Genomic DNA, 120,160 nt, shown 5'->3' on the forward strand with positions numbered 1-120,160 from the left:
AGAGCAGCATTGTGCACAATATAGCCTACATAAAACCTGTCCAATTATCATCATCTTCTTTGCTCTAGAACGTTGTGCTCTTCAGAGAAAAGGATTGGTGGGTTTCCATAATCCTGCCAGTTTTTGTGAATGACAACGCTCATGTTTTTGAGGGGTAGGCTGTGTAAGGTTTCTGCGTAGGAAGCAGTATTTAAAAAGTACTTAAATGTAGTTGTTTGCTCAGTGCTCGAGACGTCCTCCCTCTCCTAACTGGGTAGCACAATATGTATGTGTGGTAATGAGTGTCTTGCCTCCATACAACACCATGATATTCACTGCTCCCCTTGGTGTACTGGTGTACTGGTGTACTGGTGTACTGGAGAAGGGGGGGGGGGGGGTACATTTTTTGAGCATCTTGATACTGCATGATCTGTTTGTGCTCTAGCCAACTGGCATGACAATGAGTGACAAGGAGTTGGCATGATAGCACAAACAGACTGGCATTCAGGCTATAAACACATGGGAATAAACCATTCTTCTTTCAAGCATTTGAAATTCGAAACTAGCTACATCTGAAAAACACATGCTCCCAAAGAGAAAGTGTCCTCATGTAACCTCAAAAGAGCAATAGCATCTAGTACACACCTTGAAATTGTATCCTATTTGACCATCTTTCAATGCCTACAATGGAAACACAGTACTTTCCAAGTATTTGCATTGTTATTCAGTGAAAAAGGCACTGTAAAGGAAAGGTCCTGCATTTCAAATCAGTTGTAATTCTGTAAGGTGTAGCCTTACTGAAATGTTGTATATTCATTAGAGGGTTCTTCCAGGTCAGACAGAAACTTCAGCCACAGTCTCCTGCTATGAAAATGGGTAGTGTGGTAGACAATAGCTTACATGTAAACTCATAATTTTCAATAAAGTTGTGGATTTAAAGATCCTCACAGTGAGACAAGAAGCCAACACAATACTGCATCGTTCAATCCCAGGCTCAGAGCACACATCATTGTTTTCCACCGCTACCCATGAAGCAGTCACTCTGCCTCTCCTGAAAATAAATGGTCCTCTGTAACTCAATTGATAGATCATGGCGCTTGTAACGCCAGGGTAGTGGGTTCGATCCCCGGGACCACCCACACATAAAAATGTATGCGCACATGACTGTAAGTCGCTTTGGATAAAAGAGTCTGCTAAATGGCATATTATTATTATATAAATGCTTTGTGTTTCACTGTGAGGGTGCATTTTGGTGGGTGTGAGCATGTCAGCGAGTGGTGTTTAGTCATAAAATGTGAGCGACAATAAAATAAGTTCTAATCGTGTTGCTCCCTACAGAGTCTGAGATATTTATATTATAGCGAATTCAGGGGGAAGCTCTGACCGGTACTCGAACCTAGGTCCAGCAACTGTCAAGCCAACGACTTCGCCGTTATGCCAATAGGTCCAACGCCCTTGACGAGGTCGCTAGGTGTTGTTTTAATGTCGCTTCATTATGTAACATGCTGACTACACTGCAAGCCTTGCAAAATAAATGTACACATATATGTTATTCAATCATTTCGTCTAAACTACTCGTGCGTTTCAACTAGTGTCTGCGTAGCCAGACGCTAAAATAGAACTTGGTTCTCTTTTTGACTTGAAGAGCTGCAAGTCCCCCTCTACCATCTCCTCATCCGTTTTTAGATGCTTATACCCACGTGGATGATTGAAAGATTAACGGAGGTCCACACTCCAGTCCAGTTGGTGGTGGTAATGCACCTTAAAGTCCACAGAAGAAGAAGACGACTACTACTACTACTACTACTACTACTGAAGGAGGAGAGATTACTAGAACCTATTACTTTCCCCTTTTGTCTGTGGATTAAATGTCAGAGTAGAGAACACACGATTTTACAAAATCTACAAAGATCCAGAAAAAAACAACCCAATGTTAATATCCCAGGACAAATTAGCTAGCAAAAGCAAGCAAGCTAGCTAAATGTCCATGAATGTTTAATGTGTTTCGACCGGTCCCCAAATTAATATAGTTGGTTCAGAGTTCGTTTTGATATTTCAACCTGCTGTCTGGATCGCGTCTGGTGTGGATGTACAAAATCAACATGCGCACGCCCGGTCTAGACAGCATGTAAGGGTTCACCCATCAGGTTAAAATAGTAGCAATGCAGATGCCCCGCCCACCTGAGGATCTGTCTTTTTCAGCCATCTATATATTGCAAAATCCACTTGTCACCAAAATCTCACTGGATTGATTGATTTTATTCCTGCTACTCTTTCATATCCTTGCTTGTGCCTGTCATTTTGTCCCAATTACAACCGTGGAAATGTAATGACCTGTTAAACGGTAATGGTTTCAATTGGCTTTCTGTTGCATCTACATTTTATCCAAAGTAGTGAATGGATACATTTTCCTACCCTTTATTTTATTTCATACTTGTCCCCCGTGGGAATCGAACCCACAACCCTGGCATAGCAAGTGCCATGCTCTACCAACTGAGCCAATTTTAAATCTATAAGAACGCTAAAGCATCATCGGGGATTTAACGAACCGTCTCGACACATCACAAGCAAGAGAAGAAAGCTAACTTTATTTTGATTGGTGTACATGTTTTGTTGAATTGAAAAAAAGTAATAATTTAATACAGTTGTAATGTTTACAATATAGATGCGCTGAAATGAAAGCAACTTCCTAAAATGAACGCTCGGATTATAGTGAAATTATGTCTGATCTCGCAAACTATGTAAAGTATGTTTAGATAAGTGTAATCTAGAGCCAAGCAGTGGCGACGTGTCGTTCACGGCAGGTCCCACCTGTTTTGAGCCCCACCTGTTTAGCTGAAAAAGTATTCTTATTTTTTATTTGTTTTGCCTGTTTTGCATGTTATTTTGACATTAATACATGTCACATATCAGTTTGCAAACAATATAACAAATAAATAATAATTTGGTTAATAAAGCCGCATACAAACATGGTCTCTTTTTTGCTTTCTTGAGTAAGGCAGCTGCAAAATGCAGGTGTTACAGCCTAGCTCAGTGCTTTCTGTAGTGGTGGGGCAACCAGCGGAAAATACGGAGCATAGAGGTTGGTAATGTTCTCTAGTTGTGGTGTGATTGGCTCAGTGTTCTGTCACTCACGGGTACACTACGTCACCGCAAAATCTACAGGTAGAGCTTGAAAATTCAAGCCCCTTGGGTGCTGCCATATACTTACATTAGAAGTGCCAATCCAAGAAGGCTCAAGGTCATTGGCCACAGATAAAATGACGTAAAATCACATTATATCTACCATAGCTTTGATTGGACTGATCATGTCAACATCATACTTTCAAAATCTTAGCTAGCAAGCTATTCAAGCAGTCATTGTCATGCATGAAGTCGGCAATCTACTGGCAAATCCTTTTCAATCCTTGTCATATGAAGAGAAATTATAGATAAAACGTATCGGTGCTCATTGGCCATTGGACATGAACATTACACAACAAGTTGGAAATCACAAATTCAACAATGAGTGCTAAGGCGCCACTGCAGGCCCGGGTTCGATCCCAGGCTGTGTCACAGCTGGCTGTGACCGGGAGACCCATGAGGCGGAGCACAATTGGCCCAGCGTCGTCCAGGTTAGGGGAGCGTTTGGCCGGCCTGGATGTCTTTGTCTGCTTATATGCCCACTTTATTTATCTTACGGTTCTGACTTAGTGTACAAGGAGAATACTGTAAGAACGGCCCATGTTCTGAATTCTGTCGCTGTACATATCAAAAGTGCTACACAAATAGTTATATTGACTACGTCCGTACTAGCTCGCTCATTAATGTCTTAATCGAAATAACTGATTGCCTTTTATCCGCTCGTCGTTCCTTTATACCATAGTTTGTACATCTCAATTGTCAGTAGAAACCACATTTGTTTAAGCAAGTCAGCCATATCAGCTATGGTTTTTAAAAAGGCAGTAAATGAGGCTGAATGAACTGTTTCGCTGCCAGACAAGGCTCCGCTGATAGCCAGGTGTAGCGGTGGTAAGGATTCACTCCATGGTTCTGAAAAGAAAGCTCTGCTGTTGGGACAGCTTTATGTAGGCCCTAACAGTTTGTGGGCACCGTTTGTCACCATTATAGTGCAATGAATGTATTGTTTAGTGGTATTACATTTACATTTACGTCATTTAGCAGACGCTCTTATCCAGAGCGACTTACAAATTGGTGCATTCACCTTAGAGCCAGTGGGATAACCACTTTACCCAAAAAAAATTGTCTTTAAAAAAAATATTTTTTATTATTTATTTTTTTTGGGGGGGGGGGGGTGGAGTAAGGGGGGGGGGGGGGGGGTTAGAAGGATTACTTTATCCTATCCCAGGTGTTCCTTAAAGAGGTGGGGTTTCAAATGTCTCCGGAAGGTGGTGAGTGACTCCGCTGTCCTGGCGTCATGAGGGAGCTTGTTCCACCATTGGGGTGCCAGAGCAGCGAACAGTTTTGACTGGGCTGAGCGGGAACTGTGCTTCAGCAGAGGTAGGGGAGCCAGCAGGCCAGAGGTGGATGAATGCAATGCCCTCGTTTGGGTGTAGGGACTGATCAGAGCCTGAAGGTACGGAGGTGCCGTTCCCCTCACAGCTCCGTAAGCAAGCACCATGGTCTTGTAGCAGATGCGAGCTTCAACTGGAAGCCAGTGTAGTGTGCGGAGGAGCGGGGTGACGTGAGAGAACTTGGGAAGGTTGAACACCAGACGGGCTGCGGCATTCTGGATGAGTTGTAGGGGTTTAATGGCACAGGCAGGGAGCCCAGCCAACAGCGAGTTGCAGTAATCCAGAAGGGAGATGACAAGTGCCTGGATTAGGACCTGTGCCGCTTCCTGTGTAAGGCAGGGTCGTACTCTCCGAATGTTGTAGAGCATGAACCTACAGGATCGGGTCACCGCCTTGATGTTAGCGGAGAACGACAGGGGGTTGTCCAGGGTCACGCCAAGGCTTTTCGCACTCTGGGAGGAGGACACAACGGAGTTGTCAACCGTGATGGCGAGATCATGGAACGGGCAGTCCTTCCCCGGGAGGAAGAGTAGCTCCGTCTTGCCAAGGTTCAGCTTGAGGTGGTGATCCGTCATCCATACTGATATGTCTGCCAGACATGCAGAGATGCGATTCGCCACCTGGTTATCAGAAGGGGGAAAGGAGAAGATTAGTTGTGTGTCGTCTGCGTAGCAATGATAGGAGAGGCCATGTGAGGATATGACAGAGCCAAGTGACTTGGTGTATAGCGAGAATAGGAGAGGGCCTAGAACTGAGCCCTGGGGGACACCAGTGGTGAGAGCACGTGGTGCGGAGACAGCTTCTCGCCACACCACTTGGTAGGAGAGACCGGTCAGGTAGGACGCAATCCAAGAGTGAGCCGCGACGGAGATGCCCAGCTCGGAGAGGGTGGAGAGGAGGATCTGATGGTTCACAGTATCAAAGGCAGCAGACAGGTCTAGAAGGACAAGAGCAGAGGAGAGAGAGTTAGCTTTAGCAGTGCGGAGAGCCTCCGTGACACAGAGAAGAGCAGTCTCAGTTGAATGACCAGTCTTGAAACCTGACTGGTATGGATCAAGAAGGTCATTCTGAGAGAGATAGCAAGAGAGTTGGCTAAAGACGGCACGCTCAATAGTTTTGGAGAGAAAAGAAAGAAGGGATACTGGTCTGTAGTTGTTGACATCAGAGGAATCGAGTGTTGGTTTTTTGAGAAGGGGTGCAACTCTCGCTCTCTTGAAGACGGAAGGGACATAGCCAGCGGTCAAGGATGAGTTGATCAGCGAGGTGAGGTAAGGGAGAAGGTCACCGGAGATGGTCTGGAGAAGAGAGGAGGGGATAGGGTCAAGCGGGCAGGTTGTTGGGCGGCCGGCCGTCACAAGTCGCAAGATTTTATCTGGAGAGAGAGGGGAGAAAGAAGTCAAAGCATAGGGTAGGGCAGTGTGAGCAGTACCAGCAGTGTCATTTGACTTAACAAACGAGGATCGGATGTCGTCAACCTTCTTTTCAAAATGGTTGACGAAGTCATCCACAGAGAGGGAGGAGAAGGTGGCAAAGAGCTTCCTAGGGTTAGAGGCAGATGCTTGGAATTTAGAGTGGTAGAAAGTGTCCTTAGCAGCAGAAACAGATGAAGAAAATGTAGAGAGGAGGGAGTGAAAAGATGCCAGGTCCGCAGGGAGTCTAGTTTTCCTCCATTTCCGCTCGGCTGCCCGGAGCCCTGTTCTGTGAGCTCGCAATGAGTCATCAAGCCACGGAGCTGGAGGGGAGGACCGAGCCGGCCGGGAGGATAGGGGACATAGAGAGTCAAAGGATGCAGAAAGGGAGGAGAGGAGGATTGAGGAGGCAGAATCAGGAGATTGGAGGGAGAAGGATTGAGCAGAGGGAAGAGATGATAGGATGGAAGAGGAGAGAGTAGCGGGAGAGAGAGAGCGAAGGTTGCGACGGCGCATTACCATCTGAGTAGGGGCAGAGTGAGTAGTGTTGGAGGAGAGCGAGAGAGAAAAGGATACAAAGTAGTGGTCGGAGACATGGAGGGGAGTTGCAGTGAGATTAGTAGAAGAACAGCATCTAGTAAAGATGAGGTCAAGCGTATTGCCTGCCTTGTGAGTAGGGGGGGATGGTGAGAGGGTGAGGTCAAAAGAGGAGAGGAGTGGAAAGAAGGAGGCAGAGAGAAATTAGTCAAAGGTAGACGTAGGGAGGTTGAAGTCCCCCAGAACTGTGAGGGGTGAGCCATCCTCAGGAAAGGAACTTATCAAGGCGTCAAGCTCATTGATGAACTCTCCAAGGGAACCTGGAGGGCGATAGATGACAAGGATATTAAGCTTAAATGGGCTAGTGACTGTGACAGCATGGAATTCAAATGAGGAGATAGACAGATGGGTCAGGGGAAAAATAGAGAATTTCCATTTGGGAGAGATGAGGATTCCTGTGCCACCATCCCACTGACCAGATGCTCTCGGGGTATGCGAGAACACATGGTCAGACGAGGAGAGAGCAGTAGGAGTAGCAGTGTTTTCAGTGGTAATCCATGTTTCCGTCAGCGCCAAGAAGTCGAGGGACTGGAGGGTAACATAGGCTGAGATGAACTCTGCCTTGTTGGCAGCAGAACGGCAGTTCCAGAGGCTGCCTGGTATGTTGTGTAGTTGCTTTGCTGGCATGCATCCCCCCAATTTTTTATTTTTTTTGCCCCACCAAGATTTACATTTTAAAATCGCCACTGGAGCCAAGTGTATTGATTTTTAATCGGAGGGTATCCTGCTATTGACACACTTGTTGAATTATGCAAGAGAACGTAACGACAACAGTAATTAATGAGGCAGTCTAGACAGTGCAGCTGAGTGCAGGTAGAATAGACAAAGCAAGTGTTTGGTGGTTGCAGCCATGTTCCTCCCCTGTATGTTAATTTATTCATTATTTTAACACAAAATATAATAAAATACCTTATACAATAAGAAATGGTATATATGAGTGCATTCTAAGAAAAATAAAAAATAAATTGAATACCTGAATTCCCATCAAAATCACTGAACTCTGATGGATTATAACAATTCTAAACGTTGGGAGTATCTTCATCCATTGTCCAACTCTTGCATTTATTAGAATTGTTTTAAAACCTTTTAACAATTTTGATGACCATTGCTAATTACTAATAGCCATAATCACCACTTGAATTATATCTATTAATTTTTTTACAATGCAAAACATATGCATACTAACGCACACAAACATCAAGGACATCACACCTGCCCAGACCCACCTGCTCACACCCCAATCTCCAGCACCCACATCTCTCTCCGCCACATGGCTTCAAACTGCACCATTTTGTTTCTCTCCGTCGCTCACGCACTTTCAACATTTAGATAATAAAGCATTTGACTTTTCCATTGTGTTAACGATGGAGGATGCGTTGATTTCCACTTTTTAAGTATACGTTTTTTCAAGATGATTGAAGAGAAAAGAGAAAAGTATAGTCCAACCCATGGGGTGCCGCACTGCACCCTCATATGCAATGTCTTGAAATATGCAGACAGACGTATTAAAAGTAAACTTACATTGTAAAATTTCTGACAGACAGCTTTCTAACTCTGCCCATATCTTTTGGACTTTATAGCACTCCCAGTAGGCATGAATTATTGAGTTATTGTTAGTTTAACATTTTAGTCATTTAGCAGACGCTCTTATCCAGAGCAACTTACAGTTAGTGAGTGCATACATTTTCATACTGGTCCCCTGTGGGAATCGAACCCACAACCCTGGCGCTGCAAGCGCTATGCTCTACCAACTGAGCTACACATGACTCTACTGTTGTGCTATAGAATTAGTGAATTTTGTCTCTTGTATAATAAATTCTATACAGTACATTAGTTTATACTGGATTAAGCATACATTTTCGTTAACTGTAATTTTCTTAGTTATGTTCCAACATTCCCTCCATCTTGTGCCAATATCAGTTATTTTTATGTCTTGTTTCCAATAATTTATATTTGTTTCTAAGAGATTGCTAGTTGGATAGGCTCTCTGCAAGGTTTTGTATATCTTACCTATCATATGAATATCCTTTTTTGATTCAAATAGGATTTCCTCAACATTGCTCTGATGTACAAAAGCTTTCAGCTTGAAATTACATGATATAAAATTAGTGGGGCAATTTATCGGTAAAAAAATGATTGTTCCTTAAGGGTCTGTTTTTAAGAAGTGACATTGGTTCTTGTAGAATCTGTTTCATTTTCTTCCATGTTGTTATATTGTACTTAACCATGAAGTTGTTAATGTTCTTAGCTCCATCCTTTGAAAACAGACATGTGAAAAGATTCTGGGCATGAGCATGTGCATCTTCAATATGTACCCATTGTTCCTCTTTAGTGCATTTAACAATATGTCGCAAGTAAAAGCCTTGGGTGGCGGGTTAATACAATTCCAAATCTGTAAGGTTAAAACCACCCTCAGATTTAGGGACATGTAAAACGTTCCTATTTATTCTATATGTTTTATTTGCCCATATGAAGTCTGTTATGGCCAAGTATACTTTTTTAAAGAATCGCTTCGGTGGGGTAATTGGTATTAACTAAAATAAATATTAACTTTTTGGGAGCCATGCCATTCTAAAGAGGTTTATTCTACCTGCAAAATTTGTGGTGAGACTGTTCCATTTAATTAGTTCTGCTTTCATGTTTTGAGTAATGGGATAAAGTTACCTTTACATATTTGTTGAGCATCCGAAGTATTTAATATTTTTTGTGGTCCACTTAAAGGATTGCTGTAGAGCACGAGTCATTATTTTTTTCTATTGCCATTATAATTTGTTTCCACTTGAATTTGTATCCTGAGATTTTTAAGTATTCTGATTTTTTTTAACAAGGGGGGTATTTAGTTTTCAAAATAAGTCAGGTATTGTTATGATGAGTTTCTCGGGTATCAAAGAATCAAGGATGCAAGGATATACTTAGACACTTTGTAGAAGTTAATGCAAATGTTTAATGATTGGTACCGGGTTTGTTACAACAATGACCAGAGCTTTGCCCTTGGTGTTACGAACTAACTTGAACAAAGAAGACACTCTACCTTATATACCTTCTGTTACCCTCTTCTTGGCATACATCTGGTAAATCTCCATGGGCACTCCCTGTCTTTGATGTTCATCACTCTTTACCCCAAGTCACTATCCTTCCCATCACTCATGCTATCCTAAACATCACTAATCTACCTTGACATAAGGAATGTAGACTTCATGACCCCAAACCACTTATCTCGTAACTCTACCTCTGTCCTCACAATACTATGACATGACATCATTCCAGGTATATCAGGAGATCGTTGGCAAATAAGTTGAGTTTATATTCAGGTTTAACAATAACCTGTTACGTTTGGGTCCTGCCTAATTATTTCTGCAAACAGTTTAATTGCCAGTGCAAACAGGAGGGTGGAGAGAGGACATGCCCTTTTCCAAAGCAATTTCATCAGATAATGTTTTATTTGTGTAAATTTTTGCTTTAGGATATTTATATAATATTTTTATTAAATGTATTATTTCAGCTGGAAAGTTGAATGCTTCCTAAGTTTTTAATATATATATTTTTTAACAGTGTCTAATATTTATTTTTGGTTGATTTCCATCTTTTGTGATACTTTTTATCTGCTGATAGTTGCTTCAGGGTTATATTTGTTTCTAATTAACGCATTTGTATCTTTATCTTTTAAGATTATAACTGTCTTTGACGTGTATTGGTTTTGTGAAGGCTGCGAGATGTTTACCAGGTTTATTTGCCATTAAGTAGTAGGCTTTATTTGAGTTTAACCTGTAGTAGTTGGCTCTCTTCAAAAGTAAAAGATCCTATTCCTGCTTAAGTTCAGAAATGTTAGTTTCTTCTTTACCTTATGAAGATTTTATATGGACTTTTTCTAAGATAGTGATTTATTTTAATTTAATTTTAATTTCTAACTCAGATTTAACTTCTGCCAAGTATAAGATTATTATTCCCCTAATGTACGTCTTAAAAGCATCCCACATTTTCTCTGTCCTCTATGTCTACGTTTGTAATGGTAAAATTTAGTATTTTTTCATTTACGTATTTCATACATTTCGGGTCTTGAAGATGCACTCTGTTCATTCTCCATACAGTATACTGTTGCTAAGTGTATTTTCTGTTGGTGTAATTAAGCATGATACCGGAGAATGATCCAATATCACTATGTCATGGAATTTTTTTACCCAGTAAATTGTTGAGTGTATTTAAAAAATATATATACAGTTGAAGTCGGAAGTTTACATACACCTTAGCCAAATACATTTAAACTCTGTTTTTCACAATTCCTGACATTGAATCCTAGTAAAACATTTATTTTAAGAATGTGAAATGTCAGAATAATAGTAGAGAGAATGATTTATTTCAGCTTTTATTTATTTCATCACATTCCCAGTGGGTCAGAAGTTTACATACACTAATTTAGTATTTGGTAGCATTGCCTTTAAATTGTTTAACTTGGGTCAAACGTTTCGGGTAGCCTTCCACAAGCTTCCCACAATAAGTTGGGTGAATTTTGGCCCATTCCTCCTGACAGAGCTGGTGTAACTGAGTCAGATTTGTAGGCCTCCTTGCTCGCACACGCTTTTTCAGTTCTGCCCACACATTTTCTATAGGATTGAGGTCAGGGCTTTGTGATGGCCACTCCAATACCTTGACTTTGTTGTCCTTAAGCCATTTTGCCACAACTTTGGAAGTATGCTTGGGGTCATTGTCCATTTGGAAGACACATTTGCGACCAAGCTTTAACTTCCTGACTGATTTCTTGAGATGTTGCTTCAATATATCCACATAATTTTCCTTCCTCAAGATGCCATTTATTTTGTGAAGTGCACCAGTCCCTCCTGCAGCAAAGCACCTCCACAACATGATTCTGCCACCCCTGTGCTTCACGGTTGGGATGGTGTTCTTCGGCTTGCAAACGACCCCCTTTTTCCTCCAAACATAACGATGGTCATTATGGCCAAACAGATCTATTTTTGTTTCATCAGACCAGAGGACATTTCTCCAAAAAGTAAGATCTTTGTCCTCATGTGCAGTTGCAAACCGTAGTCTGGCTTTTTTATGGCGGTTTTGGAGCAGTGGCTTCTTCCTTGCTGAGTGGCCTTTCAGGTTATGTCGATATAGGACTCGTTTTACTGTGGATATAGATACTTGTGTACCTGTTTCCTCCAGCATCTTCACAAGGTCCTTTGCTGTTGTTCTGGGATTGATTTGCACTTTTCGCACCAAAGTACGTTCAGACAGAACGCGTCTCCTCCCTGAGAGGTATGACGGCTGCGTGGTCCCATGGTGTTTATACTTGCGTACTATCGTTTGTACAGTTGACCGTGGTACCTTCAGGCGTTTGAAAATTGCCCCCAAGGATGAACCAGACTTGTGGAGGTCTACAAAAAAAAAAAATCTGAGGTCTTGGCTGATTTCTTTTGATCTTCCCATGATATCAAGCAAAGAGGCACTGAGTTTGAAGGTAGGCCTTGAAATACATCCACAGGTACACCTCCAATTGACTCAAATGATGTCAATTAGCTTATCAGAAGCTTCTAAAGCCATTACATCATTTTCTGGAATTTTCCAAGCTGTTTAAAGGCACCGTCAACTTAGTGTATGTAAACTTCTGACCCACTGGAATTGTGATACAGTGAATTATAAGTGAAATAATCTGTCTGTAAACAATTGTTGGAAAAATGTACTTGTGTCATGCACAAAGTAGATGTCCTAACAGACTTGCCAAAACTATAGTTTGTTAACAAGAAATTTGTGGAGTGGTTGAAAAACGAGTTTTAATGACTCCTACATAAGTGTATGTAAACTTCAGACTTCAACTGTATATATATATATATCAATTCTTGAATAGCTATTCTTACTTTGAGAAAAAAAGGAGTAGTCTTTTGTAGTTGGGAGTAGTAATCTCCAGGTGTCCTGTAAATTATTTGTATAGATGAAAATGTTCAGCCTCTTTGGAGGTTCCTTAAATTTGCCTTTTTTATTGCGACGTCTGTCAATCTTATCGAATGTATAATTTAGGTTGCCTGGTAAAATAATAGTTTCTGTCTGGATTTGATCTAACATAGCTTGACTTTTATCTAAAAACACGAGACTTGCCCCTGGTGGGATATATAATGAAATCAGAGTATATTTTTCACCAGTTACAATTCAATATTAGAAAACAGCCTTCTTGGTCTGTGTGCTGGGATTATTTCATTATCGTGTGCGATGAGCTGAGCTGTTACTATCCACTACTTGATTATCCTTGGTTGATACCTCTTTGCCTTATGCTTCTCTCTCTCTCTCTCTCTCTCTCTCTCTCTCTCTCTCTCTCTCTCTCTCTCTCTCTCTCTCTCTCTCTCTCTCTCTCTCTCTCTCTCTCTCTCTCTCTCTCTCTCTCTCTCAACCAATGGTTATTGTTGTGGGTGCTCTTTTATCTGACCTATAGGCATCGCTAGTATAAATATAGGATAAGAATAATATTGGTAATAAAATGAGACATTTTGGAAGAAAATATGTATTCCTCTGTATAGTTAGGAGAAGGCACACTATGTAGCTTTTGAATTGTATTGTTGAACTAAGTAAACATCTGATTCACCAACTTGTGAAGTCCATTTGAAGGTGAACTCAAGTCTGAATAGGCGTGCATGAGAGGTGTTCTATTTGGCTGCTCTAAAACCAATTTACGGGAGGTCTGGCTCAGGGAGGGTCTGCTTGAACTTCCGTCTGGACAAGATGTCTGGCATGTCTGAGGATGTCCTGCAACAGAATAGTGGGAGTGTTAGGAAAGATGGCCTAGCTCATGATAAAACCATTTTTGTTTGTGAGATATATGTGTGTGTGCGTGCCTGTACATGCATGCCCATGTGTGTGGAAGCGTGTGGGAGTGAGTCTAACTGGATCAGACATGCATGCCCTGCAAGGTTGGTGAATAACAGAATCAGACTCAGACAATGAATGAAATCAGGGGTCTCTTGGTTACCAAGGCAACAGCATCCGGAGCAACTTGATTTCTTGGTTTTGACAAGGGATAGAGGTCTCCTTCTCTTCAGTACATTTGGGTACTTATAGTACTGTTCTAATCGACTTAGGAGACAGGACATCCATATTGGTCCTTTGTACTGAACTGGTTGTGATACTTTTTCCTTCTTTTTGGGGGGGAGAAAGATTTTATATGCTTCAGTGCTTATCTTGTTTCATTTTCTCCATCGACAGTTAGCCTATATTCTCTATATTCTATATTCTCACTGTTGCCTTATAATTTAATTTACTGCTGGGTTCGTCCTCTTCTATTATCCTCTATGTTCAAAATAGCTAAATGTTATCATGAGAAGGTCACAGTAGTAGCAACACAAAGCAGGGTAGTCTGCCAGTGCCACTGACTCCAAATGATATCATTAGCATTCACCTGGTCCCAGCAGAGACTATCAAAAACCTTAATTGAACTGAGTGAGAGAGAAGCAGGCAGGAGCATAGCAGCATACGTACAAGCAGGCTGCAATCCAAATCATTCCATTACTCTGGAGTGCCACTGAGTGGCTGGGTATTAGCTAGGCATCATCAGCTGAATACATTCACAACCAAAGGGATTCCCCAGGATACACTGTGAAACTAAAATGTACATGTACACTACCAGTCAAAAGTTTGAACACACCTTCTCATTCAAGGGTTTTTCTTTATTTTTAAAACTATTTTCTACATTGTACAATAGTAGTGAAGACATCAAAACTATGAAATAACACATATGGAATCATGTAGTAACCAAAAAAGCATTAAACAAATCAAAATATATTTTAAATGTGATATTCTTCAAAGTAGACACCCTTTGCCTTGATGACAGCTTTGCACACTCTTGGCATTCTCTCAACCAGCTTCATGAGGTAGTCACCTGGAATGCATTTCAATTAGCAGGTGTGCCTTGTTAAAAGTTAATTTGTGGAATTGCTTTCCTTCTTAATGCGTTTGAGCCAATCAGTTGTGTTGTGACAAGGTAGGGGTGGTATACAGAAGATAGCCCTATTTGGTAAAAGACCAAGTCCATATTATGGCAAGAACAGCTCAAATAAGCAAAGAGAAACGACAGTCCATCATTACTTTAAGACATGAAGGTCAGTCTATTCGGAACATTTCAAGAACTTTGAACGTTTCTTCAAGTGCAGTCGCAAAAACCATCAAGCGCTATGATGAAACTGGCTCTCATGAGGACCGCCACAGGAAAGGAAGACCCAGAGTTACCTCTGCTGCAGAGGATAAGTTCATTAGAGTTACTAGTCTCAGAAATTGCAGCCCAAATAAATGCTTCACAGAGTTCAAGTAACAGACACATCTCAACATCAACTGTTCACAGGATACTGTGTTAATCAGTCCTTAATGGTCGAATTGCTGCTAAGAAACCACTACTAAAGGACACCAATAAGAAGAAGAGACTTGCTTGGGCATTAGACCAATGGAAATTTGTCCTTTGGTCTGGAGTCCAAATTTGAGATGTTTTATTCCAACCGCCGTGTCTTTGTGAGACACAGTGTGGGTGAACGGATGATCTCCGCATGTGTAGTTCCCACCGTGAAGCGTGGAGGAGGAGGTGTGATGGTGTGGGGGTGCTTTGCTGGTGACACTGTCTGTGATTTATTTAGAATTCAAGGCACACTTAACCAGAATGGCTACCACAGCATTCTGCAGCAATACGCCATCCCATCTGGTTTGGGCTTAGTGGGACTAGCATTTGTTTTTCAACAGGACAATGACCCAACACACCTTCAGGCTGTGTAAGGGCTATTTGACCAAGAAGCAGATTGATGGAGTGCTGCATCAGATGACCTGGCCTCCACAATCTCCCGATCCCAACCAAATTGAGATGGTTTGGGATGAGTCGGACCGCAGAGTGAAGGAAAAGCAGCCAACAAGTGCTCAGCATATGTGGGAACTCCTTCAAGAGTATTGGAAAAGCATTTCAGGTGAAGCTGGTTGAGAGAATGCCAAGAGTGTGCAAAGCTGTCATAAAGGCAAAGGGTGTCTACTTTGAAGAATCTCAAATATAAAATATATTTTGATTTGTTTATAAATTTTTTGGTTGCTACACTATTCCATATGTGTTATTTCATAGTTTTGATGTCTTCACTATTATTCTACAATGTAGAAAATAGTAAAAATAAAGAAAAGTAGTAGGTGTGTCCAAACTTTTGACTGGTACTGTATATTTCAAATGTGAAAAAATACCCAGACATGCATGTGTCTGTGTGTGTGTGTGTGTGTTTGTTTGTGTGTGTGTGTGTGTGTGTGTGTGTGTGTGTGTGTGTGTGTGTGTGTGTGTGTGTCTGCGTGTCCATCTGTCTGTCATGTCTCACCCTTCATCTGCGGAGGCCTCAGCCATTGGTCCGGCATCAACAAATGTCCCCATCCGGCTCTTAGAGCGCTCCAGATTCAGCTGGCTCTGAGTCGCTGTTAGGAGAAAGGGAACACAACAACAACCTCTGTGTCATATTGAACAATGGGAGTATCTATGAAGCATACATATTCATTATACAACAGCTACCTGAAGCGAAATATATGTGCATATACAATGTGAATACAATATGCATTATTAGCCCATGCCTGTCTGAGAAATCAGAGAAGTGTAACCAAATAAACACTACTGGCTATGCAGTGGTTCGGCTGGTCTTAGCTATCTGTAGCTTATACAACCTAGTCCAGCCATCTCTCCACATCATTTTTATTATCGAATAGACTAACTGCTATGTGCAGCATCCTTTTGACATAACTCTCTCCAGCCAAATTGCTGCTGTTCAAAGCAATCTCCATCTCATCAAAGAGTATAAAGGAATGAGTGTGATGAGCTTTCTCTAATGTAATGGGCATGCTCTTTCATCACACATTCTCCTGGCATGGTTCATTATCATGCCCTAGCTGGACCGACCTGCAGAGTTATAAAGCATTTTACTTAGAATTTAGTCAGATCTCTGCCAAGGTATCATGGATTAACTGTCACTATCGTTCACAAAAAACAAAAATCTCTACAATGAATTGTATGAGTTTGAACTACGTAGAACTGACTCCAACACTGGGGACGACAGCAACTGAAGCACAGCAACTAAAAACTACAAACATAGCCATCTGACATTTACCTTCTTGTTTCAGTGTCTCTGGTTGCTCAGGGCCAGGAGGGTTAGCAGGCATAGGGTGCACTCTGAAGTTTCCTGTGAAGAGAGGACTTTTTTTTTTTTTTTTTTAAGAAACAGTTTCCTTGCAAATGGATTTGCTTGATGTCAAATCAAATGGGAGACATTGATAACTTACCCAAGTTGGGGAGAATGTTGTTAATGTTGAGCCAGGCTCTTATGAAGGGGAAGACAGAGATGAGGAGGCCTAGAAAAGAAAGACAATGTTGACACTAATTGATATCAGTTGACCATGGTGTTGAACTACTAATAAGAGTATAGTACTGCAAGTGTAGGCGTTACCTTCATTTACTGGTTTGTATTGATTGTAGGATTAGGGTGGTTTCAAATATCCTTTTTGATACTGTAAATGTCAATTAACAAACAGATGGAAGCTAGTGTTTGGTCTTGAGCACGGACCAGAGTTAATGGCGTAATAAATTGCTGATTACTATATTCCATTGTGGGTTCTCAAAAAACAAATGTCAGATAAACAAAGAAAGTTCCAATGACATGGGGACTGCACACACATACACTGGGGAGATACAGATACAATTGATATTACATTTCCTTCAAGTGGCTCAACAAACACAAACCTAAATGACTATCTCTCTGCTCATGCATATTTTATTTAATGACAAGCTGCTAACTTAATTTTAAAGGGACATTTCAAAAGGTTTAACTTCATATTCATCATCTCCAGCACCACCCCAACATCAACATATGTGAAAATGGCGCGTTTCTATGATTTGTAGTAAAAAAGATAGAGGAAGATAAGTGTTTCCAATGACATCATCAACATATTAGTAGACAATTAGTAGGCAATTAGTAGGCAATGCATACTCATAATTGGTTAAAATCACACAATACACACCGATGATGTCATTGGAAACACTTATCTTCCTCTATCTTTTTTTACTACAAAACATAGAAACCACAATTTTCACGTACAGTATGTTGATGTTGGGGTGGTGCTGAAGATGATGAATATGAAGTAGAACATTTTAGAAATGGCCCTTTAAGTGTTTTTAAGAATTGTTTTGGCTGATATGGATGTTTATCAGCATTATGCTCAGTATGAAAAAAGGGGACAGATTCCCGTCTGGTGCTACTCAATTACAAATGAGCTCCCATATGATGGTTAGCCTACTGGTAGAAGAGAACTGGATTTGACTTGATCCATTTTCTTAACCCTGACTCTCCTGCAGTCTCAGGAGCCCACTAGGACTTGTTGTGAATGCATCCAAACAGCTCTAGCTACCCTTGGGCAGGCAGGCTGAACACACTTATTGATTTCCCTTCTGAGCCACAGAGAGAGCTGCCATTAAACAGTGGCTGGTCCTGAGGGTGGCTGCGTGGCTGTGTGTGACGCATGTCTATGCTGTCAGAACATCTCACCAGTCGCCAGGCTGCAACAGGAGCGAAAAGATCCTCGCTATGAACATTGAGTTTTGATCAGTCAGTTCATAGCCACAGACATAGCCTACTCGGATCAGTGATTTTACTCTTTGGAGCAAATAATAAGAGGACACCTGCACTTCAGGACACAAAATGTGATTCTGCAGTGCATGGCTGAAAGTCCCATCATGGCAAAGAAGGGGTTGTCTGTGTGACGTAGTTCTCCATGCAAAATGTCAAAGAAATGTCACATTTGAAGAATTCAATGCTACCATATTGTTTTGTTAAGAAGCAATAAGTTGTTGTTTTCTTACAAGGAAAAGCCACAAAAGTTTTTAGTTTTAGTTTTGGGATGATCATAACAACAACAAAATCAGAGGCTATAGTTGACTTTGAATGACTTATACTCAGTGTAGATCAAAAGCCGGCCACTTGTTTTCTACACTCTGACACTGCACTTCACATAATCTCCTGGGTAGAGTGGAATACCCTGCTCCCCATGCTGCTATCAACTGTCTAAGATTACACCAGCAGATCAAATGATCCCTGGGTGTGTTTTTGATGGAAGTGGATGGAAAATGGCATGGCTCACTGATCATTCACACAGTCTGCTGCAGGACTTGGCAAATATTAGACATTGCAGCAGGCCTTGTACACCTGAGAAAGGATTGCCTCTTAGACCCATATGACACCTTAGGATAGAGATCAAATTGTCTACCGTTTCAATATTGCAGTATAAAATCCTTCAGTTACAGTTAGGAATAAAGATAGATGTACATGTTTTTGTTGAAGAAAGCAAGGACATCCTGGAGTATACATATTGTTATGATAGAGCACAGAGATAAAAAAAAAGTAAGTTCAATTTGCATGGAGTTTTATCTTTTGGAGAAATGGCCCACTTGTGGTGCCACCATCAAAGATGCACTAGTTTCTGAACTGAATAAGCTACCAGTACATTTCTGTAGGCATGCTGTATACTGTTGCTATAAATAATGTTTGCATGCCTTTTGCAATGCTATGCCCTGCAAGTACCAATGGAAATTTGCATGTTTTGCATAGCACATTGCATAGCACTCAACAAAATCAAAGACTAGGTGGAGTTCTGGATGTACTCACCCAGCCCCCCTGCACCCAGGAAGATTCCCCCTACGGCATCCGCATCACACTCCCTCGACACCCCGATAATGATGCACCCTGCCACGATGCTGAGCAGGGCCGAGCCCACCCGCAGACTGTGGTACTCCCCAATGCTGACAGCGCTCATTCGGCAGGTGGAGAGGAAACCCCCCACCTGGTCACCAAATGCTGCCCGCTTAAGGCCCTAGACACGCAGAGGGACTAGGACTGGCACAGACTGGACTGAACCTTGGCCTTCAGAGTCGGACCCAATGGTAGCACCTGTGTCAGCACCAACTCTAGTTGCAAGTACCCACCGCCACTCTCACTCTCACTCTCACTGTCACAGGACTCCTTTCTCTGCCAGCCAGGCAGTGTCTCTGCTCTGGCCTGCTTCAAGACTCCTCATGCATCATTAAAGACATGGCTCTGGTTTCCCTTTGCCACCGTTCATTCATTCACCCTCCAGACAGGGATATACAAACTACTCTACAAATCTAATCACAGCTGCTCCTCCCTCCCTCTCCCCCACAGGAATACTTAGACCACTGATGGCTCCGTCAGTGATGGTAATTAGGACTAAACTGAGAGTGGTCACAGAGCCTCTGTAGTTCCCCTCTCTATAATACAGTGGTCAAGGCTGGGTGTCATGAAACATAAATGCACAGTCACATTGCCTACTGCTCTCGAGACCCTGGCTGACACATGTGGAATGTGCTCTGAGATTAAGGTAACAGCATGCTTGTGATTATGCAAAAGAAAAGCAGGAGAGAGAGATGGAGAGAGAGAGGGGGCGAGAAAGTTCGAGAGAGAATGAAAGAGAGATAGAGAGAGTGAGAGGGTGGAGAGAGGGTGGAGAGAGGATGAGCGAAGGAGAGAGGCTATAGAGGGAGAGAAAAAGAGAGAAGGAGAGGGGAAGAAAGAGAGATAGAGGAAGAGAGAACACTGTCACTGATAGCGTCTGTGAGCTAGAAAGGAATGTAATAAAAGGTTCTGAGAGTCCTCTGTGGTCGGGGCCTGAGGCCGTCCACAAAGGCCCGTAGTTGCCATAGGAATAGCATATCCATGGCAACAGAGGGAGCTGAGCGTGAGTGGAATTACAGTTTTTTACAATCACTTTGGCACTAATTTCAGAACCTTGACGTCATTTTTCAAAACTCTAGACACAAAACTCACAACCAATGATCAAAATGCACATTTTTCAAAACTCTAACACTTTTTTCAATTGCTTGGATACAATACACATACAACTAAGATCATTTGTTCATTTAACAAAAATCACCTGTTCAATATGACACAACTTAACATCAAAGTACTACTATTTCAAAAGACAATTCACACAATACATTTCAGATGAGTGTCTATTCATTTCATTACAATTATCCAACTATCAATTGATGCAACTGCTCAAAATGATAAGTAACTGTTGCATTACTCTTAATGCATAGTTGTATGGAAACAGACAAACAATATTCCATGTTTAGATCATGAAAGTTTCAAGATAACGAGATTCATTGTCACCAATTAGCATGGAGCATGAACCAATTAGACTACATTATCTATGGATGTAATATTTCATCATCATTCTTTATCAGACACCGTTTCTATGGTCCCATGTACCACCTTTTCAGACTATTTACAGTATTGACAGTACTGCACTGTATGGATGCAGGCCCTTGTAATTGCTTGTCCAATTCTGCCAACTCGTTACTGATGATTGAGTGGAACGACATTGTGGAACGAGTATATAAAGAATTGATTGGGATCCACTTGCAACAACATAACGATACGTACTGTAACATGGAGCCGGCAGGTGATCCAGGTCACAATAGAGGTCAAGCAGTGGTGGGAGGAAGACGAGGAAGACATGTTGGTCAAAGGAATGGCAGGGGACAAGCACCCCTTCTGAGAGGTGGTCGTGGGCCTCGTTTGAGAGGTGTGGGGGAATGTGGTAGAGGACAAGGGCACGGACCAAGACAACGGCAGCAACAGCAAAGAGTGTCCAATGAAATCCGAGCAATAGTTGTAGACCATGTCATAAATCATGGCATGACAATGACTGAGGCGGCTACAATGATACAACCAAACCTCAGAAGGTCAACTGTGGCCTCAATAATCAGAACTTTCCGCAATGAGAAGCGGTAAGTCGTCAGCATGCACTAAACATTATGCTACTCTCAATTGTCAAATGACTGTATACCAATGTATATCACAGAGTAGGTGATGTGACCAAGTGTCTTCTTACTGTAATGTTCCCTGTAGAATTGAGACTAGGCCAAATAGGGGAGGCAGAGGCAAAATTCTGACTGACCAACAAGAGCAGGCTGTGGTCGATTTGGTTCGGGCCAGAAATGATATTCGCCTTACAGAAATCCGCCAGTATATCTTGGACAATGAAGACATGTTTAACAATGTGGAATCCATAAATTTGCCGACTATTGCACGCATGCTGAAAAGGCACCAGGTGTCTTTAAAACAACTATACCATGTGCCTTTTGAAAGAAATGCAGACAGAGTGAAGCAAATGAGGACTGAGTATATTCAGGTATGTTCAGTTTCAAGATGGCTGTTGTAATAAAATTCCCTACATTGTAGAGTAATCAGTAAATCTCTTTCCAAAATGTATTTTTAGAAGGTGATGGAGCTGGATGCTGATGACAACCATCACAAATTCATATATTTGGATGAGGCATGCTTTAACCTGGCCAAGACAAGGAGGAGAGGTCGGAATTTCATTGGCCAGCGGGCAACCATCCAAGTACCTGGACAACGTGGGGCCAACATTACCATGTGTGCGGCTATATCAGAAGATGGTGTGGTGGGACGCAGACCTCGTATTGGATCATATAATGCAGCTCTCCTTGTAACCTTCCTTGATGAGCTCGATCAGGTCTGTAGAGCTGATGGCGTGACCTATGTCATTGTGTGGGATAATGTCAGGTTCCACCATGCTCATATGGACCTCGTATTGGATCATATAATGCAGCTCTCCTTGTAACCTTCCTTGATGAGCTCGATCAGGTCTGTAGAGCTGATGGCGTGACCTATGTCATTGTGTGGGATAATGTCAGGTTCCACCATGCTCATATGGTGCAAGCATGGTTTCAGGCCCATGCACAATTTACCACCCTGTATTTACCCCCATACTCTCCTTTCCTTAACCCGATTGAGGAATTTTTCTCCACATGGAGATGGAAGGTTTATGATAGGCGCCCTCATGAACAAGTCACTCTTCTCCAGGCCATGGATGACGCATGCAATGACATCACGGCAGACCAGTGTCAGGCCTGGATTCGCCATGCTCGAAGGTTTTTTCCAAGATGTTTGGCTAATGAAAACATCCATTGTGCTGTAGATGAGAACCTGTGGCCAAATCCACAAGACAGAGTTGATGAAAATGTAGAAGTACAGTAATCACTCCTATGTTTTGCTTTTTACAGTACAAGCAAGCAAGTTGAGGAACACTGCATTTGATGTTTTACAGTACTGCATTGTTTTTCATCAATATATTTAAGATTTTGTTAAATGATTCCACTGTGTCTGTAGTATTCTCTCTACTACTGCAGTACTTTTACAGGGATGTATTTACATTTAGTACCATAATGAAACATGTATCACCTATTTTGTACTACAATATTTAATGATTGTACGAACAATGACACAGTGAAACTATCAGTTGCTTGTGTGCTAAATTAAAGTTTCATTGGTATTTCACAATAAATGTGTTTTTTGAACCAATGATTGTGCAAGACTTCTTTAAAGATATGAATGCACAATGCAATGTTTTGAACATTGGACAGCCTGTGTTACAAGTGATGACCGTTTTGACTTTTGTGTCTAGAGTTTTGAAAAATGATGTCAAGGTTCTGAAATTAGTGCCAAAGTGATTGTAAAAAAACGGTAACACCAGCGAGTTGGGTAACAAACAAAGTTATCGGGAGGGAAGAAACAGTGACACATATCCTGTTCAAGCTGCATCATTTTTCATTTTCATATTAATGCATTGTGGTAATATCCTGGTGCTTGAAAGACATGTTTGCTTCCAGCCAGTATATTACTTTGTAAGAATGTGACAGGGTAATCAAAATATTTAAGGAGCGTGTGTGTGTGTGTGTGTGAGAGAGAGAGAGAGGCACCAGGCAAAGAGGTAACTTGTCCCTGAAGTGATTGATCAAAACTCTGTGTTCCCCTGTATAATACAAAGACATTAGGATTGTGTAAAATAAATTACGGCAGACGTGAAAAATGTATAACACTACATTGTTATCTCCAACTTCTGCAGCAGTTGATGCTTCCCTCTGTTCCTCACATATCAACAGCAAGTAGCCTAGTGCCAATTAGCCTAGGCTGAGAGAGGCCGCCTGGTGAAACCAGGCTGGCTGAATCATTCATGATAAACTCTGTACTGTAGCTAACATCCTCTTCCTCTGTGTGGCAATGGGCAGGTGATGGGATATGTCTGCTCTGTCTGTCTGTCTGTCTGTCCATCTCCACCCTTCCAGCCTGAAGGTATGGATATCAATGGTGGGGAGTAAGATACATCAACTATTTAATGGTTCATTAAAGATGTGCAGTGGGAGGATAATGACCTACATCAAATTAAAATTGTGGAAATGTTGTCTCAGTGAATGGTCATCTAGGCCTGTCTCAATAGCAGGGGGTGGACAACAATGATGACTGGCGTGGGTTTAGAATGATGAGGCCAAGTCACTGTCAACAACCAGTTCACTCAAGCTGTAAGCAGATCAGCCCATCTCCAACACTGATGGCATGCAAAAACCTTGGACATTTCCTCTCATCTCCCTGGCGACTGGTGATAAATTGGCTGACGAGGCAATACAATGGCCACTAACTGTTACTGTGTAGGTAAACCAACCACTTAATAACGTACAGTATTAGGCTCTCCTTTTTGAAGTAATTGGAGGTAGAGAACAAAACAAAAAATGTGGACATTGTGTACAAGCATCAAATGTATAGTATTTGACACCTACAGTGGGGAAAAAAGTATTTAGTCAGCCACCAATTGTGCAAGTTCTCCCACTTAAAAAGATGAGAGAGGCCTGTAATTTTCATCATAGGTACACGTCAACTATGACAGACAAAATGAGAAAAAAAATCCAGAAAATCACATTGTAGGATTTTTTATGAATTTATTTGCAAATTATGGTGGAGAATAAGTATTTGGTCAATAACAAAAGTTTCTCAATACTTTGTTATATACCCTTTGTTTGCAATGACACAGGTCAAACGTTTTCTGTAAGTCTTCACAAGGTTTTCACACACTTGCTGGTATTTTGGCCCATTCCTCCATGCAGATCTCCTCTAGAGCAGTGATGTTTTGGGGCTGTCGCTGGGCAACACGGACTTTCAACTCCCTCCAAAGATCTTCTATGGGGTTGACATCTGGAGACTGGCTAGGCCACTCCAGGACCTTGAAATGCTTCTTACGAAGCCACTCCTTCGTTGCCCGGGTGGTGTGTTTGGGATCATTGTCATGCTGAAAGACCCAGCCACATTTCATCTTCAATGCCCTTGCTGATGGAAGGAGGTTTTCACTCAAAATCTCACGATACATGGCCCCATTCATTCTTTCCTTTACACGGATCAGTCGTCCTGGTCCCTTTGCAGAAAAACAGCCCCAAAGCATGATGTTTCCACCCCCATGCTTCACAGTAGGTATGGTGTTCTTTGGATGCAACTCAGCATTCTTTGTCCTCCAAACACGACGAGTTGAGTTTTTACCAAAAAGTTCTATTTTGGTTTCATCTGACCATATAACATTCTCCCAATCCTCTTCTGGATCATCCAAATGCACTCTAGCAAACTTCAGACGGGCCTGGACATGCACTGGCTTAAGCAGGGGGACACGTCTGGCACTGCAGAATTTGAGTCCCTGGCGGCGTAGTGTGTTACTGATGGTAGGCTTTATTACTTTGGTCCCAGCTCTCTGCAGGTCATTCACTAGGTCCCCCCGTGTGGTTCTGGGATTTTTGCTCACCGTTCTTGTGATCATTTTGACCCCACGGGGTGAGATCTTGCGTGGAGCCCCAGATCGAGGGAGATTATCAGTGGTCTTGTATGTCTTCCATTTCCTAATAATTGCTCCCACAGTTGATTTCTTCAAACCAAGCTGCTTACCTATTGCAGATTCAGTCTTCCCAGCCTGGTGCAGGTCTACAATTTTGTTTCTGGTGTCCTTTGACAGCTCTTTGGTCTTGGCCATAGTGGAGTTTGGAATGTGACTGTTTGAGGTTGTGGACAGGTGTCTTTTATACTGATAACAAGTTCAAACAGGTGCCATTAATACAGGTAATGAGTGGAGGACAGAGGAGCCTCTTAAAGAAGAAGTTACAGGTATGTGAGAGCCAGAACTCTTGCTTGTTTGTAGGTGACCAAATACTTATTTTCCACCATAATTTGCAAATAAATTAATTAAAAATCCTACAATGTGATTTTCTGGATTTTTTTTTCTCATTTTGTCTGTCATAGTTGACATGTACCTATGATGAAAATGACAGGCCTCTCTCATCTTTTTAAGTGGGAGAACTTGCACAATTGGTGGCTGACTAAATACTTTTTTCCCCCACTGTATATAAAACATTATGTTTAATCTTGTTTATTTAAATCTTACTTCTATTGCAATTCCATAACCTTATGTGATCCTCCTACCAGGCACCCATAGGCCTGCTGGGTCATTCCTATTATCTGGTGCCTTTTCTGTCCCCAGGAAATATATTATTCTTATTTGGTGTAAAATTTGGATTCCAAAAGGCTAGAAATATAAGGTCAGGTGTCCTCTTCCTTAACACAAAAATATGGATCTTGAAGCTACATTTTCTGTTTTTTTTCAGTGGATGTAAGAGTTTTTGCAATGTCCCTGGGCGTTATTCATCAACTTCCACAAGAAATATAAGCCATAAAATAATACAATATTTAAAATCTTTCTTCATTATTTTATAGTCCTAGTTAAATTCTCTTTCATCTTTAGATTTTTTTTTTTTGTCATTTAGCAGACGCTCTTATCCAGAACGACTTACAGTTAGTGAGTGCATACATTATTTTAATTTTTTTCATACTGGCCCCCCGTGGGAATCGAACCCACAACCCTGGCGTTGCAAACGCCATGCTCTACCAACTGAGCTACATCCCTGCCGGCCATGCCCTCCCCTACCCTGGACCAATTGTGCACCGCCGCATGGGTCTCCCGGTCGTGGCCGGCTACGACAGAGCCTGGATTCGAACCAGGATCTCTAGTGGCACAGCTAGCACTGCGATGCGGGAGATAACGTTTTTTCATGATTATTGCGTGTATTATTTTTTAATTTAAGATTTTCTGTTTGTCTCTGATATCACTTTCTACCCTGTTAGTCTGTTGTAATTCTCCATTTAAGAAAACAACCCCTTCCTACAATGGCAACACATTCAGGAAGTGTCATCATTTTATTTGTGGGAAAACAATGGTGCAAAGCTAAATAAATATAAACACAGTTGTATCTATTTTTCCATGTTTCATGTTGTTAGTCTGTATGTCCCACTCATAATCCCTGCTGGCCATTCCCTCCCCTACCCTGGACCAATTGTGCACCGCCGCATGGGTCTCCCGGTCGTAGCCGGCTACGACAGAGCCTGGATTCGAACCAGGATCTCTAGTGGCACAGCTAGCACTGCGATGGCTAAATTATAGAGGAAATGTACCACATTTTAAATGTGTTTGATAGAAGTTAAAAGCCTGTTCAAGTGTTCACCATTATGCTAGCTCAATCTTTCTCACTCACAGTGCTATAGCTAATTTAGGCTCCAAATTTCAACCCTGTTAGGATTATGCACCTAACAGTTTGGAAAATGCACTTAAAAAAAACAATAGTGCCTGAGCTTGACCAATATGTTTTTCTGAAATGCACTGCGTAACAGGAATGACCCTGCTAACTATTGAAATCATATGAAGTGGGCAACACGTGGTAAACAGCATCAGGAGAAAATGACGTCCCTTGAGATGGCAAGAATGAGATGTATGTTAGGAGAAGTACAATATTATCATAAGGAGACGTATATTTGGAATACAGAGGAGGAATGGAGGGAAAAAGAGAGGCAGAGGAGGTCGAAGAGAGAGATAGAGGAAGAGGGTGAGCTTGAGTAGGGTAGAAATGGTGAAAAAAAAGGAGATGGTTTGTCGAAGAAGAATGGTAGAAAGTGTAAGCAGAGTGAGCCGTACGCCGAATCGACGTCTGGAGGAGAAATGGAAGCGAATGAGGGCAAATTATCAGCGGTGGCAGGTGTGGTGAAGTCCTCCGAGCCTGAGGCTTGCACCGATGGTCAGAAGAAAGATGAGTCTGTGATGGTAGGAGTGACATTTTCTGGGAGAAAGTGGACCCTTGCCTTTTGGTTGCTCCATTTGTGGTTTCAGGGTGGGTGAAAAGGGAGTTGGGTGCTGTGGAATTGGTGAAGGTAACCCAAAGTGGTCTTGTGATAATTCTTTGTGTTTCTGCTGGTCAGAGGGAGTAGGCGCTTCACACCAAATGAATGGGGACAAGAGATGTGACTTGTTTTGCTCTCAAGAAAAGGGTGCCATTGAATGGAATGATTACTGGTGTAGTGATAAATGTGAAAGTGGACCAAGTGAAGGGAAAGATTCCGTGTTTGTGATACTTGTCGTTTGGTGCAACACAGACAGGGTGGCGTGAGTGGTGAAACAGAAGAGTCATTGTAGTATTCTTTTGAGTTTTGATGTTGAGTCTCTGCCCGACAAAGTGATGTAAGGATATTTCAGTTATCCTATATGAGCTTATGTGCCGAATACATTACGTTGTTACAGGTGTCAAGCGTCTGGGCATGTGTCAGCAGTGTACAGGAGGGAGGTTTCTAGGTGTTACGTGAATTATTTAACAAACTATTTCAGTGTCTCTGTGCGTCTCCCAAAAGGTTGTAAGTCTTTTGGGATTTAAGTAACGGCCAGAGTCCCGGTCTGCATAGTCAGAGATATTTATTCATTGAGAATTCTGCCATCACAATTTCAGAGTCCATCTTTTATACTCATACGTCATACAAGAAAATCCCTCCCCTCTGTAGGCGGGCTGTAGTTTTCCACTCTAAAACTGCTCTACTGACCATCAGTTCACACACACACACATATACACACATGCATACACACACACATACATACACACACACACACACACACACACATATCCTACTCCCTGCATTACTCAGTTATTGCCATTCTCACAATATTCTGCACCATGTTTTCATAACAGTTTCTCCCCTCCCTAAATTGGGAGGCCTCTTTATCTTAGTTTCTCAGTTGTCTTTGTTGTCTGGCCTAACTCTTACTCACATTGCTAAATAGTGGCTCAATGCCATAGCCTTTACTGGTCCTACACTCACACATTTCTAACACATTATACACAGTTTCAGGGTGTAATAATTAGTCATTAATAATTAATCTATCAATTCCACCCTTTGACTAAATATTACACACATACAAAATATATGTTGTTATAGAAATGAATCACACTCATTGAAGTATATAAGTTGGTTTGAATATAAAAACATTACAGGTTCATCAGGGTTACCCCATGATTAAAAGCGTAACATTACTTTTTAGCAATGGTAACTAGTACATCATACTTAAAACGAGACTTTAATACACAAAAGATCATTACAATAACTTTTAAACTAGAGATTTATAGTTCTAGGAAAACATCCAGTCTCAAACTATCTGGATCGTCGTCGTCCTCCACCAAGCCTGGTAGGTCATATCCTTCATTCCTTAGGTCGGAGTCCGGGATTGGGCCGTATCTCACCATCTGTTGGGAAACCGCCTCATCCATCGCCTTGCTCACCAACCCTCGGACACAGGGAATAAGACAACATCCACAAAGAACAAGTATAGCCATAGAAGCTATAACTGCACCCAGAATAGTTACAACAATAGTTTTCCATTTACCAAATATGTTATCAAACCAACCGTTTAGGGAGCTATCAATACCAGAGTTCTCAGCCAGTTCGTTTGCCAGCGTGGTGAGGCCCTGAAGCGCTTTGGTCATGGACCCGTCCGGTGCTGTATTGTTGGGGATGAAAGTACAGCACATAGATCCAAACAGAACACAAACTCCGCCCCGCTCAGCCAAAAGAATATCTAAAGCAATTATATTCTGCCATGCCATTAAGCTAGTTGCCGCTGTCTGCTCAGCCAATCCCTTTATTGCATCACAAGTGTGGTTTATAAATCTTTACTGGTTATAGTAAATATAATTTATCCAATCTACGTTTTTATTAATTGTTGACCACCAGAAAATACTTGATTCAAACCCAGCTGCGATCTGATTCCTAGCTTTGAATTCTTCTGGAACCCCTCGAGGTACTCCTATCCCATCAATATATATCCTTTCATCAAAGGATCCCGGGAGGAGGTCCCGCTTTCTACGTGACAACTCACCAGTCTCTGACACGTTTGATTGTTTGCGTATGTAGGTGAGTTCACAATCTTTTATCACCACACAACCACCAGATGTCAGCACAGGCCTGGTTTTGGTTCCTAAAATCCTCTGGCTGCAACAAAGAGGAGAGATTAGTCATGGTCTCTTTAGTTGTGACATTCTCTGTGTGGGAGCAGGAGCTAAGATACCCTACCCTGTATCCTGTCTTACTAGTCCTAGAAAAACAATAATAAGAATCCCCTGAGACTTCAAACGGAGGCCACCTAGGTCGGGGTGACTTTGTTATCGGGGGATACAGATAGTGCAAGTTACTACAAGACTCCTTCACCACATTCCCAGGTGGCTTGAACAATTTAATCATGGAGGATAAACCTGACGGAGAGTTAAAGCCTGTCAAGGGGAACGAAGTAGTTGTTAACCTTGGTTTGGCTGTCCCACAGGCATAACAGTCCTCTTTAGACATAGTTATTGCCGTATACTGAATCCATTCCAACCACAGGTTAGGATCTCTATACCCCGTCTCCACCTGTACAACTTCCTTCAGGTCTATAGTTTGCACTATCTTCACCACAGCCCCGGTCTCACTACCTCCCTCAGAGAGGTTTACTCTATAGGGTGCCCCAGTTGAAGAGGATATCTCACTTGTCAGGTCTGTAACCTGTTTTAGCATAATTCGGACTTTCAGACAGTACCTACCCTTATATGGGTCGCACTGCCATTTCTGATAATTCCCTACTTTCACAATACTCCACCTGTCCTTAAACTGTGTATGGAGATTGACATATCCCCCCCCCCCCGCTCGGTATGAGCAACTACATAGTCCCAGGATGTACATGGTGACATACGTATATATCTCCCATCCTTTACGATACTACCAGCCAGTAGTCCCCAACTCCCCAACTGGTCCGCAAAGACCTCAAAAGGTGATGTCCTTCCCTACAGTCCCTAGTACTTCCCCTTTCCCTACGTCTAGCTGTCTCCTATGCCTTTATAGACTGTGCTCAGGTATTATTTATCAACTTGTGTTAGGTTAACTACTACTTCTAGCGGATCAGGAGGGTTTAAGTGTGTTAGGAATATGGCCCCCACAATCAGACAGCTACCTACCGTCAGGAGACCTGTGAATCCCCACCCTCGCCCTGAGAACATGTCAGACGCCAGAGGCCAACCCATTGCTTTACCTTCTATCGAACTCACACAGGGATGATCAGACAGGGTAAGGGAATCTTTGTTAAGGAGCCAACCCCCGAGCCCTAGTGGTGATCGGTTCTTTCTCCTAACTCTGTGTTTGTTTGTCAGGTGTAGCTGGGTTTACCTTTTTGCAGTGTGTGACATGCACCCAGGTGGATCTTTCGGCGATTCTTACAGCGAAGGCCGTCACCAACAGGACCTGATATAGACCTTCCCAACGGGGCTGCTTCCAGTTTTTCTTCTTTAAGGATTGGATCCACACCCAGTCACCTGGTTGGATGGAGTGGGTTACCTTCTCCTTTAGTTCACCTGTGGGGCACAAAACCTCTGACATACAGGTGTGGTTAATAAACTACCTTCTCACGTGTTCTGCTAGGGTGCTCTCTAGTTCTATGTCTGCCTGTCTGGTCCTGCCAACTGTGGCATTCTGTAAGGTCTTCCAAACACTTTCTCAAAGGGGGATAACCCATCTTTATCTGGGGTTACTCTAAATTTCCTCCCTTCACTCCGTGGTAACTCTATAAAATCAATTTCCAATTGCTGGAAAGGGTACTTAGCTGGAGGATACTCACCCTGAGGTGCCCTTTGTCTGCCCTGGTGATTATTTTGAGCACAGATAACACATCTTGAACAAAAGTGTATTTTTATTTTTTAATCATTAGTAATCCCATATGCAACAAAGTGTTGTCTAATCTGCTCTACCATCCATCCCTCCTTTTGACACATGTGCCCATGTGTCAATATTACCACCTACCTAAACAATCACTTAGGTAATATTGGTAATTTATCATCCAATTGCCATCCCTTATTTTTATTTATTTTTTTAGACTGTCCCTTGCTTCTTTATTGCTCCTATATTCCTGATCTCATTACTAAATAAATGATCTAGGTAATAGCTGTTTCGCATTAGATTGTGCCTTCCTATGATTACTGCAGCTCATTGCATTAATTTAGTTTCAAATACCAACTTGTTGTTTATTAAAGCATACTAAAAATGAAATTTAAATGACAACATTTGATAATACCTCAATTTACTTCTATCCCGTAATAATCCCCAAGATTAGTACAATTGACTAGCAACAGGTATCCCTCATTCAGGGAAAGCTCTCTCTTCTGTTATTTTATGGTTCAAATCATATTTATTATTACCAAATTATAATCTTCTTCACACTTTTCACAGTATTATAAATTACCTTCAACTTGGTAAAATAAACTATCTTAAAGTCCTCCTCTCATGCCTTTAGAATTTACCAGTGTGGATGATTAATTAACACCAGAAAGTTAAAACAGAGTTCAGAGGCAATTGAAATTATTCAACGAACTGTTCCATCCCATAGTATACCAAACATTACCATTATTCTGAATATTTCATAATTGTTACTTATCCCAAGTGTTCATTAAGTCCTCATGACATTCATTCTCATAAGAAATCATATATACCCCAAACTCAGCCAAAACCGAAAAACTCTGCTCCTCCAAGACCTATCACCCTTGACCTGCTGAAAACCCCCCAAAATTGAAACAACAACCCTTTATAAACCTCATACTATGTGTGTTGTTTTTTATTTGAAAACCCCAATTAAAAAACAACAACCAAACAGCCAGGTCATGAGGACTCCTGATTTCTCTCTTCCCCTTCTGCCTACAGTTTCTTAACTGGTGCCCTTTCCTTGCACAGTAACTACACAGTTCCTCACATTCTCTAGCAAAATGTCCCGTTTTGTCACAATTGTAACACTTCCACTCACTCCTGTCTCCAGTATTACCACTATTACCATTTCCTTCTTGTCTGTCTTTGCTACCGTAACCTCTCTTCTCTCCTAGGTATTGACTAATAGTCTCACTGTCTCTAATTCAACACAAAACCCCATCATCAAATGTACTCCCAGCAGAACTGAAAAAAACTAAACAGACTGTGATTTCCAGGACACTGCACCTTTGTTTCTGGCCTCACTATCTCCCCGAGAATTGGCCCTCCCTCAAGGTCCCTCCCAATCTGCTCTTGGTAAACTGCAAACCTTTTATTGCTTCTGGTTTCATAGGGTATTGCTTCTGATATGGCCTATGATTAGATTTGGGTATCACCTGTACTGGAATTACCCCTTTTATTAATCCTACGTCTGCTGGACCCCGGGACCACAAATGCTCTGGAACTTCTTTTAAGTCTGACTCCTGTTGTTCTGTCAACAGGTATTCCTCTCCTCAGCATCTGCTATTCTCATCTAAATGTACTATCTGTGGATGGGCTGTGTTGATCGCCACTCACAATATTGACCCAATCAGTGATCCTCTTACCCTTGGATACCCACTGGCCCATGTCTTTCCAGTCCTCTGCTGGCTCCTTTGCTAGGGACACATGTGGGCTCCATCTTTCCCTGAACTTTGGGGCCCTAGTTCCACCTCCACTGCTGCGTGGGTGTTGTCATAGTGAAACCATTTCAAGGCTATAGTCCTTCATGTGGTTTTAAATAATGCTTCCTCATAGATTGCATCTGGACCTGGGTGTTTGTTATACCAGAGAGTACAGTGTAGGTCATCGGGGGACATTTTAGTGGGGCCTGGTACTACATCATCAGCAAGTTCCATCAAGGTTCGGGGAATATCAGTTATTCCCCCCCTTAACAAATCTTGCCTATACCAATAACATGGCTCCCCTTCCCCACAGACCACCATATTGTCTCTGACTATGTGTACTTTCATTCCCCTCTCAGTGGAAATGACGGCCACATTCAATTTAGTCATTACATCACGTCCTAGTAAATTTACCGGACACAGCTTAGATATCAGGATGGGTATGGTTGCCTCTCCTCCTGATTGGTCATGTTTTAGGGTTATTGGGGCTGATAACCTTTCAATAAATTGATGACCAGAGGCAGATCACACTATGATTTTCTCCCCATCAATCCTGACTCCATCTGGCTTGTCTGTTGCACAGATTGCTGTTCTGCAGGCTCCCGTATCACAAAGGAATTTAATTTTCTTACCCATTACTGTCAATGTCAAATAAGGTTTCTGTTCCTGTTGAAGTGCTAAGTCAATAGTAGCCAATTCAAACACCTCACAATTTGGATCAAAGGGTTCCTTAGTCTTCCCCTCACTAGAGTTTACTATTTCTCCCTCAAGGACTAGTCACGCCTTATCTTCCTCTTCCTCACGCTCAAAGCTGGGGGATGGACTTCTCTCTCTCTCTTCTCTCTTTCCTCTCTTTTCTCTCCCCGGTTTCCCTTCTTGCCCTCTCCTTTATGTTTGCAGCGGGAAAAGTTATGGCCTATCTTGCCACAGTATTTACACGGGGCCTCACATTCTTTGGCGAAGTGCCCTCCCTTGTTACAGTTCAAGCCCCTATTCTCCCCCCATGGCCTTCACTCTTTCCTGCCTTATCTCCTCTCTCTCCTAAGTTTCTAGTTCTCCCCGCCATCTCTCCCAGAGTGGCAATTAGTTACTCTGCATCTTCCTCTTCTTTCTTGGCTCTGTCCTGTCTGTTATTCTGCTCATGATGGATTGCATGTCTCTCTGAGGCTATTACACAATTCAGTTATTTTCCCAACATACTCTCCGTGATCGGCCCATGGCAAAAGTGTCCTCTGGGCATCCCCTGAAACCCACTGCCCTCTAACGGCAGCCCAAACCTTACTATTCCTGTTTTGGGGTGGGTCATTCCTTCTACCGCTCTGGCCACGTCCTCTGTGTTCATGGCCTGTCTGCTAAATGGCATATTTTTATTATTACTGTATACATCTAAGGTTGCTGGGGCCCCTTTCATTCCCCGCCAATAGATTAGGTAAGGCTATCAGTGGGTACTGGCCCCCTCCTACTATCTCTCTCTCTCACTGCTTCTTTCTCCTTTACACACCTTATGTATCTGTTTAAGCATGGATTCAAGTTTATCTGCGTCTAGACGTCCCTCAAAACCATACCTCTCCCTCCACCTGGTTACACAATGGAGATTTCTTCTATCCCTGGATTCCATTTTAATTACATCAAGTATTTCTCGTCCCCAGTAAATTCTGGGACCTCTTGTGAGGATTTGCCCCCCATGGTTGGTACTGTTAAAAATCCCTTAGCCACCTCTTCTATATAACAAGTCAATTTAACAAGTAATTCAAAACAGCTTCACACAACAACACCTTGAATCACCCCTTCCTGTATATGTAATCTTGACTTGTCCCCCAGAATTATCTCATACTTTACAGAGGGATTTATCCCCACAATGTAATCTTGATAATTCCTGACAGTCTCATACAACAGGAATGGGTTCTCCCTCCTCTATACAACCACCTGGAATTATTCATAGATGTGACTTTTGAGCAAACATTAGGTCTCACACGTATACAACCTTACATGATTATTGGTTAACACCATCGGTAACCCGGAGTTTATAAGGCTCCAGAACGGATAGAGTTACAGCAAAATCTACAGTTGTTTGTGACTTTTGACTTTACTAATATTCTATTTCTCACACATGCTATTTTAATTCCTTCTGGTGTACTTTTTGTATTTGTTTAACCCGGATTATTTGTTGACTGTTCTATAATCTCTTACAGGTTACATCCCATAGGTGTACTTTTAATAGTTCCTTCTATTTCAACACCGGGTAGTTTCTTTTGGTAATGGCCTATTACCGTGAATCGTTACGGACCCACCAACAGGTTGACTAGTCCCCCAGAATTATCTCCTACTCTACGGAGGAATCTATCCCCACAAAGTAATCTTGATAATTCCTGACAGTCCCCTGCATTTCACTTAAAATGGCTACGCATTGATCAATTTGCTACTTTTCAATATTTTAGCAAGTTCTCAAATCAATTTCACCAAGTAATGAATAAAGACTACTGACCTTATCCTTGCAGCCGAGATTGAATGTAGGTTTGGATTCCGTCACCGTCTCTGTCATTAATCAGGTGTCCTCTGGCCTGTTTTAACCCTTAATGTCAAAGGGCAGGACTTTCTATTTACGAATGTATCATTCACCCGTCGACGGTTTTCAGAGTTACCTGGAATGACAGATACAGGGTATTGGAATCTGGCTCGAAGGACCAAGCTATTATGTGAATTATTTAACAAACTATTTCAGTGTCTCTGTGCGTCTCCCAAAAGGTTTTAAGTATTTTGGGATTTAAGTAACGGCCAGAGTCCCGGTCTGCATAGTCAGAGATATTTATTCATTGAGAATTCTGCCATCACAATTTCAGAGTCCATCTTTTATACTCATTCGTCATACAAACAAATCCCTCCCCTCTGTAGGCGGGCTGTAGTTTTCGACTCTAAAACTGCTCTACTGACCATCAGTTCACACACACACACATATACACACATGCATACACACATACATACACACACACACACACATATCCTACTCCCTGCATTACTCAGTTATTGCCGTTCTCACAATATTCTGCACCATGTTTTCATAACAGTTTCTCCCCTCCCTAAATTGGGAGGCCTCTTTTTCTTAGTTTCTCAGTTGTCTTTGTTGTCTGACCTAACTCTTACTCACATTGCTAAATAGTGGCTCAATGCCATAGCCTTTACTGGTCCTACACTCACACATTTCTAACACATTATACACAGTTTCAGGGTGTAATAATTAGTCATTAATAATTAATCTATCACTAGGTGTGAGACAAAGTAATGTGTAGCATTGGAGAAAGCGGTATGTGTTAGTTGTAGGGGTGCCCATGGGGCTGGGGATCAGAAATGTCCAGTGCAAGAGAGGCAGGTTGAGGTTACATGGTTAGAGTAGAGCAGAGGGTGTCGTATGCTGAGGGTTAAGGGGGAGGGATCCTGAGAGGATTCGTCTGAGTAGTAGATCTGTATCAGTACAGAGGGATAGGCCAACGAGGGATATATGCTTCAATAAGATTGGCTTTTTAGTGTTCATAGCAATGGGTATCAACTGTACTGCAGGGATGGAACGTAAGTCGCAGAAAATAGAGGTTGTGGTGGCAGCTGCAGAGAAGTATTTGGGTGTACGAGATTTGACGTCAGAAGAGTTACAGGGTGTGTTGAGTGGTGGTGTCCCGTCCTTTCAGGCTGTTGGCCTGAGGTAGGACTATATAGGTTTAAATAGTTTAAATAGTAAGAAGTTAACAGCTTCAGCTTCTGGTCAGAGGAGCGATTGCACTGCAGGCTGCAGGACTTGCCTTTCACCAGCAGGATCCTGACATTTTAAAGGTTAAGAAGGTGGACTTTGTGGCCTTTATAGCTATGGTGATAAATGGCACTGCCAAGGTGAAGAGAATGTCCAGGAAGATAGAAATCATTGTGGAAGCGGTGGAGCAGTTCCTGGGGCTGAAAGATTTCTCGGCGAAGGAGTTACATGGAATATTGTCATAAGCCGTACCACCCTCTCAGGTCCCAGAGCCTGAGAAGGGAGATATGGAGAATTTAAAGAAGGAAAAGTGGGAGTTTTGTTTTGTTTTGTCAATGTACTATTTTTATTTAAGTGGATTAAGTTAGTTTCCCTATCACAAATGGATTTTCTTTTTACCTTGTTTTGGTTTCAACCAGTCCAGTTGGTGGCAGCAATGTACCCTTTTGGGTTGTAGTCTGCCATAAAACCCACAGAAGAAGAAGAAGAAGAAGAAGAAGAAGGGATTGCACTGTGTAGGCTACACAGCCTTTAATTTGATCCAAGCGCGCGGTGACTTCGCTGGAGGGTGAGCATTTTAGTGGCGAAAAAAGTTATACAGTTACTTAGAAATCATTTGAAAAGTTCACCGCTGGCTAATTAGTGGGTCTTGGCAAGACCTCTGCAATACGATGCAACCCTGGAGCGACTTCTAATACAGCCTACCAAACCTCAGGTGAGTGCATGCATGCGGGAAAAAAGCTTTTATCCATCTGTAGCACGCATGTACTGTATCTTTAGCAACGAATTTCAACTACTTCACATCTCGAGACTGATTTGGTCTAAGGTGTTAACTTTAACTTTATAAATAAGGTTAATTAAGATTAGCGATGGGTGTGCTGACACTAAAGCTATGCTTTCACGAGTAACTTTGGCTATTGTATTGGTTTGCCAGTGTCATTATCTTATGTGCATCATTATAATAAAAGTGGTTTGTCCCACCACAAAATGATGAGTGAGTGACTGAATAAAGTCAATCCCAGTGTAGAAAAACCTGTTCAGTAATAGAGGTTTTAGTCAATCTAGGCCTATCAAGTTCAGTCCTCAATCATGTAGGTTAGGATCTTCCTAGTCCCCCCTAGTCAGTTTTCCTTCTTTCATGCATGACTATCAGCAAAGGTAAGGAAATGCCCATGCCATTTGTCTCAGTTAGTGTGCCCTTTACTTCCTCAGGTATTCAAGCATCCCTCAAGCCTCCCTACTGGCATCAACTGTCTAGGTGAGGGACACACTCGCACTCTCTTTCTCTAAAAGTAAAACATGGTTACAATATCTAAGTTTATCTAAGCAAAAAGGCTATTCTATTGACTTTTTTAGAGACCTATACATTTAAGTCCTGTAATTTCCTTTTAGAGCAGTATGTGACTAATTAAATCCTGCACACACATGACATACTCCTGAGTGGCGCAGTGGTCTAAGGCACTGCATCGCAGTGCTAACTGTGCCACTAGAGATCCTGGTTCAAATCCAGGCTCTGTCGCAGCCGGCCGCGACCGGGAGACTCATGGGCGGCGCACAATTGGCCCAGCGTCGTCCAGGGTAGGGGAGGGAATGGCCGGCAGGGATGTAGCTCAGTTGATAGAGCATGGCGTTTGCAACGCCAGGGTTGTGGGTTCGATTCCCACGGGGGGCCAGTATTAAAAAAATAATGTATTCACTGACTGTAAGTCGCTCTGGATAAGAGCGTCTGCTAAATGACTAAAATGTAAAAAATGTAATATTACCAAGTAAAAACTCTAGGCTAAGTATAATGTTATATTGTTTTACTGCGGCTCTCGTATAAATTAAATTACAAACAACAGCAGTTCAGAGTTTGTCTTGAAAAGCTGCTTAGCCATGTTCTATACCTAATGGAATCTGTGATTTCCTCATAAGTCAAATCCAACCTGACATGAAGGCTACAACACATGAAACACAATCCAAGGATTCAAACTATGTCACTGTACTAGAAAGGGAAGTTTGGGGATGAGGTGACTTGAGTTGTTGGGTAACTCACTTCCGCTCTCACCATTAACAGACCCCCCTTCCTCCAGTCCAGACCCAGTATCTAGGCTAGTTAGGCCACCGTGTCTGTAGCCTGTGGTTCATGTTGTACTGACATCATTTCAATTTATGATCTAATTTACTGTTCTGTTAGTCCGACTATTTGTAGTGATATTGGATATGGTTTCTGTAGAATGGAGTGTATCTGTCAGTTGTTTTGGAAATGTACACTTGGTTTCAGTCTTGGATGTGGTTAGGTTATTGATCAAATTGTAATTCAAACATTCGGGTGGATGGTTCTCTGGCTTCTGCATTCGGTTTGGAACAAGTTATGCAGCTTTTAAAAATAGAAAATGCTTTTGTTTTACTCACGGGGTAACATCATAGGCCTAATACATTTTTTATTTAATTTTTTTATTTAACCAGGTAAACCAGTTGAGAACAAGTTCTCATTTACAACTGCGACCTGGCCAAGATAAAGCAAAGCAGTGCGATAAAAACAACAACAGAGTTACATATGGGGTAAAACAAAACAAAGTCAAAAATACAACAGAAATAAATATATATATATATATACAGTGTGTGCAAATGTAGCAAGTTATGGAGGTAAGGCAATAAATAGGCTATAGTGCAAAATAATTACAATTAGTATTAACACTGGAATGCTAGATGTGCAAGAGATGATGTGCAAATAGAGATACTGGGGTACAAATGAGCAAAATAAATAACAATATAGGGATGAGGTAGTTGGGCGGGCTAATTTCAGATGGGCTGTGTACAGGTGCAGTGATCGGTAAGGTGCTCTGACAACTGATGCTTAAAGTTAGTGAGGGAGATAAGAGTCTCCAGCTTCAGAGATTTTTGCAATTTGTTCCAGTCATTGGCAGCAGAGAACTGGAAGGAATGGCGGCCAAAGGAGGTGTTGGCTTTGGGGATGACCAGTGAGATATACCTGCTGGAGCGCAGACTACGGGTGGGTGTTGCTATGGTGACCAATGAGCTAAGATAAGGCGGGGATTTGCCTAGCAGTGATTTATAGATGGCCTGGAGCCAGTGGGTTTGGCGACGAATATGTAGTGAGGACCAGCCAACAAGAGCGTACAGGTCACAGTGGTGGGTAGTATATGGGGCTTTGGAGACAAAACGGATGGCACTGTGATAGACTACATCCAATTTGCTGAGTAGAGTGTTGGAGGCTATTTTGTAAATGACATCGCCGAAGTCAAGGATCGGTAGGATAGTCAGTTTTACGAGGGCATGTTTGGCAGCATGAGTGAAGGAGGCTTTGTTGCGAAATAGGAAACCGATTCTAGATTTAACTTTGGATTGGAGATTCTTAATGTGAGTCTGGAAGGAGAGTTTACAGTCTAACCAGACACCTAGATATTTGTAGTTGTCCACATACTCTAGGTCAGACCCGTCGAGAGTAGTGATTCTAGTCGGGTGGGCGGGTGCAAGCAGCGTTCGGTTGAAGAGCATGCATTTAGTTTTACTAGTGTTTAAGAGCAGTTGGAGGCTACTGAAGGAGTGTTGTATGGCATTGAAGCTCGTTTGGAGGTTTGTTAACACAGTGTCCAATGAAGGGCCAGATGTATACAAAATGGTGTCGTCTGCGTAGAGGTGGATCTGAGAGTCTCCAGCAGCAAGAGCGACGTCATTGATATACACAGAGAAAAGAGTCGGCCCAAGAATTGAACCCTGTGGCACCCCCATAGAGACTGCCATAGGTCCAGACAACAGGCCCTCCGATTTGACACATTGAACTCTATCTGAGAAGTAGTTGGTGAACCAGACGAGGCAGTCATTTGAGAAACCAAGGCTATTTAGTCTGCCAATAAGAATGCGGTGGTTGACGGAGTCGAAAGCCTTGGCCAGGTCAATGAAAACAGCTGCACAGTACTGTCTATTATCGATCGCGGTTATAATATCGTTTAGGACCTTGAGCGTGGCTGAAGTGCACCCATGACCAGCTCGGAAACCGGATTGCATAGCGGAGAAGGTACGGTGGGATTCGAAATGGTCGGTGATCTGTTTGTTGACTTGGCTTTCAAAAACTTTTGAAAGGCAGGGCAGGATGGATATGGGTCTGTAACAGTTTGGATCTAGAGTGTCACCCCCTTTGAAGAGGGGGATGACCGCGGCAGCTTTCCAATCTCTGGGGATCTCAGACGTTACGAAAGAGAGGTTGAACAGGCTAGTAATAGGGGTTGCGACAATTTCGGCGGCTAGTTTTAGAAAGAAAGGGTCCAGATTGTCTAGCCCAGATGATTTGTAGGGGTCCAGATTTTGCAGCTCTTTCAGAACATCAGCTGTCTGGATTTGTGTGAAGGAGAAGCGGGGGGGGGGCATTGGCAAGTTGCAGCGGAGGGTGCAGAGCTGGTGGCCGGGGTAGTGGTAGCCAGGTGGAAAGCATGGCCAGCCGTAGCAAAATGCTTGTTGAAATTCTCGATTTATCGGTGGTGATAGTGTTCCTGTACATTCCTGTATGTATGGTAGGATGGAGGTGATGTAAGATGAATAACATTAAATGCCACCTAATTCTGAGATGGCAGTGAAACTTGTGTTGCAATTGTTCATGAGCGTAAAGTACCCCTGTTCTCGATGACCTACAGTGAGGGAAAAAAGTATTTGATCCACTGCTGATTTTGTACGTTTGCCCACTGACAAAGAAATTATCAGTCTATCATTTTAATGGTAGGTTTATTTGAACAGTGACAGACAGAATAACAAACAAAAAATCCAGAAAAACGCATGTCAAAAATGTTATAAATTGATTTGCATTTTAATGAGGGAAATAAGTATTTGACCCCCTCTCAATCAGAAAGATTTCTGGCTCCCAGGTGTCTTTTATACAGGTAACAAGCTGAGATTAGGAGCACACTCTTAAAGGGAGTGCTCCTAATCTCAGCTTGTTACCTGTATAAAAGCCACCTGTCCACAGAAGCAATCAATCAATCAGATTCCAAACTCTCCACCATGGCCAAGACCAAAGAGCTCTCCAAGGATGTCAGGGACAAGATTGTAGACCTACACAAGGCTGGAATGGGCTACAAGACCATCGCCAAACAGCTTGGTGAGAAGGTGACAACAGTTGGTGCGATTATTCGCAAATGGAAGAAACACAAAATAACTGTCAATCTACCTCAGCCTGGGGCTCCATGCAAGATCTCACCTCGTGGAGTTGCAATGATCATGAGAACCGTGAGGAATCAGCCCAGAACTACATGGGAGGATCTTGTCAATGATCTCAAGGCAGCTGGGACCATAGTCACCAAGAAAACAATTGGTAACACACTACGCTGTGAAGGACTGAATTCCTGCCGTGCCCGCAAGGTCCCCCTGCTCAAGAAAGCACATATACATGCCCGTCTGAAGTTTGCCAATGAACATCTGAATGATCCAGAGGAGAACTGGGTGAAAGTGTTGTGGTCAGATGAGACAAATGGAGCTCTTTGGCATCAACTCAACTCGTGTGTTTGGAGGAGGAGGAATGCTGCCTATGACCCCAAGAACACCATCCCCACCGTCAAACATGGAGGTGGAAACATTATGCTTTGGGGGTGTTTTTCTGCTAAGGGGACAGGACAACTTCACCGCATCAAAGGGACGATGGACGGGGCCATGTACCGTCAAATCTTGGGTGAGATGGGTATTCCAGCATTACAATGACCCAAAACACACGGCCAAGGCAACAAAGGAGTGGCTCAAGAAGAAGCACATTAAGGTCCTGGAGTGGCCTAGCCAGTCTCCAAACCTTAATCCCATAGAAAATCTGTGGAGGGAGCTGAAGGTTTGAGTTGCCAAACGTCAGCCTCGAAACCTTAATGACTTGGAGAAGATCTGCAAAGAGGAGTGGGACAAAATCCCTCCTGAGATGTGTGCAAACCTGGTGGCCAACTACAAGAAACATCTGACCTCTGTGATTGCCAACAAGGGTTTTGCCACCAAGTACTAAGTCATGTTTTGCAGAGGGGTCAAATACTTATTTCCCTCATTAAAATGCAAATACATTTATAACATTTTTGACATGCGTTTTTCTGGATTTTGTTGTTGTTATTCTGTCTCTCACTGTTCAAATAAACCTACCATTAAAAATTATAGACTGATCATTTCTTTGTCAGTGGGCAAACGTACAAAATCAGCAGGGGATCAAATACTTTTTTCCCCTCACTGTACACCATCATCATTACATGATGATGACCTGGCTGCTTACAGTGCATTTCCAAATAACACAATAATTTTGGATAGCCACATTAGCGTCGTCTTCATGTGGGTACTAGCAAACACACTAGGTACAGTACCAGTCAAAAGTTTGGACACACCTACTCATTCAAGGGTCTTTCTTTATTTTTACTATTTTCTATATTGTAGAATAATAGTGAAGACATCAAAACTATGAAATAACACATATAGAATCATGTATTAACCACAAAAGTGTTCAAAAAATCTAAATATATTTTATATTTGAGATTCTTCAAAGTAGCCACCCTTTGCCTTGATGACAGCTTTGCACACTCTTGGCATTCTCTCAACCAGCTTCACCTGGAATACTTTTCCAACAGTCTTGAAGGAGTTCCCACCTATGCTGAGCACTTGTTGGCTGCTTTTCCTTCCCTCTGCGGTCCAACTCATCCCAAACCATCTCAATTGGGTTGAGGTCGGAGGATTGTGGAGGCCAGGTCATCTGATGCAGCACTCCATCACTCTCCTTCTTGGTCAAATAGCCCTTACACAGCCTGGAGGTGTGTTGGGTCATTGTCCTGTTGAAAAACAAAATGACAGTCCCACTAAGCGCAAACCAGATCAGGATGGCATATCGCTGCAGAATGCTGTGGTAGCCATGCTGGTTAAGTGTGCCTTGAAAATCACAGACATGTCACCAGCAAAGCACCCCCACACCTCCTCCTCCATGCTTCACGGTGGGAACCACACATGCGGAGATCCTTTCACCTACTCTGCGTCTCACAAAGACACTGCGGTTGGAACCAAAAAACTCACATTTGGACTCATCAGACCAAAGGACAGATTTCCACCGGTCTAATGTCCATTGCTCGTGTTTCTTGGCTCAAGCAAGTCTCTTCTCCTTTTTGATGTCCTTTAGTAGTGGTTGAAGGCCTGATTCACGCAGTCTCCTCTGAACAGTTGATGTTGAGATGTGTCTGTTACTTGAACTCTGTGAAGCATTTATTTGGGATGCAATCTGAGGTGCAGTTAACTCTAATGAACTTATCCTCTGCAGCAGAGGTAACTCTGGCTCTTCCATTCCTGTGGCGGTCCTCATGAGAGCCAGTTTCATCATAGCGCTTGATGGTTTTTGCGACTGCACTTAAAGAAACTTTCATTGGATTGACTGACCTTCATGTCTTAAAGTAATGGACTGTTGTTTCTTTTTGCTTATTTGAGCTGTTCTTGCCATAATATGGACTTGATTTTTTAACCAAATAGGGCCATCTTCTGTATACCACCCATACCTTGTCACAACACAACTGATTGGCTCAAACGCATTAAGAAGGAAATAAATTCCACAAATTAACTTTTAACAAGGCACACCTGTTAATTGAAATGCAAAGGGTGGCTACTTTGAAGAATCTCAAATATAAAATACATTTTGATTTGTTTAACACTTTGTTTACTACATGATTCCATGTGTTATTTCATAGTTTTGATGTCTTCACTATTATTCTACAATGTAGAAAATAGTAAAAATAAAAACCCTTGAATGAGTAGGTGTGTCCAAACTTTTGACTGGTACTGTATATCAACAGCCAATCCAGTAGGGCTGGAAGCTATAGTGAGCTTCGATTGGTCAATAACGTTGCGATATCACAGAGTATTTGCATAAAGTTCAGCTTTCCCCAACTTCGGTCCTGCCTTGTTCACGCTCCCTCGCCCATGCTCACGTCGCCCCACGGTCCCTCCGCCCACTTTGCTTCCCTATATTGAAAATGAAATGAATGGGGCGCGGTTCTCTCATCGCCCCCATCGTGTTATGTGGAAATGCATTGTAAGACATGAAAACGCATCATAGGAATGAGGGCTTTGAGTGCATATCTCTTACAGAGTTGCCATGTTCAAATGTAGGCATAGTGTTTGAGCCTGAGACGAGAGGAAATGATGATGAAGTAAGATGGGGTGAGGGGAGGAGGAAGAAGCCATCACGTCGCTAAAATGAAAATGTGATAGGAGCTGAAACAGACCAAGGAACATTTCCACCTTAAACACCCTAGAAGCACAGACAAGGTTAACCACACACAACACATCAAAGATTTCCCTCATTCTTTCTTTCTCAGTCAGAAACACCACTTCCCTATGGGCAAATCTCCAGTATTTACAGAGGGCAATCACACTCTTGTCCCTCTTTTCAACATCAGTCTAGATGGGGGATTGACTGGACCTGTAGTGCCACACTGGGTGCAGTGGTCACCCACTATACAGTGAGGGAAAAAAGTATTTGATCCCCTGCTGATTTTGTATGTTTGCCCACTGACAAAGACATGATCAGTCTATAATTTTAATGGTAGGTTTATTTGAACAGTGAGAGACAGAATAACAACAAAGAAATCCAGAAAAACGCATGTCAAAAATGTTATAAATTGATTTGCATTTAAATGAGGGAAATACGTATTTGACCCCTCTGCAAAACATGACTTAGTGGTGGCAAAACCCTTGTTGGCAATCACAGAGGTCAGATGTTTCTTGTAGTTGACCACCAGGTTTGCACACATCTCAGGAGGGATTTTGTCCCACTCCTCTTTGCAGATCTTCTCCAAGTCATAAAGGTTTAGATCCTGACGTTTGGCAACTCAAACCTTCAGCTCCCTCCACAGATTTTCTATGGGATTAAGGTCTGGAGACTGGCTAGGCCACTCCAGGACCTTAATGTGCTTCTTCTTGAGCCACTCCTTTGTTGCCTTGGCCGTGTGTTTTGGGTCATTGTCATGCTGGAATACCCATCCACGACCCATTTTCAATGCCCTGGCTGAGGGAAGGAGGTTCTCACCCAAGATTTGACGGTACATGGCCCCGTCCATCGTCCCTTTGATGCGGTGAAGTTGTCCTGTCCCCTTAGCAGAAAAACACCCCCAAAGCATAATGTTTCCACCTCCATGTTTGACGGTGGGGATGGTGTTCTTGGGGTCATAGGCAGCATTCCTCCTCCTCCAAACACACGAGTTGAGTTGATGCCAAAGAGCTCCATTTTGGTCTCATCTGACCACAACACCTTCACCCAGTTCTCCTCTGGATCATTCAGATGTTCATTGGCAAACTTCAGACGGGCATGTATATGTGCTTTCTTGAGCAGGGGGACCTTGCGGGCACGGCAGGAATTCAGTCCTTCACAGCGTAGTGTGTTACCAATTGTTTTCTTGGTGACTATGGTCCCAGCTGCCTTGAGATCATTGACAAGATCCTCCCATGTAGTTCTGGGCTGATTCCTCACGGTTCTCATGATCATTGCAACTCCACGAGGTGAGATCTTGCATGGAGCCCCAGGCTGAGGTAGATTGACAGTTATTTTGTGTTTCTTCCATTTGCGAATAATCGCACCAACTGTTGTCACCTTCTCACCAAGCTGTTTGGTGATGGTCTTGTAGCCCAGTCCAGCCTTTTGTAGGTCTACAATCTTGTCCCTGACATCCTTGGAGAGCTCTTTGGTCTTGGCCATGGTGGAGAGTTTGGAATCTGATTGATTGATTGCTTCTGTGGACAGGTGTCTTTTATACCGGTAACAAATTGAGATTAGGAGCACTCCCTTTAAGAGTGTGCTCCTAATCTCAGCTCGTTACCTGTATAAAAGACACCTGGGAGCCAGAAATCTTTCTGATTGAGAGGGGGTCAAATACTTATTTCCCTCATTAAAATGCAAATCAATTTATAACATTTTTGACATGCGTTTTTCTGGATTTTTTTGTTGTTATTCTGTCTCTCACTGTTCAAATAAACCTACCATTAAAATTATAGACTGATCATTTCTTTGTCAGTGGGCAAACGTACAAAATCAGCAGGGGATCAAATACTTTTTTCCCTCACTGTATATGGCCTTTAGGGCTTTCCCCCAGGGAAAGCCCTAAAGCACTGTGTAAACTGACAGTTGTCAAGTCTTTTTTAACATTTCCTTTTGTTTGCCTGTACACTCTGCTCGTTTCTAGATTCTACTCATTCCAGTCGCCCTTTAATTCCAATGTAAGGATGAGTGAGTAAATTTCAAGGCCGTTCTTCCACTATCACACCCATCGCCAGTTCTCAGTGCCTGGGGAACAGGTCGAACCAGTGCTACTGGAAGTTAGTAGAACTTGTCATACTGTGATGGTGTACAGTAGGTGGGACCAACCGGTGCAATCTCCATGCCTGTCGCTGGGTGACGATCCCTCAGTCAGGGTAGGGACACATTACATCCCCATTATTCCCTGTCAAATCCCCCTGCCTCATAATTATTCACCTTTAGCCCTGACTGGGTTGACGATTGGGTTTTTTGATTATGATGATACAAATTACAATGATGAAAAGATTGATAATGATACTAATGGAAACAGGGAAATTATAGCAGTATTAGTAATTATGATAATTTCTCAAACTTCAATATCACTAACATGCACTAAAAATGCCAAGAGCAACGTGCCTCAAAGTATATTGTTGCTAGCAAATTATTCAGAATTTCAATGCTTTGCAATTAGGACATCAAAACAATTTTTATGTTGAGCTCCCAAGCAATGGAAAGATATTTTCCAATCCTTGTACATTTTCATTAGTCGTTGTTATTATATGGGATGTTAGTTTTTGTTACATACAGGTGTGCTATGTGATGGGTCCCCATTGTTTGACAAAGAGGCCATTCAAACTCTTCAGTGGTCGCTACTGGATTCTCCCTCACTTACTACCTTCAGATACCCAACCCTTCTCAGACAACCAATGGCCAATCCCCCTTTTTCTGCTGAACCAATCAGAGAGAGGTAGAGTGGTTAGGGGAGAGTGAGTCTAGATGTTGAAACAGGGTGTGGTCCTGAAACTAGGTGGGCGTTGTCACTAAGTAGTGTGCTTGGCCTTGGGGGTTTAACTATGAGTTCAATGAGTCCCATAGCTGTCCTCCTTCCATAGCTGTACACATCTCTCTCTCTCTTTCTGACTTAATCTGCCCTGGCCTTCTGTGGTTATTTCTGGACCGTAGAAACATTTGAGGACTTCAAGGAAGAAACAAGCACTTTTTTTCTTCAGTTAATCTCTCTTTGACTCTTCTGTTTTGCTGGGCCTGGTTCATTGTGAGCTCAGTGGTTGTGGCTCTCTTGTCTGTGCCTGAAGGACTGACGATTTGGGGACAGTACTGCGGACAACTCGGCAGGTGAGTCTTGTGTTAACAGAAAATGGCTGATGCTCAGTGTTATACTCCATCTAGCACTGCTGTCTTTACTTTACTTCAAGTTTTTTACTCTTATAACACACATACCCAAACTGTCAGGACAGGTTTTCCTTTTACCTGTAGGCCTTGTAGTTAGACTGTATAACTTGGTGGATATGATGACACTGTCCCATCTTTGTCATGTGTGTGCAGTGGGTTTTATTGCTATTGTATGGAAAGGACATAAACAATAGTGTCCCACATTCTCTCGCTCTCTCTGTCCTTAGTTTGCCAGCTCACCTCCAACCCATTCCATCTTCCTGTCATTTTTCTCAATCAACTCATCCATTCCTATGTAGTGACCTCATACCACTTACTGGCTGTTCAAACGGGTTCACCTCTCTGCCTCTGCCTCACTCACGTTTGACTGTCTCTGTTAGTCATTGAGAGAACACTTCATTGTCTCTAAGGAGTAGCTAAGGAAATGTTAAATACTGCTGAACAAGCACTTTGTAAAACTACTGCCGTCTTGTATTTATTATGGATCCCAATTAGCAGCTACTCTTCCTAGGTTCCAGCAACATTTAAGGCAGTTATATACAATTAAAAAAACTTTACATTACATTTCACAACAGATTTCACAACGCATTAAGTGTGTGCCCTCAGGCCACTACCATACTACCACATATCTACAACACAAAATCCATTTGTACGTGTGTGTATTGTGCGTATGTTATCGTGTGTGTCTGTGTCTCTTCACAGTCCCCGCTGTCCCATAAGGTGTATTTTTATATTTTTTTCTATGTAGTACTGTTTGCCTCCCATAGTCTGTTCTGGACCTCTGGTGGCATGTCTTGTTGGGTATGCATGGGTGTCTGAGCTGTGTGCTAGTAGTTTAAACAGACAGCTCGGTGCATTCAACGTGTCGATACTTCTGTAGTGATGAAGTTAATCTCTCCTCCACTTTGAGCCAGGAGAGATTGACATGCATATTATTAATGTTAGCTCTCTATGTACATTTAAGGGCCAGCCGTGCTGCCCTGTTCTGGGCCAATTGTAATTTTCCTAAGTCCCTCTTCGTTGGCACCTGACCACACGACTGGCCAATAGTCCAGGTGTGACAAAACTAGGGCCTGTAGGACCTGCCTTGTTGATAGTGTTCTTAAGAAGGCAGAGCAGCGCTTTATTATGGACCGACCTCTCCCCATCTTAGCTACTGTTGCATCAGTATGTTTTGACCATGACAGTTTACAATCCAGGGTTACTCCAAGCAGTTTAGTCTTGCTCGATATCCACATTATTCATTACAAGATTTTGTTGAGGTTTAGTGAATTATTTGTCCCAAATACAATGCTTTTAGTTTTAGAAATATTTAGGACTAACTTGTTTCTTGACACCCATTCTGAAACTGACTGCAGCTATTTAAGTGTTGCAGCGATTTCACTTGCTGTGGTAGTTGACATGTATAGTGTTGAGTCATCAGCATACATAGCGATCAGGCTTTACTCCGAGCCAGTGGTAGGTCATTAGTAAAGATTGAAAAAAGTAAGCGGCCCAGACAGCTGCCCTGGGGAATGCCTGACTCTACCTGGATTATGTTGGAGAGGCTTCCATTAAAGAACACAATGTGTTCTGTTAGACCGGTAACTCTCGATCCACAATATAGCAGGATACGTTTTTCCAGCAGCAGATTGTGATCAATAATGTCAAAAGCTGCACTGAAGTCTAACAAAACAGCTCCCACCTTTTTATTATCAATTTCTCTCAGCCAATCATCAGTCATTTGTGTAAGTGCCGTACATGTTGAATGCCCTTCCCTATAAGCGTTCTGAAAATCTGTAGTATTTTTTATTTTTTTACTGTAAAATAGGATTGTATCTGGTCAAACACCATTTTTTGCCAAAGTTTACTAAGGGTTGGTAACAGGCTGATTGGTTAGCTGTTTTAGCCAGTAAAGGGGGCTTTGCTGTTCTTGGGTAGTGGAATTACTTTTCCTTCCCTCCAGGACTGAGGGCATACACTTTCCTGTAAGCTCAGATTGAAGAGGTGGCAAATAGGAGTGGTAATGTCGTCCACTATCATCCTCAGTCATTTTCCATCCAAGTTGTCAGACCCAGGTGGCTTGTCATTATTGATACACCAAAAAATGTTCACCTCTTCCACACTCACATTTTAGAATTAAAAATTACAATACTTGTCTTTCATTATTTGGTCAGTTATGCATGGATGTGTAGGTTCCGAATTTGTTGTTGGCATGTCATGCCTAAATTTGCTAATCTGGCCAATGAAAATTTTTTTTTACAAATAAGTAGTTGGCAATATCAGTGGGTTTTGTGATGAATGAGCCATCTGATTCAATGAATGATGGAGCAGAGTTTGCCTTTTTGCCCAATATTTCATTTTTCCTAGTACAGTTTCTTCTTTTTGTTCAGTTTAGTCACATGATTTCTCAATTTACAGAGGTTTGCCAATCGGCTGTGCAGCCAGACTTATTTGCCATTCCTTTTGCATCATCCCTCTCAACCATATCACTTTTTAATTCCTCATCAATCCAAGGGGATTAACAGTTTTTAGTCATTTTCTTAATGGGTGCATGCTTATTAGTAACTGGAATAATAACATAAATGTGTCCAGTGCAGTGTCTGGTTGCTCCTCATTACACACCACAGACCAGTAGATATATTCATTACATCTTCAACATAGGAATCACTACAAAACTTATTGTATGACCTCTTATACACTATATTAGGAACAGCCTTTGGAACTTTGGTTTTCCTAGATATGGCTACTATATTATTATCACTACATCCAATGGATTTGGATACTGCTTTAGAGCATATTTCTGCAGCATTAGTAAAGATGTGATCAATACCTGTGGATGATTTTTTATTTGTAAATACCCTGGTAGGTTCACTGATAACCTGAACCAAGTTGCAGGCACTGGTTACAGTTTGACACTTTTTTTGTGTGGGCAGCTTGATGAAAGCCAGTCAGTGTTTAGGTCACCCAGAAAAGATACCTCTGTTGATACCACATACATTATCAAGCATTTCACACATATTATCCAGATACTGACTGTTAGCACTTGGTCTATAGCAGCTTCCCACAAGAATGGGCTTTAGGTGAGGCAGGTGAACCTGTAGCCATATTACTTCAACAGCTTTTGACATGAGATCTTCTCTAAGCTTTACAGGAATATGACTAAACATAAACGGCAACACCTTCTCCATTGGCATTCCTGTCTCTTCTGAATATGTTGAAACCATGTATTGCTACCACTGTATCAAAGGTATATTATCTAATGGGTTTCAGAGATAGTCAGTCAGTATATGAATGTCATCTGTTACTAGCAAGTTATCAATTTCATGAAGAGTCGCTCTGGATAAGAGCGTCTGCTAAATGACTAAAATGTAAATGTAATGAACCTTGTTCCTTAGGCTACATATGTTAATATGAGCAATTTTCTTTGCACTTTTCTGGGATTCTTAAACTCAGCGACACAATGGTAGGGATTATCTGAGTGGGGCTTGGGTCACTGATAAGTCATTGGGTCTCTAATTGTGAGAAGATGATTTTATTAGTAAAGTGGACAGTTTGTTTTAAGTTTGACTCGATGCTAAAGCCTATATAGTAGATGTGCATTCGGAAAGTATTCAGACCCTTTGACTTTTTCCACATTTTGTTACGTTTCAGCCTTATTCTAAAATTGACTAAAAAAAAAATCCCCTCATCAATATACACACAATAGCCAAGGTGGCGTAGCAGTGCGGTCGTGTACTCTGTGTGTCCATGTAAATAGCCATTTTTTTGTATTTTTCATATATTTTCCCTATCACACTTTTCATCCTTCTACTAAATATACTTTCCTGCAACCCACCTCACTCAATGTGGAACGGATTCTATTATTGACTTAACTTTTATCTAGATTCCCCAGTTGAAACTAGCTAGCCAGCTAACTAGCTACTTGCTATTAGCCACCGTTAGCGGTTTTCACCCAGAACATCTGATTTTCTGCCGGAATAACTGAATCACTGGACCTTAACACCGGATCGCAACTAGCTAGCCGCAACCGAATGGATGTTGCTGTTGGCTAATCACCACTGCCCCCGACGCAAGCACCAGTTAGCCTTGAGCTAGCCTCGAGCCAGGCCCATATCCCGGCTTTCTACATCTCTGTCTACCGGACGGGAGTAGCCAGCTAACTAGCTACTTGCTATTAGCCACCGTTAGCAGTTTTTCACCATTGTCCGTGGCCTGCACTACATACCAGCCAGCTCTAGCCTGGACTATTATCGGCCAGTCTGCACTGTCTGCACAGCGAGTTATCGACCCAGAACATCTGAATCACTGGACCTTTAACAACGGATCATCGCAACTAGCTAGCTGCAACCAAATTGGATGTTGTTGTTTGCTAATCAGCCTTGAGCTAGCCTCGAGTCCGGCCCATCTCTCGGCTATCTACCTCTCTGTCAACTGGACGGGACCTCCTAGTGTAGACGCGGAGCCCCGCCGATCCATTACAACTGGTCTGCCGACGTAATCGTCTGTGGTTTCAACAGGCTTCCCGTTGCGACGACCACAAAGATCCATCTGCTAGCCCCGGCCCGCTAGCACACGCAAACAACAGCCGTGCTTCCTGCTCGCCTCTGCTGTAGCACCAATTCAAACTGCTCTTGGACTCACATATTGCTGTTCACTGGACCTTATGATCACTCAGCTGCACATCTGATGCCTGCTGGACTGTTCCTTTGCACAGTACCCTGTCCTGTTTATCTGTTTAGCCTCAGCCCAAACTTTCATCACCATTACCAGTTGTCGTCTTAGCTCTCTCGAATAACACCTGTGATTGCTTTATGCCTCTCTCCCATGTCAATATGCCTTGCCTAATTGCTGTTCCAGTTAGTTATTATTATACAATTTCACTGTAGAGCCCCAAGTCCCTCTCAAACTGCCTCATAGCTCCTTTGTTCCACCCCCCATACACGCGTAGACCGGCTCAATCGGTGCCTCCAGTGATGCTATCTCTTTCATTGTTACCCAACGCTTAGGTTTACCTCCACTGTACTCATATCCTTCCATATCCTTGTCTGTACATAATACCCTGAATCTATTCTACAAGCCCGGAAATCTGCCCCCTTTATTCTCTGTACCCAACGCACTAGAAGACCAGTTTTTAAAGCCTTTAGCCCTATCCTTATTTTAGTCCTCCTCTGTTCCTCTGGTGATGTAGAGGCTAACCCAGGCCCTGCAGCCCCCAGGATCCCCTGCTGATTTTGTACGTTTGCCCACTGACAAAGACATGATCAGTCTATAATTTTAATGGTATGTTTATTTGAACAGTCAGAGACAGAATAACAACAGCAAAATCCAGAAAAACGCATGTCAAAAGTGTTAGAAATTGATTTGCATTTAAATGAGGGAAATAAGTATTTGACCCCTCTGCAAAACATGACTTAGTACTTGGTGGCAAAACCCTTGTTGGCATTCACAGAGGTCAGACGTTTCTTGTAGTTGGCCACCAGGTTTGCACATCTCAGGAGGGATTTTGTCCCACTCCTCTTTTGCAGATCTTCTCCAAGTCATAAAGGTTTTGAGCCTGACGTTTGGCAACTCGAACCTTCAGCTCCCTCCACAGATGTTCTATGGGATTAAGATCTGGAGACTGGCTAGGCCACTCCAGGACCTTAATGTGCTTCTTCTTGAGCCACTCCTTTGTTGCCTTGGCCGTGTGTTTTGGGTCATTGTCATGCTGGAATACCCATTTTCAATGCCCTGGATGAGGGAAGGAGGTTCTCACCCAAGATTTGACGGTACATGGCCCCGTCCGTCGTCCCTTTGATGCAGTGAAGTTGTCCTGTCCCCTTAGCAGAAAAACACCCCCAAAGCATAATGTTTCCACCTCCATGTTTAACGGTGAGGATGGTGTTCTTGGGGTCATAGGCAGCATTCCTCCTCCTCCAAACACGGCGAGTTGAGTTGATGCCAAAGAGCTCGATTTTGGTCTCATCTGACCACAACACTTTCACCCAGTTCTCCTCTGAATCATTCAGATGTTCATTGGCAAACTTCAGACGGCCCTGTATATGTGCTTTCTTGAGCAGGGGGACCTTGCGGGCGCTGCAGGATTTCAGTCCTTCACGGCGTAGTGTGTTACCAATTGTTTTCTTGGTGACTATGTTCCCAGCTGCCTTGAGATCATTGACAAGATCCTCCCGTGTAGTTCTGGGCTTTCCTCACCGTTCTCATGATCATTGCAGCTCCACGAGGTGAGATCTTGCGTGGAGCCCCAGGCCGAGGGAGATTGACAGTTATTTTGTGTTTCTTCCAACTGTTGTCACCTTCTCACCAAGCTGCTTGGCGATGCTCTTGTAGCCCATTCCAGCCTTGTGTAGGTCTACAATCTTGTCCCTGACATCCTTGGAGAGCTCTTTGGTCTTGGCCATGGTGGAGAGTTTGGAATCTGATTGATTGATTGCTTCTGTGGACTGGTGTCTTTTTATACAGGTAACAAGCTGAGATTAGGAGCACTCACTTTAAGAGTGTACTCCTAATCTCAGCTTGTTACTTGTAGAAAAGACACCTAGGAGCCAGAAATATTTCTGATTGAGAGGGGTTCAAATACTTATTTCCCTCATTTTAAAATGCAAATCAATTTATAACATTTTTTACATGCGTTTTTCTGGATTTTGTTGTTGTTATTCTGTCTCTCACTGTTCAAATAAACCTACCATTAAAAGTATAGACTGATCAATTCTTTGTCAGTGGGCAAACGTACAAAATCAGCAGGGGATCAAATACTTTTTTCCCGCACTGTATCATTTGTTGACTTCTGTAACCGTAAAAGCCTTGGTTTTCTGCACGTTAACATCAGAAGCCTCCTTCCTAAATTTTAGTTATTCACTGCGTTAGCACACTCTGCCAACCCTGATGTTCTAGCAGTGTCTGAATCCTGGCTTAGGAAGGCCACCACAAATTCAGAAATGTCCATCCCCAACTACAACATTTTCCGTCTAGATAGAACTGCCTTGAGCTAGCCTCGAGCCAGGCCCATCTCCCGGCTATCTACCTCTCTGTCAACCGGACGGGACCTCCTAGTGTCGACATGGAGCCCCGCCGATCCATCACGACTGGTCTGCCGACGTAATCATCTGATGTGGTTTCAACAGGCTTCCCGTTGCGACGACCACGAAGATCCATCTGCTAGCCCCGTACCGCTAGCACGCGCAATCAACAGCCGTGCCTCCTGCTCACCTGTGCTGTAGCAGCCTACAAACTGCTCCCGGACATAGCTATTGCTGTTCACTGGACCTTATGATCACTCAGCTACACAGCTGATGCCTGCTGGACTGTTCCTTTACACGGTACCCTATCCTGTTTATCTGTTTAGCCTCAGCCCAAACTTTCGTCGCCATTACCAGTTGTTGTCTTAGCCCTCTCGAATAACACCTGTGATTGCGTTATGCCTCTCTCACATGTCAATATGCCTAGCCTATTTCTGTTTGGGCTAGTTCTTATTGTACTATTTCACTGTAGAACCTCCAGTCCCGCTCAACCTGCCTCAGAGAGCTCCTTTGTCCCACCCCCCATACACGCGGAGACCGGCTCAATCGGTACCTCCAGTGATGCTACCTATTTGTACTCATATCCTTCCATATCCTTGTCTGTACATAATGCCCTGAATCTATTCTACAACGCCCGGAAATCTGCCCCTTTTATTCTCTGTACCCAACGCACTAGAAGACCAGTTCTTAAAGCCTTTAGCCGTATCCTTATTCTATTTCTCCTCTGTTCCTCTGGTCATGTAGAGGTTAACCCAGGCCCTGTAGCCCCCAGTATCACTCCTACTCCCCAGGCGCTATCATTTGTTGACTTCTTTAACCGTAAAAGCCTTGGATTCTTGCATGTCAACATCAGAAGCCTCCTCCCCAAGTTTGAGTTATTCACTGCGTTAGCACACTCTGCCAACCCTGATGTTCTAGCAGTGTCTGAATCCTGGCTTAGGAAGGCCACCAAAAATTCATACATTTCCATCCCGAATTACAACATTTTCTATCTAGATAGAACTGCCAAAGGGGGCAGAGTTGCAATCTACTGTATAAATAGCCTGCAGAGCTCTATCATACTATCCAGGTCTGTGCCCAAACAGTTTGAGCTTCTACTTCTAAAAATCCACCTTTCCAGAAATGTCTCTCACTGTTGCCGCTTGCTACAGACCCCCCTCAGCCCCCAGCTGTGCCCTGGACACTATGTGAATTGATTGCCCCCCCCATCTATCCTCAGAGTTCGTACTGCTTGGTGACCTAAACTGGGATATGCTTAACACCCCGGCCATCCTACAATCCAAACTAGATGCCCTCAATCTCACACAAATTATCAAGTAACCTACCAGGTACAACCCTAAATCCGTAAACATGGGCACCCTCATAGATATCATCCTGACTAACTTACCCCCTAAATACACCTCCGCTGTCTTCAACCAGGATCTCAGCAATCACTGCCTTATTGCCTGCGTCCATAACGGGTCCGCGGTCAAACGACCACCCCTCATCACTGTCAAACGCTCCCTAAAACACTTTAGCGAGCAGGCCTTCCTAATTGACCTGGCCCAGGTTTCCTGGATGGATATCGATCTCATTAGTCAGTAGAGGATGCCTGGTTGTTCTTTTTAGCTCAACTGGTCCTCTGTAGCTCAACTGGTAGAGCACGGCGCTTGTAACGCCAAGGTAGTGGGTTCGATCCCCGGGACCACCCATACACAAAAATGTATGCACGCATGACTGTAAGTCGCTTTGGATAAAAGCGTCTGCTAAATGGCATATTATTATTATTATTATTATTATTATTATTATTATTATTATTATTATTATTATTATTATTATTATTTTTAAAAGTGCTTTCCTCTCAATCTTAAATAAGCATGCCCCATTCAAAAAAATGCAGAACTAAGAACAGATATAGCCCCTGGTTCTCCTCAGACTTGACTGCCCTTGACCAGCACAAAAACATCCTGTGGCGTACTGCATTAGGATCGAACAGCCCCCGCGATATGCAACTTTTCAGGGAAGTTAGGAACCAATATACACAAGCAGTTCGGAAAGCAAAGGCTAGCTTTTTCAAACAGAAATTTGCATCCCGTAGCACTAACTCCAAAAAGTTTTGGGACACTAAAGTCCATGGAGAATAAGAGCACCTCCTCCCAGATGCCCACTGCACTGAGGCTAGGAAACACTGTCACCACTGTTAAATCTACGATAATCGAGAATTTCAACAAGCATTTTGCTACGGCTGGCCATGCTTTCCACCTGGCCACCACTACCCCGGACACCAGCTCTGCACCCTCCGCTGCAACTTGCCCATCCCCCCCCCCCCCCCCCCCCCCGCTTCTCCTTCACACAAATTCAGACAGCTGATGTTCTGAAAGAGCTGCAAAATCTGGACCCCTACAAATCATCTAGGCTTGACAATCTGGACCCTTTCTTTCTAAAATGATCTGCGAAATTGTCACAACCCCTATTACTAGCCTGTTCAACCTCTCTTTCGTAACGTCTGAGATCCCCAGAGATTGGAAAGCTGCTGCGTTCATCCCCCTCTTCAAAGGGGGTGACACTCTAGATCCAAACTGTTACAGACCTATATCCATCCTGCCATGCCTTTCGAAAGTATTTGAAAGCCAAGTTAACAAACAGATCACCGACCATTTCGAATCACACCGTACCTTCTCCGCTATGCAATCCGGTTTCCGAGCTGGTCATGGGTGCACCTCAGCCACGCTCAAGGTCCTAAAAGATATTATAACTGCGATCAATAATAGACAGTACTGTGCAGACTTCGTCATCGACCTGGCCAAGGCTTTCGACTCAGTCAACCACTGCATTCTTATTGGCAGACTAAATAGCCTTGGTTTCTCAAATGACTGCCTCGCCTGGTTCACCAACTACTTCTCAGATAGCGTTCAATGTGTCAAATCGGAGGACCTGTTGTCTGGACCTATGGCAGTCTCTATGGGGGTGCCACAGGGTTCAATTCTTGGGCCGACACTATTCTCTGTGTATATCAATGTCGCTCTTGCTGCTGGTGACTCTCAGATCCACCTCTACGCAGAAGACACCATGTTGTATACATCTGGCCCTTCATTGGACACTGTGTTAACAAACCTCCAAACGAGCTTCAATGCCATACAACACTCTTTCCATAGCCTCCAACTGCTCTTAAACGCTAGTAAAAGTAAATACATGCTCTTTAATCGAACGCTATTGGCACCCGCCCACCCGACTAGAATCACTACTCTCGACGGGTCTGACCTAGACTCCCATTAAGCATCTCAAATCCAAAGTTAAATTTTGAATCGGCTTCCTATTTCACAACAAAGCCTCCTTCACTCATGCTGCCAAACATGCCCTCGTAAAACTGACTATCCTACCGATCCTTGACTTCGGCGATAGCCTCCAACACTCTACTCAGCAAATTGGATGTAGTCTATCACAGTGTGCCATCCGTTTTGTCACCAAAGCCCCATATACTACCCACCACTGTGACCTGTACGCTCTTGTTGGCTGGTCCTCACTACATATTCGTCGCCAAACCCACTGGCTCCAGGCCATCTATTACTCACTGCTAGGCAAATCCCCGCCTTATCTTAGCTTATTCGTCACCATAGCAACACCCACCCTTAGCATGCGCTCCAGCAGGTATATCTCACTGGTCATCCCCAAAGCCAACACCTCCTTTGGCCGCCATTCCTTCCAGTTCTCTGCTGCCAATGACTGGAACAAATTGCAAAAATCTCTGAAGCTGGAGACACTTATCTCCCTCACTAACTTTAAGCATCAGTTGTCAGAGCACCTTACCGATCACTGCACTTGTACACAGCCCATCTGAAATTAGCCCACCCAACTCCCTTATCCCCATATTGTTATTTATTTAGCTCATTTGCACCCCAGTATCTCTATTTGCACATCATCTCTTGCTATATATCTATCCTTCCAGTGTTAATACGAATTGTAATTATTTTGCACTATGGCCTATTTATTGCCTTACCTCCATAACTTGTTACATTTGCACACACTGTATATATATTTTCTGTAGTATTTTTGACTTTATGTTTTGTTTCACCCCATATGTAACTCTGTGTTGTTTTTATCGCACTGCTTTGCTTTATCTTGGCCAGGTCGCAGTTGTAAATGAGAACTTGTTCTCAACTGGCTTACCTGGTTAAACAACGGTGAAAAAAATAAATAATGTTAAATAAAAATGACAAAACAAAAACAGTTTTTTTAGAAATGTGTGCAAATTTATTACAAATTAAAAAAAACTGAAATATGTAAATGTTATAAGTATTCAGACCCTTTATTGGCAGCGATTACAGCCTAGTGTCTTCTTGGGTATGACGCTACAAGCTTGGCACACCTATATTTGGGGAGTTTCTCCCATTCTTCTCTGCAGATCCCGAAGCCACTCCTGCGTTGCCTTGGCTGTGTGCTTAGGGTCGTTGTCCTGTTCAAAAGTGAACCTTCGCCCCAGTCTGAGGTCCTGAGCGCTCTGGAGCAGCTTTTCATCAATGATCTCTGTACTTTGCTCCGTTCATCTTTCCCTTGATCCTGACTAGTCTCCCAGTCCCTGCCGCTGAAAAACATCCCCACAGCATGATGCTGCCACCACCATATTTCACCGTAGGGATGGTGCCAGGTTTCCTCCAGACGTGACGCTTGGCATTCAGACCAAAGAGTTCAATCTTGGTTTCATCAGACCAGATAATCGTGTTTCTCATGGTCTGAGTCCTTTAGCTGCCTTTTGGCAAACTCCCAAGTGGGCTGTCATGTGCCTTTTTACTGAGGAGTGGCTTCTATCTGGCCACTCTACCATAAAGGCCTGATTGGTGGAGTGCTGCAGAGATGGTTGTCCTTCTGGAAGGTTCTCCCATCTCCACAGAGGAACTCTGGAGCTCTGTCAGAGTGAGCATCAGGTTCTTGGTCACCTCCCTGACCAAGGCCCTTGCTCAGTTTGGTCGAGTGTCCAGCTCTAGGAAGAGTCTTGGTGGTTCCAAACTTCTTCATTTAAGGATGATTGAGGACCTTCAATGCTGCAGAAATGTTTTGACACCCTTCCCCAGATCTGTGCCTAGACACAATCCTGTCTCGGAGCTCTACGGACAATTCCTTCGACCTCATGGCTTGGTTTTTGCTCTGACATGCACTGTGTCAACTGTGGTCCTCTGTAGCTCAGCTGGTAGAGCACGGCGCTTGTAACGCCAGGGTAGTGGGTTCGATCCCCGGGACCACCCATACACAAAAATGTATGCACACATGACTGTAAGTCGCTTTGGATAAAAGCGTCTGCTAAATGGCATATTATATTATTATTATATAGACAGGTGTGTGTGTGTGTGTGCCTTTCCAAATCATGTCCAATCAATTTAATTTACCACAGGTGGACTCCAATCAAGTTATAGAAACAACTCAAGGATGATCAATGGGAACATGATTCACCTGAGCTCAATTTTGAGTCTCATAGCAAAGGGCCTGAGTACTTATGTTAATATGGTATTTCTGTTTTTCATTTTTTATAAATTTGCAAGAATGTCTAAACCTGTTTTCGCTTTGTCATTATGGGGTATTATGTGTAGATTGAGGAAAAATATTAATTTAATCCATTTTAGAATAAGGCTATAACATAATGTGGAACAATCAGTGACTCGCTCAATACGGAAGTGGTCAGATGACGCAGATGCTATGGTACAGGACTGTTTTTTGCTAGCACAGACTGGAGTATGTTCCGGGATTCATCCAATGGCATTGAGGAGTACACCACCTCAGTCATCGGCTTCATCAATTAGTGCATCGACGACGTCGTCCCCACAGTGACCGTACGTACATATCCCAACCAGAAGCCATGGATTACAGGCAACATCCGCATCGAGCTAAAGGCTAGAGCTGCCGCTTTCAAGGAGCGGGACACTAATCTGGACACTTATAAGAAATCCCGCTACGCCCTCAGACGAACCATCAAACAGGCAAAGCATCAATACAGGATTAAGATTTAATCCTACTACACCATCTCTGACGCTCGTCGGATGTGGCAGGGCTTGAAAACTATTACGGGCTACAAAGGGAAACCCAGCAGCGAGCTGCCCAGTGACGCGAGCCTACCAGACAAGCTAAATACCTTTTTTATGCTCGCTTCGAGGCAAGCAACACTGAACCATGCATGAGAGCACCAGCTGTTCCGGACGACTGTGTGATAACGCTCTCGGTAGCCGACGTGAGCAAGACCTTTTAAACAGGTCAACATTCACAAAGCGGCGGGGCCAGACGAATTACCAGGACGTGTACACAAAGCATGCGCGGACCAACTGGCAAGTGTCTTCACTGACATTTTCAACATCTCCCTGACTGAGTCTGTAATAACTACATGTTTCAAGCAGACCACCATAGTCCCTGTGCCCAAGGAAGCGAATATAACCTGCCTAAATGATTACCGCTCCCTAGCACTCATGTCGGTAGCCAAGAAGTGCTTTGAAAAGCTGGTCATGGCACTCATCAACAGCATAATCCCGGATACCCTAGACCCACTCCAATTCGCATATCGCCCAAACAGATCCACAGATGACACAATCTCAATCGCATTCCACACTGCCCTTTCCCACCTGGACCAAAGGAACACCTGTGTGAGAATTCTGTTCATTGACTACAGCGCAGCGTTCAAAACCATAGTTCCCACAAAGCTCATCACTAAGCTAAGGACCCTGGGACTAAACACCTCCCTCTGCAACTGGATCCTGGACTTTCTGACAGGCCGCCCCCAGGTGGTAAGGGTAGGACACAACACGTCTGCCACGCTGATCCTCAACACTGGGGCCCCTCGGGTGCGTACTTAGTTCCCTCCTTTACTCCCTGTTCACTGACAACTGCGTGGGCCAAACACGACTCCAACACATTAAGTTTGCTGATGACACAACAGAACAGTGATAGGCTTGATCACCGACAACGATGAGACAGCCTATAGGGAGGAGGTCAGAGACCTGGCATTGTGGTGCCAGGACAACAACCTCTCCCTCAATGTGAGCAAGACAAAGAAGCTGATCATGGACTACAGGAAAAGGCGGGCCGAACAGGCCCCCATTAACATCGACGTGGCTGTAGTGGAGCAGGTCGAGAGCTTTAAGTTCCTTGGTGTCTACATCACCAACAAACTATCATGGTCCAAACACACCAAGACAGTTGTGAAGAGGGCACGACAACACCTTTTCCCCCTCAGGGGACTGAAAAGATTTGGCATGGGTCCCCAGATCCTCAAAGTTCTACAGCTGCACCATTGAGAGCATCCTGACCGGTTGCCATACCAGGCAGTGATGCAACTGCTCGGCATCTGACCGTAAGGCGCTACAGACGGTAGTGCGTACGGCTCAGTACATCACTGGGGCCCAGCTTCCTGCCATCCAGGACCTATATACTAGGCGGTGTCAGAGGAAAGGCCAAGAAATTGTCATAGACTGTTTTCTTTGCTACCTCACGGCAAGCAGTACCGGAGCACCAAGTCTAGAACCAAAAGGCTCCTTAACAGCTTCTACCCCCAAGCCATAAGACTGCTGAACAATTAATCAAATGGCCACCCGGACTATTTACATTGACACCCCTCCACTTTACCCCTACCTACATGTACAAATTACCTCAACTAACCTGTATCCCCGCACACTGACTCTGTACCGGTACCCCCTGTAGATAGCCTCGTTATTGTTATTTTGTTACTTTTTATAATTTTTTACTTTAGTTTATTTGGTAAATATTTTCTTAACTCTTTCTTGAACTGCATTGTTGGTTAAGGGCTTGTAAGTAAGCATTTCACGGTAAGGTCTACACCTGTTGTATTCGGCGCATGTGACAGTTTGATTTGAAAAATGGAAGTGGTCTGAATACTTTCTGAATGCACTGTATATATGCCATTTAGCAGACAGGTTTATCCAAAGTTACTTAGTCATGCGTGCATAAATGTATCGTATGGTTGGTCTTGGGAATCGAACCCACTATCCTGCCGTTGCAAGCACCATGCTCTACCAACTGAGCTACAGTGGACCACATATTCTCTCCTCGTGTTGGTTACAGATGGTGGGGCTGCAACTGCCTGGTATAATGTCCGGTTCAGTTATGTAAATAAAGTCTACCCTCAAGGAAAACTAGGGGCTTTACTTTCCACTTACATATGGTATACAACTGTATGAAAATGTACCTTTGCCGTAGTGTTTCTTGCTAGAAACTGAAGTAAACACTGAACAAGTGAAATGCAGTTTTAATTGAGTCGGTTTGTCTTTGTAATCTGTTGTGTAGATAGCACATGAACTGTTTCATGCAGACCTGGGTTCAAGTACATTTGTATTTGTATTTTTCTGGATCAAAAAGGGGTTTAGGTGGTGGGTGTGCCTTGGGCGTGGCCAACCCATCAGCGCAACTGAATTCGGTCAAGGCCCAGGGCAAGAATTCTTTACATTTTTTATAATTCTTTATATTTTTTAAGCCATTTCCTTCAATTCTACACAGAGACATTTTGCAATTATACACCTTTTGCCATGGAGCTGAGAGAAATGTTGCAGTTTTTAAGCAAATTTCCTGCAATTCTATACATTCTGCCAGGGAGCTGATCGAAAAGTTTGCTGGTTTAACGCACATTTCATGTAATTCTCTGCATTTTTGCCATGGCAAACAAAACAATCAAGGCTCATGAGTAAGTCATAGTTTTTGTCTAGCTTTTATTTTAGTGATTGTTAGTTCTCAAATATCTATTATAAAAAAATATATAGGTCCTTTTCTACATGCTTTATATCTGGTTTTAGTCGTATACGTTTTTAAACTTAGTGTTAATTTTTTTACGCTGGGTGACTTAGAAAAATGCTTAGGTGGCCCGCCCAATACTTTTCTATGACAACCTGATTTTAAAAATGTATTTTTTGTGTATTTGAGTATTTTCAAATAATGTGACCTGAATCAACTACTTCTATTTGAAAGCATCTTCTAATCATTTCAAATACTATTTTCAAATACCTTGGTTAAATGCATGGGAGTGTATTTGAGTCAATGTATTTGAGTATTTTCAAATACATGCCAATACTTTCCAAGTTTATTTCCAAATACATTACAATATTCAATTACTTATCTTTTCAAATAAAACCTATCTGAATACTTACCTCGAAATGTATGTGAAAGTAATTTATATATTTGAAATAGTATTTGAACCCAGGTTAGGTTTTATGTCCATGGCTGATAGTGGAATAAAACACTTGGCTATTCTAGAAAAGTGACTATAATATTACTGAGGCTACCTATGAATAATCCCAGTAGGATCTATTTAACATTGACTGACATATTGTCTACAGTGCCCTCTGTAGTGTTTTTTTATTGTTGTGAAGTATTTGTTTAGTTTGTCTATCAATATCCCTGTATACTACCTACCGCATTGTGCACTGGACCAAGGCACTTTACCCCTTAGAGCTCCAGGGAAGCTGCTCTACTGCAGACCCTGTGCTGCTTCCAGCCTGTGATGTGTTGTGTGTCATGTTGGGTACCACGGTGACAGCAAAAATCAAGTATACAGTGGGGGAAAAAAGTATTTAGTCAGCCACCAATTGTGCATGTTCTCCCACTTAAAAAGATGAGAAAGGCCTGTAATGTTCATCATAGGTACACGTCAACAATGACAGACAAATTGATGAAAAGAAATCCAGAAAATCACATTGTAGGATTTTTTTATGAATTTAGTATTTGGTCACCTACAAACAAGCAAGATTTCTGGCTCTCACAGACCTGTAACTTCTTCTTTAAGAGGCTCCTCTGTCCTCCACTCATTACCTGTATTAATGGCACCTGTTTGAACTTGTTATCAGTATAAAAGACACCTGTCCACAACCTCAAACAGTCACATTCCAAACTCCACTATGGCCAAGACCAAAGAGCTGTCAAAGGACACCAGAACCAAAATTGTAGACCTGCACCAGGCTGGGAAGACTGAATCTGTAATAGGTAAGCAGCTTGGTTTGAAGAAATCAACTGTGGGAGCAATTATTAGGAAATGGAAGACATACAAGACCACTGATAATCTCCCTCGATCTGGGGCTCCACGCAAGATCTCACCCAGTGGGGTCAAAATGATCACAAGAACGGTGAGCAAAAATCCCAGAACCACACGGGGGGACCTAGTGAATGACCTGCAGAGAGCTGGGACCAAAGTAACAAAGCCTACCATCAGTAACACACTACGCCGCCAGGGACTCAAATCCTGCAGTGCCAGACGTGTCCCCCTGCTTAAGCCAGTAAATGTCCAGGCCCGTCTGAAGTTTGCTAGAGTGCATTTGGATGATCCAGAAGAGGATTGGGAGAATGTCATATGGTCAGATGAAACCAAAATAGAACTTGTTGGTAAAAACTCAACTCGTCGTGTTTGGAGGACAAAGAATGCTGAGTTGCATCCAAAGAACACCATACCTACTGTGAAGCATGGGGGTGGAAACATCATGCTTTGGGGCTGTTTTTCTGCAAAGGGACCAGGACGACTGATCCGTGTAAAGGAAAGAATGAATGGGGCCATGTATCGTGAGATTTTGAGTGAAAACCTCCTTCCATCAGCAAGGGCATTGAAGATGAAACGTGGCTGGGTCTTTCAGCATGACAATGATCCCAAACACACCGCCCGGGCAACGAAGGAGTGGCTTCGTAAGAACCATTTCAAGGTCCTGGAGTGGCCTAGCCAGTCTCCAGATCTCAACCCCATAGAAAATCTTTGGAGGGAGTTGAAAGTCTGTGTTGCCCAGCGACAGCCCCAAAACATCACTGCTCTAGAGGAGATCTGCATGGAGGAATGGGCCAAAATACAAGCAACAGTGTGTGAAAACCTTGTGAAGACTTACAGAAAACATTTGACCTGTGTCATTGCCAACAAAGGGTATATAACAAAGTATTGAGAAACTTTTGTTATTGACCAAATACTTATTTTCCACCATAGTTTTCAAATAAATTCATAAAAAATCCTACAATGTGATTTTCTGGATTTTTTTTCTTCTCATTTTGTCTGTCATAGTTGACGTGTACCTATGATGAAAATTACAGGCCTCTCATCTTTTTAAGTGGGAGAACTTGCACAATTGGTGGCTGACTAAATACTTTTTTCCCCCCACTGTATCTGTGCAAATGGACCAATAAAGCAAGTGTTGTATTGTTTTATTATCAGGTATATGATGGGCCTGTGTAGCTGTCTCTGTTTGTTTAGTGTGGGAGGCAGTATGACTTTGCTTTGCTCATCATCATCTTACATCTGTGTCTATAGGCCTCAGGACACATTACTGCATCCCTTGTAGGCATAACCACATAACCTGCCATTATCACCACCAACTGTTTTTTCAAGCAAATTGTATTTTTGTCTGTATATTTAAGGTTTTTTTTGATCGACTGAATAAAGGAGAAAAGAGGCCATCAAAATGCTGCGAGAAGTGGGATCCAGTATTATGGTGTTTTATGAGTATGTGTTGCAAAGAACGGGTGAGTGCTTTCGCTTAAGTTTATATTTTTATTATTTCAATTTTATTTAAATCAATTTGGTGATTTGCAGTTTGTACCATGCTATTGGTGTAGCCTGTATTGTTGTCTCAAAAATATTGATTAATTGCTTGATTTCTTGTCCTCAGACCACCGGTTGTTGCCCTATCCGTTGATGCGGACCCCCTTCCAGATGACCAGCATCCTGATGGGCTATGTGTTCTTCTCGCTGTACGCAGGGCCTCGGTTGATGGCCAACCGCAAGCCCTATAACCTTAAAACAGCCATGATCGTCTATAACTTCAGCATGGTGTCCCTGAATGCCTTCCTAGTCTATGAGGTGAGCAAAGCAGTTAGTCATTCAGGAGAATGAAAGTTCTTCAAAGAAATCAAAGAGCCTTGTTGTGAAGACATACTGTAGTAAGACTTTTCCCAGCGTTTATGAATGGATGATATGACAGCGAGTTCTGTGCTTTGCCTTTGAAGTTCCTGATGTCAGGATGGGGCACCACCTTTACCTGGAGATGTGACCTGTGTGACTACTCAAGCAACCCACAGGCTCTGAGGGTAAGTTATTTTCTTTGAGTGAATCTGTATTGCATCTCATGATGGCATCTTTTTTCATAACATTTCAAAAAAAAATTTTACATTTTACTTTACATTTGAACATGCATATGATGTGATATTTTATTCCATGCTATTTATTTTCTGTACTTTTGTTCTCCTTTTGTCAGATGGTTCAAGTGGCCTGGTGGTTTTTCTTCTCTAAATTAACCGAGCTTCTGGATACCGTAAGAATGATTTCTCTATCTGAACATCATGTTTGTGAATAAAATGTTTGATGCTAGCCTAAATCATTTAGATTTTGTACATGTTCTGACTGCATCTTTCTCCGACACCCTTAGTAAAATACAAATGGTTATATCTGAACAATGTTTGCTTAAAGTAACTTGAGCTCTTGTCTGATTTTCAGTTTTTCTTTGTGCTGCGTAAGAAACACAGCCAAATCACATTTCTACACGTCTTCCATCACTCCTTCATGCCCTTCACGTGGTGGTGGGGAATTACCATTGCTCCTGGTAAGCTTGACCTCATGATGACATCATCATCCCCATGTAGTGTGCTTACAGCTGGTCATATAACCTGTTTTAACTTTACATTAACTTTTGGGGGGTTGTTAAATAAACCTTATCACCACAATGAATGCTCTGCAATTTTACAAGGGAATAAGAACGCTAAACAAAATCCATTTAGTAACATTTATTTTGTTATCCCCCTGTGACTATTAAGAATTACTCTTGGAGTATGTTTGTGTGTTTTTAAAACTGTGCTTGTCATATTGTGAACCTCCAGCAGGGGGAATGAGCTCGTTCCATGCCATGGTCAACTGCTGTGTCCACGTCATCATGTACACCTACTACGGCCTGTCTGCTGCTGGACCTCGCTTCCAGAAATACCTCTGGTGGAAGAAGTACATGACTGCAATCCAGCTGGTGGGTGTTCTTTCTTAATGATGTACTAGTTTCTGCCAATATGTTAAAGGGAAGCATTGATTTGTGGGTAGCTGCCGGTATTACTGTTGTGAATTAGTGAGTCCTGCGCCATCTACACACCAATATGTTCTTTCTTCTTTATTTAGGTCCAGTTTGTGCTGATCTCACTTCACATCTCTCAGTACTACTTCATGGAGAAGTGTGACTTTCAGGTGCCCATGTTCATTCACCTTATCTGGATGTACGGCACCTTCTTCTTCCTACTCTTCTCCAACTTCTGGATTCAGGCCTACGTGAAGGGGAAACGGCTGCCTACGGCAACCATGGAGAAGCTAAAGCAGAATGGCGTTATCAACGGCATTATCAACGGCGACGTTACCGTGGTCCTCAACGGCAAGCCACTGGAGAATGGCAACGGGACAACAGCGCATCGTGTCAACGGCCATAACCAACTAGGCAAAGTGAAGGAAGTCTAGTTTTGTTCTTTTGGAAGGGGAAACATAACTGTCTGAAGGAGCCTCCAAAATGCCAAAGATTCCAAAAAAGTATACTTTTATATTAGCTACTGATCACTTTCCTCAAATGTATATTTTTATATTTATCCCCACAGTTTGTGGGATATGAATGGCGTAATGGATTTGGCAGTTAGTCCCTACTTGCTGCACTGTGTTTGTTAAATTGTGGGTGGTTGAGGGAACATAGTGTGATCTAACTGTAGATCACCCTGTATGAAGAGGTGTCATCGTCACTAATATTCACCTCAAACCCAGGCTTGAAACAGCCAATGATAGCCCACCCATGGACTCTTTTGGCTGGCATTGCTTGAGAATATTGTAGTTTTGACTGAAAGGACTGGAACACGCTTGTAAATAGCGTACACAGTTCACTTTCAAAGAGGTGGGGTTTGTGTTAATGTCCAACAGTTTTTTTTGCTGCTGTTTGTATATTTAACTTCTTGAAATAAAACCTATTTTAAGTGTAAGGCTGTCAGTCATTACTTACCTTGAGGCACTTAAGGCATCCACAAGAAAGCTGCTGTATCCGGTCTGCAGCAGCATTCTTGGTAAGGGTCCTCCAGGTCAGGCCATAGTTCTTGTTGCTTTTGAATGTTCTGGCTTTCCTTCAATGTCCAGCATAGGGAAATCACAGGGTGCATGTCTGATGGTAGTCTGCACATGTCCCAGCCATCTTTTCCTCACCATCAGTCAAGGGTGTACTCTACTTTTCAAGTTCATTAAAAGGTTACCCCATATTTAACTGTTCTAAACCTAAGGCAAGTGTCTCACTGAGACGTTCTAGAATTCTTCATTCCTGGAGATGTTGCTCAGGAACTGAACATAATCTGGAGAAAGTAACTGGAAAGCACCCATTGGTTCACTGCAGTCATTCTGCTAGTTTCAAAAGATTGCTGTTCCTAAAATGTTATCAATGCCTGGAGTGGTCTGTACATCAGACTTGACCTAGAACTAGTCCTGTCTTTGGACAAGCAGTCGGAACTCCCCTGCTGCCACGTCAGATTGCTATAAACTTGGTTAGCTGATATGCAAAATACCTATCCAGGCATCAGCAACGCGCCCAATATTATGCACTCCAGAAATTAAACTAGTGAGTCACCCCTGAAACGCCCAATACAACTATAAGCAATGAATCAAAGGCAGAAATTAGTTTGGGTTCCAGCAAATAAATGAAGTTCAGTTATACATTGAATGAGTGTCTTAACAGTATTTGCAAAAATAAACTAGTTACTATAATATTTGTAAATCGAAAGTTGTGGCAAGGCTGCAAAATATTCAAACGCAAGATAATGTAAGTCGCCATCTTTATTTCACAGTGAATACAAACAATTCGTACATAATTTAGTAAAAACTATTCAGAGGAGTTGATCAATAACTTGAAAACATACAATACAAAAGTCCATTATAGGATAGATTGGTGTATAATGTTGCTGGTGGACTTAATCTCCTTTGCCTTCTTTTTGACTGGATCCAGCTCAAAGCTCTTCCAGAACCGGACAGTTTTATCACCAGCTAGTGGCGATAGTCGAGCAGTCTGGACTCATGGTAATGTTCAAGACTCTGCCCTTGTGACCTGGGATGAAAAAGAAAAAACAGTTTACGGTTTCAGTTTTGAACTTTGACCTCAGAATAAATCCAAGGCTACAGTTTGAAACGTGTACTCTGAGACCACCATCTGCAGGAGACGCACAGCCCAAACATGCACCTCCCCACAATTCCCAACCAATGTAGCTCCGGTACGAGTCCTCTATTAGTTTGAATGGGTTGACAGTTTGAGAAATTGCTAGAGCTGCGCTGAGAATTCGTAAAGTATGATAGCCAACGGTCAAATATTTGGACTATGATAGACACTAACAGCTTCAGACAACAATGCTCTTTGTCAACTTACACATTAATGACAACTGACCAATTTACACAGAGCCGTTAAGTTTATACATAAATGAATAGCTGTTTCAGACCAGACAATTACCATTGAGCTCTGCCACTTTAGTCAAGGAGGGGTACTTCCAGATGACTACGTTGTCGTGGACATATCCGTGGCTGGAGACCAATTCCTTGTAGTTTGGCGCAAACATCAAAGAGGAGACCTGTAAGGCAGATTTGACCACCAGTTAACTTCTGATCATATGGCATAGCAGTTATGAAAGTAAACTCACTTCAAAAGGTGACTGGTATGCAAACACACATGCGGCTATGACTGAGCAGGGACCTGGAGGTAATATCAACCTGGTCAATTTTGATAGACTTCACAACCCCATTAGAGTTCAAGGTGAGTGCAGTTACCTGAGACTGAGTGTCCAGAGCACTGATGCAGGAACCACTGTTGACGTTCCAGATGCGGATGTGTCAGTCACTGGTGCCACCTCCAGACGCAAGAATGTTGGGTTGCCATGGGCACCAGGCCAAAGCCTAAGACATTTTAGTAAGATACAATCATTAGGGTTCCCGAGTGGCGCAGCGGTCTAAGGCACTGCATCTCATTGTAAATAAGAATTTGTTCGTAACTGACTTGCCTAGTTAAATAAAGGTTAAATATATATATATATTTTAAATAAAGCGTTGGGCATCTCTTCAAAGAGAGGACATGTGCATCAAATTGTGTCATGTAATTCAACCCCAACTCTTTCAATAAAAACATTGTAGTTTAGCATTTCACACCAAGAATGATAGTTTTAAGTTCAAAGTTTGTTCACCTTGACTGCTCCTTGGTGCTCACTGAAGCGGTGGACAGAACTACTGCCTTGGCCGCTGCCCTCCTGGCCACACATACACCAGGTTGTCATTGCCTCCGCTGGCCAGGTATCTCCCATCAGGGGACCACATCAGCCCACACACACACCTCCTGAGAGTGCCCAGACAGGGTGAAGATGTGGTGGTCGGCTACCCTCACGTCATGGTGGTGGATGTGACCGGATCTGGAGCCACTGGAAAAAGCAATAATCATAAAATGGTTAATCAACAACAATAAGGCTGTTTGCACAGGCAGCCCAATTCTAATATTTTTGCCCAATTGACAAATGAAGTGATCTGATTAGTCAAAAGACTAATAATTGGAAAAAATATTAGAATTGGGCTGTCTGTAGATAGATTAGAACATTTTGGCCACAAGTATCACACAAAAGATCCTGGAGGGACAGAGACTTGACTATTCAAAATGTGACGTTCAAATCATGATCCTTTACCTGGAGAGAACATGATTGTTCCAACTCAGACTGGCAACTCTGGCAGTGTGGCTGGCCATGCTGCGTAGACGCTTCTGGTTCTCCACATCCCACAACTACGGTCAGTCAAATTCAGGTGAAATATAAAATAAAATAAACATCAAATCATTATTTTCTCTCCAACAACATAAAATTGCAATGAAGCCAAAAAAAATATTTGAATGGTGAGTTGTTCACTTAAGACATTTACCTGAACTTTGCAGTCACTGGTACCAATGGCCAGGAAGTTGCCCTCCTTGATCCACGACACGGAGCAGATATAGTCCTCCTCCCGTTCCATCTTCATCAGCAGGACGATGTCACCCTGGGCGGCGTCCCACAGGCAAACGCTGTTGTGAAGTGCAACCGCTAGAAGGTTCCGACTGCTCCAGTCCAGTAGGTTCAAATCTGTGGGAACAGACATTTTAGTCATTTAGCAGACGCTCTTATCCAGAGCGACTTACAGTTAGTGCATAAATTTTTCATACTGGCCGAACCCACAATCCTGGCGTTGCAAGCACCATGCTCTACCAACTGAGCTAGAGGAGGGCCAAAGGTAAATAGACCGTTAAAGTCAGTTAAAGAATGCTCCTGCCACCACCACTCCGATTTAATTAAGTTGATAGAGTGACGATAAAAAGGGCCAGATCCCAACTTGAGATAGTTGCTCTAATCACTTTCTGCAAATTTCCCACTGAAATCAATGTGTGATTTACATGCAGACAGCAGGCCCATGTTTCACCCACAGCTAGGATTACTCTCCAGGTAGGTTACTGGACATTTACTGTGTTGGCAGGAGACTCACTCCTCAATTTGTAGTTCAGGAGCATCTAAGACAGACCTCTACGATAGGTCCCTCTGTACCTTCTCCCCAGACAGGTTATTAGACATTTGTGGTACTGTGTTGGCAGGAGACCCACAGAAATCATTTCGGAGTTCAGAAGCATCTATGATTCTGTCAGGTACAGATGATATGTATCTGGTCATTTTGGTGGAGACTGGGGTAGGAACTTGACTGTAGAGGACTGTCAGGTTGTTCTGGTAACCTGCAAAGAAAAGAGAATGGGACATTAGATTCTGATATCAACTGACAAGTCACGCCATCATTACCAACGGTAGGCCTACCTTCTGGAGCATTCAAGGGTTTTCCTCCCAGATGCAAGATCTTTGCCTCCTCAATGTCATATCCATTGAGTGTGACAGACCAAGCCTTCTAGTTATCCTACGAAGACAAATGTGCAGATTTTGACCTACAATGCGATATTAACAAATGTGCTGATGTTAGAGAAGAGCCGCACCGGAGGGGTTTGTGTCCATAGGCGCATTTTCCTTTGAGAGCAGGAAGCTTGCCACCTCCATCTGTTTGTTGTTCCTAGTGGGAAAGAAACGGTCACCACCTGCCTTTGAAGGTGTGCACTTACTATTTTTACCTAAGAAAAGAGAGAAGGACAAATTAGTGGAACCCTAGGTGAAACCACTAATTGGCAACAGTGCCACACCCATAGACAGCTGAAAGACACTAGACAGAAGCAAATGTAGTAGAGCAAAATTCAAAGGTGAAAAGCTAAATAGTAGTTAGTTACCTGGTGTTTTACTAGGCGTCTTGGACATAGTAAGAGATATATTTGCGGATTTGCCAGGTGATAGAGCGCTGGTGTTGGCACTGCTGGTCGACATGGACGAACTGGCTTTTCTTTGCCACGGGCGCGTTTGTGATTGGCATATACAGCTTCAGAATGTTGTGAATATCATTCTCGAATCCAAATTGGGCCATGTTTGAATCTGCCTTTCGGACTCCATGCAGGGTACAAGAATAAAAGTATTGTTTTGAACTTATACTAAGAAAAACGTATAGCTACTTAACTAACACGTACATTTAGTTAATATTTGCCAAATCAATTCACTGACGTTTGATAGTTAACGTTACCTCAAATTAAACGGACAACTTTAGCTAGCTAACGTTAGCTACCTGGCAAACTTGCTGCCTTTCCCCGTCATTTACGATACTATTTACATTGTATGCAACAAAACATTCAATTTAGGTGTTAACAAATGTGAGCTATGCTACTTACTCCAACTTAATTCCAAACGTCGTTATTGACAAACGGTACTTTTACATCTACCTAAAAGGAACATCACCTCCCAAACTTTTCTGAGACGTGTTTCTTTCTGCAACAGGTAAAGTTATAATTTTTTAAAGAACGATGACGACACTTGACTTAATGCACTGTCATGATTGGTTTATTTAAAAAGGTTTAGGAGGTAATCGAGGAAGCGGAATAGTATCCGTTAGTCTGATTGGTGGAAAAGGTAGACGTCAACTTCCTGAATAATTAACGACAAAAGAAAATGTCGTCACACCTTTTCGAAGGACAGGATAGAATCAATAACATCGCCGCCTAGCGAAAATAATGTGGAGACCACTGAGTATTTAAAGAGTTTATTTCAGTTTGGCTCTTGTTCATAATAATCTGTCATGCCACTAGCCTATCTGCACTGTATCTGCGAGCTGTTGGCTCACGTGCCAAGCACAAGAGTAGGCATATTTGCTATGTTACCCATTTACATTTTACATTTACGTCATTTAGCAGACGCTCTTATCCAGAGCGACTTACAAATTGGTGCATTCACCCTATAACCAGTGGGATAACCACTTTTTAAAGGGGGGGGGGGGGGGGTAGAAGGATTACTTTATCCTATCCCAGGTATTCCTTAAAGAGGTGGGGTTTCAAATGTCTCCGGAAGGTGGTGAGTGACTCCGCTGTCCTGGCGTCGTGAGGGAGCTTGTTCCACCATTGGGGTGCCAGAGCAGCGAACAGTTTTGACTGGGCTGAGCGGGAACTATGCTTCCGCAGAGGAAGGGGAGCCAGCAGGCCAGAGGTGGATGAACGCAATGCCCTCTGTCTTGTTTTGTACGCTTTGTACAAAATAATAAAATGCAGGACGACAGGATATTTATAAACGTAGCTCTTTATTAACTAGCTATAACGTGCATGTCCATGTGTCTCTGGCCATGATCATCTCAGAATGACCTCACCACCTGGGTGGTCTTAACCAATCATTGCACAGTATGATGCATCCAATTACAATTCAGTATGGTGACACATATGAATATTACATCCCCCTTCTTTAAAAAAAAAGAAAAAATATGTGGAACAATAAAGCGTTTCTTTTGAATATATGCTCTGTAGTTTGAACTCGAGGTAAGTAACCATTTAAACTGCACCAACTGCATCAACATAACAGACAAACAATGATTCAGCATATTGTTATTTTTAGAACAAATATTTCTCAGCAACTCAGCTTTTCACTGTAGCAATGACATCTCAACATATCAAACAAATACAATACCAAAGCATTTCAAGTTAACTTTCAATAACAAGTTTACAGTCTGGAAACTCTTTTAGGGCAGCGATCCGCCTACACCCTTTGACATTTCACAGGTCTAGGACAGCTCTAGGCTTGACCTCTCTTCCTGACCTTGTGTGATATGAAGCTGAGCATGCTTCTGTGTCAGTCAACAGTTCTTGTGGTGTTGCAGGTAAGTATGGTGTATGTTGTGTTGTGTCTGTGTTTAGTCCATCCCGTTCTCTTTCAGGGGAACAGTTCATCTCGTCAGTGTGTTGTTCTTTTGTGTTCAGTAGGTGACGACGATTGCGGCGGTACACCGCTCCTTCTGCGGTGCGAACGTGATATGAACGTTCAGTGTCAGCTGGTTGGATGACGACTGCTGGCTTCCAGTAGCCATGCTCCTGGATTCTAACTGACTCTCCGTCGTTCAGTGGTGGCAGTGGTCTGGCTGACCTGTCGTAGTATCGCTTTTGCTGTTGTTGTCTCTGTGCACGTTTTGCATGCACTTCCTTGTAGCTGACGACCTCAGGTTGCAGCTGCTGGTTGGTGCTGGGGAGGATTGAGCGAAGTCTGCGGCTCATCAACAGCTGGGCTGGTGATTTGAAGTTGTCAACTGGAGTGTTGCGGTATTCAAGGAGACTGAGGTAGGGGTCTCTCTTGTCTGCTTTTGCTTTGTCCATGAGTGATTTAGCGATCTGCACAGATTTTTCAGCAAGGCCATTACTTTGAGGGTAATGTGGGCTTGTGGTGACGTGTGTGAACTCCCATGCTTTTGTGAAGGATTCAAACTCATTTGATTTGTAACAGGGCCCATTGTCAGATATTAAAGTCTCTACAATGCCATGCCTGGCAAAGGCTGCTTTCAGCTTGTGTATCACAGCTGCAGATGTGGTGCTGTGAAGCTTGTCGAGTTCGAAGTATCTGCTGTAGTAGTCCACTGTTATAATGTAGTCCTCGTTGTTCCACGTGAACAGATCGGTTGCCACGACCTGCCAGGGTCGGTCTGGGATACGGTGAGGTAACATTGGCTCTTTGGTGTTCGAGGGGCGTCGTTCAAGACAGGTGGGGCATTTACCAACCATGTCCTCTATTTGTTTGCACATTCCGGGCCAAAACAAAATGTCCCGTGCTCTCTGTTTGCACTTTTCCATGCCCATGTGTCCAGCATGGATCTTTGTCAAAATCTCTTCTCTGAGACTGGTAGGAATGATGATTTTCTCTCCTTTGAAAATGATTCCGTTGATCTGTGATAGTTCGTCACGATGGTTCCAGAACTCTGAGACGCTCTGAGGGCATTTTCTCCTCTCCTCAGGCCATCCTGACTGTATGACTTTCCTCAGCTGTGTGAGTTGTGTGTCTTTTTCTGTTTCTGCTCGGATCTCCTTCAGTTTTGTGTCACTAACTGGTAAGTTGCTGTACACAGTGTGCACCTGCATGTCCATGCCTTCACTGAGGCTGCTGTCCTTGTAGGTAAGAAACTTCCTGGAGAGTGTGTCTGCGACAGGGATGTCTTTGCCTGGACGGTGAGTGATTGTGAAGTCGTATTTTTTTAGTTGAAGGATCATTCTCTGTAGCCTTGGCGGGGCTGCGGCTAACGGTTTCCTCATGATTGACTCGAGGGGCTTGTGGTCTGATTCCACAATGACTTGTCGTCCATAGACATACTGATGGAAACGCTTACATCCGAACAGAATGGCGTACAGCTCCTTTTCGATTTGAGCGTAGTTGATTTCACAGTCTGTGAGAGATTTGGAAGCGTAGCCGATGGGTTTTCCTTCTTGCAGTAGCACTGCCCCTAGTCCATACTTTGACGCGTCCACCTGGAGTCTGAGCTCTTTGTTGGGGTCGTAGTAGGCAAGGATTGGTCCTGGTTCTCTCGTGATCAAGTCTTTCACTTTCTGGAAAGCGATGTCGTGTTGGTTGTCCCAGAGGAACTCACTGGACTGCTTTAGCAGCTGACGCAGGGGTGCATTAGCATTGGAGAGGCTGGGTGCGAACTTGGCTAAGTAGTTTACCATGCCAAGCACTGTTTCCAGCTCTGCGCGGTTCTTTGGTGGCTCCATTTCCTTTATGGCTGAGATCTTCTGCGGATCTGGCTTGATTCCATTCGCTGTGAGAAGATGCCCGAAGTAGCTGACCTCTGTAGCGCCGACTGTGCTCTTCTCGGGGTTGAGCCGGACTCCTCTCTCGCGGGACCTTTGCAGCATCGCGCTGAGGTTTCTGTCGTGTTCCTCTTTGGTTCGACCATAGACAAGGATGTCGTCCACAATTGCCACGACTCCGTCGAGGCCTTCGTACACCTCGTCGATCTTTCGCTGAAACTCGTCTTGGGCTGAGATAATCCCAAAAGGCAGGCGACGGAACCTGTAGCGTCCAAACGGTGTGTTGAACGTTGTGAGCTTAGATGACTCTTCTGTGAGCTTGATAGCCCAGTAGCCTGATCTGGCGTCCATGACACTGAAGTAGCGTGCGCCCGCTAGCTTGTGTGTGATGCCATCTAGCGTCGGTAAGGGGTAATGGGGGCGTTTGATAGCCTTGTTCAAGTCTCTTGGGTCGAGACATACTCTGAGCTTGCCTGTCCGTGGTTTCTCCACCACCACTAACGCGTTGACCCAATCCGTCGGTTCTGTAACCTTGGTGACGATGTCAGATTGCTCCATGCTCTCCAACTCTTTCTTCAGACGGGCGCGGAGAGCAAGTGGAATCTTTCTCGGTGGGTAGATCACAGGGGTTGCGTCTGGGTTAAGGTGAATGGTACATTCTCCTGGGAATAGTCCTATTCCTGTAAAAACATCAGCAAACTCCTCCATGACATTCTCTATCTCTACTGGTGCTGTCACTGATAAAACTAGCTTGATAAGGTCCATGTCTAAACATGCTTTAAGACCTAGCACTGCAGGTGCTCGAGTGTCAACAACGTAAAAGTCCAACATCATGTCCCTTTCCTTGTATTTGCATTTGAGAGTGCATGTGCCTTTTACTGGGAGCTGTTCACCACCATAACCAGTCAGTCTGCGCGTGGTGGGCTGTAGCTCACACTCAGATGTCAAGCTTCTGTACTTACTCAGAGGAATAATGTTTACTTGTGCACCAGTGTCTAGTTTGAATTTTAGCTCTGTGCCTTGTCTTCCTATCTCAATGTCAGCAAAGGCTTGCTCTGTCTCTGATATCTGACTTTTCTGTGTCACTGAATCAATAAACAGTTCATCAGCATTTGACTCTTTGATTGACATTTCATCTTCACTCACTGTATGTACTGTTTTTCCACGGTAAACTCTGCACACTTTTGCAAAGTGATTCCATTTTCCACATTTAGTACACTGTTTGCCTTTAGCTGGGCAATTCCCCTGTTCGCCATGCACTTTGTATCCACAATATCCACATGTTTTGGGGCGTTTGGAGTCTGTGTCGCTCTGTTTTGGAGTTCTGTCTGTCTCCGTTCTGAAACATGCTCTCTGGGCACTGGAGGTGTGCTTTGATGTCTGCCTGACTGCGTGCACTGCTTGTTCACGTGATGCGCTCGTGCTGCCGCCTGAAATGGTTTTCATCTGAACCTGTGCTAGCTCGTGAGATCTGGCTATGTCGATAGCTTTGTCCAGCGTTAACTCTGATCCAACATTCAAAAGTTTCTCTCTCACTCGCGGTGAGTGTATTCCAAATACAATACGGTCCCTGACCATCTCATCCTTGTTTGCATAATCACAGTCTTTCACAAGCAGACGCAGCTCAGTGACAAACTGTTCAAACGATTCGCTAGCGCCTTGTACTTTCTCATGGAATTTGTACCTAGCGAAAATTGTATTGGTCTTTGGCAAAACATATGCTTCAAAACGATCGTAGTATGTTTTCAGTACCTTTGATTCAGCCTCGGTAAGTGTCCATGTGTTGTAAATGTCTCTCCCTTTTTCACCGATCCAGAGGAGCAGGTAGCTGCACTTTCCCTCTTCTCCTCTTTCCTTCAGAGGACCCGTGAACATCAGCTCCACATGCTGTTTGAACTTACGCCATGCATCGGGTAGATTTGTAGACCCCCAATCCATTCGAGGTGAAGGAACTCCAGCAAAATCCATCTTTTAGTCCTTTTACTCTGACACCATGTCTTGTTTTGTACGCTTTGTACAAAATAATAAAATGCAGGACGACAGGATATTTATAAACGTAGCTCTTTATTAACTAGCTATAACGTGCATGTCCATGTGTCTCTGGCCATGATCATCTCAGAATGACCTCACCACCTGGGTGGTCTTAACCAATCATTGCACAGTATGATGCATCCAATTACAATTCAGTATGGTGACACATATGAATATTACACCCTCGTTTGGGTGTAGGGACTGATCAGAGCCTGAAGGTACGGAGGTGCCGTTCCCCTCACAGCTCCATAGGCAAGCACCATGGTCTTGTAACAGATGCGAGCTTCAACTGGAAGCCAGTGGAGTGTGCGGAGGAGCGGGGTGACGTGAGAGAACTTGGGAAGGTTGAACACCAGACGGGCTGCGGCATTCTGGATGAGTTGTAGGGGTTTAATGGCACAGGCAGGGAGCCCAGCCAACAGCGAGTTGCAGTAATCCAGACGGGAGATGACAAGTGCCTGGATTAGGACCTGTGCCGCTTCCTGTGTAAGGCAGGGTCGTACTCTCCGAATGTTGTAGAGCATGAACCTGCAGGATCGGGTCACCGCCTTGATGTTAGCGGAGAACGACAGGGTATTGTCCAGGGTCATGCCAAGGCTCTTCGCACTCTGGGAGGAGGACACAACGGAGTTGTCAACCGTGATGGCGAGATCATGGAACGGGCAGTCCTTCCCCGGGAGGAAGAGCAGCTCCGTCTTGCCAAGGTTCAGCTTGAGGTGGTGATCCGTCATCCATACTGATATGTCTGCCAGACATGCAGAGATGCGATTCGCCACCTGGTTATGAGAAGGGGGAAAGGAGAAGATTAGTTGTGTATCGTCAGCGTAGCAATGATAGGAGAGGCCATGTAAGGATATGACAGAGCCAAGTGACTTGGTGTATAGCGAGAATAGGAGAGGGCCTAGAACTGAGCCCTGGGGGACACCAGTGGTGAGAGCACGTGGTGCGGAGACAGCTTCTCGCCACGCCACTTGGTAGGAGCGACCGGTCAGGTAGGACGCAATCCAAGAGTGAGCCGCGCCGGAGATGCCCAGCTCGGAGAGGGTGGAGAGGAGGATCTGATGGTTCACAGTATCAAAGGCAGCAGACAGGTCTAGAAGGACAAGAGCAGAGGAGAGAGAGTTAGCTTTAGCTGTGCGGAGAGCCTCCGTGACACAGAGAAGAGCAGTCTCAGTTGAATGACCAGTCCTGAAACCTGACTGGTTAGGATCAAGAAGGTAATTCTGAGAGAGATAGCAAGAGAGTTGGCTAAAGACGGCACGCTCAATAGTTTTGGAAAGAAAAGAAAGAAGAGATACTGGTCTGTAGTTGTTGACATCAGAGGGATCGAGTGTTGGTTTTTTGAGAAGGGGTGCAACTCTCGCTCTCTTGAAGACGGAAGGGACATAGCCAGCGGTCAAGGATGAGTTGATCAGCGAGGTGAGGTAGGGGAGAAGGTCACCGGAGATGGTCTGGAGAAGAGAGGAGGGGATGGGGTCAAGCGGGCAGGTTGTTGGGCGGCCTGCATTCACAAGTCGCAAGATTTTATCTGAAGAGAGAGGGGAGAAAGAAGTCAAAGCATAGGGTAGGGCAGTGTGAGCAGGACCAGCAGTGTCATTAGACTTAACAAACGAGGATCGGATGTCGTCAACCTTCTTTTCAAAGTGGTTGACGAAGTCATCCACAGAGAGGGGGGGGGGGGGGAGGATTCAGCAGGGAGGAGAATGTGGCAAAGAGCTTCCTAGGGTTAGAGGCAGATGCTTGGAATTTAGAGTGGTAGAAAGTGGCCTTAGCAGCAGAAACAGATGAAGAAAATGTAGAGAGGAAGGAGTGAAAAGATGCCAGGTCCGCAGGGAGTCTAGTTTTCTTCCATTTCCGCTCAGCTGCCCGGAGCTCTGTTCTGTGAGCTCGCAATGAGTCATCAAGCCACGGAGCTGGAGGGGAGGACTGAGCCGGCCGGGAGGATAGGGGACACAGAGAGTCAAAGGATGCAGAAAGTGAGGAGAGGAGGGTTGAGGAGGCAGAATCAGGAGATTGGAGGGAGAAGGATTGAGCAGAGGGAAGAGATGATAGGATGGAAGAGGAGAGAGTAGTGGGAGAGAGAGAGCGAAGGTTGCGGCGGCGCATTACCATCTGTGTAGGGGCAGAGTGAGTAGTGTAGGAGGAGAGCGAGAGAGAAAAGGATACAAAGTAGTGGTCGGAGACATGGAGGGGAGTTGCAGTGAGATTAGTAGAAGAGCAGCATCTAGTAAAGATGAGGTCAAGCGTATTGCCTGCCTTGTGAGTAGGGGGGGACGGTGAGAGGGTGAGGTCAAAAGAGGAGAGGAGTGGAAAGAAGGAGGCAGAGAGAAATTAGTCAAATGTAGACGTAGGGAGGTTGAAATCCCCCAAAACTGTGAGGGGTGAGCCATCCTCAGGAAAGGAACTTATCAAGGCGTCAAGCTCATTGATGAACACTGTTACCCAACAGTGTTTGTGACAAAACTATATCGGTATTGTTGAAAATGCGATAGAAACACATTGAACTCTCGATTTTAATTCGGTACATGAAAACTTGAAAAACTACAATTTGTGTGCACTATGTCATCACGATTTGTATCCAAAACAAGTCCGTTTGTGGAAACAACACTGGTGAGTAAAATGCACATATTTTCTTTAGGCGGATGTTAGAGAATTCGCATTAAAATATGTCGCAATTGGATGCAAACCTAGCTAGTAATGAGGAAATAAATGCTAGATTTGTCTTTAATTTGTCTTTGTCCAATTATTGGAATTTCCGGAGGCGTGGTCTTCGACGTCACATCATTTCACTACGCAGCCCTTTGCAACAGCAGTTTCGGGAGGAAGAGCTAGCAAGTCAATTGCCAGCCATTCGTAAACGTAGCTAGCTACATATTCGTATTTATTGGAGACCCTCCGACAATAAACCACCAAGATGTTCAACAGAATGACAAGCCTTTGGATGGGGGATGTATGTTCGCTCTGTTTTAATCATTTTGCACTAACGTTACTGGTAACAAACGTTTTAGCACAGACAATTGTTTTTTGTTAGTTAGCTAACTTAGCTATTTTAGCAACGTAATTTACTAGTTAGCTAACGTTAGATAAGTTTCCCCAAACAATTGTTGTTAGGTAATGTGTATGGTGTTCTTTTAAAAACAGGATAAGAAATACAGTCAATGATGTATACGCAGTGTTTACTTCTCTAAAGTAACGTTAACGTTCCCGACAGTTTGGTTAACGTTCGCTTGCTAGTAAGTTATGGTGACGCTGCCCTGGTTGGGCCTAGTAGTAGCTATGGCAGCGCCTTGTAATAGTCTACTAGTACTTAGTACTACTAGTACCTAATAACAGCCACTCCTGGGCCCAGGTAGAAATGTGGGTAAACATTTGTTGAATGTCATTCTTTGGCCACATTATTTTTTTGTTTGGTATTTTATTAGGATCCCAATTAGCTGTTGCAAAAGCAGCAGCAGCTACTCTTCCTGGGGTCCACATGAAACATGACATAATACAGAACATTAATAGACAAGAATAGCTCAAGGACAGAACTACATAAAACCATTTTTAAAGGCACACTTAGCCTACATATCAATACATACAAACTATCTAGGTCAAATAGGGGAGAGGGGTTGTGCCTTGAGGTGTGCATTATCTGTTTTTTTGAAACCAGGTTTGCTGTTTTTGAGCAATATGAGATGGAACAGAGTTCCATGCAATAATGGCTCTATATAATACTGTATGCTTTAATTTGTTCTGGATTTGGGCACTATGAAAAGACCCCTGGTGGCATGTCTGGTGGGGTAAGTGTGTGTTAGAGCTGTGTGTAAATTCACTATGCAAACAATTTGGGATTTTCAACACATTCATGTTTCTTATCAAAAGAAGTGATGCAGTCAGTCTCTCCTCAACTCTTAGACAAGAGAGACTGGCATGCATAGTATTTATATCAGCCCTCTGATTACAATGAAGAGCAAGACGTGCCGCTCTGTTTTGGGCCAACTGCAGCTTAACTAGGTCTTTCCTTGCAGCACTGGACCACACGACTGGACAATAATCAAGATTGGACAAAACTAGTGTCATTTGGCTAGCTAGGTCTATCACTATAATCTACCAGTATTCTCTACATTAATCTCAATTTCCTGGTTTGAGTTTTTATATTTCATGGATATGAATAGGATATTTAAGCAATAAGGCCTGAGGAGGTGTAGTATATTGCCAATATACCACGGCTAAAGGCTGTTCTTAGTCACAGCGCAACTCTGGAGTGCCTGGACAAAGCCCTGGCTTAGTCGTGGTATATTGGCCATATATCACAAACCCCTGAGGTGCCTTATTGCTATTATAAACTGGTTACCAATGTAATTAGAGCAGTACAAATATATAGTATAAGGTCTGATATACCACGGCTTTCAGCCAATCAGCATTCAGGGCTTGAACCACCCAGTTTATAATTGCAATGGGTATGACAAAACATTTCATTTTACTGCTCTAATTATGTTGGTAACCAGTTTATAATAGCAATAAGGCTTATAGATATATGGCCAATATACCACTGCTAAGGGCTGTGTCCAAGCATTCTGCGTTGCGCATAAGAACAGCCCTTAGCCCTGGTATATTGGCCATATACCACACCCCCTCGGGCATTATTGCTTAACTGTATATCTTACAGACAACTGTACTCAATCATCTTTTTGATCTTCTTTATAGCTGGACCCATACATGGATGAGAATTTTATCAAACAGGCCTTCAGCACTATGGGCGAGACGGCGTATGGCGTTAAGATCATTACCCACAGAGTAACGGGGTATGTTAATCACAGACGTGTTTAATGTAGTGAGTGATATCATGTTTTTAGCTAGCTCTCGAAAACCCTTCTCTCCATGGGGTTTTCAGCCGAAAAGTTGACGAAACAAAAAGGAGAATAGATGAGGTACCACCGTTACACAATTAGAGCAAGCAGGTATGATTTTCTCTTTGGTTTTGAGCCCACAACAATAAGGCACCAGAGCCTGCAATGCTAACACGTTCCCACTAGATAAGAAGTCTGTGAAGAGCATGAGGTGTGGCTAACGTTAGCCAGCTTGAGCTAGCATATTAACTCGGTAGCACAGCTAACGTCGAGAAATGGTTCATTGTGGGTAGTTCCGAAGATATCCTGAAATAAGTTCAGAAATATAACCAGATTGTTACTACAGCTAAGTTACTAAGTCTTTGACCACACTGTGTTGTTACTTTGGTGAGTAAAAACTCATGCTTCCTACCCTTTAATGTTTAGAGCAAGTGTTGGGGTGCTTAATAAAAGTCCCCCGGAAAGAAGATGCCTTCATCAATAGGCGCTAAAGGTAGTTAGCGTATATGAATGGGCTAGTGTTTAGCTTTTGTTTCCTTCTTTGAAAGTAGGCCACTGACCAGTTTGTAATGCACACTGTGTCATTGTATATAGATCAAGCCACTACATGCCCAAATTAGCATCTGTCAGTGTTCAAAATACAATATAATAGGACCCCATCAGCAACAATATCTAACCTAAAACATCACTTGTTCTAGAACCACCTGGTGTAATTTCAGTGAAGTAATTGGTTTAATTACCACAGCGCTGTGAATTGATACTGAAATTCCAAAATACAGTATTTGTGGGAAATTGTGTCCTGTTTCAAAAATGTGGTTGTATCACGTTGTTGTCACTAATACAATCTCTTGTTCTACAGAGGATCGGCAGGCTATTGCTTTGTGGAAATGGCAGACGAAGCCAGCGTTGACCGATGCGTTCACAGACTGAATGGGAAGCTAGTTCCTGGATCAAATCCGGTGAGCACTCATTATAAGCTTGACATTTCTAATATTCATAGTTCATTTAAACAACTTACTGATGTATTAGTGGACAACCACCCTCTCGTTTTAGTTTGATACTTTTTTCAAAATGTGTTGTGGATAGCGGAGCTTCACTAGCATTGGCCCCCACCTTAATTTGAGGTTGATGGAACAGAATATCTCAAATTTACATGACAGCCAAGTTACTGAGCTCCGTTTTCTTCCTGATGAAGGTGGTTGAGGCTGTTTGTAAATTTACTTTGTTTGAAGCTGGTGAATAAACTCTGTTAGGAACTAACTGACGAATGGGATAAAGCCTGTACTGGGTGGTGGAGGTATGTAAACCAAATAAAATGTTCTTCTCTAATATACTCTTTATTTTCTAGCAATATATGTCCTTACTATACGCATTTGTCTTTGAAGGTGCTTGACTGCTTGTTCTTTCTTCCTGTACAGCCCAGAAAGTTTAAGTTAAACTATGCAACTTATGGGAAACGGCCAGAAGCTGGGTAAGCTGTTTAACTTTCTTCCTCATTTTGAGGCATGCCTCTGTTGTTGGAACCTGCAGTAACGTGTTTATTATGTACACTTCACTGTGATATTTTCCACCTACAGAAAAATAGATTGTGAAAAAAGAAACCGCTAGACGGTATGATGTTGGTAACTTAGCACACCTTAGTAATCTCTCTCGCTCCGTCCCTCTCATGCCTCCTCTCAGCCTGGAATTTTCAGTCTTTGTCGGAGATCTGTCTTCAGAGGTGGATGACTACCAACTCCATCAGTTCTTCCTGAAGAAGTACCCTTCCTGCAAAGGAGGCAAAGTGGTCTCTGATCAGTACGGTAACTCCAGGTATGAACACTGAACAGACATAGTCATGTTATTTGGTGATGCCAGTAATGCACCACCTGATTTGAACACAATTTGAATGTAATTTCTGCTTCAGATGGATTAATCTGACGTTTCATTACATTTAAATTCCTTGTAAAATCGCATGACATTTTAACAATATATCTTTGTTTAATTGGATTGTGTGTAGACATATTTGTGTCTTGCGTATCTTCACCACTCTTTACCACTGGTATATTTTCCCCAAAATACTGGAAAAGGTTTGTTTCTGACATTTATGCTAAAACTATTGTTTTCCCCATATAGGGTAAGCAAGAGCAACTCACAATTGAAGTGATGCTACTTCATATTAAAAGTAAAACAACAAGTTTCAGTTCTACCATACCATTTTTGTTTTCTAATTAATTACGTGTTTGATTAGCATGATACGGTGAGCCCGGAGAGAATGTGTGCTCAGGGTTTTAGCGTTGTGCTTGGTCTCGCAGAGGTTATGGCTTCATCAAGTTTGGGGACGAGAACGAACAGAAGAAAGCCATCGATGAGTGTCAGAACGCCTCAGGCCTGGGGACTAAACCAATCAGGATCAGCATAGCTGTAAACAAGAGGTATGGTTCTATTACCGTGGAAATTATACAACATTAGGTTTGATTAGTGTCATGCTGGTCACTCTTGGTTGAAAGTTGATCTCGTATGCATGATTGTCCTCCTAACTTGACATCCGCTGAACTTAACATAATCCCCCCCCGCCCCCATGTTTCCTTGCTTTTTAGCCATAAAATGAACAGCTATAACAACCAGAACCAGAACTCCTACCACAACAATTACCAACAGCCGTACTATCAACAACCCAACCAGAGCTACTACCCTCATTGGGGCTATGACCAGTACAACAGCTACAACTACGGTGGCTATGGTCCCTATGGGGGGTACCCCCCTCCAGGCCCCCATGGGATGATGGGACCCCCACCTCCCATTGGCATGCCTCCCATGCCCACAGACATGCAGACTTCCTCCGAGGTAAGGCTTACTGACAAGCTCCTGGGATCTTTCCCCTCATAATTCTCCACAACTTACCCCTTAATGTAATGATATGTCCAAAAGGGTTCACAATTATTCATTTCAGTTGTCTTGTTTTTCCCGTTAGCAAACACAGGAGCCCACAGATGAGCCTGAAGAAGAGGCAGCAGAAGGTAACTCCTCACTAGCCTATTACATGTACTAAAGGAAAATACAATGTGCTGCAGATAAGGTCTTTGTTGTACTTCCTTTTAAATGTATTGTTACCATTGCCTGACTGTTGCATTGACCCTGTAAAACATTGGTCACCAACCAGTCAAGATCACTTTCTGAGTCAAAATGCAAGCCGAGCTCTACCACTCAGATAAAGCCTATGCAACATTAACCAATTAAAGACAGATCTGTAGCAATGAGGTTTGTGCAGTAGGCTATTTTTTGTTATTGTTTTTTTTACCTTTATTTAACTAGGCAAGTCAGTTAAGGACAAATTCTTATTTACAATGATGGCCTACACCAGCCAAACCCGGACGACGCTGGGCCAATTGTGCACCGCCCTATGGGACTCCCAATCACGGCCGGTTGTGATACAGCCTCGAATCGAACCAGGGGGTCTGTAGTGACGCCTCAAGCATTGAGATGCACTCGGGAGCTATAGGCGCAATACATTATTACTGCATATTGGCTATGCTTGAATTGCCCTGCCAATGTTGTTCTTCTCAGACCATTTTGAAATTATATTTTAAAATGTTAGGTATATGATCACACTGGTAATAATAATTGGTCAGTCTGAGGGAAGGGAGCAGCGATGAGGCTGCCTCTCACCCGACTCACCAGCTCTCCCTCCGCTGAGAAAAGGTGGCAGTCTTCCAGCTGATGGCAAAATTCAAGTCGCATTGCATTATTTCTGCCTCATGCACCAATTCATGTTGTTACTCCTATGACCAGAGAAAGTGAAATATTCCTCGATATTAAATGAGACAAACCGCTAATAATAATGCAAGCTTATTGGAACACTTTGCTATACTTACTTATTGCAGCTGCAGGGCTGGTTGTAACGTGAGTGGAAGTAGGGAGAACGTGCATTTTATGGCTTATAAAAGTGTTGACTGTGCTGAATAACAACTTAACCATGAACTTACACATTCATTGAGTCTCTCTAGTCAAGCTTTTAAAAGTTTTTTGTTATATCTCACGATATCAACTTTGCTGTGCGTTCGAGGCTTCTTTTTACAGTCTATGGCTCGAGGAAACTGTGCAGACACGGTGATCTGATTGGCCAGCGGTAGGCCTATAGGTGTACTTGATTTGCTCTCTGGGCCTGCCGGGTAGGCGGAGTTCTACTTTCAGACACATGAAATGGTTCAAAATGGGAACACTGCCTTCCTGGCACTAGGGCTGCTGAATGAAATGCACCTACCGCCAACAGCGCGAAACAAATACTAGGACTTTTTTTTTTTTTTACAGAAATGTTTGGTGATCGACAAGGAATGCCTTGGAGACCACTGCTGTGACTAATGCCTTGGCTTGTTGGCTAATTCTTTATTCTCTTCCCTGCCAGACCCCAACCCTCAGCTGGATGTGGATGCACTGAACACTGAATACATGGAAAGGAGTGAGGAGCTCTACGATTCACTCATGAACTGTCACTGGCAGCCACTGGATACCATCACTTCAAAAATCCCGCCTTTTTCCAGTTCCTGATCTGTTTCAACTTGTCCTATGAATTTAGTATGAAATGTATCTTCTCCAAAAGAGCAAAGTCGCACAGAAAATGTCAGTTTTTTTTATCACCGGTAGACACGCAGCATGTTTCTGCGCTACAGCATTTGCCATTTGTATATATTGTCTACATCCTTCCCTGTCCTTTTTTTTTATTTTTTTTATTATTTTTTTTTAATGGAAGGAATGTTTTTATTTTTCGCTGTGCACTACATTTTCCTTCTAAATGCTAGCTAAGTCTTTCTGGCAGTGCATTTGTTATTTTTTCAGAAACTGCGTTCTTCCATTTAATTTGTTTTTAAGTTGATTTAAATGAAGTAATCAATCTCCCAGACCTGATTTGTTTGTATTTAACACCATTTTTGGTACCATCTTATCTTCAGGAAGAAAGAAAAACATTTAGGTGTGACTCACTTTATTTTTCACAAATTAAAAACTTCCATTTAAGCTTGTCTTTCAACAGTGTGCATCACACCTTTTACTTGTGCTTGAAATCTATGGGGTTCTTTTTAAAGGTGCAATATACAGCAATCGGTTGCTAAACTTCTAATAGTTCGCCCATATAAACCGCTGTGAAATATATTTTCAATAATCTGTTCGAAGCTGGTGTACCTACCTGAAAGTAAAAATGCAAAAACTAAACTTAAGAAGGTGAAGCATCTACTCTTTAGACTTGCTTTAAATTTGTGATAGATATATAACTCGCATTTCTATGTGAATTTGGTCGTGACGGCCAAAGAGTTAAATATTGCCCCTTTTAAAAAATGTGAATTCACCTTTCATTCTCATGATATACAGTTTCTCTATTTGTCTTAGACTTTTTTGTGCCTGGAGCTTTTGGAATAATTATATTATTAAAGCTGACTTGGGGAAAAACAGGACGCTGAAGTTATGTTTGCTATGTATTATCCAATTATGTGACACAGAACAGTGGTGCTTATGCAAAGTTTAACATGTTCAATCAGTGCTATATGTTCAGGTTTGAAAGACTCCCAATCAATTATATGAAGCCTTTCAATTATCATAAAACCGCTTGTAGACAAGTTCACAAATGTCTTCTCAAGTACAATAAGTAGATGACCGTTGAAAGCAGTTTAAAAAAGGACTTGAAATTCTGTTGATGGTTTAATTAGCCTCACTATTACATGAAAGGACAAAGGAAAATCATTAGGCCAACACTTATGTTTTATGAGATGTGCGTATGGCTACAACCATTTCTCCCCCTCTTTCACTCAGGCTTAACCCTCCTCTTTCTTGGTTAAGGGTCCCACCCCTGGTCGTCCAGGGCAATACCACCTGGGTCCGAGGCAGTACCAGCCCTGATACAGACCCCTCCAGCTGAGGAACCCCAGGGCCCCTCCTAGAATCTATGTGGGGAAGTAGGCCAGCAGGCAGAGAAGCAAGAACACCCAGAGGTCCAGCAGGATGACAGAACAAGAAGGCCCGCCCAGAGTCAGGTAGAGCCCGAAAACGGCCGCCTCCTCAGCCACAAGCATAGATACAGCAAGAAGATGTGCTCAGAGACCTCAGCCGTGCCACAGCATGCCATTTCCCACACACAACTGCTTGCACGCCCCCCTCCCGTAGTAGTATGAAGGGCTGCCCGTCCACCATGGGCTGGCCATCTACAGCGCTGAGGGGCTCGTAGCAGCTCCCAGTGGTGTTCTCAAAGACATCCAGGAGCTTCCGGAACCCCACCCACAGCCAAGAGAGGTGTTGCAGCGAGGGATCTGCGCATTTAGAAGGAGAGGAGGAAGACGAAGGAGCCAACGAAGATGCAGGTCAATCCCCAGCCTGAGCGCAGGAACACTCTCAATCATGAACAAATGACAAGATGATTGGAACATGGTTTTAATTCAGCGCTGGATGCTGATTGGTTTAGAATATGTGGATGCAAACAGACTGGACATACTTGAGAAAAAGGCCTTGAAACCAACAATAAGGCAATTATGCATTATTGTTTGAGCCCATCTAAGTTCTCACCTGTAAAGAAAATGAGTCCTTTTGGCGAAGATACTGTGTTAGGAGACCCACATGCTCAGGGCAGGTCCAAACACGATCAGGCATGACAACAACAGGTGAAAATGGTGACGGAAATTGGAACTTCCCATGAGTCCGGCGGCCTGGTCAGTCAAGACCTCCAGAAAGGTATTGAGAAACATCTCAGCTGACTGAATCTGGCCTCAACTGAGACAGGAAATAAGCCTCTTCCTCTGGGTACAAAACCACACCCTATAGTTTATTTGTGTATCCAATGATCCTGTAGGTTGTTGTTCCTGTATTGTTTACTATGCTACTGGGAGTGACCAATCCTGCATGTTATAATCCAAGACCAAGACCTGCAGTTGATGTAAATCAATTTCCATGGAATCAGTCCAAAGGTTTGGTAATTCAATCAAGATGCAATCCTCTACAGGTTTTTGACATTCAACTCTTTTTGTGTAGATTACTTGAATAAAGTGGCAGGTGTCCTACGTTTCAGAAACTAACTTATTTGAATGTATACTGTAACATCCAGTTGTTCACCTCCTGTAGCCAACACAGTTGCAGTGTCCACAAATATTGCTGTTTTCTGCAGCTGAAAAATATTTTAATCCTGACCTTGACTAGGTTTCCACTCTGGATTTACTTCCACATTTCGCCATGGTTCTTTCTGTTATTTTTGAGGTCACCTCTTACTCATGCAGCATTAGTAAATGTGCTCATCCACAATACAGTAGACCGTGAAGTCCAACCGTTAGAGCTGAAGCTAAAGTTCCCCTGTCCCCCACGCCCTCAGCTCCTGTCTCACCTCCCTTTCACCCTTTCATCAACACCAACAGAGTGGGACATATGTTCTCGCCTGTATATATAATCTCTGTACTGTATTCACACCATCCCATCCACTGATGTTCTCTCCATTCTAGAAAATCAGCTGTTGGGGTAGGCCTAGAAGCCTGTCTCTGTCAATCAGTAGCACTGACGTCTGTAGCCATGAAGTGCTTTGAAAGGCTGGTCATGGCTCACATCAACAGCATTATCCCAGAAACCCTAGACCCACTCCAATTTGCATACCGCCCCAACAGATCCACAGATGATGCAATCTCTATTGCACTCCACACTGCCCTTTCCCACCTGGACAAGAGGAACACCTACGTGAGAATGCTATTCATTGACTACAGCTCAGCATTCAACACCATAGTGCCCTCTAAGCTCATCACTAAGCTAAGGATCCTGGGACTAAACACCTCCCTCTGCAACTGGATCCTGGACTTCCTGACGGGCCGCCCCCAGGTGGTAAGGGTAGGTAACAACACATCTGCCACACTGATCCTCAACACAGGGGCCCCTCAGGGGTGCGTGCTCAGTCCCCTCCTGTACTCTCTGTTCACCCATGACTGCATGGCCAGGCACGACTCCAACACCATCATTAAGTTTGCCGACGACACAACAGTGGTAGGCCTGATCACCGACAACGATGAGACAGCCTATAGGGAGGAGGTCAGAGATCTGGCCGTGTGGTGCCAGGACAACAACCTCTCCCTCAACGTGACCAAGACAAAGGAGATGATTGTGGACTACAGGAAAAAAAAGAGGACTGAGCACGCCCCCATTCTCATCGACGGGGCTGTAGTGGAACAGGTTGAGAGCTTCAAGTTCCTTGGTGTCCACATCACCAACGAACTATCATGGTCCAAACACACCAAGACAGTCGTGAAGAGGGCACGACAAAGCCTATTCCCCCTCAGGAGACTGAAAAGATTTGGCATGGGTCCTCAGATCCTCAAAAAATTCTACAGCTGCACCATCGAGAGCATCCTGACTGGTTGCATCACCGCCTGGTATGGCAACTGCTTGGCCTCCGACCGCAAGGCACTACAGAGGGTAGTGCGTACGGCCCAGTACATCACTGGGGCAAAGCTTCCTGCCATCCAGGACCTCTATACCAGGCGGTGTCAGAGGAAGGCCCTCAAAATTGTCAAAGACTCCAGCCACCCTAGTCATAGACTGTTCTCTGTGCTACCGCACGGCAAGCGGTACCGGAGTGCCAAGTCTAGGTCCAAAAGACTTCTCAACAGCTTCTACCCCCAAGCCCATAAGACTCCTGAACAGCTAATCATGGCTACCCGGACTATTTGCACTGCCCCCCCACCCCATCCTTTTTACGCTGCTGCTACTCTGTTAAGTATTTATGCATAGTCACTTTAACTCTACCCGCATGTACATATTACCTCAACTACCTCAACTAGCCACATTGACTCTGCAACGGTACCCCACTGTATATATTAATATACAGTGCTTTCGGAAAGTATTCAGACCCCTTGACTTTTTCCACATTTTGTTACGTTACAGCCTTATTCTAAAATTGATTAAATTGTTTTTTTCTTCATCAATCTACACACAATATCCCATAATGACAAAGCAAAAACAGGCTTTTAGAAATGTTTGCTAATGTATATAAAAAAACACCTTACTATAATCATTATTATCAGGCTCTAAAAAGGACACCATACTATAATCATTATTAGGCTCTACACACAATACCCCATAATGTCAAATATAAAACTCAAATTTCACATTTACATAAGTATTCAGACCCTTTACTCAGTACTTTGTTGAAGCACCTTTGGCAGCGATTACAGCCTCAAGTCTTTTTAGGTATGACTCTACAAGCTTGGCACACCTGTATTTGGGGAGTTTCTCCCATTCTTCTCTGCAGATCCTCTCAAGCTCTGTCAGGTTGGATGGGGAGTGTCGCTGCACAGCTATTTTCAGGTCTCTCCAGATATGTTAGATCGGGTTCAAGTCTGGGCTCTGGCTGGGCCACTCAAGGACATTCAGAGACTTGTCCCGAAGCCATTCCTGCGTTGTCTTAGCTGTGTGCTTAGGGTCGTTGTCCTGTTGGAAGGTGAACCTTCGCCCCAGTCTGAGGTTCTGAGCACTCTGGAGCAGGTTTTCATCAAGGATTTCTCTGTACTTTGCTCCGTTCATCTTTCCCTTGATCCTGACTAGTCTCCCAGTCCCTGCCACTAAATAACATCCCTACAGCATGATGCTGCCACCACCATGCTTCACCGTAGGGATGGTGGCAGGTTTCCTCCAGACGTGACGCTTGGCATTCAGGCCAAAGAGTTCAATTTTGGTTTCATCAGACCAGAGAATCTTTTTCTCATGGTCTGAGAGTCCATTAGGTGCCTTTTGGCAAACTCCAAGCGGGCTGTCATGTGCCTTTTACTGAGGAGTGGCTTCTGTCTGTCCACTCTACCATAAAGGTCTGATTGGTGGAGTGCTGCAGAGATGGTTGTCCTTCTGGAAGGTTCTCCCATCTCCACAGAGGAACTCTGGAGCTCTGTCAGAGTGAGCATCAGGTTCTTGGTCACCTCCCTGACCAAGGCCTTTTTCCCCCGATTGCTCAGTTTGGCCGGGCGGCCAGCTCTAGAAATAGTCTTGGTGGTTCCAAACTTCCTCCATTTAAGGATGATGGAGGCCAGTCTTCTTGGGGACCTTCAATGTTCCAGCATTGTTTTGGTACCCTTCCCCAGATCTGTGCCTTGACACAAGCCTGTCTCGAAGCTCTATGGACAATTTCTTCAACCTCATTGCTTGGTTTTTGCTCTGACATGCACTGTCAACTGTGGTACCTTATATAGACAGGTGTGTGCCTTTCCAAGTCATGTCCAATCAATTGAATTTACCACAGGTGGACTCCAATCAAGTTGTAAAAACATCTCAAGGATGATCAATTGAAACAGGATGCACTTGAGCTCAATTTCGAGTCTTATAGCAAAGGGTCTGAATACTTATGTAAATAAGGTATTTCTGGCTTTTATTTTATCTAAATTTGCACAAATTTCTAAAAACCTGTTTTTGCTTTGTCATTATGGTGTATTGTGTGTAGATTGATGAGGAAACATTTTTATTTAATCCATTTTAGAATAAAATGGATTAAGGGAACTGGTCTGAATACTTTCCGAATCCACTGTATGTAGTCTTAGAAATAAGGTTAATGAAATTAATAACTTGCTAGCATCAGATAACATTCATATATTAGCAATTTCTGAGACTCACTTACATATTTAATTTGATGATACATCAGTAGCAATACAAGTATATAACATCTATAGAAGAGACAGGAATGCTAATGGGGGAGTTGTTACTGTATAAATTCAGAGCCATATCCCTGTAATGCTTAGAGAAGATCTTACGTCAAGTGTTATTGAAGTGTTGTGCTTGCAGGTTCACCTGGCACATATAAAGCCTTTTCTTTTGGGGTGTTGCTATAGGCCACCAAGTGCTCACAGTCAGTATCTAAATAATATGTGTGAAATGCTTGATAGTGTATGAATCCTGACTGGTTTTCATCAAGCTGTCCGCTCAAGAGGAAGCTTCTCAATGTAACCAGTGCCTGTACTCTGGTTCAGGTTATTAATCAACCTACCAGGGTGTTTACAAACACTACAGGAACAAGATCATCCACATGTATTGATCACATTTTTACTAATACTGTAGAACTTTGTTCTAAAGCTGTATCCATACCCATTGGTTGCAGTAATCACAATATAGTGGCTATATCCAGGAAAGCCAAAGTTCCAAAAGCTAGGCCTAAAATAATGTATACAGTATAAGAGATTATACAAAAGATTTTGTTATGACTCTTATGTGGATGATGTAAAAAATATTTGTTGGTCTGATGTGATTAATAAGGAGCATCCAGATGCTACACTTGATGCATTTATTAAATTGCTTCTTCCAATTATTGATAAACATGCACCTGTTAACAAACTGACTGTTAGAACTGTTAAGGCTCCATGGATTGATGAGGAATTGAAAAACAGTATGGTTGAAAGAGCTGGGGCAAAAGGAGTGGCTAATAAGTCTGGCTGCACATCTGACTGGCTGATTTGCTGAACATTTAGAAATTATGTGACTAAACTCAACAAAAAGAAGAAGAAACTGAAGCCAAGATCAATGATATAAAGACTTATGGAAAAAAAAAACTTTGGAGTACTTTAAATGAAATTATGGACAGAAAGACAAATTCAACTCCATCTTTCATCGAATCAGATGGCTTATTCATCATAAAACCATTTGATATTGGCAATTATTTATAATGATTACTTCATTGGCAAAGTGGGCAAACTTAGGCAGGAAACGCCAACAACGAACAGTGAGCCATCGTACTCATGCATAAAAAAAACAAATAATGAAAGAAAAGCATTGCAAGTTAGAATTTTGTAAAGTTAGAGAGGTGGAAAAATTATTGTTATCGATCAATAATGACAAACCTCCTGGCATTGACAACTTAGATGGAAAGCTACTGAGGATGGTAGCTGACTCTATAGCCACTCCTATCTGTCATATCTTTCATCTGAGTGTAGAGGAACATCTTTGTCCTCAGGCCTGGAGTGAAGCCAAAGTCATTCCGCTACCCAAGAGTGGTAAAGCGGCCTTTACTGGTTCTAACAGCAAACCTATCAGCTTGCTGCCAGCTCTTAGCAAACTGTTGGAAAAAATGGTGTTTGACCAAATACAATGCTATTTCTCTGTAAACAAATTAACAACAGACTTTCAGCATGCTTATAAAGAAGGGCACTCAACATGTACTGCACTGACACAAATGACTGATGATTGGTTGAAATAAATGGATAATAAGAAGATTGTAGGAGCTGTACTGTTAGATGTCAGTGCAGCCATTGATATTATTGACCATAACCTGTTGTTGAGAAAACGTATGTGTTATGGCTTTTGAACCTCTGCCATATTCAGAGCTATCTATCTAATAGAACTCAAAGGGTTTTCTTTAATGGAACCTTCTCTATTGTCAAACATGTAAAGTGTGGTGTACCGCAGGGCAGATCTCTAGGCCCTCTACTCCTTTCTATTTTTACCAATGACCTGCCACTGGCATTAGACAAAGCATGTGTGTCCGTGTATGCTGATGGTTCGACCATATACGCATCAGCAACCACAGCTAATGAAGTCACTGAAACCCTTAACAAAGACTTGCAGTCTGTTTTTGGAATGGGTTTCCAGTAATGAACTGGTCCTGAACACCTCTAAAACTAAGAGCATTGTATTTGGTACAAATCATTCCCTATGTTCTAGACCTCAGCTGAATCTGGTAATGAATGGTGTGGCTGTTGAACAAGTTGAGGAGACTAAATTAAATGGTTTTACCTTACATTGTAAACTGTCATGGTCAAAACATATAGATTTAATAGTTGTAAAGATGGGGAGAGGTCTGTCCTTAATAATCTGCTTTTTTGACACCGCACTCCAGAAAGCAAGTCCTGCAGGCTCTAGTTTTATCTTATCTTGATTATTGTCCAGTCATATGGTCAAGTGCTGCAAAGAAAGACCTAGTTAAGCTGCAGCTGGCCCAGAACTGAGCAGCACACCTTGCTCTTCATTGTAATCAGAGGGCTAATATTAATACTATGCATGCCAGTCCCTCTTGGCTAAGAGTTGAGGAAAGACTGACTGCGTCACTTCTTGTTTTTATAAGAAACATTAATGTGTTGGAAATTCAAAATTGTGCATAGTCAACTTACACACAGCACTTACGCCACCAGACATGCCACCAGGGGGTATTTTAACAGTCCCCAGGTCCAGAACAAATTCAAGGAAACGGACAGTACTATACAGAGCCATGAGTGCATGGAACTCCCTTCCATCTTATATAGTGCAAGTGAACAGCAAACATGGTTTCAAAAAACAAATAAAGCAACTCATGGCACAATGCCACTCCCCCATGTTTATTGATTTATTGATTTATTTATTTAACCTTTATTTAACCAGGTAAGCCAGTTGAGAACAAGTTCTCATTTACAACCGCGACCTGGCCAACATAAAGCAAAGCAGTGCGATAAAAACAACAAACAAAGAGTTACATATGGAATAAACAAAACCTACAGTCAATAACACAATAGAAAATCTATATACAGTGTGTGCAAATGTAGTACGTTATGGAGGTAAGGCAGTAAATAGGCCATAGTGCAAAAAATTACAATTTAGTATTAACACTGGAGTGATAGATGTGCAGAAGATGCTGTGCAAATAGAGATACTGGGGTGCAAATGAGCAAAATAAATAACAATGTAAATAACAATATGGGGATGAGGTAGTTGGGTGGGCTAATTACAGAGGGGCTGTGTACAGGTGCAGTGATCGGTAAGCTGCTCTGACAACTGATGCTTAAAGATAGTGAGGGAGATAAGTGTCACCAGCTTCAGAGATTTTTGCAGTTCGTTCCAGTCATTTGCAGCAGAGAACTGGAAGGAATGGCGTCCAAAGGAGGTGTTGGCTTTGGGGATGACCAGTGAGATATACCTGCTGGAACGCATACTACGGATGGGTGTTGCTATGGTGACCAATGAGCTAAGATAAGGCGGGGATTTGCCTAGAAGAGATTTATAGATGACCTGGAGCCAGTGGGTTTGGCGACGAATATGTAGTGAGGGCTAGCCAACGAGAGCGTACAGGTCACAATGGTGGGTAGTATATGGGGCTTTGGTGACAAATCGGATGGCACTGTGATAGACTACATCCAATTTGCTGAGTAGAGTGTTGGAGGCTATTTAATAATAATAATAATAATAATATGCCATTTAGCAGACGCTTTTATCCAAAGCGACTTACAGTCATGCGTGCATAAATTTTTTGTGTATGGGTGGTCCCGGGGATCGAACCCACTACCTTGGCATTACAAGCGCCGTGCTCTACCAGCCAAAGTCAAGGATCGGTAGGATAGTCAGATTTACAAGGGCATGTTTGGCAGCATGAGTGAAGGAGGCTTTGTTGCGAAATAGGAAGCCGATTCTAGATCTAACTTTTAATTGGAGATGCTTAATGTAAGTCTGGAAGGAGAGTTTACAGTCTAACCAGACACCTAGGTATTTGTAGTTGTCGACATACTCTAGGTCAGTCCCGCCGAGAGTAGTGATTCTAGTCAGGTGGGCGGGTGCAAGCAGCGTTCGTTTGAAGAGCATGCATTTAGTTTTACTAGCGTTTAAGAGCAGTTGGAGGCCACGGAAGGAGTGTTGTATGGCATTGAAGCTCATTTGGAGGTTTGTTAACACAGTGTCCAATGAAGGGCCAGATGTATACAAAATGGTGTCGTTTGCGTAGAGGTGGATCTGAGAGTCACCAGCAGCAAGAGCGACATCATTGATATACACAGAGAATAGAGTCGGCCCGAGAATTGAACCCTGTGGCACCCCATAGAGACTGCCAGAGGTCCAGACAACAGGCCCTCCGATTTGACACATTGAACTCTATCTGAGAAGTAGTTGGTGAACCAGGCGAGGCAGTCATTTGAGAAAGCAAGGCTATTTAGTCTGCCAATAAGAATGCGGTGATTGACAGAGTCAAAAGCCTTGGCCAGGTCAATAAAGATAGCTGCACAGTACTGTCTTTTATCGATCACGGTTATAATATCGTTTAGGACCTTGAGCGTGGCTGAGGTGCACCCATGACCAGCTCGGAAACCAGATTGCATAGCGGAGAAGGTATGGTGGGATGCGAAATGGTCGGTGATCTGTTTGTTAACTTTGCTTTCAAATACTTTCGAAAGGCAGGGTAGGATGGATATAGGTCTGTAACAGTTTGGATCTAGAGTGTCACCCCCTTTGAAGAGGGGGATGACCGCGGCAGCTTTCCAATCTCTGGGGATCTCAGACGATACGAAAGAGAGGTTGAACAGGCTAGTAATAGGGGTTGCAACAATGTCGGCTGCTAATTTTAGAAAGAAAGGGTCCAGATTGTCTAGCCCAGCTGATTTGTAGGGGTCCAGATTTTGCAGCTCTTTCAGGACATCAGTTATCTGAATTTGGGTGAAAGAGAAGCGGGGTGGGCATGGGCAAGTTGCAGCGGAGGGTGCAGTGCTGGTGGCCGGGGTAGGGGTAGCCAGGTGGAAAGCATGGCCAGCCATAGCAAAATGCTTATTGAAGTTCTCGATTATCGTAGATTTATCAGTGGCGACAGTGTTTCCTAGCCTCAGTGCAGTGGGCAGCTGGGAGGAGGTGCTCTTATTCTCCATGGACTTTACAGTGTCCCAAAACTTTTTGGAGTTAGTGCTACAGGATGCACATTTCTGTTTGAAAAAGCTAGCCTTTGCTTTCCTAACTGATTGTGTATATTGGTTCCTGACTTCCCCGAAAAGTTGCATATCGCGGGGGCTGTTCGATGCTAATGCAGTACGCCTCAGGATGTTTTTGTGCTTGTCAAGGGCAGTCAAGTCTGGGGTGAACCAGGGGCCATAACTGTTCTTAGTTCTGCATTTTTTGAATGGGGCATGCTTATTTAAGATTGAGAGGAAAGCACTTTTGAAGAACATCCTGGCATCCTCTACTGACGGAATGAGGTCAATATCCATCCAGGATACCCGGGCCAGGTCAATTAGAAAGGCCTGCTCGCTGAAGTGTTTTAGGGAGCGTTTGACAGTGATGAGGGGTGGTCGTTTGACCGCAGACCCATTACGGACGCAGGCAATGAGGCAGTGATCGCTGAGATCCTGGTTGAAGACAGCGGAGGTTTATTTAGAGGGTAAATTAGTCAGGATGATATCTATGAGGGTGCCCATGTTTACGGATTTAGGGTTGTACCTGGTAGGTTCCTTGATAATTTGTGTGAGATTGAGGGCATCTAGTTCTATATCGTGGAGCTCCGCCCCATAGGGGAGCTCTGCTCCTATTGGTTTACCCACTGCCCTAAGGCAGCATCAGCCTGAGACAAAATTATGCACACACCTGCAGCCAATAGGAGTACAGGTGTCCCTATAAGAGGGGATGCCTCCCCTCAATCAGTCTCCCTTTATCTTCAGCGACTGGACTAGACTGAAGAAGCCAAGAAGAGACGTCATTGACGTTGTCTGGACAACGTCTGTTGTCTGGACCTATGGCAGTCTCTATGGGGGTGCCACAGGGTTCAATTCTTGGGCCGACACTTTTCTCCGTGTATATCAATGATGTCGCTCTTGCTGCTGGTGACTCTCAGATCCACCTCTACGCAGACGACACCATTTTGTATACATCTGGCCCTTCATTGGACACTGTGTTAACAAACCTCCAAACGAGCTTCAATGCCATACAACAATCCTTCAGTAGCCTCCAACTGCTCTTAAACACTAGTAAAACTAAATGCATGCTTTTCAATCGAACGCTGCTGGCACCCGCCCACCCGACTAGAATCACCACTCTCGACGGGTCTGACCTAGAGTATGTGGACAACTACAAATACCTAGGTGTCTGGTTAGACTGTAAACTCAACTTCCAGACTCACATAAAGAATCTCCAATCCAAAGTTAAATCTAGAATCGGCTTCCTATTTCGCAACAAAGCCTCCTTCACTCATGCTGCCAAACATGCCCTCGTAAAACTGACTATCCTACCGATCCTTGACTTCGGCGATGTCATTTACAAAATAGCCTCCAACACTCTACTCAGCAAATTGGATGTAGTCTATCACAGTGCCATCCGTTTTGTCTCCAAAGCCCCATACACTACCCACCACTGTGACCTGTACGCTCTTGTTGGCTGGTCCTCACTACATGTTCGTCGTCAAACCCACTGGCTCCAGGCCATCTATAAATCACTGCTAGGCAAATCCCCGCCTTATCTTAGCTCATTGGTCACCATAGCAGCACCCACCCGTAGTCTGCGCTCCAGCAGGTATATCTCACTGGTCATTCCCAAAGCCAACACCTCCTTTGGCCGCCATTCCTTCCAGTTCTCTGCTGCCAATGACTGGAACGAACTGCAAAAATCTCTGAAGCTGGAGACTCTTATCTCCCTCAATAACTTTAAGCATCAGTTGTCAGAGCACCTTACCGATCACTGCACCTGTACACAGCCCATCTGAAATTAGCCCACCCAACTACCTCATCCCTATATTGTTATTTATTTTGCTCTTTTGCACCCCAGTATCTCTATTTGCACATAATCTCTTGCACATCTAGCATTCCAGTGTTAATACTATTGTAATTATTCTGCACTATAGCCTATTTACTGCCTTACCTCCATAACTTGCTACATTTGCACACACTGTATATATATTTTCTGTTGTATTTCTGACTTTATGTTTTTTACCCCATATGTAACTCTGTGTTGTTGTTTTTTTTTATTGCACTACTATGCTTTATCTTGGCCAGGTCGCAGTTGTAAATGAGAACCTGTTCTCAACTGGCTTACCTGGTTAAATAAAGGTGAAATAAATAAAATAAAATAAAAATTGACGACGTCCAACAATGAGCACACCAGGAGATTTTCCACCCCCAAAAGCTATTTTCAGAGCTCAATGCAGATGCTCCTCCATGGCGGCCGGCGACTCCCACGACTTATGTTTCGTGTGTTTAGGGTCCCAGCATGCCAAAGAGGGCGTCTGCAGTCCCCCTATCTGCGCCTCCTGCGCCCTCCTTTCTATGAAGGAGAAGAAGCAGCGCTGGGCGTTTTTTAGGGAGGATATTCCTCTAGAGGACGTGCTATCGATCCTAGCCTCTGCTTCAGAGGCATCATCTGATGGCGCAGACTCAGGAGATGATGGGGACTATGAGGAGGAGGCTGGCATTCCTATGGAACAGTCAGACCCCGTCCCTCATACATTCAAGCCCCCCTTTCCTTTGGTTAGCGAGAGGGCTTGTAGTTCCTATGGCGATGATGACACGGGCTCTGAGAAATCAGAAGCCCTGTCCTTCGCCGCAGTGTCTCTGAGAACGGATTTTCCCGGACTCATTGAGAGAGCTGCCAGATGGTTGGAAATACCGCTGCCCCCTATTCCCTCCGCACCGGAGGTTGATTTAATGGAGGGCGGCCCTTATTCCAGGCCAAGAAGAGCGGCAGAGCCACTAGCTCCAGCCATGCCTTCGTTGGCTAAATACGTCGAGGGCTCATGGGAGGCACCTTTAGCGGCGCGTTCGCCGGCTAAATCGTACCTCCCATTCACTAGAGTGGAGGGAAGGTTCCAGGGCCAAGCTAGGGGAATCCCCAGGTTAGAGAGCGCCATGGCGGCGTATCTCGGACCGGGTTCGAGTCCCTGGCCCTCTTCCAAGAAGGCCACCTTGCCATCTCAGAAGGACCGTCTCACAGCACAGCTGTTAGAGAAGTCCTTCAATTTGGGAGCCCAGGCTGTAGCAGCAGCCAATAACATTGCCCTCTTGGCAGCCGCTCTGTCCCGTTTAACTACGGGCAAGACAGAGCTGGAGCCAGAGGAGGTGGAGGAGGCGTCTAGGATCTCTGGCGCCATCCTGCAGCTAACACAGGCATCGGCAGTCTGCTCGGGGAGGTCCATGGCCACTTCGGTGGTCACGGAGCGACACCTCTGGTTGTCCCTGCCAACCATGAAAGAGGCAGACAGGACGTCCCTTTTGAACGCCCCCCTCTCTGACGACGGGCTCTTCGGAGTCGCCATCAAAGAGGCGACTGAGAGGTTGGCCAGACACCTGCCACTGGCAGGGAGGTTAGGCCCTGCACCTCCACAAAGACCATCCACTTCCGCCTCCCAGAGTAGACAGTGTTCTACAGCGAGGTGGCATATCCGGCGCCAGTCGGCGGCCACAGGAAGCAGGAGAGCGGGCCCAGCCCCCCCAGCAGCCACGGTGGCCCCATTGCAGCCGGCGAGGGAGGTGGTGAGAGCGCCGACCTGGGCCCCTAAGGGAGGCCACAAGAGGAGGCGCACATGACGGGACGCGGGGGAGCGGATGGGGGACACGTCGATTTCGAACGTGGCCACTGTTCCCCCCCACCCTTCGGTTGAAGGGATGGGTGATGATGTTAATGTCTTGAATGATGTGTTTAATAAAGAGTTGGCTCCACCTGACTTTGTCAAAAAAGAGCCCCTTTTCCATAATACGTCTGAGAGCGTTCAAATCTCACCCTCTCTTTCCTACCACTCTAAGCGCCGTTCAGCCCACCAGGGGTGCGTTGCTGAACAGGCATTCAGAGTAGGTAAACATAACACTTCAAGGATAAGAAGTGCTTCACATAGCAGGCAGCAGTCTCTGTCAGACTCTGACATGATGACGCAGCCGCTATTTGGGGATGGCGCACTATCACAGACTAAGGTCTCTGTTAGTGCAATTCAGACCCGCGCTGCGTTCACGGAGGGCAGGAATACGACGGTTACGGGTTTAACTGACGTCTCTGCCCCTTCTTCTTGTTCAGAACGCACTAATGTTTCCTCTCCCTTTCATGGGAGGCCCGCCTTGGGCTGTTCCACCACCTCAGTGTTGGAGAACAGCGGCGGCAAGGGCCATAGAGGAATACTGGTCCTTCCTACTGAGTGTACCACAGCTTCGCGCTCGGCCGCTTTCTCTGCATTGCTGGCAGTGGCAGCGAAGCTGCACCCTCTCACGCTGGCTAGAACAGACGTTGCAGAAGGGTTATGCTCTCCAATTCCATCGGACCCCACCCCCATTCAGGGGAGTGGTGGAGACGGTGATGAAAACGCCCGAAAAAGTGGCCGCTCTGGTTTCAGAGATTACGGAACTTTTGGCGAAGGAGGCGGTCACAGTAGTTCCCCAGGAGCAAAGGAACAAAGGGCTATATTCACCCTACTTCCTGGTGCCCAAAAAGACGGGGGGAATGAGGCCGATATTGGATTTACGCATTCTCAACGAGAGCGTAATCAAACGGCCCTTTCGAATGCTAATGACAAAACGTCTGCTGGAATGTGTCCAGAAAGGAGACTTTTGTACGAGCATAGACCTAAAGGACGCGTACTTTCATGTGCCGGTACAGCCGCATCACAGGAAGTTTCTGCGATTCGCCTTTCAAGGGGTGGCGTACGAATACACGAGGATGCCATTTGGGTACGCCCTGGCATCTCGCACGTTTTCCAAGTGTGTGGAGGCGGCATTGGAACCGTTGCGTCGTCAGGGAATACAGCTACTAGCCTACCTAGACGACCTACTGGTTCTCGCCCCGTCAGCAGAGCTGGTGATCACTCACACGACACAGACAGTGATTCATCTCACACGTCTGGGGTTCGCTGTGAATTGGAAAAAGAGCGCGCCCTGGCCCAGTCATCAGATTGTCTACCTGGGGATACAGCTAGACACTGTAATGATGAGGGCTCGAATTTCGGACCCCCGAAGGGTAGCCTTGTTGCTAGCCCTGAGGAAGTGTCGTCCGAATCACACGGTGACGGCGCTGTCGATTATGTCACTTTTGGGTCTCATGTCGTGAGCCCACTCTGTGATTCCGCTGGGACTCCTGCACATGCACAGGATGCAGCGATGGTTCGCCCAACTAAGACTAGACCCATTGCGTCAACGTCATCGGTTGGTGGTGGTTCCCCTCTCGCTCAGTGCAGATCTGAACTATTGGAGAAACCCGCGCGTTCTCACGCACGGAGTCCCGATAGGCAAAGTGTCCTCTTACATCCCAGTGTTCACAGATGCGTCTCTGACGGGATGGGGAGGGACATGTCAGACCCAAGCGATAGGAGGTGTGTGGCCTCTTTCGAGTCGCCACATCAACCTCTTGGAGTTGGAAACGGTTCGACTGGTTTTGACCCACTTCGCGTCTACCCTTCGGGGTCGCGATGTGCTGGTCTGGTCAGAAAACCGGACCACAGTAGCCCACATAAATCGCCAGGGAGGAGTCAGGTCTCCTGCTCTCCATCGGGCGGCAGAGGAATTGTGGCTGTGGGCTCACGAGCACCTTCGCTCATTGAGAGCAGCACACATTCCGGGCTACTTGAACGTAGGAGCAGACCTCATGTCAAGAGGGGGTCCTCGAGACGACGAGTGGTGTCTGCATCCGGACATTGTTCTTCAAATTTGGGAACAGTTCGGGAGAGCCGAGGTGGATCTATTCGCGTCACATGTGAACGTGCAATGTCCCCTATGGTTCTCTCTAAGGGAACAGGAAGAACCGCCACTAGGAAGAGACGCCTTTGCGCACCACCAGTGGCCGAGAGTTCTTCTGTATGCATTCCCTCCGCTGTCCTGCATTCTCCCACTGTTAGCCAGGGTGAGGTCAGGAGGGCTGTCAGTGATACTGGTAGCCCCTGATCGCCCAGGGGCTCCTTGGTTTGCGGAGATGAGTCAGATGTTGATTGCGCCACCTTGGCCAATTCCACATTGACGGGACGCGTTGTCTCAGGCGGGGGGCACGATAGGGCAGTTGCCCATAATCGGCCAACCACTGAAGGCCTGGCTGCTGAGAGGGACAGGCTAGAGCGCCGTGGGTTATCTGATGCAGTGATCAGGACCATACAGGGTTCACGTGCCAGTTCCACTTCCAGGATGTATGCCAGTAGATGGAACGTGTTTTCACGATGGTGTGTCACACAAGGTGTAGACCCCATGAGCTGTCAGGTTGAGAGCATTCTCTCTTTCCTACAGCTTATGTTTGATAAGCAGCGATCGCCCGCCCCCATTAAGGTGTTTGCAGCGGCGATTTCAGCTTGTCACGAGGGGTTTGGCAGAGACAATGTCTTTGGCCACCCTCTAGTGAAACGTTTCCTATTAGGAACGCGGCGGCTTAGGCCAACACCTAGAGCCACGCTTCCACAGTGGGATTTGGCTTTGGTACTCGAAGCGCTATGTAATTCGCCGTTCGAGCCATTGAATCAAATACCCCTCAAGATGCTGTCTATGAAGACGGCACTGTTGCTCGCTTTGACTACTGCTAAGCGTGTCAGTGATTTGTGTGCTCTTTCGACAAGACCCGACTGCCTGGCCATTAATGGCGATCTGAGCAGAGCGGTGTTACGTCCTAACCCGGCATTTGTGCCGAAGGTTATTAGGAGTTCATGTAGATCACAGACCGTGGAGCTGTGGGCTTTTTCTCCCCCTCCTCATAGGGAGAGGAGTGAGGAAAGGCTCCATCGCCTGTGCCCAGTCCGCGCCTTGGCGTGTTACGTCGAGCGCACAGCAGCGATTAGGTCATCGCCTCAGCTGTTTGTGTGTCACGGTGCAGCTGCACTAGGTAGACCACTTCTGAAACAGCGTCTGTCTCATTGGCTTTGTGAGGGCATTGAGACAGCTTATGAGGCAGCGGGGTGACAATTGCCTCAGGGTATCAGAGCTCACTCCACTCGTGGAGTAGCAGCTTCTACTGCCCTTTTCAGAGGAACAGGGGTAGAGGATATATGTAGAGCGGCGTCATGGTCAACACCGTCTCCATTTATCAGTTTCTATCTCTTGGATGTGTCTTCTAACTCTTTGGCTCAGTCTGTACTCAGCGTAGCTGAAGGGAGAACTTGAGCTAGGAGGAGAGGAATGCAGGACTGAGGAGACAGGGTCTCCATCAGGTCCGCTTCTGATAGAAGGTCATATTTTTGGCATGACTCCTGACTGACAGGTTCAGTACAGTAGAGGGCATGTATTGATCTGCCCACCAGTGATTCACTGGAGTGAGACGGAATGATGTGGGATAATAGTAGTAACTTGGTTACGATACTATTAGACCGGTCATGACAATTTGACGGAATGTGACATCATCTATCTGCTTGTTCAGATTAGTATGAATCATGTTCTGGGATCTGCCCACTAATCTCTGGGGTTCCATTGATTGAGTGAGGCGGCCTACCGTGTACACAATGTAGAGTGACACTTTGTGTCATTCCATTAGTGGTCGGTAGTATTGTAACAGGATATTGAGGTACCATCTATCTGCTAGTACAGATTAGTATGGCCTGTATTCTGGTGATCTGCCCACTAGTCATTGGTGTTGCCATTGGACTAGGTGGGGCGGGTTTTTAACCGATTACGCAGTATATTGTGACACTTGTTGGGTGACAGGGGTTACAGTACTGCGGGAATTGGCTGCAGCCATTGCTAGGCCTGACCTTTTCATTTTGATGGGAAGTGTTGGGCTCGGCAGGGAGTACATTTTGGAGCGCTACGCTCGGCCTTAAACCAATAGGAGCAGAGCTCCCCTATGGGGCGGAGCTCCACGATATAGAACGATTAGTTACCGGAGTGTAACTCCAGTTCTATGAATGGAGCGGAGCCCCATAGGATTTAAGGCCCTGCCGACCCTCTCTAGTCTCGCTGAAGATAAATATCTCGGGAGGCTGATTGAGGGGAGGCATCCCCTCTTATAGGGACACCTGTACTCCTATTGGCTGCAGGTGTGTGCATAATTTTGTCTCAGGCTGATGCTGCCTTAGGGCAGTGGGTAAACCAATAGGAGCAGAGCTCCCCTATGGGGCTCCGCTCCACTCATAGAACTGGAGTTACACTCCGGTAACTAATCGTTTAGATTGTAGGACGGCCGGGGTGTTAAGCATATCCCAGTTTAGGTCACCAAGCAGTACGAACTCTGAGGATAGATGGGGGGCAAGCAATTCACATATGGTGTCTAGGGCACAACTGGGGGCTGAGGGGGGTCTGTAGCAAGCGGCAACAGTGAGAGACTTATTTCTGGAAAGGTGGATTTTTAGAAGTAGAAGCTCAAACTGTTTGGGCACAGACCTGGATAGTATGATAGAGCTCTGCAGGCTATTTATACAGTAGATTGCAACTCTGCCCCCTTTGGCAGTTCTATCTAGATAGAAAATGTTGTAATTCGGGATGGAAATGTATGAATTTTTGGTGGCCTTCCTAAGCCAGGATTCAGACACTGCTAGAACATCAGGGTTGGCAGAGTGTGCTAACGCAGTGAATAACTCAAACTTGGGGAGGAGGCTTCTGATGTTGACATGCAAGAATCCAAGGCTTTTACGGTTAAAGAAGTCAACAAATGATAGCGCCTGGGGAGTAGGAGTGATACTGGGGGCTACAGGGCCTGGATTAACCTCTACATCACCAGAGGAACAGAGGAGAAATAGAATAAGGATACGGCTAAAGGCTTTAAGAACTGGTCTTCTAGTGCGTTGGGTACAGAGAATAAAAGGGGCACATTTCCGGGCGTTGTAGAATAGATTCAGGGCATTATGTACAGACAAGGATATGGAAGGATATGAGTACAGTGGAGGTACACATTGGGTAACGATGAAAGAGGTAGCATCACTGGAGGTACCGATTGAGCCGGTCTCCGCGTGTATGGGGGGTGGGACAAAGGAGCTCTCTGAGGCAGGTTGAGCGGGACTGGAGGTTCTACAGTGAAATAGTACAATAAGAACTAGCCCAAACAGAAATAGGCTAGGCATATTGACATGTGAGAGAGGCATAACGCAATCACAGGTGTTATTCGAGAGGGCTAAGACAACAACTGGTAATGGCGACGAAAGTTTGGGCTGAGGCTAAACAGATAAACAGGATAGGGTACCGTGTAAAGGAACAGTCCAGCAGGCATCAGCTGTGTAGCTGAGTGATCATAAGGTCCAGTGAACAGCAATAGCTAAGTCCGGGAGCAGTTTGTAGGCTGCTACAGCACAGGCGAGCAGGAGGCACGGCTGTTGATTGCGCATGCTAGCGGTCCGGGGCTAGCAGATAGATCTTCGTGGTCGTCGCAACGGGAAGCCTGTTGAAACCACATCAGATGATTACGTCGGCAGACCAGTCGTGATGGATCGGCGGGGCTCCATGTCGACACTAGGAGGTCCCGTCCGGTTGACAGAGAGGTAGATAGCCGGGAGATGGGCCTGGCTCGAGGCTAGCTCAAGGCTAACTGGTGCATCGGGACAGTGGTGAATTAGCCATTCGGTTGCAGCTAGCTAGTTGCGATGATCCGGTGTTAAGGTCCAGTGATTCAGTGATTCCGGCAGAAAATCCGATATGCTCTGGGTCGATAGCACGCTGTGCAAACCGATAATTGTCCAGGCTAGAGCTGGCTGGTAGGTAGTGCAGGTCACGGACAGTGGTGAAGACCGCTAACGGTGGCTAATAGCAAGTAGCTAGTTAGCTGGCTAGCTGGCTAGTTTCAGCCGTAGGTTCTTGATAAAAATAAAGAAATAATAGAATCCTTTCCACATTGGGTGAGGCAGGTTGCAGGAAAGTATATTTTGTTAAAGGATGGGAAGTGAGATAGAGAAATATATACGAAAAAAAGACCAAAAACTAAAAAACTGGCTATTTACACGAGGACACAACACAATACACGACCACACTGCTACGCCATCTTGGATTCATGTGACCTACTTGTTGTGTGTATGTACTGACATGTACGTGTAACTGATAGATGCACACACAATACATGTTAATGTTTTTAAATGTATGTAAATTGTAAAGTCTTTGTCTGTAATGTCTTTTTCGTTATGTGTCGGACCCCAGTAAGACTATCTGTCGCCATTGGCGTCAGCTAATTGGGATCCTAATAAATAAGATAAATAAAAAATCCAATATATTACATTTTAGCACAGGGTTTCCCAAACTCGGTCCTGGGGCCCCCCTCCCTGGATGCACATTTTGGTTTTTGCCCTTGCACTACACAGCTGACTCAAATAACCAACTCATCATCATGCTTTGATTATTTGAATCAGCTGTATAGTGCTAGGGCAAACACCAAAACATGCACCCAGGGGGGGCCCCCAGGACAGAGTTTGGGAAACCATGATTTAGCAGACTCTCTTATTCAGAGTGACTTCAAATCAAATCAAATCAAATGTATTTATAAAGCCTTTTTTACATCAGCAGATGTCACAAAGTGTTTATACAGAAACCCAGCCTAAAACTCCAAACAGCAAGCAATGCAGATGTAGAAGCATGGGGGATAGGAAAAACTCCCTAGAAAGGCAGGAACCTAGGAAGAAACCTAGAGAGGAACCAGGCTACGAGGGGTGGCCAGTCCTCTTCTGGCTGTGCCGGCTGGAGATTATAAGAGTACATGGCTATTAAAGCCAGATTGTTCTTCAAGATGTTCAAACAGTCATAGATGACCAGTAGGGTCAAATAATAATTACAGTGGTTGTAGAGGTTGCAACAGGTCAGCACCTCAGGAGTAAATGTCAGTTGGCTTTTCATAGCCGAGCATTCAGAGGTCGACACAGCAGGTGCGGTAGAGAGAGAGAGAGAGGGAGGGAGATAGAGAGAGAGGGTCGAAAACAGCAGGTCCGGGACAAGGTAGCACGTCCGTTGAACAGGTCAGGGTTCCATATGTGCAGGCAGAAGAGTTGAAACTGGAGCAGCAGCACAACAAGGTAGCACGTCTGGTGAACAGGTCAGGGTTCCATAGCCACAGGCAAAACAGCAAACCACCAACTTACTACCATGAGACAAGGTTGAGTATAGCCCACGAAGCTCTCCTCCACGAGCCTGAGGGGGCGCAAGACCGGACAGGAAGATCACGTCAGTGACTCAACCCACTCAAGTCGAGTATAGCAAAAAAAGCCTGGCACGATGTGACGCACCCCTCCTAGGGACAACATGGAAGAGCACTAGTAAGCCAGTGACTTAGCTCCCGTAATAGGGTCAGAGACAGAGAATCACAATGGAGAGAGGGGAGCCGGTCAGGCAGTGACTGCAAGAGCGGGTCATCACTCCAGTGCCTTGCCGTTCACCTTCGCACTCCTGGGCCAATCATAGGACCTACTGAAGAGATGAGTCTTCAGTAAAGACTTAAAGGTTGAGACCGAGTCTGCGTCTCTCACATGGATAGGAATACCATTCCATGAATTTGAGCTCTATAGGAGAAAGCCCTGCCTCCAGCTGTTTGCTTAGAAATTCTAGGGACATTAAGGAGGCCTGCATCTTGTGACCGTAGCATACGTGTAGGTAAAGTGGGGAAAAAAAGTATTTAGTCAGCCACCAATTGTGCAAGTTCTCCCACTTAAAAAGATGAGAGAGGCCTGTAATTTTCATCATAGGTACACGTCAACTATGACAGACAAATAGATTTTTAAAAATCCAGAAAGTCACATTGTAGGATTTTTTATGAATTTATTAGCAAATTATGGTGGAAAATAAGTATTTGGTCACCTACAAACAAGCAAGATTTCTGGCTCTCACAGACCTGTAACTTCTTCTTTAAGAGGCTCCTCTGTCCTCCACTCGTTACCTGTATTAATGGCACCTGTTTGAAGTTGTTATCAGTATAAAGACACCTGTCCACAACCTCAAACAGTCACACTCCAAACTCGACTATGGCCAAGACCAAAGAGCTGTCAAAGGACACCAGAACCAAAATTGTAGACCTGCACCAGGCTGGGAAGACTGAATCTGCAATAGGTTAGCAGCTTGGTTTGAAGAAATCAACTGTGGGAGCAATTATTAGGAAATGGAAGATATACAAGACCACTGATAATCTCCCTCGATCTGGGGCTCCACGCAAGATCTCACCCCGTGGGGTCAAAATGATCACAAGAACGGTGAGAAAAAATCACAGAACCACACGGGGGGACCTAGTGAATGACCTGCAGAGAGCTGGGACCAAAGTAACAAAGCCTACCATCAGTAACACACTACGCCGCCAGGGACTCAAATCCTGCAGTGCGAGACGTGTCCCCCTGCTTAAGCCAGTACATGTCCAGGCCCGTCTGAGGTTTTCTAGAGTGCATTTGGATGATCCAGAAGAGGATTGGGAGAATGTCATATGGTCAGATGAAACCAAAATAGAACTTTTGGGTAAAAACTCAACTCGTCGTGTTTGGAGGACAAAGAATGCTGAGTTGCATCCAAAGAACACCATACCTACTGTGAAGCATGGGGGTGGAAACATCATGCTTTGGGGCTGTTTTTCTGCAAAGGGACCAGGACGACTGATCCGTGTAAAGGAAAGAATGAATGGGGCCATGTATCATGAGATTTTGAGTGAAAACCTCCTTCCATCAGCAAGGGCATTGAAGATGAAACATGGCTGGGTCTTTCAGCATGACAATGATCCCAAACACACCGCCCGGGCAACGAAGGAGTGGCTTCGTAAGAACCATTTCAAGGTCCTGGAGTGGCCTAGCCAGTCTCCAGATCTCAACCCCATAGAAAATCTTTGGAGGGAGTTGAAAGTCCGTGTTGCCCAGCGACAGCCCCAAAACATCACTGCTCTAGAGGAGATCTGCATGGAGGAATGGGCCAAAATACCAGCAACAGTGTGTGAAAACCTTGTGAAGACTTACAGAAAACATTTTACCTGTGTCATTGCCAACAAAGGGTATATAACAAAGTATTGAGAAACTTTTATTATTGACCAAATACTTATTTTCCACCATAATTTGCAAATAAATTCATGAAAAATCCTACAATGTGATTTTCTGGATTTTTTTTCCTAATTTTGTCTGTCATAGTTGACGTGTACCTATGATGAAAATTACAGGCCTCTCTCATCTTTTTAAGTGGGAGAACTTGCACAATTGGTGGCTGACTAAATACTTTTTTCCCCCACTGTACTATTTCGATGTAGTTTTGAGTCCGAAGATCAATTTCTGCAGTGTGTGGACAGCAAGCCCTCTTTTGAAACCCACTTTGCTGATATTCATATTTGATTGATGAGTAAATAGTTTATTCAAGAAACAACAATATACATGTCGTTTTAAGATTTTAACTGGAGGAGTGAAGAATGGTAGCAGCAGATGATACCCTCTGGGCTAAACTGTAGTGTAGTCAGTCCATCGCTCTAGTTCTATCTCACTCCACATGTATGCATCCTGTCTCCTTCCAATCCCCAATCCTAGAATAACTAGGTCAGTTTATAGGCCTATATTAATGTGGTGTTACTTCCGCTATGTGGCTGAAAGCTGCACTACACATGAACGTCTACAGAAATTGAGAATCTCCAACAACATAGTGATATGTATGTACACTACCGGTCAAAAGTTTTAGAACACCTACTCATTCAAGGGTTTTTCTTTATTTTTACTATTTTCTACATTGTAGAAAAATAGTGAAGACATCAAAACTATGAAATAACATATATGGAATCATGTAGTAACCAAAAAACTGTTAAACAAATCAAAATATATTTTATATTTGAGATTCTTCAAATAGCCACACTTTGCCTTGATGACAGCTTTGCACACTCTTGGCATTCTCTCAACCAGCTTCATGAGGTAGTCACCTGGAAATCATTTCAATTAACAGGTGTGCCTTCTTAAAAGTTAATTTGTGGAATTTCTTTCCTTCTTAATGCATTTGAGCCAATCAGTTGAGTTGTGACAAGGTAGGGGGGGTATACAGAAGATAGCCGTATTTGGTAAAAGACCAAGTCCATATTATGGCAAGAACGGCTCAAATAAGCAAAGAGAAACGACAGTCCATCATTACTTTAAGACATGAAGGTCAGTCAATCTGGAACATTTCAAGAACTTTAAAAGTTTATTCAAGTGCAGTCGCAAAAACCATCAAGCGCTATGATGAAACTGGCTCTCATGAGGACTGCCACAGGAATGGAAGACCCAGAGTTACCTCTGCTGCAGAGGATAAGTTCATTAGCGTTACCAGCCTCAGAAATTGCAGCCCAAATAAATGCTTCACAGAGTTCAAGTAACAGACATATAATATAATAATGGCGCCGGAGAAGATGGCTGCCGTTTTACAGCCCTCTAACCAATTGTACTATTATGTGTTTTTCCGCGTTATTTGTAATTTATTTTGTACATAATGTTTCTGCCATCATCTCTTATAACCAAAAAGAGCTTCTGGATATCAGGACAGCGATTACTCACCTCGTATTGGACGAAGATTTTTTCTTCAACGAGGCGGCCTCGAAGGATATCCTACAGACACCCGACAAGGCCCAAAACCCCCTTATTCACATGAGGAAGAGACAGAGATATTGTGGATGTAGGTCGGGGTGCCTTGTAAGGATCCGACGGCGAGCGAGTAAACTGCCACTCCCATCAATCCTATTAGCCAATCTTCAATAATTTGAGAATAAATTGGATGACCTAAGATTACGGTTAACCTACCAACGGGACATTAAAAACTGTAATATCTTATGTTTTACCGAGTCGTGGCTGAACGACGACATGGACAACATACAGCTAGCGGGCTATACGCTTCATGGGCAGGATAGAACGGCTGACTCCGGTAAGACAAGGGGTGGCGGTCTGTGTATATTTGTAAACAACAGCTGGTGCACAAAATCAAATACTAAGGAAGTCTCGAGGTTTTGCTCGCCTGAGGTAGAGTATCTTATGATAAGCTGTAGACCACACTACTTACCAAGAGAGTTTTCATCTATATTTTTCATAGCTGTCTATTTACCACCACAAACCAATGCTGGCAATAAGATTGCACTGAATGAGCTGTATAAGGCCATAAGTCAACAGGAAAACGCTCATCCAGAGGCAGCGCTCCTAGTGGCCGGGGACTTTAATGCAGGGAAACTGAAATCCGTTCTACCTCATTTCTACCAGCATGTTAAATGTGCAACCAGAGGAAAAAAACTCTAGACCACCTTTACTCCACACACAGAGATGCATACAAAGCTCTCCCTCACCCTCCATTTGGCAAATCTGACCATAACTCTATCCTCCTGATTCCTGCTTATAAGCAAAAACTAAAGCAGGAAGCAACAGTGACTCGGTTAATCAAAAAGTGGTCAGATGACGCAGATGCTAAGCTACAGGACTGTTTTGCTAGCACAGACTGGAACATGTTCTGGGATTCTTCAGATAGCATTGAGGATACACCACATCAGTCACTGGCTTCATCAATAAGTGCATCGATGATGTCGTCCCCACAGTGACCGTACGTACATACCCCTACCAGAAGCCATGGATTATAGGAAACATCCGCACTGAGATAAAGGGTAGAGCTGCCGCTTTCAAGGAGCGGGACTCTAACCCGGACGCTTATAAGAAATCCCGCTATGCCCTCCGACTAACCATCAAACAAGCAAAGAGTCAATACAGGACTAGGATTGAATCGTACTACACCGGCTCTGACGCTCGTCGGATGTGGCAGGGCTTGAAAACTATTACAGACTACAAAGGGAAGCACAGCCGCGAGCTGCCCAGTGACACAAGATTTCCGGACGAGCTAAACCACTTCTATGCTCGCTTCGAGGCAAGCAACACTGAAGCATGCATGAGAGCACCAGCTGTTCCGGATGACTATGTGATCACGCTCTCCGTAGCCGATGTGAGTAAGACTTTTAAGCAGGTCTACATTCACAAGGCCGGACGGATTACCAGGACGTGTACTCCGAGCATGTGCTGACCAACTGGCAAGTGTCTTCACTGACATTTTCAACATGTCCCTGATTGAGTCTGTAATACCAACATGTTTCAAGCAGACCACCATAATCCCCATGCCCAAGGACTCTAAGATAACCTGCCTAAATGACTACCGACCCGTAGCACTGACATCTATAGCCATGAAGTGCTTTGAAAGGCTGGTCATGGCTCACATCAACACCATCCCAGAAACCCTAGACCCACTCCAATTTGCATACCGCCCCAACAGATCCACAGATGATGCAATCTCTATTGCACTCCACACTGCCCTTTCCCACCTGGACAAGAGGAACACCTACGTGAGAATGCTATTCATTGACTACAGCTCAGCATTCAACACCATAGTGCCCTCAAAGCTCATCACTAAGCTAAGGATCCTTGGACTAAACACCTCCCTCTGCAACTGGATCCTGGACTTCCTGAGGGGCCGCCCCCAGGTGGTAAGGGTAGGTAACAACACATCTGCCACACTGATCATCAACACGGGGGCCCCTCAGGGGTGCGTGCTCAGTCCCCTCCTGTACTCCCTGTTCACCCATGACTGCATGGCCAGGCACGACTCCAACACCATCATTAAGTTTGCCGACGACACAACAGTGGTAGGCCTGATCACCGACAATGATGAGACAGCCTATAGGGAGGAGGTCAGAGACCTGGCCATGTGGTGCCAGGATAACATCCTCTCCCTCAACGTGACCAAGACAAAGGAGATGATTGTGGACTACAGGAAAAAAAAGAGGACTGAGCACGCCCCCATTCTCATCGACGGGGCTGTAGTGGAACAGGTTGAGAGCTTCAAGTTCCTTGGTGTCCACATCACCAACGAACTATCATGGTCCAAACACACCAAGACAGTCGTGAAGAGGGCACGACAAAGCCTATTCCCCCTCAGGAGACTGAAAAGATTTGGCATGGTCCTCAGATCCTCAAAAAATTCTACAGCTGCACCATCGAGAGCATCCTGACTGGTTGCATCACTGCCTGGTATGGCAACTGCTTGGCCTATGACCGCAAGGCACTACAGAGGGTAGTGCGTACGGCCCAGTACATCACTGGGGCCAAGCTTCCTGCCATCCAGGACCTCTATACCAGGCGGTGTCAGAGGAAGGCCCTCAAAATTGTCAAAGACTCCAGCCACCCTAGTCATAGACTGTTCTCTCTGCTACCGCATGGCAAGCGGTACCGGAGTGCCAAGTCTAGGTCCAAAATACTTCTCAACAGCTTCTACCCCCAAGCCATAAGACTCCTGAACAGCTAATCATGGCTACCCGGACTATTTGCACTGCCCCCCCACCCCATCTTTTTACGCTGCTGCTACTCTGTTAATGATTTATGCATAGTCACTTTAACTCTACCCACATGTACATATTACTTCAACTACCTCAACTAGCCGGTGCCCCCGCACATTGACTCTGCACCGGTACCCCCCTGTATATAAAGCCTCCCTACTGTTATTTTATTTTACTTCTGCTCTTTTTTTTCTCAACACTTTTTTGTTGTTTTATTCTACTATTTTATTAAAAATAAATGCACTGTTGGTTAAGGGCTGTAAGTAAGCATTTCCCTGTAATGTCTACACCTGTTGTATTCGGCGCATGTGGCCAATAACATTTTATTTTATTTTATTTGATCAACTGTTCAGAGGAGACTTTGTGAATCAGGTTGAATTTCTGCAAAGAAACCACTACTAAAGGACACCAATAAGAAGAAGAGACTTGCTTGGGCCAAGAATCACAAGCAATGGACATTAGACCGGTGGAAATGTGTCCTTTGGTCTGGAGTCCAAATTGGAGAGTTTTGGTTCCAACCGCTGTGTCTTTGTGAGACACGGTGTGGGTGAACGGATGATCTCCGCATGTGTATTTCCCACCATAAAGCATGGAGGAGGTGGTGTTATGGTGTGGGGGTACTTTGCTGGTGACACTGTCTGTGATTTATTTAGAATTCAAGGCACACTTAACCAGCATGGCTACCACAGCATTCTGCAGCGATACGCCATCCCATCTGGTTTGGGCTTAGTGGGACTATCATTTGTTTTTCAACAGGACAATGACCCAACACAACTCCAGGCTGTGTAAGGGCTATTTTACCAAGAAGCAGATTGATGGACTGCTGCATCAGATGACCTGGCCTCCACAATCCCCTGACCTCAACCAAATTGAGATGGTTTGGGATGAGTCGGACCGCAGAATGAAGGAAAAGCAGCTAACAAGTGCTCAGCGTATGTGGGAACTCCTTCAAGACTGTTGGTAAAGCATTTCAGGTGAAGCTGGTTGAGAGAATGCCAAGAGTGTGCAAAGCTGTCATCAAGGCAAAGGGTGGCTATTTGAAGAATCTCAAATATAAAATTATTTTTTGGTTACTACATGATTCCATATATGTTATTTCATAGTTTTGATATCTTCACTATTATTCTACAATGTAGAAAATAGTAAAAATAAAGAAAAACCCTTGAATGAGTAGGTGTTCTAAAACATTTGACCGGTAGTGTATATACTGTATGTATGTTTTGAAAGCAGAGCTAGAGAAGTGCTGGATGTAGCCTAGTATATTTGTCATTGCGCCAGCAATCTAGAATGTGTGGAATGCCACTTGTTTCATAACGGCTCCTGCATCCCTAAATATTTAACCCTTGTGGCTCCCTTGGCATTACTGGACATTACAGTTTATCCCAAGCTATTGTTTCTGGAAGATGCCTATGATTATTCCTGTCTCTTTGTTTTCATCTGCAACTCACTAAATTATTCTATTTATGTTCACAGGAAGAATGGATGCCCAAAAGGTCTATAAGGAAATTGAGACAACACAGATACACAAACATCTCATCAAAGGTATGGTGTATTTGGGATGTTTATTTAAATTTTGGATACATAAATTGGACCACAAACATGCCTTGAGGAACACACCATCACTGTCAAAGTATAAGCATAAATCTGATCAGTATCATCTTCCAAATAAATAATAACTCTGCTCATCCAACTACTATCCTGTCCTTGGTGATGGCCAAATCAAATACATTTATTTCTCAGTCTCTGTGTACCTCTGAGAATGGAACATTCAGCTGTGGAACTGGAACTTACCTCTAATCCCCTGGTAAGGCTCTGACTGACAATGCAAACAGCTGCACTGCTGGATGCGGTCAGTCCTCCTGTTTAAGTCCCCTAAGTCCTCTCAAATGAGGACACGGGAGGCGACAGGAGGGGATGATGAGGCAGACATGTGGCATGTCATTCCCACAGGAGTCAGGGCACATGCAGACCATGGTAGTTGAGCTCACACGCTATTTTGAAGAGCACATGCCAAAGTGCACTGAAAAGACCTTTGACGGCTATTTACATATCAATAATGACTGAGACAAAAGTAAAAAAAAAAAAAAAACATAAATTGTAAATACAAACACAGGATGTGACCCCAAAATGTATATTTCTAATTTATTTTCTAAATCATGTACCTACATTGAACCTACAGGGGGACATGCGCCATCCTCTGACTATTTTGAAACTCTGAAGTCTCTCTTTCAGACTGCAGACAGTGTCCTAATCTGCTGGTCAAGGGTGAAACTGTCACTGACATTGTACCCACAGGGCAGTGACAGGCTGGTGGCAGGACAATGAAAAGTGTCCCTGGAGTATTGGCTCTGGCCGTAGTGGGTCATGACAAAGACATGTATATGATATGCATAGCACGAGTTGCTGACAGGTTGGCGGCATGATTGGCTTATGAAGATTTTATGCCTGGTGTGCTAACCATGTAATAATAATGAGTGTTAATATGAAATTATTCCTCAACCACTTAGTTCTGCTATCATTAGGAGAGCAACAGTCAAGATTATATTTCCTATTTCACATTTCAGAGAGGAACAGGAATGTGATCCATAACAAGATCATAGCAACACTATTCAATGCAAATGTTTGTGTTGGATCAGCTAGGTGTTTCAATCAGTCAATGTGACCTTATATTAAAAAAAAATTGGATGTGTGTGATAATGTTGATTTACACCAGCACTGTCACATGCACATTCACCTGTGAACGCGGCAATCCCTGCCGTTCCCCTTGGGAGTTGGGATTAGCGCTGTGGTTGAGACAGATGGAGATCTAGAGAGATGGAGTGGCCGAAATGAGATGCATTATAATAAATCCTACATCCATTTGAACAGAGATAACAGAGAAGATGAAACAGACAAATATTGACAGTGGTAGATGAAGTGTTGGGGCTTTAGTAATGAGTGCTTCTATAAATGTGACTCACAGGATAGACATCTGAAATTCCTGGACATTATCCCATAAAAATCACAATGGAGCTGTGGAAGGTCGGTCAATGGAGTGGAGCCAGACAACAATGCATACCTCTAGGCAAGAGTGGCATGTCCCTCAGGAGTAATT

The 120,160-nt window shown here is 43.8% G+C and overlaps 3 protein-coding genes and 2 pseudogenes across 7 annotated transcripts; 2 read left to right on the forward strand and 3 right to left on the reverse strand.

Annotated features, from left to right (window-relative positions):
* Positions 1 to 13,161: 13,161 nt before the first annotated feature.
* Positions 13,162 to 19,294, reverse strand: kncn (kinocilin; the record flags this gene model as incomplete). The annotated part of the gene is made up of 5 exons (XM_084139445.1): positions 13,162 to 13,237; positions 15,823 to 15,916; positions 16,600 to 16,671; positions 16,772 to 16,840; positions 19,147 to 19,294. 5 exons carry the CDS (start codon positions 19,292 to 19,294, stop codon positions 13,162 to 13,164), a joined length of 459 nt encoding a protein of 152 aa, XP_083995571.1.
* Positions 19,295 to 37,336: 18,042 nt separating this feature from the next.
* On the forward strand, positions 37,337 to 69,208 carry LOC311150547 (very long chain fatty acid elongase 1-like). Of its 2 annotated transcripts, XM_084188025.1 has the most exons (9): positions 37,337 to 37,579; positions 38,077 to 38,122; positions 66,634 to 66,738; positions 66,885 to 67,075; positions 67,222 to 67,302; positions 67,470 to 67,526; positions 67,709 to 67,814; positions 68,089 to 68,228; positions 68,375 to 69,208. In XM_084188025.1, exons 3-9 carry the CDS (start codon positions 66,678 to 66,680, stop codon positions 68,702 to 68,704), a joined length of 966 nt encoding a protein of 321 aa, XP_084044151.1. In that variant the 5' UTR covers positions 37,337 to 37,579; positions 38,077 to 38,122; positions 66,634 to 66,677; the 3' UTR covers positions 68,705 to 69,208. The 2 variants fall into 2 exon arrangements, with proteins under 2 accessions (XP_084044151.1, XP_084044152.1); XM_084188026.1 differs by lacking the exons at positions 37,337 to 37,579; positions 38,077 to 38,122 and adding an exon at positions 47,946 to 48,223.
* An 822-nt stretch (positions 69,209 to 70,030) lies between these two features.
* On the reverse strand, positions 70,031 to 73,798 carry LOC311098639 (cell division cycle protein 20 homolog; annotated as a pseudogene). The gene is made up of 9 exons (XR_014615697.1): positions 73,527 to 73,798; positions 73,242 to 73,373; positions 72,864 to 72,989; positions 72,155 to 72,351; positions 71,926 to 72,020; positions 71,437 to 71,667; positions 71,027 to 71,152; positions 70,713 to 70,830; positions 70,031 to 70,316 (listed from the first exon to the last, which is right to left on the reverse strand). The product of XR_014615697.1 is annotated as a cell division cycle protein 20 homolog (transcript).
* An 8,437-nt stretch (positions 73,799 to 82,235) lies between these two features.
* LOC311099261 (tRNA selenocysteine 1-associated protein 1-like) lies at positions 82,236 to 89,682 on the forward strand. 2 transcript variants are annotated; one of them, XM_084139960.1, is made up of 9 exons: positions 82,236 to 82,377; positions 84,117 to 84,214; positions 85,119 to 85,218; positions 85,678 to 85,730; positions 85,940 to 86,071; positions 86,554 to 86,673; positions 86,839 to 87,085; positions 87,213 to 87,258; positions 88,644 to 89,682. In XM_084139960.1, exons 1-9 carry the CDS (start codon positions 82,342 to 82,344, stop codon positions 88,784 to 88,786), a joined length of 975 nt encoding a protein of 324 aa, XP_083996086.1. In that variant the 5' UTR covers positions 82,236 to 82,341; the 3' UTR covers positions 88,787 to 89,682. The 2 variants fall into 2 exon arrangements, with proteins under 2 accessions (XP_083996086.1, XP_083996085.1); XM_084139959.1 differs by having other exon boundaries at positions 82,261 to 82,377; positions 85,513 to 85,730; positions 88,644 to 89,252.
* Positions 89,683 to 90,042: 360 nt separating this feature from the next.
* LOC311098896 (fat storage-inducing transmembrane protein 1-like) lies at positions 90,043 to 90,966 on the reverse strand (annotated as a pseudogene). Its single transcript has 2 exons — positions 90,788 to 90,966; positions 90,043 to 90,615 (listed from the first exon to the last, which is right to left on the reverse strand). The product of its transcript is annotated as a fat storage-inducing transmembrane protein 1-like (transcript).
* Between the last annotated feature and the right edge of the window lie 29,194 nt (positions 90,967 to 120,160).

Source organism: Coregonus lavaretus, assembly GCF_964263955.1.
Source record: "Coregonus lavaretus genome assembly, chromosome: 23".
NCBI classification, from domain to species: Eukaryota; Metazoa; Chordata; class Actinopteri; order Salmoniformes; family Salmonidae; genus Coregonus; species Coregonus lavaretus.

What these genes read in the sequence shown, in the direction of transcription:
- LOC311150547 (XM_084188025.1), top strand. Translation starts at nt 66,678, where the DNA reads ATGCTGCGAGAAGTGGGATCCAGTATTATGGTGTTTTATGAGTATGTG. An exon ending in GTATGTGTTGCAAAGAACGG is followed by an intron (nt 66,739 to 66,884) that starts GTGAGTGCTTTC and finishes TCTTGTCCTCAG; the next exon opens with ACCACCGGTTGTTGCCCTAT. An exon ending in ACATGACTGCAATCCAGCTG is followed by an intron (nt 68,229 to 68,374) that starts GTGGGTGTTCTT and finishes TTCTTTATTTAG; the next exon opens with GTCCAGTTTGTGCTGATCTC.
- LOC311099261 (XM_084139959.1), top strand. Translation starts at nt 82,342, where the DNA reads ATGTTCAACAGAATGACAAGCCTTTGGATGGGGGAT. An exon ending in TAGTTCCTGGATCAAATCCG is followed by an intron (nt 85,219 to 85,512) that starts GTGAGCACTCAT and finishes AAACTCTGTTAG; the next exon opens with GAACTAACTGACGAATGGGA. An exon ending in GGGAAACGGCCAGAAGCTGG is followed by an intron (nt 85,731 to 85,939) that starts GTAAGCTGTTTA and finishes GCCTCCTCTCAG; the next exon opens with CCTGGAATTTTCAGTCTTTG.